This window comes from Staurois parvus, unplaced genomic scaffold, assembly GCF_062004578.1.
Source record: "Staurois parvus isolate SC_StPar_1 unplaced genomic scaffold, SC_StPar_1.0 ptg000232l, whole genome shotgun sequence".
Taxonomy (NCBI): domain Eukaryota; kingdom Metazoa; phylum Chordata; class Amphibia; order Anura; family Ranidae; genus Staurois; species Staurois parvus.
Genome location: NW_028318028.1, coordinates 3,894,311 through 4,016,206, shown reverse-complemented (window position 1 = coordinate 4,016,206; position 121,896 = coordinate 3,894,311). Strand labels below are relative to the sequence as shown.

Here is a 121,896-nt window from a genome sequence, read left to right as displayed (position 1 = left end):
GTGAGCATGGAACGTGTGTGATACTCCACCCGGAGGTTGACATCTGCAACCCACAGTGTTAAAGGATAAGTTCATCTTCAGAACATTACATGTTCCATTATTAATGTTCCAGTTCCTACAGCTCTCCTCCCCCTTACCCCTCCTCCTTATGACAGTGGGCAGGGGATGTCCTCCCTGCACCCACTGTCACAATTTGAAAATAACGTGGCCATGTGTGGCTCAGCCCACATGGTCTCATCATTCATTCAGAGTTCCCTGTGAATGAATGCCTACAAGTACCATCATCCGTTGTGGCTGACAGCTTGCAGTTCTCAATGAACTACGAGGCTGCTGGTGAACGCACTAGGTAGTTAATTGATTCTTCCTGGTCTCAGGTAACTGCCTGCCCATATGAGGTACGGGCAGACAGGTATCCTGAAAGTCTGAAGGAGCCTGAAATTGCACCCAATGCATAAATGTGCATTTATTATTATGATATATATATATATTTTTTTTTTAAGGTAAACATCCTTTAAACCTTTCCATGGAAATGCCAGCATGATTTTTTTTTTGGGTTGTCATGTCCAGTCCTCTTGTAGGGGTGGCATTATATCCTGAAGGTTACAAATGTCCAGTGTCCCTTTATGAACTTAGAAAAAAGGATTTTTCTGTCTAAAGGTGACAGTGCTGCTGCTCTATAGATACAGTACAGTAAGTGTGATCCTGGCATCATCATTAGGTTAAATTTAAGGAAAAAAGTGAAGAAAAAAAAAGAAGAAAGCTAATGCAGCTACAACCTTTTGGTCCTGTTTGAACTACTGTACGGAAGGGGGCTGTGTGATACGCGTTTTATTAAAAGTTTACAAAGTGGCACTTCATCCATGACACTGCACAGCAGTATGGTGACATGCAGGACCATACAAAGCGGTGTGATATTATGCAAACATAGTGCATAATATTATGTCTGTTCCTGTTGCGCTAATAAACCATGTGCTGACATCAAATAAAATAAACACCACTATATCACAAATAAATCACAGTGCACAATAAAGTCCACATATACAAAAGTCCAATATGACATCAACAGTGACTTCAGAAAAAAAGTTTGAAGATCTCTAAGAATGCAGGATCTAATCTTTAAAGTGAAGTTTAATGTCTTCCAAGTAAAACACCAAGGTGATCCCACCAACCAAAAACCGTAATGCACTTACCAGACCATTTTGACTCTCTGTCCAGAGAGATAAGAGTATCACAGACTCAGTTGGACTCCCATCAACTCCTCGTATGCAGACCATCCAGTAAGATAGAGGACCCAGCAATAAACTGCTTGTTGAGATATAGCTTTCCATAGGAGGTCAAAGAAAAGGGACTCCACATAGTGTATAGTGTTAATTCCATTAATAACAGGCTTCTTTAATAAACACTATTGCACTTACATGATAACAGAAACACATTGCATATAAAAGTCGCCAGCAGACATATACAATATGAAACTCCACTATTCCTGATGCACGATGACGTCAGCATGTAGCTCTTCCCTACGCATTTCATCACAGGTGACGTCTTCCAGGGCCCCGAAGTGTTATGATGAACCATCGCTAAAACACACAGTAACATGAAACCAAGCCTCATTGTAAAGAGATATAGTAAAACCAAGCCTCACCTTGGGAAAATAACAACCATGCCTCAATCTGAACTTCTCAAGGATTAAAACTCATAGGGACAAGCCACCTAAAATAAGGAAATATCCACTATTAGTACCCCCCCCCCATAGGGAAATATTAAAACTCCATCTTTATGGAAAGATAATTGTGGACTAAATAAATTAATTTAAAAATCACAAAATCCACCCTTCTCCCTTATAGGAGTTAGATCAGGGGTGTCAAACTCCATTTCATCGCGGACCGTATCAGCATTATGGTTGCCCTCAAAAGGCCGCTTGTATCTGTAAGACTAGATGTCCAAAGCACCCCCCCCCCTTACATCATATGTCAATAATCCCATGCCCTCCCTGACATCACTGTGCACCCCCTTTGGGGGCAGAGCTGGAAAGCAGAAAGTGCAGGGTCTGGAGGAGGACCAGAGGAGGAGTGGAGTCAGTTACCAGAGTCTGCTGAATGCCAAGACCAGGGGAGGTAGAGGTGAGGGGGTGCTGCAGCTGCACTGAGAGGTGCAGGATTTGGCAGTGGGGTTCTATTTTCCACTCTGCTGCCGACTGCTGAGACAAGGTTTGGGCGGAGACAAGGGGGGTACCTGCAGGAGAGGTGCAAGGGCCACATGAAATTGTCTGGAGGGCTGGATTCGGCCTGCAGGCCTTCTTTTTGACACCTGTGAGTTAGATGAAAGGACTCCCCCCAGAAGTTATCATAATCACTACATTTGAACCAGGAGCAGTTGATTCTAGGCAGTGAAAAAATGTACACGTTATACTCCTTATACAAGAATCAATTAAATAATTCCAAACATACACTGTACAAAAAATGTATTAAACAGATGTTACCCGAATAGGGGTGATTAAAATGTCCCACCATTTTTCCTAAAAGCACTTATAAAAAGCTAATAATATGAGATACTACTGAATGTGTTACTCATTATTAATAAACACGTTCAGTCTTTTTTTCACAATTTAATAGGTTTCCATCAATGTCAGAGGTGCTCTATTTGCACCCTTAATGGTTGTATGACTAGAAGGGTCAACTCATTTATATCTAAACCTAAATGTTTCCCTATTACATCTTTTATCTCCTGTGCTACTAAAGGGGCAGTATATATGTTGCCGTGTAAATGCTGTTTACAATAAATTGGCCATACTGCTAGATCTCTTAGTGTCCGTTTAGGAGAACATGTTGGGAACATTAAAAGGGGGAGAACATAAACATCTCTGGACACTATGCGGAGGTCCATAATAAGGACTCATCTGGTGCGATTTTCCTTGGTATAGATAAATATACTCCCCATTAGAGAGGGGAGGCCCTAACATGAGAAATTTCTAAATTGGAAACCAAATGGATATTTAGTGTTAAATCCTATTCTCCATATGGTTTGAACATTGATTGGGATGTGAACATGTTTATTAATAATGCGTAACACATTTGTTAGTATCCCATATTATTAGTTTTTTATACCTGATTTTAGAAAAAAATGGGGGTTTATTCACCCATATTCGGGTAACATCTTTTATATATATTATTTTTATATGTTTGGAATTTTTTTTATTAATTTTTGTATAAGGAGCATAATATGTATGTAGTTTTTCTCTGCCTAGAATTAATTGCTCCTGGTTCAAATGTAGTGATTATGATAACCTCTGGGGAAGTCCTTTCAGGGAAAAGGGTGGATTTTTTAGTTTTTTTTATTAATTTATTTAGTCCACAATATGTTATCTTTCCATCAAGATGTTATCATGTCAGTGCAATAGTTTTTATTAAAGAAGCCTGTTTTTAATGGATTGACACTATGCAGAGTCCCTTTTCTTTTCTTTGACTTCCCACGGAGAGATATACACTATATTGCCAAAAGTATTGGGACGCTGGCCTTTACACGCACATGAACTTTAATGGCATCCCAGTCCGTAGGGTTAAATATTGAGCTGGCCCACCGTTTGCAGCTATAACCGCTTCAACTCTTCTGGGAAGGCTGTCCGCAAAGTTTAGGAGTGTCTATGGGAACGTTTGACCATTCTTCCAGAAGCTTTTTTGTGAGGTCAGGCACTGATGTCAGACAAGATGGCCTGGCTCGCAGTCTGTGCTCTAATTCATCCCAAAGATATTCTATTGGGTTGAGGTCAGGACTCTGTTCAGACCAGCCAAGTTCCTCCACCCCAGACTCACTCATCCATGTCTTTATGGAACCTTGCTTTGTGCACTGGTGTGCAGTCAGGAAGGGGACATCCCTAACTGTTCCCACAAAGTTGGGAGCATGAAATTGTCCAAAATAACTTGGTATGCTGACGCCTTAAGAGTTCCTTTCACTGGAACTAAGGGAGCAAGCCCAGCCCTGAAAAACAACCCCACACCATAATCGCCCCTCCATCAAACTTTACACTTGGCACAATGCAGACAGGCAAGTACCATTCTTCTGGCAACCGCCAAACTCAGACACATCCCTCGAATTGCCAGACAGAGAAGCGTGATTCGTCACTCCAGAGAACACGTTTCCACTGCTCTAGAGTCCAGTGGCGGCGTGCTTTACTCCATTGCATCCGACACTTTGCATTGCACTTGGTGATGTAAGGCTTGGGTGCAGCTGCTCGGCCATGGAAACCCATTCCATGAAGCTCTCTACGCACTGTTGTTGTGCTAATCTGAAGGCTACACGAAGTTTGGAGGCCTTTAGCTATTGATTCTGCAGACAGTTGGACCGTATCAGCATTATGGTTGCCCTCAAAAGGCCGCTTGTATCTGTAAGACTAGATGTCCAAAGCACCCCCCCCCCTTACATCATATGTCAATAATCCCATGCCCTCCCTGACATCACTGTGCACCCCCTTTGGGGGCAGAGCTGGAAAGCAGAAAGTGCAGGGTCTGGAGGAGGACCAGAGGAGGAGTGGAGTCAGTTACCAGAGTCTGCTGAATGCCAAGACCAGGGGAGGTAGAGGTGAGGGGGTGCTGCAGCTGCACTGAGAGGTGCAGGATTTGGCAGTGGGGTTCTATTTTCCACTCTGCTGCCGACTGCTGAGACAAGGTTTGGGCGGAGACAAGGGGGGTACCTGCAGGAGAGGTGCAAGGGCCACATGAAATTGTCTGGAGGGCTGGATTCGGCCTGCAGGCCTTCTTTTTGACACCTGTGAGTTAGATGAAAGGACTCCCCCCAGAAGTTATCATAATCACTACATTTGAACCAGGAGCAGTTGATTCTAGGCAGTGAAAAAATGTACACGTTATACTCCTTATACAAGAATCAATTAAATAATTCCAAACATACACTGTACAAAAAATGTATTAAACAGATGTTACCCGAATAGGGGTGATTAAAATGTCCCACCATTTTTCCTAAAAGCACTTATAAAAAGCTAATAATATGAGATACTACTGAATGTGTTACTCATTATTAATAAACACGTTCAGTCTTTTTTTCACAATTTAATAGGTTTCCATCAATGTCAGAGGTGCTCTATTTGCACCCTTAATGGTTGTATGACTAGAAGGGTCAACTCATTTATATCTAAACCTAAATGTTTCCCTATTACATCTTTTATCACCTGTGCTACTAAAGGGGCAGTATATATGTTGCCGTGTAAATGCTGTTTACAATAAATTGGCCATACTGCTAGATCTCTTAGTGTCCGTTTAGGAGAACATGTTGGGAACATTAAAAGGGGGAGAACATAAACATCTCTGGACACTATGCGGAGGTCCATAATAAGGACTCATCTGGTGCGATTTTCCTTGGTATAGATAAATATACTCCCCATTAGAGAGGGGAGGCCCTAACATGAGAAATTTCTAAATTGGAAACCAAATGGATATTTAGTGTTAAATCCTATTCTCCATATGGTTTGAACATTGATTGGGATGTGAACATGTTTATTAATAATGCGTAACACATTTGTTAGTATCCCATATTATTAGTTTTTTATACCTGATTTTAGAAAAAAATGGGGGTTTATTCACCCATATTCGGGTAACATCTTTTATATATATTATTTTTATATGTTTGGAATTTTTTTTATTAATTTTTGTATAAGGAGCATAATATGTATGTAGTTTTTCTCTGCCTAGAATTAATTGCTCCTGGTTCAAATGTAGTGATTATGATAACCTCTGGGGAAGTCCTTTCAGGGAAAAGGGTGGATTTTTTAGTTTTTTTTATTAATTTATTTAGTCCACAATATGTTATCTTTCCATCAAGATGTTATCATGTCAGTGCAATAGTTTTTATTAAAGAAGCCTGTTTTTAATGGATTGACACTATGCAGAGTCCCTTTTCTTTTCTTTGACTTCCCACGGAGAGATATACACTATATTGCCAAAAGTATTGGGACGCTGGCCTTTACACGCACATGAACTTTAATGGCATCCCAGTCCGTAGGGTTAAATATTGAGCTGGCCCACCGTTTGCAGCTATAACCGCTTCAACTCTTCTGGGAAGGCTGTCCGCAAAGTTTAGGAGTGTCTATGGGAACGTTTGACCATTCTTCCAGAAGCTTTTTTGTGAGGTCAGGCACTGATGTCAGACAAGATGGCCTGGCTCGCAGTCTGTGCTCTAATTCATCCCAAAGATATTCTATTGGGTTGAGGTCAGGACTCTGTTCAGACCAGCCAAGTTCCTCCACCCCAGACTCACTCATCCATGTCTTTATGGAACCTTGCTTTGTGCACTGGTGTGCAGTCAGGAAGGGGACATCCCTAACTGTTCCCACAAAGTTGGGAGCATGAAATTGTCCAAAATAACTTGGTATGCTGACGCCTTAAGAGTTCCTTTCACTGGAACTAAGGGGGCAAGCCCAGCCCTGAAAAACAACCCCACACCATAATCGCCCCTCCATCAAACTTTACACTTGGCACAATGCAGACAGGCAAGTACCATTCTTCTGGCAACCGCCAAACTCAGACACATCCCTCAAATTGCCAGACAGAGAAGCGTGATTCGTCACTCCAGAGAACACGTTTCCACTGCTCTAGAGTCCAGTGGCGGCGTGCTTTACTCCATTGCATCCGACACTTTGCATTGCACTTGGTGATGTAAGGCTTGGGTGCAGCTGCTCGGCCATGGAAACCCATTCCATGAAGCTCTCTACGCACTGTTGTTGTGCTAATCTGAAGGCTACACGAAGTTTGGAGGCCTTTAGCTATTGATTCTGCAGACAGTTGGCAACCTCAGTGCACTGTGCGCTTCATTATGTGCTGACCCCGCTCTGGTATTTTACATGGCCTACTACTTAGTGGCTGAGTTGCTGTTGTTCCCAGTTGCTTCCACTTTGTTATAATACCACTAACAGTTGACTGTGGAATATTTAGTAGCAAGGAAATTTCACGGATGGACTTATTGCACAGGTGACAACCTATCACAGTACCACACTTGAATTCACTGAGCTCCTGAGAGTGATCTAATGTTTATAGAAGCAGTCTGCATGCCTAGGTGCTTGATTTTATACACCTGTGGCCATGGAGGTGATTGGAACACCTGAATCCAATGATATGGAGAGGTGTCCCAATATTTTTGGCAATATAGTGTGTGTGTGTGTGTGTGTGTAAATATATATATATATGTGTGTGTATAAAACAAGAGGTTTATTGGGCCGTTTATCTTACTGGATGGTCCGCTTATGAGGAGTTAATGGAAGTCCAGTTGAGTCTGTGGTACCTTCATGTGTGTTATGACTTCTCTGGTCAGAGAGTCAAGATGGTCTGGTAAGCACATTACAGTTTTTAGGTGGTGAGATCACCTTGGTGTTTTTCTAGGAAGACATTCAACTTCACTTTAACCACTTGGTAACCGTGCTATAGCCAAATGATGGCTACAGCACAGTTGTTCAGTTTTGGGCAGGAGTCATAAGATGTCCTCCGAGAACGTGCTCTCCCGCGCTCCTGGCGATCTCCATGATCACTGTGTCCTATGGACACAGTTTATTACGTGATGAGGTAAAAGGCCAATCGCTGCGGCCTTTTACCACGTGATCAGTTGTGTCTCCTAGATTGTAAGCTCCAAGGAGCAGGACCCTCAAACCCCTCGTGTATCCCATTGTATTGTTATTGTACTGTTGCATGTACTGTCTCCCATTGTAATGTACAGCGCTGAGCAAACTGTTGGTGCTTTATAAATACTGTATAATAATAAAAACAGAGCAGATCACGGAGTAAACAAAGTTGCTGGTTATTGGCAGCACTTTCTTCACGCTGTCACAGTGTGAGGAAAGTGCTGCCGATAACCAGCAGCTGTCACAGAGCAGATCGGCACTGATCATCAGGGCACTGATAATCAGTGCCCTGCAGTGCCTCCCAGCAGTGTCACCCACCAGTGCCCAGCACTGCCACCTATCAGTGCCCCACAGCGGTGCCACCCATCAGTGCTGCCCAGCAGTTGCACCTAGCAGTGCCGCCAGTCAGTGCCATTAATCAGTGCTGCTAGTCAGTGCAGTCAGTCAGTGTTCCCCATCAGTATCGCCCATCAATACCTATCAGTGCCCATCAGTACCACCTACCAATGACCATCATTGCTGCATATCAATGCAGCAGCATCAGTGCCTCCTCATCAATGCCCATCGGTGCAACCTATCAGTGCCCATCAGTGCTGCCTATCTGTGCCCATCAGTGCTGCCTATCCATGCCCATCAGTGCTGCCTATCAGTGCAGCCTCATCAACGCACATCAGTGAAGGAGAAAAATTACCTGTTTACAAAATTTTATAACAGAAACAAAGAAAACCTTTTTTTTTTCAAATTGTTTGCTCTTTTTTTGGTTATAGTGCAAAAAATAAAAACCCCAGTGGCGAGTAAATACCACCAAAAGAAAGCTACATTTGTGTGAAAAGAATTATAAAAATTTAATATGGGTACAATGTTGCATGACTGCGCAATTGTCATTCAAAGTGCAAAAGCGCTAAAAGCTGGAAATTAGCCTGAGCACGAAGAGGGTATCCTGCGTTCTGCGTTCTGGGGGATCTTCATTCAAATATTTTTCTGAAGTCACTGTTGATATCACATTGGACTTTATGTGTGGACTTTATATGTGGACTTTATTTGCGCTCTGTGATTTATTTGTGATATAGTGGTTTTTATTTTATGTGATGTCAGCACATGGTTTATTAGCACAACAGAAACAGATATAATGTTTAGAACTGTGCTGTATATCACATAGTACTGTTGCTGCTGTTTGTTACACTGTTTATTTTTGATGATTATTATTTTTCATATATGAACACAGTATTCACATTTTTATTTCTATGTTGTATAATATAGCACTGCTCTGAAACTGAGTGTAACACCGTGTTCTGGTCTGAACATGACACACTGATAACTATTGTTTTTCATTGCAGTTACCTGCATATTTACATGAGGAAAAAATGCAGTTAAATGCATGTAGCGCCATAAAAATTAAAGGTTCAGATTTTTTTTTTAATAACAAACATGGTATACTTACCTGTTCTGTGCAACGCACTGAGCAGCCCCAATCGTCCTCTTCTTGGGTCCCCTGCCAGCACTGCAGGCCCTTCCCCTCCTGCTGACTGCCCCCAGAGCAGTCAGCAGGGGAGTCTGTGCTCGCTCTCAAGTTGCCTCTGCATGTCTATGAGACACACAGAGCATAGCTGGGGCCAGCCCCCCACTGCTCACTGACTGATTGAGAGCAGCGGGAGCCAATGGCCTCTGCTGCTGTGTCTCAGCCAATGAGGAGGCAGAGGCACGGGCGAGCTTCTGCTCTCATACACATTACTGGATTGGGATCAGACTCAGGTGAGTATAAGGAGGGGCTGCACACTTAAGGATTTTTAGAACGTACGAAGGTAAAATAAACCTTCAGCCTTTAGGAACTGATAAGTTGCAGTATATTATATTTTTGCTCTTAAGATTGCTAAAGCACAGTGTATTGTGAACTGCCATAGTTTTTATTTAATAAAATATTATTACTACCATTACAGGTACTTATATAGCACAATCACTTTAGCACTGCACATATACAGGAGTACCTCGGTTTACGAACACCTCGGTTAACGTAATTTTTGGTTTACAAATGAAAATCCATTGAAAATAATGGCTCGATTTACAAATTTTTTTGCAATACAAACGGATTAATTGGTGCTAAATGCATTTACAAATTTTTTTTTAATCATGTCCCTGTACAGTACTATGCCTGTAGCCTCCCTATCGGTCTGATTATGTCCATATTTCTGTGCTCAAAGCGGTACATTTTTTTGCATGGAAATATCTCGTTTTTTATTGTAGGCCTGTCATTTTTAGGAATAACTCATTGAAATCTGTCCGAACAAGAGTCTAGTAAACATCCCGGATATAAAATTTGAAACACGAAATCATAAATTATAATTTAATAAATAATCATAGAAAATAATAATAAATTTAATTCAATAATATAATCAAACCAAAAACACTGAAATTTGAAATATAGCGCCAAGTTCGCACATCACTGAGCAAAGTCACAAAATCGTTTTCAGTGTCTGATGATGAATTTCCCCCATGAATCATTATCACTCAATTCTGCAAGTGGTTCTGATTTACTATCGCTGTTCTCTAGCTGGTCTAAAACCACTTTTGACCTAAAGGGACGCTTTTTGGATGCTATGGACTTTTCTCAGTTTTCAGGCAGAAAAAACAGTAAAAATGCAGGCAGGGCACAGGACAAAGCACTCGGGGCAAAATGTATGTGAAATGGTTTGATACAGTAATGTTTTACTATGTGATTTTAGTGAATTTAGTGAATGTCACTTTTAACATTTTCAAATTTCCCGCCAGTTCCGTCTCCCGTACGTCCTGACATCGCAGGGAACGGAACCCAGAAGAGAGATGCCAGCATCGGCCGGAGGACATTGCCAGGGACACTGCAGGGGGGACATCGCGGGACCACAGGACAAGGTAAGTGAAGAAGGGATCCCGGAGCAGAGCTGCAAGGTATTCCCGAGTGTAGATCGGGGTTACCGCTTGTGGTGCTGAAATTTACCCCGAGTTACACTCGGGAATACCGCCAGGGAGGTTAAAGTGCACTTTATAAAGAGTTTTGAACAGAAAATACTTTTTTTTACTTTTTTCTGACCTCTGGAACGGATTAATTGGTTTTCAATGTATTTACGAAATAATTTTTAATCATGTTCCTGTACAGTATTTATGCCTTTAAAGTGCACGTTATAAAGAGTTTTGAACAGATAAAAAGCTTTTTAAAAACTTTTTTCTGACCTCCGGAACAGATTATTTAGTTTTCAATGCATTCCTATTGGAAACCGAGTTTTGGTTTACAAATTTTTCGCAATACGAAAAGTCCTGCAGAACGAATTAAACCGAGGTACACCTGTAAATTGTACATTCACATCTGTCCCTAACCCTCAAGGGGTGTACAATCTAAGGTTCCTAATCTACATTTATGTACTAGGCTCATTTAGACAGGTGCCAATTAAGCTACCAGCATGTCTTTGGAGTGTGGGAGCAAACTGGAGTATCTGGAGAAAACCCACACAGGCACAGGGAGAACATGCAAACTCCAGGTGGGTGGTGTCGTGGTTGGGATTTGAACCGATGACCCTAGTACTGCCAGGGGGAAGTGATAACCATTTAGCCACTGTGCTGCCCCTAAACTATTGTTTACACCTTTTTCTATTCTGTCCCAGTGCTGCTGATCTCCTCTAGCTTCTTTCAGCTACTCCCTGTCTAAATGCACTGTTGTCAGTGTTGGGTGCATATCATTGCACTGGACCAGCTTCCTGATATTGCTTACACTGCTGGCTGTGCTTCATGCCAGCTGAAAATACCTCCAGTGTTGTATTTAAACATAGAAACAAATTGTCTCCAGCATCTGTCAGTGTATGTCCTAAACACAGGGCTTTTTTCAGCAGCAACGCGGGGGCCTCCAACACTGAATGTATTTAATGTCAAGGAGTGATGGGGTGTTCTGGAGGGTCTATTGTTGCTGGCTTCTGGGGAACCTATTGTAGCATGGATGTCTACTGTTGCTAGTGAGGGATCTATTGTTGCTGGGAGGGTCATTTGCTGCTGGTAGGTATCTATTGTTGAGGGAGAAGTCAACTGTTGCTGGCTGCTGAGAGATATATTGTTGCTGGGTTGGATCTATTGTTACTAGGAGAGGAATATTTTGTTGCTAGGGGGTCTACTGTTGCTGACTGCAGGGGATCTATTTTATTACTTTTCTCGTTGTCAACAACAAATTCCATACAAATGCACAGAATAATACTTGGGTATGTATTCTCTGAAAGGGCTGTACTGGGAGGTGGTGGAACTAAGGGGCGAGGTTGGTAGGGGCAGAAACAAGGGGTGACCTCACGACCAGGGGCGGACTGGCAACTCATGGGGCCCCCGGGCAATAGGAGATCATGGGACCCCTGTATCCTTGCCCAAACTCAAAAAAGCCTATGAAAAAGGTACCAGGGGCATCTCATGGGGCCCCCTATTGACCCCGGGCACTCGGGCAGTGCCCGAGTTTCCAAATGGCCAGTCCGCCCCTGCTCACGACTGACCAACAAGTCATGTTCTGTAGATACAGGTTAAAAGTAGAGGAAGATCAGGCACTCAGCAGTATAGATACTCCCAGGGGCGTACTGACAACTCATGGGGCCCCTGGGCAATAGGGGATCATGGGGCCACTGTGTCCTTGCCCAAACTCAAAAAAGCCTATGAAAAAGGTACCAGGGGCATCTCATGGGGCCCCCTACTAACCCAGGGCCCTCGGGCAGTGCCCGAGTTTCCAAATGGTCAGTCCGCCCCTGGATACCCCAGTAAAAAAGGGGAATTAGAAATATGTCATATAGGGTGAATGGTATGGTTCAGCATGACTCCGATTGCTTCTCAGGGGATCAGGAAGGAATTGTATTCCCAGCAGGAGCAAATTGGATCATGCTTTGCTGGGTTTTTTTGCCTTCCTCTGGATCAACTGTGGGTATAGGAATATGACTTTTTTTTTTTTAATGGTTGAACTGGATGGACTTTTGTCTTTTTTCAGCCATACTAACTATGTAATTTACAAATAACATGATAAAATCATATAAGCACACAAGTGGTAAATAAATAAATAAAGTCCATACAAAGTCTCTGAGTGCTGGCTAGACGTAAGCGTGATTAGTGGCAGCCATCCTATAGAACAAGGCCAGCTCTGTATGCAAAGATAAGGAAGAAGAGGAACAGGAGGCGCCATACTAAGTGCAGTATATTGATGTAACGTTTAATTGATAGGTATAAAAACACTCACAAGAACAAAGATAAAATAGAGCTCATCTGTTTAGAGCATAGGACCACTCTCCTCCGTCCTGTAAGGTACCGCCGGGCATGCCAGAGTGACAGCTGAAGCTGCGGGTGTAGTAGAGGGAAGCTCCCTGGGGTAAGTGGATGTACCGTTGATCGGCTCCAGTACATCCACACACCCCAGGGAGATTCCCTCTACTACACCCATGGCTTCAGCTGTCACTCTGGCATGCCCGGCGGTACCCTACAGGGCGGTGGTGAGTTTTCATACGCTCTAAACCATGGGTGTCAAACTGGTGGCCCTCCAATTGTTGCCAAACTACAAGCCCCATGAGGCATTGCAAGATTGACAGTTACAAGCATGACTCCCAAAGGAAGAGGCATGATGGGACTTGTAGTTTCGCAACATCTAGAGGGCCGCCAGTTTGACACCCCTGCTCAAAACAGATGAGCTCTATTTTATACCTATCAATTAAACATTACATCAATATACTGCACTTAGTCTGGTGCCTCCTGTTCCTCTTCTTTTGTAGATACAGATAGCTAGCCTGAATTGCTGAGTCACTAACTTAAACATGATGAACAGAGTATAAAAAGTGAGCGCTAATCAGTTCAGCGGCTGTACACTCAAGGCAACCAATAAAACCTCAATACAATATAACACAAAAACAGTGCAGCGCTCCGATCAATAGTCCCCAGTGGCTCCCGATCAGTGAATGTTCCTCAAATGAGAATAGAAGAAATGTCCACTCACCAGAACCACACTTGGTGTAGTGCAGTGAACAAAGATTAATCCCTGGTTCCACTGGAAATATGCGTCTGGATCTCTGGTTCCACTAGGAATGTATGTCCAGATCAGCACGTGGAAGAATAACACTCTCTGGGTCACACAGGTTCAGGATCATAGGAAATTAGGCTTCCCCTTAAGGGATATGTGGGTGTTGCTCTTACAGTGGTAGGAACCTCCCTCTCTGGTTAGACTCGGAGCTCCGAGTCTAACCAGAGAGGGAGGTTCCTACCACTGTAAGAGCAACACCCACATATCCCTTAAGGGGAACTCTGTGCCGGAGCCTAATTTCCTATGATCCTGAACCTGTGTGACCCAGAGAGTGTTATTCTTCCACGTGCTGATCTGGACATACATTCCTAGTGGAACCAGAGATCCAGACGCATATTTCCAGTGGAACCAGGGATTAATCTTTGTTCACTGCACTACACCAAGTGTGGTTCTGGTGAGTGGGCATTTCTTCTATTCTCATTTGAGGAACATTCACTGATCTGGAGCCACTGGGGACTATTGATCGGAGCGCTGCACTGTTTTTGTACTAACTTAAACATCATGGCATATGAGGTTGTCTGCAAAATGTGCTGTACAGTAGATGTCCATGTTCACTGCCCCTAATCTTCTGCTTAAATAGCAAACAGCAGGTTCACCAGAGGGATGCTGGGGATGGGTTTTTTTCACAAAACAAAACTTCAGCCAGCCCGCTTTTCATTCTTTTTAAAGAGTTCAGCTGCCATCCCCTGTACTTTCCACAAAAGGTTCAGAATGTACATATAATGAATAATTGACTGCAAGCTGCTGGACATGCATTAGGCAGATGTGGAGAACAATTTAGGTTATATTTTATTTTTATTGCTGCATCCTTGAAAGCTAAACTCCAGGGAATCAGCTGAACATACAGTTGAAATATATTCAGTATATACACTGTCTTTCATTCTAAAGAATTTGCAATTCTATTCATGCATTAATTTATTTGACACTTCTTTTCTTTGTCACTAGTTCTTTATTATTTCAGCTTTAAAGCCTTCCTATGTCAACGCTCTCCTTTCAAATAATTCAAATGGCATCAACTCTTTGCAGATTCAGTGTATATGGTGACCATACACACTTCGATAATAGATTCATTTCTTTTCTGATCGAGCTCTTCCAACTGGTAATCTGTTTATAAACGACAACTTATTCGACTAATATGCCACACCTAGGGAAACTGATTTTGATCAATAGGTAAGATACAGTCATATCTTTTGATCTTGACTGATCAATCACATAACTGTTCCCACTATGCTATCTTTTAAACTGATGAATCAAATTCTCAGTGCTGCTGATTAATGCAAAATGATCGATAATTTTCCACACTGGCTGATCACTTGAGTTTGATCGAATCCAATCTAAATTGATTGGAACGGAAGTTATGGGTTATGGCTATTCGATTGTTTGCAGATGCTATAGGCTATAAAGCTTAAAGTGACCTAGGGAAGAAGGAATATAAGCTTGCAGCTTTTGAAGATATCTTATTTATTTAATCAAAACCCCATGTAACTTTACAAACCTTACCCAACTTTATTAAAGATCTTAACCACTTCCTACATATTTTCAACTAAAAATGAACTATTTGAAATAATTTACTCATAATTTGTTGCTCTCTGATAGTGTAGTATAACAATGCCTAGCAAATTTCTCTTTCCAGTGGGCAGTAGGGGCACTCATATACTTGGGAATCCAGTTACTGTCCAATTTGATGGAATTATTTACACACAATTAACAACCCTTGATAAAGAAGGTCCAACAAGATCTCAAAAAATGGGACCAACCCCACTTTTCTTGGTCTGGTAGAGCAATTGACCTTGTTGATGGAGAGTGTGATGAGGCTGAAGCATTATGGGTGGAACTGCACATGGGGGTGCATACTACAAAGGTAATCATTAGAGTTTGCTTTAGGCCTCCCGGTGTTAATGAGGAGGTGGAGACTCAGCTCCTTGCACAGATCGAAAGGGCTGCAAGGGCTGGGATAGTGATAATAATGGGGCATTTTAACTACCCAGAAATTGACTGGAGTAATGGTACTACAGGAACAGTTAAAGGGCAAACATTTATAAACCTACTGCAGGGCAATTTTATGGTACAGTTCATAGAGGCCCCAACTAGGAATGATGCTCTGCTGGACCTGGTAATCTCAAACCATGCAGAGCTTATTATGAATGTCCATATAAAAGAACATCTGGGTAGCAGTGACCTGACCATAACATGATTTAATTTATTGTTAGCTGTAAACAACAAGCACATTCGGGAAAAATAAAAAAGCTCAATTTTAAGAGAGCTAATTTTCCAAGGCTGCGAGCTTCTCTCCAAGTCTTAGACTGGGAGGGAATATTGGCATTGATGAACACAACACAGAAATGGGAGTTCTTCAAAAAGACTGTATGGGAACACACTGCAAAATATATTCCCATGGGCAACAAGTTTACAAGGCTAAAAATCAAATTTATGTGGCTTACGGTCAAAGTTAAAAAAGCTATAAATAATAAAAAAATAGCTTTTATTAAATCTAAAAATGAAGGAACACTATCATTGTTTAAACATTACAAAGAATATAACAGAATATGCAAAAAGGAAATAAAGGCCGCAAAAAATGAAAACCAACTACAGATTGCAAAAGATAGAAGGACAAGCCCCAAAAAATTCTTCAAATATAGTAATAGTAAAAAAACCAGGTCCAAGCTTGTAGGCCCTTTACAAAATAATCTAGCGTGGGTGACTGGGGACAGAGAAGGCACATTTATTAAATACCTTCTTCAGCTCTGTGTATACAAAGGAGCATGGGGGAGCTCTTGTCCATAATGGGCATGGTATTGACACAGCTCCTGATGATCCACATTGGCTGACAATTGATATGATCCAGATTTAGACAGAATAAAAGTGAATAAAGCACCTGGACCGGATGGCATATACCCACGGGTCCTTAAAGAATTGAGCTTTGTCATTTCAAAGCAATTGTTTCTAATTTTTAGGGACTCTTTAATGGCTGACATAGTACCACTGGATTGGCGTAAGACCAATGAGGTGCCAATATTTAAAAAGGGGTAAAAATCTTTACCAAGTAATTATAGATCTATTTAGTTTAACTTGTATAGTTGGGAAGATACTGGAGAGTTAATAAAAGATCACATAGATGAGTTCTTGCTGGGAAAAAATATTTTAAGCAACAGACAGCATGGATTCAGGAAAGACAGAAGTTGTCAAACAAATCTGATTTCTTTTTATGAGGAGGTGAGCAAAACCTTAGACAGTCAATTACTCCAGGGGTGGCTGTGGTATACTTGGACAGACGGGTGGCAGTGGACGTGGTATACTTGGATTTTGCAAAAGCGTTTGATACAGTTCCCCACACATGACTAATATGTAAGGTAAAGTCTACAGTCTTGGAAAAATCTGTATGTAAATGGATAGAAAACTGGCTAAAAGATCGTATTCAGAGAGTAGTGATTAATGATTCATACTCTGAATGTCTAGGGTTGTTAGTAGTGTACCCCGAGGTTCAGTGTTGGGACCCTTACTTTTTAATATATTTACCATTTCAGTGATTGCAGATGACACCAAGCTGTGCAGTGGAATAACATCCTCACAGGATGTCTCCAACTTACAAGCCAACCTCAATGCACTGTTTAATTGGGCAACTATGTGGCATAGACTTCAGAGAGAGAGAGATATAATTTTACCCCTGTACAAATCATTAGTAAGACCTCATCTGAAATACGCAGTTCAATTTTGGGCACCTATTCACAGAAAAGAACATTGGGGAACTGGAGAAAGTACAGAGAAGGGCAACCAAACTGATAAGAGGCACGGAGGAGATCAGCTATGAGGAAAGATTAGAGGAATTTAATTTATTCTCTCTTGAGAAGAGGAGATTAAGGGGGGATATGATCAACATGTATAAATACATCAGTGGTTCATATAGTGAACTTGGTGTAGAGTTATTCACCCTGAGGTCATCACAGAGGACAAGAGGGCACTCTTTACTTCTGGAGGAAAAGAAATTTAATCTCCAAACACGGAAAGGCCAGCTCAGTGGATTGCTTTAAAAAAAAGGCCTGGATTATTTCTTGGATACACAGAATATAACTGGATACTAACATTTATAAGTAAGGTTGATCCAGGGAATATCTGATTGCCTCTCGGGGGATCAGGAAGAAATGTTTTACCCTGCAGGAGCAAATTTGATCGTGCTTTGCTGGGTTTTTTTCCCTTCCTCTGGATAACCTGTAGATATAGGATTATAACTTTTTTTTTAATGGCTGAACTGGATGGACTTTTGTCTTTTTTCAGCCAGACTAACTATGTAACTATGTATTAAAATGGGTTCTGCTTTTTTACACATTTGTTAATATTCTGCTAAACTGGCCAGGCAGCTGCTTGTTATTATACTTGGATTGGCCAAATCTTTAGGGAAGGCAAACCGGTTGCACGGGGTTAATTTATACCCCACTATAACTGGTTACTAACTTTTATAGGTAAAGTTGATCCAGGGAATATCCAATTGCCTCTTGGGGGATCAGGAAGGAATTTATTCCCCTGCAGGAGCACATTGGATCATGCTTTGCTGGGTTTTGTTGCCTTCCTCTGGATTAACTGTAGGTGTAGGATTATAACTGTTTTTTTTATGGTTGAACTGGATGGACGTTTGTCCTTTTTCAGCCAGACTAACTATGTAATTATAGTAAAAAGGAATATCTTTCCTAGATTGCTTTATGCCATGCAAATGATGATACCTCCAATCTTCCTATAATTTTTCAGGAAGCAATGCAACTCTTGTGTGGAAAGACCAGGCCTCAAGAATCAGGTTCACCTCTCTGTCACTGCCCAAACACAAATAGCTCCCTGATTTTCATAAATATTTTTGTGTTTGTCAGTTTATAAGGCTAATTGATCAGAACCTACGTGTCAGTTTCAAGGATTGGATTTCACTAAAAGAAGAGTACGTGCCATTTCTCATTTCTTCCACCAAAATCCAAACTTTCTTTCCGGCCTAGCTAGTAATTTTTTAGTGGATTGTTGGCCATATCCTGGGATGAGAATTCTTTGAGAATGGTATTTTTAGAAATTGTGACACTGACACCGCCACATAATATCATCATAATCAGGCATTATTTATACAGTGCACAGGACAACAATATTTTAGGGAATTTACCTCATTGTAGATCCTCTGCACCTTGGGTACCCCTCAAAGTCATGTCATTTTGTATCTTTAAAAAAGTATGTTTGTGTCCCATCAAGCTAATAATGGAGTGTCATGTACAGCTTGAGAAACAAAACTTGGACTCTCCATTTCGGAAGAAGACTGGGAGTTGATAAATGTGACAACTCAAATGCTCTCTGAACACCATTACTTAGGAGAATTGATATAAATTACAATGACACTGGTATAGGACACCCGCTTTTCTTCATAAAGTATTCCTGGCGGTCCCCAGTATTTGTTGGAGAGACTCACTTTTACACATTTGGTGGCAGTTCTCTGCCATACATTTCTGGAAAGAGGTCTATAACATTGTCTCAGAGGTATCTAGCTACAATCTTAGGTTCACACTAGCTCAGTATTTACCTCATCACACATCTATGCCCAACCAACTTTACTTCAAATCTCTGGCCATGCGTATAATCAATGCTAATAGAAAGTGTATACCTGTATATTGGAAATCCCAGTCTGCAAGAATTGTTTATCCAACTTAAAAGAGTGGCAACAATAATCCATATCTCACAAGACAGACCAACCAAACATACTACTTTTTGAGCATGTTGGCTGCACTTATTTTCAAATAAGGAATGACGGGTTATGAGGCCCTTTGCGGACAGCTACAGCTTGCTACCTCCCTCGTTCCTTTCTACTTCACTATTCCCTTCCCTTTTTTCTCCCATGTACCCCCCTTACTATGTGCGTTTATCCTGTAGCTCTGACCCTACTTCATTTGCCATCTGAGGGAGACATGGATACTACCATCTACTGTAAGTAGGCGAGTGACCTTTCTGCAGCCTGTTTGGGTCTCCTGAGGTAAGCATTATTCTTCTGCTTAGACCTTGTATTACCTGTATATTTAAACATCACAATGGTTATCTTCCTACCTACCAATGTATGTTTCTCTGTATTACCGAACTACTTGTTCATGTTCTACGTGTGCAATCTCATTTTTCCTCCTACCCCTGGACCTTCACTTTGTCGTTTTGCAAACCATTCATTCCCTTACCAATCCCCTCCCCTTTCACGTTTTTGTATTTTTTTGATAGGTTCATATGTCTTTTGCTGATTATAGTTTTATATTCGTAATTCAATTAAAGTTATTTGTGGGGAAAAAAATGTGAACAGTGCAAGTAGAATATTTGAACATTGCAAGCCTATTCTTAGTTGTCTTGTAGCCCTACAAGCACCATTACTATCCAACATTTCTGAGTGCATCAGACAGCGCGCCCTCCCAGCAACTGCAGTTGCTTCTGCCAACTGCTTTCTCTACAGGACACAATAATGAATGAACCACAGTGCGCAAGGAAAGTTTTGGAAAACAGAGTGTCTTCGTAGTTCCGAAAGAGTTGAATAGAATAGACTTGCCATCTCCCAGACAGGTAAGCCGACACCTTTTACAGACTGGCACTGTTTGGATTTTTTTCTTAACCTAGCCACAGCACCGCTGTAATTGCAAAATAGTGGTGTCACTCTCCTGCCTACACAGAGTTAAGTAAGGTGTCAAGTGTTTGGCGGCACAGTGGCTTAGTGGTTAGCATGTCTGCCTTGCAGTAAATGGGTCATGGGTTTGATTCCCAACCATGGCACCTCCTGCATGGAGTTTGCATGTTCTTCCTGTGCTTGCATGGGTTTCCTCCCACACTCCAAAGACATGCTGGTAGGTTAGTTGAATCCTGTCTAAATTGGCCCTAATATATGAATGTAAGTTAGGAACCTTAGATTGTATACTCCTTGAGGGTTAGGGACTGATGTAAATGTTCAATATATATGTGTAAAGTGTGTGTAAAATTGACAGTGCTATATAAGTACCTGAAATAAATAAAAAAAAGTGTTTCAATACTCTGTAAGGCTGATTGGCTCCCTATCTCCTGACAGTAATACATACCCACTATAACATGTGCTTGCATGTATTAAAATAAAATTGCAGCATCAGGTTAATGAACAATAAAAGAAACAAACACACATTACAATATACCTTTAATAAATAAACACACTTTAGTGAACAATTGGAATTAAATAAATAAAACGAGGTATGTGGAAAACAGATACTGTCATAGAATGGTGATATATATAACAGGTCGGGTATTTCTGAGTTAGGTTTGTTTCTTGTATGGGCAGGGCAGAAAACTAAAGTTTACCAGTGACAGGTTCTCTTTAAATCATATGTAAATACTTGACAAACAAGGATCCAGAGTAAAAGCAAGCAATAAAAAAAGATAATTCTGTTATTAAAAGTGTCAAATTAGCATCTCAATTTTTAGCAATTTTTAACAGTCGTTTCCTGATGAATACTATGCTTTTTCTAGTTACCTGGGCAAGTACTGTGGGAGGAGATGACAACAACCACTTAGGACCCCAAATCCCAGCAGCCCTTGCATCCCTCCCACTGCTATAGACGAGGTACTGTCTGATACTGTCATTCACCAGGGTGGAGAGGTGTGACCTGGTAGGAGGAACCAGCTTCTTTTTTGACAAAGCTGGGGGTAGAGCCTGCTTTATTACAATGCAGGCTTGTAATCCTGTGGTGGCAGCACTCAGCAAAAGGTGACACTGCTGTTTAAAATTTAAATTAATTTATACAGTGTTGTCATCCTGAAGCAAGAAGTGATCTCCACACGGTGAACCTGGCAGGATCAACAGCCATGTTTGCCATTTTAACTAGGGAGACAACCGAATGCACTTTAGTCAATAAATCCTAAGTGATTTGTACTTTAGTGGTAGTTTGTCATACATACCTAGACATATACTGTACTTTAAAGGACAGCACAAGTCAAAAAGCTAAATAAACAGCTAAAACACATGAATAAGAACCTGTTTTTAAAGTAATGTAGATAGTTTTGTGATTCCCCCACCCATACAGTGCTATATGGCAGCCTAGGATAAGGAGGGTTTACAGTTGTCTGCAACTCCACTAACTCCGTGGCACCAATCTTGCTTACTCTTTGGATTACTGATGAAGTATCTCCTCCTTTTTCCCATTGGATTATATACAGGCAAGGCAAACTAATATAAAGGGAATTTCAGGTAATTATATTGTCTAGATCAGCCTTGCATAACATTTTACCCCAAAAGAACCGTTGAAATAATTGTCAGGTCTCAGAAAACCCTTGCTAAAACAAATTTATTGGTGGTCAGTGGGAAGAATGTCTTACATTGGTGGTCAGTGGGAAGAATGCCCTCTACAGTGATGTTCATGAAACCTCCCCTACACACATCCCCTACATTGGTATGATGCTGCCAAGTAGCGTTGGACCTGGTCAATCAGCTTAAAGTAACCCTTAGCAACCTCTGGAGGAACTCCAGGGTTCCATGGTTGACAATGGCTGGTCTAGACTGACTAATTATTTCACAACTTTTAAAGAAATACTTAAGGAAATAAAAAGTATTTATATATTTGATTGGAGTACTTCAGTCTTAAGTTGTAATAAGAACATGTTTTTTTTTTCTACACTAACCTACAGCAAATCAAACTTCCTAAACACACGATTACATGACAAAAATAGCATTTTAAGGGTAGCATAAATATACATTTAATAGGTCAGTACTTTAATTTTTTTTTTTTTTTACAAAGGTAAGAAAGCTATAAACATATATACAGTCTATAAATTAAAACACTTTGGATCAAAACCAGCACTCTTGACGTGCTCGACGCTTCCTGAATAAATAAAGCAAAGGTCCATCAGTCCTATTTTGATGCCAAATGCCAAAGCTGGAGACGATGAGTTGTTCATCTCTTAAACCATTTGAGGTTTTGGTCTCTTTTACAGTCTTGTTAAACAGAACAAAAAGTCTTTTATTCTTCCAGTCCAGCAGATGGAGACTGTAACTAAAGGTCTTGTCTTTGGGGTATCTTGAAATTAGCTTTTTTTTTTTTTATTTATTTAATTTTTTTTTACTGCAGTTCTTTTTTTAGCAGCAGAGCAGATAATAAATATAAAAATATATATACATCTATTTATGTACATGTCCAAATATTTCAATAAATAAACATTTGTTGAAAGTGAAGAAGGGATAGGTAGTATTTCCTTGAGCTGTACAGACGGAGGTTGGGTTCTTGTGTTAATGGAGGGGGTTAGACCTGAGAAAGGAGATAACAGGAACTAATGTTAAGTGGAAGACGTTGTTTAGTTTATATTGTAATGTGCAGTTCTAGGCAGGCTTATATACAAAATATAGTTCCCCTGTTATATATCTAATCAAAGTTTGCAAAAACCAAAAACAGTTTTAAAGGCTAATTCCACCTTTAAACTGGAACTAAATCCACTAATTTCCCAATTTCCCAAAATAGTTACATTAAAGACATTCTGTTAATGATAACTATCATATTTGCTTGTGTTCCCATCCAAACTATCAAGCCATCAAATGGTTGATGTCATAACTGACTCCAAGTGAAGCAACATGGCAACTAAGGATCAAACAGAGGCTAAACTGGCAACTTTCTTGGCTATAAAGGATAGGAGGGTTTAATTCTGCTGTAAGACCATGTTACATGACATACCTATATTTAGGATGTAACGTATATCATGGTGCCACGCAGACTCCCCCACACCCACCCCCAAAACACCCCTCCTCCAGATAGTGCAGGAGCTGTTAAATTTGAAATCTGTGCAGGGTTCTGTGAATGAATGAACTACAAGTCCTCTTAGCCACTGGGTCAGAAGGACTTGTAGTTCGTAATGGAATACAAGTGCAGTGATTACTGCACTGGTAGTCCATTAACACTTCCTCTAGCTCTCTGACTGAAAGCCTGTAACTTGGTAAGGAGAGGTTGCTGGAGTCTGCAAGAGCTTGGCATTACTTTGATCCATGAACCAAACGATGCCTTAGTTTTGCAAGACTCTATAGTCTGTTGGGCTGGGGAAGAGTCCTGGGCAGCTTGCGATGTAGGGGACTTGGTTGTTGGCAGAGTCTTGTCTCCCGGTCAACATTCTGGAGCTTCGAGCAATTTGCCTGTCTTTGCAGTGTTGGAATATCCTGCTGGAGGGTCATGCAATCTATAATCAGTCAGGCAATGGCATGGCAGTGGTGTACATCAACCATCAGGGAACAACCAGAAGTCTCACCGTGACAAGAAAAGTAGATCACATCCTGTCCTGCGCCAACCTTCACATTCCAGTCTTGTCCACTGTGGGAATCCTAGGCATGGACAACTGGCAGGCAGATTTCCTCAGCAGATAACATCTGTACATGGAGAAGGGGTCCTTTCACCCAGAGTTGTTCCATAACCTGTTTCACAAGTGGCAACAGGTTTATCTCCAGATACAGGGATCCTCTAGCCAAAGCAGTGGATTCTCTGATAACTCCTTTCCTCTGCTGATACTTCTACCTAGTCTGTTTCATAGGATTGAGATGGAAGGCATTCCTGTGACCCTTATTGCTCCATATTTACCATGGTAAATGCGGTACACAGACTCCCAGTTTCTTGCAGAAGGTCTATGGACTTCTTGCTCTAGATTGGCCAGGGGGATGTGGTACACTGACCTGTTAAGACTCCCAGCAGATGCTCTGTTCACCAAATCATCTGAACCCTCTGTCTCATGGATCAGTCGCTAGCTTTAACAGCATGGCAGTTGAAGCCCAGGTTCTGAGATACAAGGGCATCAATAAATTGGTGATTCCTGTTATGTAAGAAGCTGGAAGGTCTACTATCTACAAGGTCTTTTATTAGACATGGAAAGCAACCTATCCTTCCTATAACTGGGTCTGGATCAGCATTTGGCTCTTGGTACTATTAAATGTCAGTTTCTGCCATTTCAGTCTTGTTTCAGGGACAGTTGGTCTCTCACGCCTTGATTAAGAGCTTTGTAAAGGGAGTCTCCCATGTAGCTCCCCATGTGAATTCATAGGATCTGAATCTGATCCTCTCTGCACTTCAGAAACCACCATTTGACATTCCTCTTTCTAACCTCACTCATATGGAGGTATTCCTTGTAGCCGTCACCTCTGCGAGACAAGTGTCTGAACTGGTGGCCTAATCCTGGAAGGAACCATTTGTGGTCTTTCATAGGGATAAGGTTGTGTTGACATATAGGACATCCTTCCTGGCTAAAGTAGACTGGTTATCTTTATGTCATACTGCATGGTCTCCATAAAGGTGCTCCAGCTTCTAGTTATACTGTTGGTAGGTGGCTCAGGCAGACCTTAATCCAATATGAATAGTCCCAAGGATCAGGCTCCACCCTTTCCTGTCAATGTGCAATCTACTAGATCTGTTAGTTTTTCTTGGGATTTTTGGCATCAAGCAACTGTTTCCTAGATTTGCAAGGCTGCCACCTGGCCTTCTGTTCACACATTCCCTAAGTTATTCTAGGTGGGGTTTATGGTCTTATCTGATGCTTAAGGTGGCTCTTTGCGCATCAGGCAGTCCCCAGTTTTCTGTTGTTTTCTTGGGACTGCTTTTTTTGCTATGTTGCCCACCCCTCAGTTGGATGGCTTTTGGACATCCTAGAGTTGAAAGGCTTCCTCTATCCCTCAATGGAAGAAAAAGAAAATAGGACTTTTGTACTCACCGTATTCCTTTTCTTGGAGTCCATTGAGGGACACAGGTCCCACCAGTTTGCCTTTTTTTTCAATCATGCTTTCACTATGACTTTGCTACAAAACGGAGGTATTCCAATAGTAGGAGAGTCTTTTCTGGGCTGGCCTACAGTATTTTTATTTGCCAGTATCTAATTTTACTTTAGGTGGTAGTATAACACGCAGATAAAAGGCTTCCTGTGTCACTCAATGCACCCCACAAAAGGATTTTACAGTGACTACAAAACCTATTATTTTGTATGATCTGCTGCCCCAGTTTTGCTGTAAATTTCAACAATCTGTCTCATGTGTATAATCAGGTGGCACATAACAATTGACTATAATAATGCTTAGGAAGATTGGATTTTTACCTCTGTTGCAAAGACACATTGTTCGGAGGATCCAGGGAGCAGATATATAGAATGACAGAGAGCATCTTGGTTCTTCCCCAAGGCATTGCAGTTTCTAGAATCTGTCTTTGTTCTAAGAGAGAAATCAACTTGGCTTTTATACAGGTAAATTAAGTAAGATAACAGACTAAAATGCATGGTATCTCTATTTACCAATCCTTTTATCATGTTCTATGTTTACGGTTTTAAAAAAGAACTAATATTAAGAATGTAACTGAAGTCAATAGTACATATTCTGTATGGTTATTAATGTACGTCTGATTAAAATTCAACATTTACCTGTTAAGTGGTAAAGTGATTGTAAAGGCTCTTTTTTTTATTAAAATAACAAACATATTACACTTACCTGCTCTGTGCAAGAGTGACCCGACTTGCTTTTTTTTTTTAGTTTCCCCATCGGCTATCTTGGCTGCCGCTTGCTATTGGGGCCCAAGTAGGGGCTCAATCCTGAGCCAGCCTGTGTGCGTACATATAACCACTTTCAGTTTCACCACCTTTTATGACTCCAGCTCCAAAAGCTTCACAATTACATTGGTTTTGTCTGAAATATGGATGTGAAGGGTTGAGCCCAGTAAAACTAGTGGTGTGATTACTCAAAACACTGTAAGGAGCAAAGTGCAAAACCAACCAGAGTTGAATTCACTGGCAAAGAAGAGTTTTGATTGACTGTAATAGGTTCCTGTCTAACAGTAACAAATAACACCCAAATCTAATGTGCATGTTTCTTGGAACTCTTTTTGAGCTCCCAGACCAGACTGGTTGATTCATAAATTTAAGATTCTTTTGTCCACCAAGGACAATTTAATCCAGCTAAGGCCTTTTTTTGCTTTTCCACCTATTCTGAACTGTAAATCTTTACACATCCCCTGGGCGTTTTAACAATAACAACATGGACTTTGGAAGCTTCTATTTAAAAAGGAATTACCTGGTGCATATAGCCTAGTATTACATATGTGTATTGGTGTTTTTTCTCCTGACTAGGTAGGGTTCTCCTTTAAGAAGAGTTATCACTCACCGTCGCCCATCTCTCTCCTCTTCCATATCGGATGTTGGCAGGAGTTTCTGCTTGCTCCGGGATTTCTCCCTCAGACAGTCCTGATTGGGCATCTTGAAATGGGGCGGTGAGATGAGGAAAGGCTCCTTTTCTTTTAAATTGTTCTTGTGCTCCAGGTCATTGGTCACTATCCCCTTCTGATCTTTAAGGCCTTTTTTGATGCTTCTGATTAGCAGCACCAACCCACAGGCTAGCAGACAAAAGGTGATCACACCCAAGCAAACAGCCAGAGCTACGTTGGAAGGAGGATCGGCATAGTAGGAAGCGGAGGTTGGCTCCTGCACTCGGAACTCACATCTGGAGCCCATAAATCCCATAGGACATTGGCAGACGTGGCCACTAAAGTGAGTGTAACAGGTAGCTCCGTTAAGGCAGGGCCTAGAGCTGCAGGCATCAACTCGCTGAGTGCAGTCTTTACCTCCATAGCCAAGAGTGCAAGAGCAAGTGTAAGTGTTGATACTGTCCACGCAGGTTCCACCATTGGCGCATGGATTGCTGGAACAATCATCAATATTTATCTCACACCGGGCTCCAGTAAAGCCCTGCCGACACTTGCATATTGCATTACGTCCAACATCCAGGCAGTAACCTCCTAAATTAAGCCAAAACAATGGTATCAGTATAACATTTAGCAACATTCAATTTAGTGTGTTAACTTGAGTAGGGCAGAGTTATCAAATATTCTGGATTATAACACTGCTATAGAAAAGATTGCAAGGGCAGGAAAACCAGATGTAACTTTTATGCTCACTTAAAAAATACCTGTACTTTTATTGTCTGTACTATTTGTACTATTGATTAATCCTGAGTTATGGCTTTACTACGACAGCTCCATTCCCACTACCCAGACTACTTGTGTGCGGCACAGTGTTTACTTGCAGGGGTGTCCACTGGTAGACCATAGAGGTAGAGCCTAAAGCAGACTGGCTATTATTCTCTATGAGCCATTTTGCTACAGGTCTTGCCTCCATTATCTTTAGCTCAGCTCCCTACAGCCACCCTGTATATCTGTATATATATATGCGTTCCATAATAAGTAAACACTAAACCTGCAAAGGCTGCCAATGCCATTACTGAAATAAAATGAGGCTAGTATATTTTTTAAATAAAAATGTCAAATCTGTCAAGAACTACTAGAATTCTTCTGTTGAGTGGCTGATCCAAGATTGACCTACTGTAATTACCATAGATGGAGTCAGATGGAGGCATTTTTGCAAATACATTGGTGACTGCTTTAACCAAGTTTTGTTTGTATTCACAAGAGCAACAATAAGAATCTTAAGGAAAAAGTAGGGCCAAAGCCATTCGTTCTGCACGCCTGTGACCCTTTTTCAGAAGGCAGCACGCTAAATCCCGCTGTTGGCTGACATCACTCAGCCGATCCAGGCATCTGGATCCACCCAGATGCTTGGGCCGGAAGCTGGCTCAGTCTCTCAGCGAGTCCTTGGGAGACTGAGTCAGCTGCTCCTGCCCCCTCTATAGCCTTGGTCTCCAGTGAGCGCTAGAGGGGCAGAGCAGAGAGCCTGTGGATGACAGTCACTAGCTCTCTGCTCACTGAAGACTAAGTACCAAGTGATTGGTGGTCTTTGATCACTCAGTTCTCAGTCTTACAAGCAGCAGGGGACAGAAGCAGCATCCAACTAATGCTGGATCCACCTAGGTGAGTATAATATTTTTTTTTTTTAAGGAAACCTGTTACTTCTCTTTTAACTTGATGGTCTATATTGGCCATATTACATCACTGTAAACTTCTATTTAGTGACAGTGACTGGATAGCTTTTATAGCTGTTTGCGATGGCAAAGACTACTTTGGCGAACTAAAAATTAAAATGGATGATGAACATAGACTATTTAGGCTTCCTAGAATTTCCTTCCTGTTCAGTATCACCCTCTACCACTATTTGCGTTCACCATTTTTACATTTACTAGCAACTGCGTTGTTTTTCCCAGTGTGACACAAGCCATTTGATAATATGGAAATAAGGACTATTTTTATAGAGTAACAGATTGTTAGTTCCCTTAATTTCTTGTCTCAATGACATGCACTTAACTGAGACAGAAATTAAAGCGGTTAAAAATTTAATTTTTTTAATTGCAGTCCCTTACCTCCTGATCTGGAGTCCACCATTGGCACCTTCCACTTCTCCTCTTCTCTGTGTTCTCCCATAGCAAGCCATGTTACTGAGAGGGCACTCGTGCAGGTGTGCTCCTGAGCTGGGTTGTGTGTGTCCATAGACACACACACAACGCAGCTCAGCCACGCCCCTGCACGAGTGCCCTCACAGGATTTGACTGACAGCAGCAGGATCCAATGGCTTACGCTGCTCTCAGTGAGCAGGAGTAGGGGAGAGAAGAGCTGCAGCCAGGCACAACATTGGTTTCGATAGAGGACTCAGGTAAATGTTTAGGGAGGCGGGGAGAAGGAACAGCTATTGAAAGGTATTTTACCTTAATGCAAACAATGCATTAAGATAAAAAAAATACTTTTTGACTTTAGAGCCATATTAAGGGGGAAATTTAGTTTGGATAGTCAGGATAACAAACTACTCTGCAGGTAGATTCCAGTCTTACCATTCAGACAGGGATTGTTGGTGCAACGATCGATTTTCTTTTCACAGTTGGAGCCGTGGTAGTTCACAGGGCAGCGACAGACATAGCCTCCCACAATGGTCTTTTCTACGCACGTGCCCCCGTTAAAGCAAGGACCATCTGCACAGGTCATGGCACTAATATCGCAGTTCTTGCCATAGAAACCCCGAGGACATACACACTTGTAGTCATTTTCCAGGTCCTAAGGAGGTTGGGGGGTCAATGGATTGGAAGGGATAATGATGGGAGGGTAGGAAGACAATCATAAAAGAAAAAGGCAAGTTGGGTTTGTATAGAGCGGAAAAATGGCAGAATCAAGACAGAGAATGATATGTATTGTCCAAACATAATTGGTTGGATAGGAGATGAGAGACATGATTGATGGTTCAGAAGGAGTAAAGGAAGAGAAGGGAAGAAAATGAAATAGAGAATAAAAATGTAATTAGGAATATACATTCACTTACATTTCTAAACAGATATGAATAAAGTTAGTTAAATTACAATTAATGTCGCTGGGCCAGGTTTATCAAAGTATCTCAATGCAAATTTTTCTGTGTTGTCCTTAGCAAACCATCCAGTTTCTTCCTTGTCATTAAAAACTGCAGGTTAGAAAGTAACAGGAAAAGTCTCCAGGGCAACAGAAACACTTTCATTTTGATAAATGAGGCCCATTGTGAGTAAATGTGTATATATGACAGACAAGTGATTCCTAGTTATTTGACTGTATAGATTCATGCAAGGTGTATGTAGGTGGTATCTATACAGACCATGAAATGTATGCATTGGATTCAGTGTGCGTCTATGGGGTTAGTATTTCACTATTTGTCCTACATCTAGAAATGGGAGATGAGATGAAATGCCATATATCTCTGTATAGAGTACATACGTACCTGTGAAAGATGTATGTATTATGGCAATGGGTGTTGTGTGTAATTCTGCATAGTGCCAGATCCAGACAAATTGGTAGGTAGATTTGCATGCATTTTTCATGTTATAAAATATACAGTATATGAATCCTGCACAATAGGCCTCATTTAAATTGGTTTCAATAGAAATTCCCATTCTCTGACTCTCGTACATGAATTGCCTTTTTCTGAAGAGACTCCAGATTTACCCAGCGGCAGTGCCTACTGCTGGTAATATCTGGTACTGTATCAGTCCTGTCAACTGTAATGTTTTGTAGGCAGGACTGCCAAACAATGGAGCAAATGTGGGATTCATTGCAAAATTTTGAATGCTATTTAGACCGAAATATAGGCTCAATTTACTAATCTGTAATGATCATTATTATAACTATCCTGATTTTCAATAATAAAAATAATATAACATAAAAAGTAGTGATCATTATGGCAAATAACACATGCCCTGTAGCTTACTGAATTGATTCTTAGGACCTGAGCCTTCATAACTTTCTGAGGAGCCTCTGAACGCAGCAAGCATGCACTCCATACTTGAGGTATTTTTGACATTGGAGTTTACCACCCCGGAAGGGGAGGTGCAACTGTACAATAAGTCGGAGAGGTTTGGAGCCTTCCCCAGATAGGTATCAAACCCAAGGATGGACTCACTTTAAGGTTCTACTACACCACCTATCTGCCACTGCCTATATATGGGGACCAGAACTGTGACTGTTCCATAGCAATGCGATCCAGGCCTGCAGCTGGGTACATGAGCCATGGATACATGGCAGAAATATCACACCTGCTTAGAAAAAAAACAAAATGAATGGTGGAAACATGAACAAGATGGAATTTTTCACTGATTTCACAAAGATGTGACTTTCGTTGCATGCAGCTGGCTTCCTGTCCAATGATTGCATTGAGCTGTCCAGACTGATTTTTCTAAAATGGCTGGTAAATAATGTTTTAAAGTACAGCTAAAGGCAAACCCTTTTATTTTTTTTAGTCTTGGATGGAGTGGAGATGTGTGAGGTTTTATTGCTGTCTGTGTCCCTATTAGGGAGATTCACCCTATTTGCCCTGTTTATTGTTATCACCAAAAATGAAAGTGAAGAAAATCCCTAATTTTTAGTTGTCGCCAGAACAGGAATAGAAAGGAAATCTTCCAATGGGGTAACTAGTTCTGGAGACTGTGGTGACAACTGGGGATTATCTTACTTTGTATAGATTTGCTCTCACTTTTTGTTTTGACCAATGGGACAGCAGGTGATGAAAAATCTCCCTAAGATTGGGACACAGATGGCAAAAACAAAACTGACAATGGTTATAACCTTCCCTAACTCAGAAATGTAGAAAATTGCCTTTAGTTCTACTTTAAGTCAAATATCCTAGAAATGTTTAAAGATCATTCGATGTCAGATTTCTGGGATGTACAGGAGTCAAATAAATGATCAAGAATGACTTTTGTAGGGGAAGGAACCTCTTTTTTTAAGTTTAGTAGCTGTTTGATGTAGGAGGTTTCTGAAATACTACAAGTCAAAGTATTTTTAGATTTAAATAAAATACAACTAAAAGCTCCTGTATGACAGTCTAAAAATACCAAATTCAGTTATGATATGATGCACAAAAAGCAAATAAAAACTTGCTTTACCTCCCCTGACTGAGCCAAAGCCTTCTTCATTTGTATCTCATGCACTCCCCCTCCCAGACACTGCAGCTCACAGTGAGAGGTTTGCAGAAAAAGAGGTTGTGTTGTCCATTCAGACAGCAGTGGGCAGGACTAGGTGTGGACATGTGTTAATTGATGAGCAGGCTTGTGAATCATCAGTGGCACTGCTGATCCTCTGTAACATTTTACATCCCAGTGTAGCAAGAGGAGACACAGCCTGCTTGAGAGGGGAAACTCTGCTCTGAATTCTGTACAGCATCATTGCCACCTCATCACAGGAAGTTGTAGTAGGTGGACTTCACTTGCATTTGTGGGACTTTGTGAGGAAGGGGGTAGGTGAGAAAACAATACGTACAGAAGCACTTATCAATAAATGCTGCAGCACTTTTATTTTATAGTTCTACTTTAAATCTTATATAGAGTGCCTTGCAAAAGTATTCATACCCCTTGAAATGTTCCACATTTTGTTATGTTACAACCAAAACGTATATATGTATTTTATTGAGATTTTATGTGATAGGCCCACACACGGCTAATGTGTAAGGTAAAGTCTATGGGCTTGGAAAAATCTGTATGTAAATGGATAGAAAACTGGCTAAAAGATCGTATTCAGAGAGTAGTGGTTAATGATTCATACTCTGAATGGTCTAGGGGTGTCAGTGATGTACCCCAAGGTTCGGTGTTGGGTCCCTTACTTTTTAATATATTTATAAACGATATAGGGTCTGGGATTAAAAATCCCTTTTCAGTCTTTGCAGATGACACCAAGCTGTGCAGTGGAATAACATCCTTACAGGATGTCTTCAATTTACAAGCCGACCTCAATGCACTGTTTAATTGGGCAACTATGTGGCAAATGAGGTTTAATGTTAATACATGTAAGTTTCTGCACTTGGGGGCTAAGAATATGCATGCATCATACATACTAGGGGGGGGGGGGTACAACTGGGGGAATCAATGGTGGAGAAGGATCTGAGAGTTCTGGTAGATCACAAGCTTAATAATGGCATGCAATGCCAAGCTGCGGTTTCTAAAGCGAGCAAAATCCTCTCTTGTATTAAAAGAGGTATAGACTCCAGAGAGAGAAATATCATATTACCCCGGTACAAATCATTAGTAAGACCTCATCTGGAATATGCAGTTCAGTTTTGGGCACCAATTCAGAACATTGGGGAACTGGAGAAAGTACAGAGAAGGGCAACCAAACTGATAAGAGGCATGGAGGAGCTCAGCTATGAGGAAAGATTAGAGGAACTGAATTTATTCTCTCTTGAGAAGAGGAGATTAAGGGGGATATGATCTCCATGTATAAATACATCAGTGGTTCATATAGTGAACTCGGTGTAGAGCTATTCACCCTGAGGTCATCACAGGACAAGGGGGCACTCTTTACATCTGGAGGAATTGAAATTTAATCTCCAAACACGGAAAGGTTTCTTCACAGTGAGAGCTGTGAAAATGTGGAATAGACTCCCTCAAGAGTTGGTTCTGGCCAGCTCAGTGGATTGTTTTAAAAAAGGCCTGGATTCTTTCCTTGATACACAGAATATAACTGGATACTAACATTTATAGGTAAAGTTTATCCAGGGAATATCCGATTGCCTCTCGAGGGATCAAGAAGGATTTTATTTCCCTGCAGGAGCAAATTGGCCCATGCTTTGCTGGGTTTTATTGCCTTCCTCTGGATCAACTGTGGGTATAGGATTATAACTTTTTTTTTTTTTAATGGTTGAACTGGATGGACTTTTGTCTTTTTTCAGCCAGACTAACTATGTATAACTATGTATGTATAAAGTGGCACATATTTGTGAAGTGGAAGGAAAATAATAAATGGTTTAAAAAAATTTTTTTTACAAATAAATATTTGAAAAGTGTGACATGCATTTGTATTCAGCCCCCTTTACTCTCATACTCCTAACTAAAATCTAGTGCAACCAATTGCCTTCAAAAGTCACCTAATTAGTAAATAGAGTCCACCTGTGTGTAATGTAATCTTAGTATAAATACAGCTCTTCTGTGAAGCCTTCAGAGGTTTGTTAGAGAACATTAGTGAACAAACAGCATTGTGAAGACCAAGGAACACACCAGACAGGTCAGGGATAAAGTTGTAGAGAAGTTTAAAGCAGGGTTAGGTTATAAAAAAAATTCAAAGCTTTGAATATCTCACAGTGCACTGTTCAATCCATCATCCGAAAATGGAAAGAGTATGGCACAACTGCAAACCTACCAAGACATGGCCGTCCACCTAAACTGACAGGCTGGGCAAGGAGAGCATTAATCAGAGAAGCAGCCACGAGGCCCATGGTAACTCTGGAGGAGCTGAAGATATCCACAACTCAGGTGGGAGAATCTGTCCACAGGACAACTATTAGTCGTGCACTCCACAAATCTGGCCTTAATGGAAGAGTGGCAAGAAGAAAGTCATTGTTCAAAGAAAGTCATAAGAAGTCCCGTTTTCAGTTTGCAAGAAGCCATGTGGGGGACACAGCAAACATGTGGAAGAAGGTGCTCTGGTCAGATGAGACCAAAATTTAACTTTTTGGCCTAAAAGCAAAACACTATGTGTGGCAAAAAACTAACACTGCACATCACCCTGAACACAACATGCCCACCGTGAAACATGGTGGTGGCAGCATCTTTTTGTGGGGATGCTTTTCTTCAGCAGGGACAGGGAAGCTGGTCAGAGTTGATGAGAAGATGGATGGAGCCAAATACAGGGCAATCTTAGAAGAAAACCTGTTAGAGTCTGCAAAAGACTTGAGACTGGGGTGGAGGTTCACCGTCAAGCAGCACAACGACCCGAAACATACAGCCAGAGCTACAATGGAATGATTTAGATCAAAGCATATTCATTTGTTAGAATGGCCCAATCAAAGTCCAGATCTAAATCCAATTGAGAATCTGTGGCAAGACTTGCAAATTGTTGTTCACAGACGCTCTCCATCCAATCTGACAGAGCTTGAGCTATTTTGCAAAGAATGAGCAAAAATGTCACTCTCTAGATGTGCAAAGCTGGTAGAGACATCCCCAAAAAGACTTGCAGCTGTAATTTCAGCGAAAGGTGGATCTACAAAGTATTCACTCAGGGGGCTGAATACAAATGCACACCACACTTTTCAGATATTTATTTCTAAAAAATGTTGAAAACCATTTATCATTTTCCTTCCACTTCACAATTATGTGCCACTTTGTGTTGATCTTTCACATAAAATCCCAATGAAATACCTTTTATGTTTTGGTTGTAACATGACAAAATGTGGAAATTTCAGTGGGTATGAATACTTTTCCAAGGCACTGTAAGTACTCTAGTCATAAAAAATAAATAAATAAAAGTCAGTAACTACAAATCGCTATTATCTTTTAAGAAACAGACACTCACCAGCCCAGGAGTCCAGTGCTGGCTTTACAGGGGCTGGTTGTTTACAAGTTTTCTGATCCCTGGTGCCATCATCTTGGCTTTGGGGGACATTTGTGACTTTCTGCTGTTTTACAGCTGGTGTCAGGACCTTCATCACCTGCTGGTGTCACTGTGGTTCCCTGGGTAGAGGGTTGTAATACCAGTATCCACCAGCTGGTGTCTCCCAGCAGCCCCCAGTAATCAGTTTCAACCTTGTGCTGGCTACTGGGAGGGTAATTAGGTCCTACCCTATTAATCCCCCTCACTCCAATGTTTTGCTGCTGCCAGATTCTGTTGCCATTTATCTTGGTCTTGCTCTTGCCCTGTACCCTGTATCCTGCTGCCTTGTACCTGATCTCTTGATCCCAGTTTTGGTTCCCCCTTCTCATCTGCTCCCTGCACCTGCAGTTTAGTAATATGTTAATTGAACTTCAGGCAGATGTAAAAGGCACAGATTAATACAGCTCTGTAATCATTATTACATCATTCAATATACTTCTTAAATTCGTCACTGTAAGTATCTCGATTTGATTTGCTATAGGGCCTCTTTTAGTCCCTGTACAGTAGGGCTAGGTTTTTAGAAGCAGCGGCACAAAGTCAACAAATTCATATGCTGATAGACGGAGAAGGCAGAGTGAAAGAGAGACGAGCTAATCGCTGTAATGCTTCTCCTTTTACTGTCCAGTCACAAGCTGGGGGTGGGTTCAAGATAAACTGGGCTCAGAGTAAGTAAGTTAAATTATGTCTATCATCAGAGTGAGGACTTCTAGTTGTATAAAAAGGTACTATGAGAGAAATTCTGAATTGAAGGTGAATTTTGCAGCAAAAGCTGATTTTGTTATTTTATCTTTTAATGGGTGATTCATTTTTATCCTGTTATTGTTGAATGTTTGCCATAAAGGTGTGTTTGTAGACCAAGTAATTATAAACATTTTAGTGTAACTTCTATAGTTGGGAAGATACTGGAGAGTTTAATAAAAGATCACATCAATGAGTTCTTGCTGGAAAAAAATATTTTAAGAAACAGACAACATGGATTCATGAAAGACAGAAGTTGTCAAACAAATCTGATTTCTTGTTATGAGGAGGTGAGCAAAACCTTGGACAGAGGGGTGGCGGTGGACGTGGTATACTTGGACAGAGGAGTGGTGGTGGACGTGGTATACTTGGACAGAGGGGTGGCGGTGGACGTAGTATACTTGGACAGAGGGGTGGCGGTGGATGTGGTATACTTGGACAGAGGAGTGTTGGTGGACGTGGTATACTTGGACAGAGGAGTGGTGGTGGACGTGGTATACTTGGACAGAGGGGTGGCGGTGGACATGGTATACTTGGATTTTGCAAAAGCGTTTGACACAGTTCCCCACACATGGCTAATGTGTAAGGTAAAGTCTATGGGCTTGGAAAAATCTGTATGTAAATGGATAGAAAACTGGCTAAAAGATCGTATTCAGAGAGTAGTGGTTAATGATTCATACTCTGAATGGTCTAGGGGTGTCAGTGGTGTATACTAAGATAGTTATTTAAGAGGTTATTGGATAAATTAGTGTGTCACCCAATGTATGGTCTCCATTCAGTAGCCAAAAGAGGCATACAAAAAAAGAAGGTTGTGAAAAGAGATTCACAGAAAAGCGGCTACATAATGAACAGAACGTGACACTCAGGAAATAATTTCCAAAAATTATGCTTTATTACACATATATAGATATGACATATGGGCATTCGCCCTGGTTTACCATCACCTCAGTATGAGACAATACACACAGACCTAAAACCATTTAAAATGACACCAGAACCGGTCTAAATGTGTGTGCACAGCAGGGAAAATGGCTACATGAGTCTAGTGTCCCTGTAGCACAAACACATAGGTGAACACTTCCCTAGGGAGGTGTATCCAAAAATTATGCCATGGGCATACCAAAATAGAGGATATAAGGGATTAAGCAGTAACCATTATGGCAAATCCCTATCAAGGAATCCAAAAATTATACTATAATGTGTATATCACATGTATGCAATGGAGCAAGCACAATATGCGTCAAAAAGGAGAGTAGCAGGCCTCAGACATGTATGAAGGAAGACATAAATGTCAAATATAATGTACAATACATTTCTGTGCCGGCACAAGTGGTTGGGGCCCATTCATCTGTAATATAGATAGCTGTTTCCTAAAGCTCTTAGATGGGAATATGCCCCATTTATTTCCAGGATGGAGGAAAAGATGCATACAGCAGTACTCTGCTTGAAATGGTTTCTTCACCACTGCATGTGGACTATACACCACTTTTTGTAGGAAAAGACAAGACACATCCCAAAGACTCTACTGCCTGTTGAGATATATATGATGGTATATCTTGTTTCCTATACATAGCACCATGATGTCCCCATCCTGTAGTGAAACAAACAATATGTGGGAAGTCACTGACAGAGCTAACACTCTATGGAAGATATATAGGTCATATAGATCACAGAGGACCATATATCTAATGTCCTGTAACGATCCACTCACCACCTGTGCTATGGATAACAGGAATGAAAGAGAAGTCCTTCATAGGTACTGCCATACAGGGCCAAGGCGGCCAAGGAACCACCGCTGACATCCGCCGATATACCGCGGGTTCCAGCCCCTTCTCGGCGCTTGTGCTGCTTAAGCTTGCCTCATGGCTTGTGAAGATGGCTTCACCATTGGTTCTGACGAAGCTGAGTGAGATACGCCCATCGGCGAAACGCGTTGACGTCATACGTCAGATACGTCACTTCCGGTCATGCGCACTAGGTGGAACGCACGCTGACCCATAAGGAGGAAGCCATCTTCACAAGCCATGAGGCAAGCTTAAGCAGCACAAGCGCCGAGAAGGGGCTGGAACCCGCGGTATATCGGCGGATGTCAGCGGTGGTTCCTTGGCCGCCTTGGCCCTGTATGGCAGTACCTATGAAGGACTTCTCTTTCATTCCTGTTATCCATAGCACAGGTGGTGAGTGGATCGTTACAGGACATTAGATATATGGTCCTCTGTGATCTATATGACCTATATATCTTCCATAGAGTGTTAGCTCTGTCAGTGACTTCCCACATATTGTTTGTTTCACTACAGGATGGGGACATCATGGTGCTATGTATAGGAAACAAGATATACCATCATATATATCTCAACAGGCAGTAGAGTCTTTGGGATGTGTCTTGTCTTTTCCTACAAAAAGTGGTGTATAGTCCACATGCAGTGGTGAAGAAACCATTTCAAGCAGAGTGCTGCTGTATGCATCTTTTCCTCCATCCTGGAAATAAATGGGGCATATTCCCATCTAAGAGCTTTAGGAAACAGCTATCTATATTACAGATGAATGGGCCCCAACCACTTGTGCCGGCACAGAAATGTATTGTACATTATATTTGACATTTATGTCTTCCTTCATACAGGCCTGAGGCCTGCTACTCTCCTTTTTGACGCATATTGTGCTTGCTCCATTGCATACATGTGATATACACATTATAGTATAATTTTTGGATTCCTTGATAGGGATTTGCCATAATGGTTACTGCTTAATCCCTTATATCCTCTATTTTGGTATGCCCATGGCATAATTTTTGGATACACCTCCCTAGGGAAGTGTTCACCTATGTGTTTGTGCTACAGGGACACTAGACTCATGTAGCCATTTTCCCTGCTGTGCACACACATTTAGACCGGTTCTGGTGTCATTTTAAATGGTTTTAGGTCTGTGTGTATTGTCTCATACTGAGGTGATGGTAAACCAGGGCGAATGCCCATATGTCATATCTATATATGTGTAATAAAGCATAATTTTTGGAAATTATTTCCTGAGTGTCACGTTCTGTTCATTATGTAGCCGCTTTTCTGTGAATCTCTTTTCACAACCTTCTTTTTTTGTGTGTCAGTGGTGTACCCCAAGGTTCAGTGTTGGGACCCTTACTTTTTAATATATTTATAAACAATATAGGGTCTGAGATTAAAAATCCCATTTCAGTCTTTGCAGATGACACCAAGCTGTGAAGTGGAATAACGTCCTTACAGGATGTCTCCAATTTACAAGCCGACCTCAATGCACTGTTTAATTGGCCAACTATGTGGCAAATGAGGTTTAATGTTGATAAATGTAAGGTTCTGCACTTGGGGGCTAAGAATATGCATGCATCATACATACTAGGGGGGGTACAATTGGGGGAATCAATGGTGGAGAAGGATCTGGGGGTTCTGGTAGATCAAAACCTTAATAATGGCATGCAATGCCAAGCTGCGGGTTCCAAAGCGAGCAAAATCCTCTCTTGTATTAAAAGAGGTATAGACTCCAGAGAGAGAGAGATATCATATCACCCCGGTACAAATCATTAGTAAGACCTCATCTGGAATATGCAGTTCAGTTTTGGGCACCAATTCACAAAAAGAACATTGGGGAACTGGAGAAAGTACAGAGAAGGGCAAGCAAACTGATAAGAGGCATGGAGGAGATCAGCTATGAGGAAAGATTAGAGGAACTGAATTTATTCTCGCTTGAGAAGAGGAGATTAAGGGGGGATATGATCAACATGTATAAATACATCAGTGGTTTATATAGTGAACTCGGTGTAGAGCAGGGCGGACTGACAACTCATGGGGCCCCCGGGCAATAGGGGATCATGGGGCCCCTGTGTCCTTGCCCAAACTCAAAAAAGCCTATGAAAAAGGTACCAGGGGCATCTCATGGGGCCCCCTACTAACCCCTGGCCCTCGGGCAGTGCCTGAGTTTCCAAATGGTCAATCCATCCCTGGTGTAGAGTTATTCACCCTGAGGTCATCGCAGAGGTCAAGGGGCACACTTTACATCTGGAGGAATTTAAATTTAATCTCCAAACACGGAAAGGTTTCTTCACAGTGAGAGCTGTGAAAATATGGAATAGACTCCCTCAAACGTTGGATCTGGCCAGTTCAGTGGATTGTTTTAAAAAAGGCCTGGATTCTTTCTTAGTTACACAGAAAATAACTGGAAACTAACATTTATAGGTAAAGTTTATCCAGGGAATATCTGATTGCCTCTCGGGGGTATCAGGAAGGATTTTTTTCCCTGCAGGGGCAAATTGGATCGTGCTTTGCTAGGTTTTTTGCCTTCCTCTGGATCAACTGTGGGTATAGGATTATAACTTTTTTTTTTTCAATGGTTGAACTGAATGGACTTTTGTCTTTTTTTCAGTCAGACTAACTATGTAACTATGTATTAAACTTGTACTGCTTTTTTACATATTTGTTAATATTCTGCTAAACTGGCCAGACAGCTGCTCATTATTATATTTGGATTGGCCAAATCTTTAGGGAAGGCAAACCAGTTGCACAAGGTTAATTTATACCCCACCTCAGGACTCCAGCGTGTTCACTTACATTACAGCTGCCTCCATTCCTGCAGGGGTTGCTGGCACACTCATTACTCTCAATCTCACAGTTGGTCCCGGTGAATCCTGGCCGACAGTTGCATGAATAGCTCCCTTGCCCAGTGTTGGTGCAGCTGGCGCCGTTTCGGCATGGCTTATGGTTGGTGCAGTAGTTCAGGTCCTGATTGCAGAAGAGGCCTCCCCAGCCTTCTTGACAGGTGCACTCGAAAGGCTGAGAGCACGATCCATGCAGACAGCCTGGATATCGCACACACTCATCGCAAAGGCGACCTTGCCATCCCATGCGGCACTTGCATTCCCCGGGCACTTCGCAGAAACCATGAGACTCACTGCAGCCAGGAAGACAGATTGCTGCAAAAAAACTTGCAATGAATCATGTGAGGTTGAACAGCTAAGCAAGACATAACACATAATTAAGCTGTTTTACGCCTGAAACCCACCACAGTCTATGAGCAGTGCCTCCATCCTGCCTGTGACTAATGTGATGCCAGAGAACCCAAGCATAAATAAGTAAACCTCATCCTAACTCATGTTGTCTCTCAGCTCCTGGGTGTGCATAACAATATCAAAGAACTGATGGCGTTCATTAGAGCAGGGGTCTCCAAACTTTCCAAACAAAGGGACAGGTTACTGTCCTTCAGACTTTAGGGGGGCCGAACTGTGGTCATTGGGAGTAGAAAACGTCCCAACATCAGTGAGAATAGACAATGGCCCATCTTTAGTGTCAGTGGGAGGGATAGTGCCCCAAGGGCCAGATAAAAGCAAGCAAAAGGGCAACATCTGGCCCTTGGGCCGCAGTTTGGAGAGCACTGCATTAGAGGATTGTGAACAGTTATAGATCTGTTATATGACACTGTTAAGTCCCTTTCAGATGGTACAGACTTCCAATCAGCAGAGGATCCACTCACAGATCTCCTGCTGATCAGAGTGGGCAGATGGCACATCTGTGCCTGCTCAGTTTTGCAGAGCGAATAATGGACACAACCCGCTCTGCTTTATGGGTGGCCAGGTGTAAATGAACTCCGCTGTCTGTTTACACCCAACTACTCTCTGATCTGATCTGCCTAAATGGAGGAGGACAGGTCCCCTTCTGTTTTTTTTTTTTTTAGTGAACCAGATAGGACCCAGAGGTAGGCATGTGTAAACAGACAAGTACATTTACACCCGCCAGTCCATAGGGGTGATTGGACCTTCTGATCAGGTCTACCTGAAAAATTGACTTGCGGACCTCAAAGGACCTGTCATGTTAAAGGGGCCTTAGACTCAATCCTGCGTTGGAGTCATACTGATAAGGTTTGCTGTCTCTTAAACTTCTAAATGACCATGACAATATAATCTCCAATAGTTGTTTAAATTCCTTTTATGTACAGGTCATTGCTAATTAATTCTGTTATTTATACTCCAGAGCTTGTGGGCAACTTTCTTTGAATAATATGAGTTCTGCAGACCTCAGGAGACATCTCTGCTCTGACAGCTCCGAAAATCATCCTCATTGAATTGTGAATATAAATCTTTAATGAATAGGTACACCTATAATCATTGCAGGATATAGATTAAAATCCTTGTATTATTCTAATTCATACTGTTTCTCTATACAATTCATAGCAGCCTACTAAGGATAGTCTAAACTATAGATTTCCGTGTTGCCCCTGGACAGGCAGGCATGGGTGAATGGGAATTATTCTGTTGGAATTTGATTGCTTCCAGTCTGCTGTGCTTACCCTACTGAGTGCATTCAATGTGGACTAGTACTGAGAATAACAATGGTAACTGAGTGGTAACTGCAGTGGAATTATGGAAACCTTTAAGGAATAAGTTCACCTTTTGAACATGTTACATGCTCCACCCATTTTTAGTGTGGAACATGTAACATGTTCCCATAGCCGCAGCCGCCGCCTGCCTCTGACAGATAGTACGGGGAGAAGTCTCCCTGTACCATCTGTCAAATTTGAAAACAGTGCAGCCATGCGGGGCTCCGCCCACACTGCCGCATCGCTCACTCATGGACTTCCGTAAATGAATGAACTGCAAGTCCTGACAGCCTTAGCGGCTGTGGGCTTATAGTTTTCAATTAATTACCAAGGCACTGTGGAGCGCCGTGGCAGTTCGTTGAAGCTTCCTGTCAGAATACAATTAGGTTCATATATATTTGGACACAGGGGCACAATTTTAGTTTTTTTTCAGGTATTTACCAAAACATATTCAAGCTATAGTTATATAATGGATATGGGCTGAAAGTGCACACTCTCAGGTTTAATTTGAGGGTATGTACATCCAAATTGGAGGAAGGGTTTAGGAATTACATCTCTTAAGATTAGCCATCCCCCTTTTTCAAGGAACCAAAAGTAATTGGACAATTGAATATAATCATAAATAAAATGTTAATTTGTAATATTTTGTTGAGAATCCTTTACTGGCAATGACTGCCTGAAGTCTGGAACCCATGGACATTACCAAAGACTGGGTTTCCTCCTTTCTGATACTTTGTCAGGCTCTAACTGCAGCTATCTTCAGTTGTTCTTTGTTTGTGGGTCTTTCTGCCTTTAGTTTTGCCTTCAGCAAGTAAAATGCATGCTCAATGGGGTCAAGATCAGGTGATTGACTCGGCCATTGCAGAATATTCCACTTATTTTCCTTCAAAAACTCCTGGGTTGCTTTTGCAATGTGTTTTGGATCATTGTGCATCTGTACTGTGAAGCGCTGTCCAATCAATTTTGCTGCACTAGGTTGAATCTGGGCTGACAGTATATCTCTAAACACTGCAGAATTCATCCATCTGCTTCTATCTTCTGTAACATCATCAATAAACACCAATGACCCAGTATATCATATATTAGTGCCCAGCTGATTTTTAATGTTTGCCCACTCACAAAGAAATGCTCAGTCTAAAAATCGAATGGTAGGTGTATTGTAACACTGAGAGACAGAATAGCAACAAAAAATTCAAAAGAAATGCATGTCTAACAAATTATGCACTGATTTGCATGTTCATGAGGGAAGTAAGTATTTGATCCCCTATCATTCAGCAGGATTTCTGGCTACCAGGTGTCTTTCATACAGGTAAAAAGGCTGAGATTAGAGGCACTCTCTTAAAGGGAGTGCTGCTAATCTAATTTTGTTACCTGTATAAAAGACACCTGTCCACCGGAGCAATCAAACAATCAGATTCCAAACTCTCCACCATGTCAAAGACCAAAGAGCTGTCCAAGGATGTCAGGGACAAGATTGTAGACCTACACAAGGCTGGACTGGGCTACAAAACTATCGCCAAGCAGCTTGGTGACAACAGTTGGTGCAATAATTCGCAAATGGAAGAAACACAAAACAACTGTCAATCTCCCTAGGTCTGGTGCATTATGCAAGATCTCACCTCGTGGAGTGTTAATGATCATGACTACAGTGAGAAATCATCTCAGAACTACACATAAGGATCTTGTCATGGCTCCCCAGGCAGCTGGGACCACAGTCACCAAGAAGACAATTGGTAACACACTACGCCGACAAGGATTGAAATCCTTCAGTGCCTACAAGGTCCCTTTACTCAAGAAACCACATGTCCAGGCTCATCTGAAATTTGCCACTAAACATCTGAATAATGCAGAGAAGGACTGGTTGAAAGTGTTGTGGTAAGATGAAACCAAGGGGACAGGACAACTGCACCGCATCAAAGGGACGATGGACGGGGCAATGTACCATCAAATCTTGGGTGAGAACCTTCTTCCTTCAGCCAGGACATTGAAAATGGGTCGTGGATGGGTGTTCCAGCATGGCAATGACCCAAAACACACGGCCAAGGCAACAAAGGAGTGGCTCAAGAAGAAGCACATTAAGGTCCTGGAGTGTCCTAGCCAGTCTCCAAACCTTAATCCGATTGAAAATCTGTGGAGGGAGCTGAAAGTTCGAGTTGCCAAACATCAGCCACCAAACCTTAATGACTTGGAGAGGATCTACCAAGAGGAGTGGGTCAAAATCCCTCCTGAGATGTGTGCAAACCTAGTGGCCAACTACAGGAAATGTCTGACCCCTGTGATTGCCAACAAGGGATTTGCCACCAAGTACTAAGTCATGTTTTGTGATGGGGATCAAATACTTATTTCCCTCATGAACATGCAAATTAGTGCATCATTTGTTAGACATGCATTTCTTTTGAGTTTTTTGTTGCTATTCGGTCTCTCGCTGTTACAATACACCTACCATTCGATTTTTAGACCGATCATTTCTTTGCGAGTGGGCAAACATTCAAAATTGGCAGGAGATCAAATACTTATTTCCTTCACTGTATCCCTATATCCTTGCATACATAAAAACACCTCCAAAACATGTGATAATTTGTGAATACAATGATTATAACTTAAAAAGTCCTTCATATGTGATTTATATCCATGCCCCTATGATTTATTCCCAAACAGGTACTCTTTATTCCTTATATCCACATGTATTCTTTAAGCTGTCATTGGCCCACATCAAGCCGCTAAACTAGAAGTTTACGAGCCGCCATCTTTGAAATTCCTGAACCCATTGTAATTGCATTGAAACAAGGTTTTTTACTGTGGTGACCCAGCAGGACACTTTTAAACGTAAGTGCACTTTTGTTTTTTTAATAAATTACACTATATTTAGTGTACACAATAGGAAGCGTTTGTGTTTACATATGCGGAGGATATGTGGGATAAAGAGGAGAGGAGACCGTTTGCAGCAGAGCCATTTATACAGTATACCTACTCGGGTTAAAAGGGAAGGGCGGTATATGACCTATGCAATTTGGGTCATATAAAAAGGTGAGAGTATATATATATGTCTCTGGTAGAGGAGCACCTTTAAGAATACATGTGGATATAAGGAATAAAGAGCACCTGTTTTGGAATAAATCATAGAGACACAGATATAAATCACATATGAAGGACTTTTTAAATACACACCAATGACCCAGTGCCACTGGAAGCCATGCATGCCCATGCCATCACACTGCCTCCACCATGTTTTACAGATGACGTTGTGTGCTTTGGATTATGAGCTGTTCCAAGCCTTCTCCACACTTTTTTCTTCCCGTCATTTTGGTACAGATGTATCTTTGTTTCATTTGTCCAAAGAATGCTTTTCCAGAACTGGTCTGGCTTTTTTAGATGTTTTTTTGCCAAAGTCTAGTCTGGCTTTTCTATTTTTCAGGCTTATAAATGGTTTGCACCTGGTGGTGAACCCTCTGTATTTGCTCTCGTGAAGTCTTCTCTTGATTATAGACTTTGACAATGATACAACCACCTCCTGGAGTGTGTCCTTCACTTGTCTGGATGTTGTGAATGGGTTTTCTTTACCCCGAACCCTGGTCCTCCACTACTTCGCCCACACACAAGACATCCTCTTTCTTCCGGGATTTATCGCAATCCCCTCAATCTAATATCTGTCCCCTTGCTCCCCAAAACCACCGTCCAATTTTCATGTGCACTCTGGAACGCTTGCTCGGTCTGCAATAAGCTCACCTCTTTGTCTACTGCTCCCTTAACCTTCTAGCACTCACGGAAACCTGGCTCCAAGCAGCAAATTCTGTCTCCCCCACAGCACTTTCCTATGGAGGCCTCATCTTGACCCACTCACCCAGACCCAGTGGACAGAAAGGAGGTGGGGTTGCTTTACTTTTGTCACCACTGAGCACCTTTCAAGTCCTCCCTAACCCTCCCTCTCTATCCTTCTCTTCTTTCGAGACCCACTGCATCCGGCTGTTCTCTCTGAGGATTGCAGTGATCTATCGGCCTCCTGGACCTGTGTCCCGCTTTCTCGATGACTTCGCCGCCTGGCTACCCTACTTTCTTTCCTCTGAGCTACCCACTATCATCCTCGGTGACTTCAACATCCTTATTAACGTCGATAACCCGGCTACATCCCAACTCTTCCACATAACCTCTTCTTTTGAACTAGCACAGTGTATACAGTCCTCCACTCACTCCGACGGGAATACCTTAGACCTTGTCTTCTCTCACCATTGTATGCCCTATAACCTCACAAACATCCCCTTTCCCCTCTCTGATCACAATCTCATCACCTTCACAGTCTTCTTGTCCTCTAACACCTATCCTACCAAACAGCAAACAATTACCAGCAGAAATCTCTGAAACCTGAACCTGGCTCCCTTCCACTCTGCAAATGACCAACTCTGACAGCATCAATCCCATGTCCTGCCCTGACCTGGCCACTGCTGTCTACAACAACTCGCTTTCATCCGCTCTAGACTCGCTTGCTCCCCTAACAACACAAAGCATCAGACCCCGACCTTTACAACCTTGGCAGACTGACCACACCCGAAATCTCAAATGACACAGTCACGCGCTGGAGCTATTATGGCGTAAAACCAAATCACACCAAGCATTGACACGTTATAAATCTGCCTTCCTAACATACACTTCCTCCCTTCACGCTGCTAAACAAGAATACTTTGTCACTCTCATTAATACCTTCTCTTCCAGTCCTCATAGGCGCTTCTCTACTTTTAACTCTCTACTTTCTCCGCCTCCACCGCCACCTAGCACCTCACTCACTGCCCACGAGATTGCAAACCATTTCAAAAAGAAGATTGACACAATTCGTAGGGACATTGCCACTACACAGACACCCACCCCACTTAGCATTCCTCATACCAAACCTCCCTCAACACTTTCCTCACTTGACCTCGCTACCACTGAAGAGGTCACTAAGGTCTTCTCAGAAGCCCGCCTCACCACCTGCCCCCTGAACCCTGTCCCCTCACAACTCCTCTGGTCACCCTCCTCTTCCATCCTATGCTCCCTCGCTCACATCCTCAATCTTTTCCTCTCTACAGGTGCCTTCCCCTCCCCTCTAAGGCACGTGCACATCACTCCCATACTTAAAAAACCCTCCCTGGACCCCACCAACATGAACAACCTAAGACCCATCTCCCTGCTGCCATTTACCTCTAAACTCCTAGAACGCTTAGTCTACAATCGTCTGAGCTCCCACCTCACTGACAACAACCTTCTCGACCCTTTACAGTCTGGCTTTCGCCCTCTACACTCCACTGAAATTGCCTTACTAAAACTCTCTAATGATCTACTAACTGCTAAAACCAGCGGCCACTATTCAATACTCCTACTACTTGACCTCTCCGCGGCTTTTGATGCAGTTGACCATCCCCTCCTCCTCAAAAAACTACACTCTCTTGGCTTCAGAGTCTCTGCTCTCTCCTGGTTCTCCTCCTATCTATTGCAGCTCTCCTTCAGTGTTACCTATGACGCTGCCACCTCCTCTTCACTCCCTCTCTCTGTAGGGGTCCCTCAAGGTTCTGTCCTTGGACCCCTTCTCTTCTCCATCTACACCTCCTCTCTCGGTCACTTGATAAACTCCCACGGCTTCAATTACCATCTCTATGCTGATGACACGCAAATCTATTCGTCTACCCCTCACCTCACCCCTTCAGTCTCCACTCGCATCGCTAGCCTACTAAGTGACATATCGGCTTGGATGTAACTCCACTTCCTCAAACTCAACCTTTCCAAAACTGAGCTCTTAGTATTCCCCCTGCCCGTACTACCTCCACTGACTTCACCATAAATATCGATAACACAATCATCAGTCCATCCCCTCATGCCAGGGTACGAGGTGTAATCCTAGACTCCCATCTATCCTTCCAGCCCCAGATCCAATCACTGACAAAATCATGTAGACTTTACCTCCGCAACATCTCCAAGATACGCCCGCTCCTAACCTCAGAAACCACTAAGCAACTTATTCACTCCCTTGTCATATCATGCCTCGACTATTGTAACTCCCTCCTCACTGGCCTACCTCATCGCAGGCTATCCCCACTCCAGTCTATCATGAACGCTGCTGCCAGACTCATCCACCTTACTAACCATTCTGTATCTGCCACCCCTCTCTGCCAATCCCTCCACTGGCTCCCAGTTGCCCAATGGATAAAATTCAAAACACTAACAATGACATATAAAGCCGTCCACAACACTGCCCCAATTTACATAACCGATCTTGTCTCTAAATATCACCCAAACTGTACTCTCCGCTCCTTGCAAGACCTCCTACTCTCTAGCTCCCTTATCCCCTCCTCCCATGCTCGTCTCCAAGACTTCTCCAGGGCGTCACCCATCCTCTGGAACTCCCTACCCCAATCTATCAGACTATCGCCTACTCTACTTACTTTTAGGTGATCACTGAAAACCTATCTCTTCAGGGAAGCCTATCCCACCCTGTGCTAATACTGGAATCCTCTACTCTTCCAACCGCTCCATCCCCCACAGTTATTACCTATTGTACCATTCACCCCTCCCTCCTAGATTGTAAGCTCCAAGGAGTAGGGCCCTCAAATCCCTCTTCTATTGAACTGTATTGTTACTGTATTGTCTCCCACTATAATGTAAAGTGCTGAGCAAACCGTTGGCGCTATATAAATCCTGTATAATAATAATATAATAATACCATAGAGAGGATCCTGCGATCATCCACCACTGTTGTCTTCTGTGAACATCCATGCCTTTTTATGTTGCTGAGCTCACCAGCGCATTCTTCTTTGCTCAGAATGTACCAAACTGTTGATTTGGCCACTCCTAATGTTGCTGCTATCTCTCTGATGGATCTTTTTAATTTTTGAAGCCTTACAATGGCCTGTTTCACTTGCATGGACAGCTCCTTTGAACGCATGGTGTAGGTTCACCGCAATAGATTCCAAATGTAAATACCACACTTAGAATCAACTCCTGACCTTTTACCTGCTTAACCTCCCTAGCGGTATTCCCGAGTGTAGCTCGGGGTAAAATGTCTGTACCAAAAGCGGTAACCCCGAGCTACACTTGGGCTTACCATGCGGCGCTGCATAGGGAGTCCCTGCAGAGCTTACCTTGTCCTTCGCTCCCGCGATGTGTCCCCTGCAGCGTCCCCGGCCATCTCCTTCGGCTGATGCCGGCATCTAGCTCCTGTGTTCCGGTCCCTGTGACATCGGGACGTACGGGCGCCGCCAGCAGCGGGAAATTTGAAAATTTAAAAAAAAATTCATTTTTTTCAAAACGATTTTACATAGCAAAACATTACTGTTTCAACCCATTTCACATACATTTTGTCCCTAGTGCTCTGTCCTGTCCCCTGTCTGCATTTTTACTGTTCTTTCTGCCTGGAAACTTAGAAAAGTCCATGGCGTCCAAAAAGTGTCCCTTTAGGTCAAAAGCGGGTTTAGATCAGCTAGAGAACAGCGATAGTAAATCAGAACCACTTGCAGAATTGAGTGATAATGATTCATGGAGAAATTCGTCATCAGACACTGAAAACGATTTTGCGACTTTGCTCAGCGATGTGCGAACTTGGCGCTATATTTCAAATTTCAGTGTTTTTGGTTTGATTATATTATTGAATTAAATGTATTATTATTATATTATTATTTTTTATGATTATTTATTAAATTATAATTTATGATTTTGTGTTTCAAATTTTATCCTACTTGGGATGTTTAATAGACTCTTGTTCGGACAGATTTCAGTGAGTTATTCCTAAATATTACAGCCTACAATAAAAAAACTACATATTTCCATGCAAAATAATGGTACCGCTTTCAGCACCAAAAATCTGAAATAATCAGACCGCTAGGGAGGTTAAATGATTTAGAAATAAAGAAGGAGTAGCCCACGCCTGGCCATGAAAGAGCTTTTGATTCAGTTGTCCAATTACTTTTGGTTCCTTGAAAAAGGGGGGGTGGCTGCTCTTAAGAGCTGTAATTCCTAAACCCTTTCTCCAGTTTGGATGTACATACCCTCAAATTAAACCTGATAGAGTGCACTTTCAGTCCATATCCATTATATAACTATAGCTTGAATATGTTTTAGTCAATACCTGAAAAAACTAAAATTGTGCCTGTGTCCAAATATATATGGACCTAACTGTATCTGCTTGCTCATACATCCCATACAGCAAGCAGATATTCTGACAGGTCAGCAGGAGACCTGCATGGCATCATTGATCTACTGATTGCTGCAATGCTTTCCAGGCTTCTGTAGACAAAAATAATAAATACACATTTTTTTACCTGCAGAAAAATGTGCATTTATTATTTTTGTCTAAAAAGTGAACTTATTCTTTAAGGCAAAATAATCCTGCCTCCAAATGAAGAAGCCTTGTCCCTGTTTGCTGCTATTACCATAGCATTATACTTTATCACCACTAGATGGTGCCCTATGATACCTTGCTTTAACACCCTTCCAAAACAGATCACTGATGAAGGTCCCCATCTGTACTCTCACTCTAATTTAGGGTAAAATTAGGGTTCAGTAATGATATTGAAGTTAAGAGTTCTTTTTAAGTATATGAAGAGGGTTGTAGTTGGGGCAGTGGGGTTAGGTGTTATAATAAGGATAAGTATGAGGCTGTAGATATACAATCTCATAGCAGCAATAGGTACAGTAGTGTATAAAATGTTACCTGCTGCGGCTATATAGTACTGATAACACATCACATTTTACATGGTGTACAGACAGAAATGTAATATAAATAGAGGCTTAATATAAAAATATGAATATGTAAAAATATATATATGTATAATAATTATTATATTTAATTACAATATAATATAATAGTTTCATAATGTAATATAAAAATATAAAAACAAGTCCTAATATAAAAATATTAATCTATAAAAATATATATAAGTATAACTTTTCTGCTACTGAAATCTAAGCACTGAAAGTGTGAACTCTAGTTGTGGTAAGATAGCTTTAACCTTTAACCTACAGTCTCAGTAGCTTGGCAGACAGTGACTCAATCCAAATGACATCTCACAGATCATAGAAAGCTATAGGGCCAGTTCACACTACATGCGTTTCAGTTGCTTTTTTTCTGCATCCAAACCGCACAGTAAGTAGGTTATACGTTTGTCAATGTCATAGTGCACATCATTGCTTGCAGTTCCAGTGCGTTCCAGTTTCAGAAAAAAAGTAGAACAGGCTGCATTTTTTCAGCACAGGACTGTACTGGAGCATGGTAAAACGCATCAAAAACACACCAGAACGTACCAAAAACACATGTCCCTATTTACATTGAAGAAAAAGAGGGGAAACAATGAATTGGATTGCATAAAAAAATGCATCCGGAATGCGTAAAAAACGCATTGGAACGCACCAAAAACGTGCATGCAAAAACACATCTGGAACGCATCTGGACTGTTTTTCAATAGTGTGAACCGGCCCTTAGGCTAGGTTCACACCTATGCAGGTTGCGTTTGAGTCGTCTCTGCATTGTGTTTTGTGTTTTTGATGAGTTTCTGATGCATTTTACGTTATTTTTTTCTTTTTTAAAAATCTTTCTTGTTGCTAGGCAGAATCAAAAAATGCATCAAAAACAATGCAAAAACGCAGCAAAAACACATTACATGCTTTTCCTTAGCCTTTCCATTGAAGTCTATAGAATCAAAAATGCAACTTTTTGCATAAAAAAAAAGTCCCTGACACTTTCCCAAAAACGCACCAGGTGAAAACACACAGATGTGAGCATGTCCCATAGGAAATCATATTAAATGGACTGTACTGCGTTTCTGCAAAATACTGCAGAAAACGCTTAGGTGTGAACCTGGGGTTAGCAAGCTTCATGCTCCTTTTTCAAAGACATTGAAGCACCCCCAGCTGTAATTTGGAGATGCTAAAACAGGCAGCTAACAGGCCTTCAACAACCTTCACTAGTAACTGGAGATTTTTGAAAGCCTTCTGAAGCCAGCTGCCAGCTTACCAGCATAAATAAATAAATAATAAAAAAAAAAAAATATATATATATATATATATATATATATATAAAATCCTTAAACTAGAGTTTATGGTGTTTTCTAGGCTTCAAGAAAGTAGCAGATGCTTTGTAAAAGTTTTCTGTACACACGTGCTCCTATGTGAGTTAAGTTTGTATGTATATGGCCAAGCATTAATGGCAAGGGACATGCGTCCAAAGCTCCCTTGCCTCTGAAGCCTGATCTGCTTCTTGATTGCGCTTCAGAGGCTAATGATTGGTGGTAAGGAAGCGATGCGATGCCTCCTCACTACCTGTTTTCACCTCATTTTTGCCAATAATCGCATCATAACTGCATGCATTTCACGTGGTTGTGGAGCATTTGTAGCACTTCCCAATTGAGTTGCATGTGTAGGATCCAGCAGGCTTGCTATCTGCCGATTGCTACATGTCAGGTCAACTAAGACACAGTCGTAAAGCATCACGACCACGGCCAGGGGCGGACTGACAACTCATGGGGCCCCCGGGCAATAGGGGATCATGGGGCCCGTGTCCTTGCCCACACTCAAAAAGCCTATAAAAAAGGTAACGGGCATTTCATGGGGCCCCCTACTGACCCCAGGCCCTCGGGCAGTACCCAAGTGCTCGAATGGTCAGTCCACCCCTGACCACGGCATGTAAACAGCTCCCTCCCCTTCCTATTGCAGCTTAATGCGCCGGGTGGAAAAAACTCAGATCAACTCTGCATTTTTACCACCTGCATCCACAAGTCCAAATGACGTCTTAGAGGCATATTTAAAAAAAAAAAATGAATGCTGCACAGATGTCAGAAACATTGGTGCAAGCTGAATGAAATGTCACTGTATGTTTTCTAATTGATTCATTCCTGTATTATCTGTTCCATCTAGAGGCCAATATGTAGTATTGTCTTCTGAAATAATTCAATGAGAAAACTTACCACATTTTGTCCACTAGATGGAGATGTTGATACAGGAATTATTCTGTTAGAAAACAAACTGTGAAATTGTGTTCAGCTTTCATGAATGTTTCTGATATTCGTGCAATAAATGATTTAGTCCTCATGCACACTGGATGTTTTTACAGCTGCAATTTTTGGCTTTTGGCGTTTTTTTCTACAGCCAGTAAACTCCCCAGCATGTTATCCTATGTGTCCATGCACACATAGGCTGTAATCAGCGTTTTTTGGCTGGAAAAAAAGCCAGGACTAGTGGTTTTCTAGAGGAGTGTTTTAGCTGTAAAACTGCTCTAATGCAGACAAATGCAGTAAAACACAGCAAACCAGAGTTTTTGGACTTTTTTGAGCAAGAAAAATGTTTTTTTATTTTTAAAAATGCTAAAAAATTGCAAACACGGGAAAATATGGAAAACAAGACTAAATGCTAATGAAAAAATGCTAAAAACCACTGAAAAACTTGTGTTTTTAACATGAGTTTACACAGCTAACGTTACCAGCGTTATTAAAATGCCCCGTGTGCATGGAGCCTTACAAATAAACCCCGAAAGCAGGCCATAGACGAGTCGAGAACCAATTGAAAATTCTTGGTCATTTGTTTTTTGTATCATTAGTGTGCCAGCTGCGACACAAGATTTTCGTGTCGCATTTGAAAGTCCCTAAACCAACATGCTGGATTTTGTTTTGAAAAGTGATGGCACAATCGCATGCGCCAGTTTCATTTTTTCATCAGGTTATTTTCCCACTCGTCTATGGCCTACCTTGGTGTTAGTTTGAGGGTGAAGGTTAGAGACGATAGGATTAAGTCATCGGTCACACCATTGCGATTTACATGTAATTTCAGCACGATTTAGGTGCGGTTTCTGAAGACTTTATTGCGACTTGTGAAGATTTTCAATGATTTCTTGCAATTTGCAGTGAGATTTCCATTATATTCTATGTATGTGAAATCGCAACAAAACTGCAGAAAAAGTAATGCAAGAACTATTTTAGAAGTCGTGCTGTCGCAAATCGCATATGGTAGCCTGCCTAGCGGTCTGATTATGTCCATATTTCTGTGCTCAAAGCGATACAATTTTTTGCATGGAAATATGTAGTTTTCTTATTGAAGGCCTGTAATTCTTAGGAATAACACTGAAATCTGTCCGAACAAGAGTCTAGTAAACATCCCGGGTATGTTAAAATTTGAAACACAAAATCATAAATTATAATTTAATAAATAATCATAAAAAAAAATATAATAAGAAATTTAATTCAATAATATAATCAAACCAAAAACACTGAAATTTGAAATTTAGCACCAAGTTCGCACAGCACTGAGCAAAGTCGCAAAATCGTTTTCAGTGTCTGATGACGAATTTCCCCACGAATCATTATCACTCAATTCTGCAAGTGGTTCTGATTTACTATCGCTGTTCTCTAGCTGATCTAAAACCGCTTTTGACCTAAAGGGACACTTTCTGGACGCCACGGACGTTTCTCAGTTTCCAGGCAGAAAGAACAGTAAAAATGCAGGCAGGGCACAGGACAAAGCGCTAGGGACAAAATGTAAGTGAAATGGTTTGATACAGGAATGTTTTACTATGTGATTTTAGTGAATGTCACTTTTAAAATTTACAAATTTCCCGCCGTTCCGTCCCCCGTACGTCCCGACATCGCAGGGAATGGAACCCGGAAGACAGATGCCGGCATTGGCCGGAGGACATTGCCGGGGACACTGCAGGAGGGACATTGTGGGAGCGAAGGACAAGGTAAGTGATGAAGAGATCCTGGAGCAGCGCTGCAAGGTATTCCCGAGTGTAGTTCGGGGTTACCCCTTCTGGTGCTGAAACTTTACCCCGAGCTACACTCGGGAATACCGCCAGGGAGGTTAAGACACTGATATTCACATTCATTAGATATGCTATCAGGTATGATTTCAATTTGCAAATCGCACCTGAAATCACACAGGTGTGACCAGACACTAATGCCCCGTACACACGATAAGCAAATTGTTCTAAATATTTTGCTGAACCACTGATCAAACGATTTTCTCTTCGTTGATGAGCTGGAATGTTTTAGTGATATTGCAAATAAAAAAATCCGGTTGAACAATGTTGTCGTTTTGCATACAAATGACTGATTTTCTATGCGTTGGTATGACAGTCGTACGAAAAAATATATCAAGCGCTATCACGCATGAGTGTAAACAGAAGATGACTCGGATGTTTATGTCCAAGGAATCTTCGTAAACACGGACGAAAAATCCAAATGGTAAAAGTAGATTGTCCTAATGAGATAATGAATCCAGAATTCTGCAGATTATGTTTTATGTATCTCTATTTATGTATATAGGTCATGTAATAAACGATATTATACTCCTTGCTGGTAATTGTTGTGTATATCGCTCATTCTGGCCTGAGGCTACAAGGTCACATGCACACTGCATCACTTCCACTTGTACGGAAGACGTCAACACTACATATTGCCCAACAAACGTTTTTTTTTAGATTGGTTAATGTGGGCCACGATTTCCACCAACGAATAAACGGCTCTCAGTCGTCGGATGACCGATCGGTCGATTTTCTAATCGTGTATTCCCACTTTAAGTGTATAGGGTTGCTTAAAAGTCTTTTTTGCATTCCCTCTTTCGATCTGCCTTAGTATATTTCTCTTTCTGTCTTGGACACTGGCCAGAATCTCAGCTCTGTCTATGAAAAGCAAAACACCTAAGTAGACTCCGTCTCAGATATCGTGGCACTAATGAGTGATTGTCCTTTTCTCTGTTAATTGACTCACCGTATTCCATTCTATGAGCCAGGTGGCATGATAAATTCATGTGCTAAAACACTTACAAGCGTTGCAAGAGACCAAACTGATTTCTCCCCTTTGATGATGACATGTCTGCCACCATACACTCAACACTATAGGCTGAATTCACAAGGCTTTCACACAAGGATAAGTGTCTAAGAGGAAGCCCGTCCAATCATATTCTTCCTTTGATTTATCATTCTGCACAGGAAAAGCTGTGATCTAAGGCTGGCCAAACATTCCGTTTTTTGATCAGCCAGCTAGCTGATCAAAAATAAAAAAAACAACCAGTTTCTCCCATCCATGTGCTATTGTATTCTGATAATGGGACTCCACCACTGCCAGAGTACATGGATCAGCGCTGCAGCCTATTGGCTCTATGCGCTGATAGAATACAAATTTTCCAACATTCCTGTACGAGAGGACTTGATCACTAGGGTGACTCTTCTTGAGCAGGAACAGTCATAGATGGCTGTAGCAGCTGAATTTTGATCCATCTATGGCTAGCTTAAAGTGTTACTAAACCAAGGACCCCGCATTCACTGTATCTGGTCTCCCAGGACCCTGCATTCACTGTATCTGGTCTCCCACACTACACACAACATGGAAAGGCAATACTTTTAGTAATTTTAGTAAATATAAACTGCTAAATACCTTTTCTCAGTTAGAGCAGTCTTGTGGCTTATATCAGTGTCCAGCAGAGCACATGTTAAAGCTTCTAGGATTTTCATTCTCCCCAATTGTCCTATGAGGCTGCATGACCCCTGACCCTCTGTCTTGACAGTGCTGATTGACCCTGTGCTGATCACATGCACTCTCCCAAGAAAAAAAACCTCTAGCAATCAACACCAAACTGAGCATGTGCAGCTTGCTCCCAAAGCTCTGTACTATCAGGAGATGGATTGGGGACAGTAGAAGAAGGGGAGGATCAGAGACGACAGGATCAAACAGCCTTTTTACCCAATGCAGAGGATTAACCTCTTAGGTTCCACAGTGAGTATAACAAGCGTGCTTTACTGCATATACAGACTGATTTTACTGCTGTGGGTTTAATAACACTTTAAGTGGCTGTCAGGAAGTTGCCATTCATGGGGTAATTTTTAGGGCCCATTCACACTAGAACACAATGTGGGAGACCCGCTTTCTATGCTGGTTTCCCACAACACATTCCAATCGCACTGCCTTTGTGATCTGCAGCAGGTGTCAGTGCAAATATATGCAGGTCACAAACGCAGCACATTTGCTTGCACCGGATTGCATGGTACAAAAGGACCACATGATCCTGTTGCAATGCATGCACTACTTTTGGTGTGGTGAGATTTTAGCCCATTCAAAATGAATGGGCTGAAATCGCACAGCACAGAATTGCATGTTCTCTGTGCGGTTCCTGTGCGATTCACATGCAGTTCCTAGTGTGAGCGGGCCCTTAGCCAAACGCAGTTATGAACTGAAACTCATTTACAATATGGTTATTTATTGTTCGCAGAGAAAATGTGTAGCATTGATGGAAAATCTTCAAGCACACTGAGAAACATCTCATGTTTAGTGATATCAATGAAAAACATGAAAGTGTTACTAAACCCACAACAGTAAAATCAGTCTGTAGATGCAGTAAACCGTGCTTGTTATACTCACTGTGGAACCTAAGGGGTTAATCCTCTGCATTGTGTAAAAAGGCTGTTTGATCGTATCTTCTCTGATCCTTCCCTTCTCCTAGTATCCCCCTCTTATCTTCTGATATGAAATAGTGTGGAATCACTCTGCACATGCTCAGTTTGGTGTGTACTGCAAGAGAGGTTTTTTTTTCTTGGGAGAGTGCATGTGATCAGCACATGGCCAATCAGCGGTCAGAGGTTCTGCATCCTCCTAGAGCAGAATGAAAACTCCTCCTACAAGCTTCAACCAGTGCTTGGCTGGACACTAATAGAAGTCACAAGACTGCTCTAACTGTTGATGAGAAAAGTTTATATTTACTACAAAAATTGCCTTTCCATGTTCTGTGTACTATGGGAGACCTGATATAGTGAATGCAGGGTCCTGGGTTTCGTAACACTTTAATCACTTCCAGTCCGGACACTTTCACCCCCTTCCTGTCCAGGCCAGTTTTCAGCTTTCAGCGCTATCACACTTTGAATGACAATTGTGCGGTCATGCAACACTGTACCCATATGAATTTTTTAGCATTTTTTTTTAGACAGGTAACACTTTTTTTGGTGGTATTTATTCACCACTGGGATTTTAATTTTTTTTCTATATAAATGAAAAAGTCCAAACATTTTGAAAAAAAAGTGTTTTTCTTATAAAATTGTGCAAATAAATAATCTTTATTCATAAATCTTGGCCTAAATGTATTCAGCTATCTTTTTAGTAAAAAAAAATAACCCAAATTAGTTTGTAACCAAAAATTATAATTTTTCTGAATTTTGTTTTACATTTTTATTTTTTTTTTATATTATTATTTATGTTTTGTTTTTTGTTTTTTTTTACATACTGTCACCCTAGCAGTACAGTGTTACCATAGTGTACTACTTGTGGGGGGGTGATGAAGATTTGTTTTTCTTTTTTTACGCTGATTGCTTTTATACCCATAAAGGCTGTAAAAGCAATCATTTCTCCTTCTCTCTGGCTGCATTCTTGGCAACCATTGAGAAATACTGTGAGAGCTGTGATTGGTCACAGCTTGTCACATGGTACAAGGCTGTTAAGGCCTTGTACCATGTGACCTCTGTGATCATTCACAGATTTCACAAGTAGTAAGCAATGATGTCAGAAGTGACATCTTGCTTACTACTGTTCATATCATCACTGATTGGCCAATCAGGGATCACATGAATCTGGACCTCACAGAGAGGCCCTGTACAGAGACCGGTGTTCCGCGGCACTGGATCGTGGTGCCGCGCGCTCCCAGGGAGCACTGAATGTGGGGGCCGTTTATAAATGGCCACCCGCTTCGGCAGTGCTCCCGTCCGGCTGTTTATGTACATGGGCTGGGCGGGAAGTGGTTAAGTTTGAAATCAGGAATATACTGTGGGGGTTATTTACTAAAACTGGAGAGTGAAAAATCTGGTGCAGCTCTGCATAGAAACCAATCAGCTTCCAGGATTCATTGCCAAACCCTAACTGAACAAGTTGAAGTTAGAAGCTGATTGGCTGCCACGCACAGCTGCACCAGATTCTGAGTTTTAGCACTAGTTTTAGTAAATCTCCCCTGACTGCGATTGTCATGGTATACCATCTACATGGTAAAGGAAAGGGCTTCCGTGTGGAAGCTGGCAGGTCCAGCTGATACTTGTAGTCCTTTCACATCAGGATGGCTCACACAGCCTGCTACAAATACTCCTTCTATCACCATCTTTCTATGTGGAACTATCGCTTGGCAAACAGACAGAATGACTTTTCACCATGGATGAGGCGAATCCAACCATATGCTGTTGATGATTGCAGAGTATAGAAGCCAACAAACGTGTGATAAGTGATTAGCTGCTGCAACAGCTGCTGGCGAGGGTTGCAGAGATCTTGGAAATCTCCGCATCAGAAGGCAATTATTTTGAAGGAACAGGCAGTCGGTTATTATGGAAAAAGCAGCCTGATATGGCTTTTGTCGAATGAGAAGACAGATCTGAAAATGTATGAGTAGCCTACATGTGAAATCAGAGGACAGACAAGGAGGTAATCTTCAACCAGGGGCGGACTGACCATTCGAGCACTCGGGTACTGCCTGGGGGCCCAGGGTCAGTAGGGGGCTCCATGAAATGCCCCTGGTACCTTTTTCATAGGCTTTTTTGAGTGCGGGCAAGGACACAGGGGCCCCATGATCCCCTATTGCCCGGGGGTCCCATGAGTTGTCAGTCCGCCCCTGTCTTCAACTATTGGCAAATATCTTTTGGAACAGTTTGGGGAATAAATATGCATCTTTGGGTCATCCAAATTTGTATATTTATGAAACAAATGCTTTTCATCTATGTAGATAATATGCATACCACCAATATAAGTTCCAGGGTGTGTTTTCCTGTAATTAATCCCCCCATTAATTACAAGAAAACACACCCTGGAACTTATGTTGGGGGCAGGGGCGGACTGACCATTTGGAAACTCGGGCACTGCCTGAGGGCCCGGGGTCAGTAGGGGGCCCCATGACATGCCCCTGGTACCTTTTTCATAGGCTTTTTTGAGTTTGGGCAAGGACACAGGGGCCCCATGATCCCCTATTGCCTGGGGGCCCCATGAGTTGTCAGTCCGCCCCTGATTAGGGGTATGCATATTATCTACATAGATGAAAAACATTAATCAAAGGGTAATGTATAGTGGCATTGTTGTCAGGATTATTAAATAAAAAAATCTTTGTTTTTTAGTGAAAAAAGAAATGTTGCATATTACCCACTTGCCTAAGGGGCACTTATACCCCCTTCCTGCCCAGGCCAGTTTTCAACTTTCAGCACTGTTGCATGACCATGCAATTAGCATTCAAAGTACAACACTGTACCGATATGAAATTGTTATCATTTGTTTTTACACAAATAGAGCTTTCTTTTGGTGGCATTTAATCTCCACTGGGTGTTTTATTTATTGCACTATAAACAAAAAAAGAGCAAAAATTTTGAAAAAAAAAAGGTTTTTTTGTATCTATTATAAAATGTAGCAAACAGGTAATTTTTCTCTTTCACTGATGTGCATTGATGAGGCTGCACTGATAGGCAGCACTGATAGGCAGCACTGAAAAATCTGTATGTAAATGGATAGAAATCTGGCTAAAAGATCGTATTCAGAGAGTAGTGGTTAATGATTCATACTCTGAATGGTCTAGGGGTGTCAATGGTGTACCCCAAGGTTCAGTGTTGGGACTCTTACTTTTTAATATATTTATAAACGATATAGGGTCTGAGATTAAAAATCCCATTTCAGTCTTTGCAGATGACACCAAGCTGTGCAGTGGAATAACGTCCTTATAGGATGTCTCCAATTTATAAGCCGACCTCAATGCACTGTTTAATTGGCCAACTATGTGGCAAATGAGGTTTAATGTTGATAAATGTACAGTGGCTAAGTGGTTAGCACTTCCGCCTGGCAGTACTAGGGTCGCCGGTTCAAATCCCAACCATGGCACTACCTGCCTGGAGTTTGTTGTTCTCCCTGTGCTTGCGTGGGTTTCCTCCGGGTACTCCGGTTTCCTCCCACACTCCAAAGACATGCTGGTAAGTTAATTGGCTCCTGTCTAAATTGGCCCTAGTATGTGTATGCATGAATGTGTGTTAGGGACCTTAGATTGTACACCCCTTGAGGGTTAGGGACTGATGTGAATGTACAATATATATATATAAAGTGCTGCATAAATTGACAGCGCTATATAAGTACCTGAAATAATTAAATAAATGTAAAGTTCTGCACTTGGGGGCTAAGAATATGCATGCATCATACATACTAGGGGGGTACAACTGGGGGAATCAATGGTGGAGAAGGATCTGGGAGTTCTGGTAGATCACAAGCTTAACTGCCTCCCACCCACCATATAGTACAATGACGGGTGCAAGGTGGTTCTCTCGTTCTGGGAGGACGTCATATAGTGAACTCGGTGTAGAGCTATTCACCCTGAGGTCATCACAGAGGACAAGGGGGCACTCTTTACGTCTGGAGGAAAAGAGATTTATTCTCCAAACACGGAAAGGTTTCTTCACAATGAGAGCTGTGAAAATGTGGAATAGACTCCCTCAAGAGTTGGTTCTGGTCAGCTCAGTGGATTGCTTCAAAAAAGGCCTGGATTATTTCCTAGATACACAGAATATAACTGGATACTAACATTTCCAGGTAAAGTTGATCCAGGGAATATCTGATTGCCTCTCAGGGGATCAGGAAGGATTTTTTTTCCCCAGCAGAAGCAAATTGGATTGTGCTTTGATGGGTTTTTTTTTTGCCTTCCTCTGGATCGACTGCGGGTATAGGATTATAACTTTCTTTTCTATGGTTGAACTGGATGGACTTTTGTCTATTTTCAGCCAGACTATGTAACTATGTAACTGATGGGCACTGATGAGGTGGCACAGATAGGCAGTACTGATGGGCACTGATAGATGGCACTGATGAGCTGGCACTGATGATGCTGCACTGATAGGCGGCACTGATGGGCAGCACTGATGGGCACTGATAGGCAGCACTGATGGGCACTGATGAGGTGGCAAGGATAGGCAGCACTGATAGGAGGCACTGATAGGTGGCACTGATGAGCTGGTACTGATGATGCTGCATTGATAGGTGGCACTGATGGGCAGCACTAATAGGTGGCACTGCTGGGCACAGGTGGGTGGCACTGTTAAGTGGCACAGGTGGGTGGCACCTGCCCTGATGATCAGTGCCGATCCCTTTGCTGACAATTGCCAGTTCTCTGCAGTACTTTCCTCACGCTGTGACAGCGTGAGGTAAAAGGCCGCTGTGACTGGCCGATTATTGTACCCCGTGATCAGCTGTGTCCATAGGACATCATCCCAGGATTACACAACCGCACTGTAGACGTCCTTCGGCTATAGCGTGGTTGGGAACCGGTTAAAGTGTTACTAAACCCAGGACCCTGCATTCACTATTTCTGGTCTCCCACAGTACACAGAACATGGAAGTGCAATTATTTTAGTAAATATAAACTGCTAAATACCTTTTCTCATCAGCAATTAGAGCAGTCTTGTGACTTCTATCAGTGTTCAACAGAGCACTGGTTAAAGCTTGTAGTAGTTTTCATTCTGCTCTAGGAGGATGCAGAACCCCTGACCTCTGTATGGACAGCGTTGATTGGCCCTGTGCTGATCACATGCAATCTCCCAAGAAAAAAAAAAAACACCTCTCTTGCAGTACACACCAAACTGAGCATGTGCAGAGTGATTCCATACTATTTCTTATCAGGAGATAAGAGGGGGATACTAGGAAAAGGGAAGGATCAGAGAAGAGTTTTCCTTCTGCTCTAGGAGGATGCAAAGCCCCTGACCTCTATCTGGACAGCACTAATTGGGTTCCACAAAGAGTATAACAAGCGTGCTTTACTGCATATACAGACTGATTTTACCGTTGTGGGCTTAGTAACACTTTAATATCAAATGTATTCCTTTTTTTAACCAGTAGGTGGAGCTCTATGCTCCTTTTTGCATGCTTTAAAGTGGAATTACGGTCTAACTGTACTTAAAAATGTCCCATCCCTCCTGCTGCTACCTATGCTGCCAAACCTGTGTAAAAAAGATGTGTATACTTCCCTATTTTTAGTCTGTTTCGGTATGGCCATGTGATCCCCTGTGTCAGTGAGCAGTGATGGCTGCGGGGGAGAAGAGGGAGTATGCAACAATGGCTGGGAAATCAGAGCGGTGATGTCATTAATAAGCTCCTCTGGTCCAGTTGTTTGCGCTCCTTCCTCTCCCCTGCAACAGTCGCTCACTGACATGGGAAGATGAAGCTGCAGATCACAAAACCAAGCCAGAGTTCACTATAAATAGGGAAGTATGCAGATCATTTATACACAGAGAACATTTGTAAGCAAAGTTAGTGTTAGGTCAGAATTCCACGTACTGCGCTATAGCTGAATGACGACTACAGCGCGGCTGTCCAGTTCTGAGAGGGCATCATATGACGTCCTCCCAGAACGCGTGCTCCTACGCACCCCCAGCAGCGCACACCCCTCAATCTCTGTGATTGCTGTGTTCTATGGACACAACTGATCACATGATGAGGTAAAAGGCCAATCACAGCGGCCTTTTACCACGTGATCAGCTGTCTCCAATGACACAGCAGATCACCGAGTACATACAGTTGCCAGTTATCGGCAGCACTTTCTTCACGCTGTCACAGTGTGAGGAAAGTACTGCCGATAACTGACAGCTGTCACAGAGCAGATCGGCACTGATCATCAGGGCATTGATGATCAGTGCCATGCAGTGCCACCCAGCAGTGCAACCCAACAGTGCCCAGCAGTGCCACCCATCAGTGCCCAGCAGTGCCACCCATCAGAACTGCCCAGCAGTTGTGCCCATCAGTACCCAGCAGTGCCGACCATCAGTGCTCATCAGAGCCGCCAGTCAGTCAGTGCTGTCAGTCACTGCTGCCAGTCAGTGTCTCCCATCAGTGCTGCCTATCAGTGCCCATCATTGCTGCGTATCAGTGCAGCATCATCAGTGCCTCATCATCAATGCCCACGAGTGCTGTCTCATTAGTGCCACCTCATCAGTGCCCATCAGTGCTGCCTATCCGTGCCCATCAGTGCTGCCTATCAGTGCAACCTCATCAACGCACATCAGTGAAGGAGAGAAATGACCTATTTGCAAAATTTTATAATAGAAACAAAGAAAAACTTTTTATTAAAATTGTTTTGCTCTTTTTTGTTTATAGTGCAAAAAATAAAACACCTAGTAGCGATTAAATAGCACCAAAAGAAAGCTCTATGTGTGTAAAAAAATGATAAAAATTTCATATGGGTACAGTGTTGCATGACCGCCCAATTGTCATTCAAAATGCAACAGCGCTGAAAGCTGAAAAATAGCCTGGGCAAGAAGGGGGTAAAAGTGCCCAGTATTGAAGGGGGTAAAAGTGCCCGGTATTGAAGTGGTTAAAGGTGTTAAAACCGCTTTGTTGGAATTGCCCACCCTTCTGTTGGAAAAAAAAAAACTTGTTTACAGATCAGCAACTTGTTGTCAGATCAGCAAGTTGTCCTGTATCAGATGCAAAGCAGTATTAAACTCAAACCAAAAATGTAATCTATTGCAGCTAACCAATCATTAGATGTTGTGGCTGCATCAGTTTTCTTTTTTTCTAGACTTTTTCATCTGGAGATCTGGCAGCAACACATCTCCGGTATTAGTGAGACACAACTCTAGAGGAATGAGTACAGGGGGCAGATTTGAACAGTAGCACCGGCAGTCTGGGGGTAGGGGCATGTTAGATGTACTAGCAGATTTGGACACACTAACAAATTGAAGCCAAGCTTCAGTTAACCTCCCTAGCGGTCTGATTATGTCCATATTTCTGTGTTCAAAGAAGTAAATTTTTTTGCATGGAAATATGTATTTTTTTTATTGTAGGCCTGTAATTCTTAGGAATAACTCACTGAAATCTGTCTGAACAAGAGTCTAGTAAACATCCCGGGTATGAAAAAACTTGAAACATGAAATCATAAATTATACTTTAATAAATAATCATAAAAAATAATAATATAATAATAAATTTAATTCAATAATATAATCAAACCAAAAACACTGAAATTTGAAATATAGCGCCAAGTTCGCACATCGCTGAGCAAAGTCGCAAAAATCGTTTTCAGTGTCTGATGATGAATTTCCCCACAAATCATTATCACCCAATTCTGCAAGTGGGTCTAATTTACTATCGCTGTTCTCTAGCTGGTTTAAAACTGCTTTTGACCTAAAGAGATGCTTTGTGGACGCCATGGACATTTCTCAGTTTCCAGGCAGAATGAACACTAAAAATGCAGGCAGGGCAAAGGACAAAGCACTCGGGACAAAATGTATGTGAAATGGTTTGATACAGTAATGTTTTACTATGTGATTTTAGTGAATGTCACTTTTTGTCATTTTCAAATTTCCGCCATTCCGTCCCCCGTACGTCCCAACACTCGCAGGGGACGGAACCCAGATGACATTATATATATATTATTATTTTTTTTTTTTTTTTTTTGCTCATGTTTTATTTTTCTTTGGATATGTATTTTTGGGGCTGCTTGTTTTAGTTGGCCCTGTTGTGAGCTAGTTTGAATGTATTGTAATTATAAAATTTAAATGAGGTTTATGGCTGCACATCAAATGCGGGTGAATTTATCATGTATGCAAAACTTATCTCATGTGCAAATAGGTCAGCAGCTATAGCCACTAGCAATAATCATTGTGTTCTCCTGGCAAGGATATCTCCCTGTCCCCCTGTCAGGAGAGCAAGATAGCTCTGTGGGTGGGATTTCCCCATCAATACTGACTGTGTTGATGGGAGAATTGAGCGATTTTCTGTCCTGCAACTTATGGTTACAAAAAAGACAATCGCATCATCTATGGCCTGTCTTCAGTGAATTAAACTGTTTGAATCAAACCATGTATGGGGAGGCTGAATGTACCCAAGTTGATTGATCAATCACCTTGGGCAGCATTAATCACTGTGTTCTTCCGGCAGTAATGTGGGGGGGGGGGGGAGCACAATAGCTCTGCAGAAGGGATTCCCACATCAACACTAACTGTGCTTTATAAAAAAAAATCACATAATTTTTGGCCTGTCTTAGTTATAGACTCCAGATTTTTAATATTAGAGATGTACCGAAATTTCGGTGGCCGAAATGTTTCAGCTGAAAACACCCTTTTCGGCTGTCGGCCGATATGAAAAAAAAAGCACTGATACAGGTGCCGAAAAAACAACACCCCTCGCCGCCGCCCACCGCCGTTGCCACTCGCCTGCCGCTGCTGCCACCGGCCACCGCTCGGTAGTTCTCAGCCTTACCTGAGAAACCATCGAATGATCCCGGTACCGGGCATAGAGATTAGTAAAGGAAAGATGGCCTTCACTCATCTCTATGCCCTTGGAGGACTGAAGCAATGTCACTTCCGGTTCCGGTCAATTGTTTTGTAATTTTTTTATTTTTCTAAAGCACTAGATCAATGCTTTTTTTGTTCTAATGCTTTACATTGCAGAGGAGAGATGTGGGGTCTTGTTGACTCCACATCTCTCCATAAAGAGGACCTGTCACTAATTATTTCTATCACAAGGGATGCATGTATTCCTTGCGATAAGAATAAAAGTGATTAAAAATGTTTTTAAAGGGACAGTGCAAAAAAATTTAAATAAAATAATTTAAAAAAAGTTTAAAGTGCCCCTATCCCCCTGTGCTCACACATAGTGGTAAACACATACATAGACCATGCCCACATATGTAAACGGTATTCAAACCCCACATGTGAGGTATCGCCATGAACGTCAGAGCAAGAGCAATAATTCTCACACTAGACCTCCTCTGTAACGTTACACTGCTAACCTGTAGACATTTTTAAATCATCACCCATGGAGATTTTTAAGTACCGCAGTTTTAAAGCATGACCTGTTCGGTATTTATTTATTCGCCGTAACAACCTCTTTCATATTTTACAAAAAAATTGGGGTATATATTGTGAGGTTTTTTTTTCTAATCAAAGTGTATTTTTTTCCTAAAAATATATATTCATTTTTAAAAAGTACACATTTTGGTTTCGATTTTCAGCCAAGTGCATTTTGAATTTTCGCTTTCGGTTTCGGCACCAGAATTTTCATTTCAGTGCACTATTATTTATTATCTAGTTGTTTACAGCCATATCAAGAAATAATCACATCCAATCACATACATCTCAAGTGTGCATGGTAAAACCATGATTGGTTAGAAAACAGTAGGAGTTAGGCAGCCTATAGATAAGTCAGTTTTGAGCTGAAGTTAAAAACAGACTTCATTCCCCCATCAACACACTTACTATGGATGGGGGAATCCTCCCCGCTGAGCTTTTCTATTCTGAATAATATTCTGAATACATTGATCAGTGTTGCAGGCTATAGCCTGCAGCACTGAGCGAGCAGGAAAAATCCAACAGGGCAGTTGTACAGAAGTCTATTGGTAGATTGACTTCTGTACCACCACAGTGCCCATACATCAAAATTCAGGCATTCCCTGCTGAACCAGCCAAATTTTGATCCATGTATGGCTGGCTTTATATGGCAGTCAGCTCTCCAATGGTACCTCTAGCCTTAGCAAATACACAAACAAACTCTCTATGGGCCGTTTTATCCATTGGAAATATGTACTTTATGTGTTCTAACAAACCTTCCTTGGGCTTATTGTGTCCCCCAGGCCCTCTTTAGCCCTTCTCTTATCAGACTTTTCCTGCACAGCCACCGAGTGTCAAGCAGATGACATGCTGAAACTGCAGCTATCAGGCTGATCCACACACAGCACCTGCCAGAGAGGGGGAGGGGGTGCTTAATGCTGGCCGCCTGTCTCTATTGTGCCCAGAACAATTGGGGAGCGGGGAAGTGCCAGGAGGGGGGTTATTAATCTGTCTTCACTGCTCACAATGAATTCTGGTTAAAACCACATGTCCCCCCACCCCCTGCACACTCCTATTTACCTTGAAGAGCGTCTGGTGGGGCGCAGCCACTGCACACGTCCCATAACCAGTCACCATATGCTGCTTTGGGGCCTTTGTGTGCAGCCCCGACTCTGCTGCTCTCCTCCGCCCCGCCTAATGTGTTTAGTGGAGTAACTAAATACACATTGTTACAGGATATGTTACATACAAAGCACCAACAATGCACTGGATTCTGTAGTTCTTTGCCCTAATCTTGTACCTGGGGAGCCCCAGTTCAGCTACAGCAAAGCCAAAAAAGTTTTAGCGTGCCCTAAAGTAAATGGGATGAAATGCATTTGTTTTATTTCTTTCTGGAGAAAAGTAAGACAACATGCATCTTAAGGTTTTATGTGCACTTATTATGTGGCATTGACCATGCTGTGACCACAGCTGCCTGCATTGTGAACCAGGTCCTTTTACTTTCATTGGTGACCTGTTATGTGCAAACATTTATATGGTCCTCGTCAACAGACACATTGACATTGCCAACATTTAAAAAAATTGTTACCGAGTCAGTTTATCGCAGCTCAATTACAGGCTCCCCAATTCCTTTATATAAGACCTTCTGAAACAGTTTAATTTAAAAAAAAAAACCTTTTGCATTGACAATGTTAACTTTAAAGACCTAAAGGGTAAATGGAGACAAAAAAGTGGACTAAATGGAATGCATATATGGCATGGGGCTATTGTTTATCAAAGTTCAAGGTTTCCGGTAGCAGAGCTCTAAACTTGGGGATTGTTTCACAAAAATAAAAGCAAATTAGGATGAGATTGCTTTGAAAGATAAGTATACACATTGTGAGGTCGTCACAATGTACGGGATGTGAATGGCCATATAGCCAGTTGAATCACGTCAAATTTCACAAAAAAACAATGTAATATAATGTGGTCAATACACAAATCATAGTAATACAGAGATGTTTGTCCTCACCAATAAATTATGAATGAATCACCAAAAAGTGTGAAAATGATTGTAATAAGCTCCTTCTAAAAAAGAGTGAAAACCTCTCGTAATAGCTACACTAGGTTGGTAGTTCCAGGAACTCAACGCAGATATCCCTAGCAGATTCTTTGAAGGACCACCTGCTTACTTCCAGAGACAAGCAAACTCTGTTGTCCAAAAATAATCCTGTAGAGCTAAATGCTATTCAGATAAATGCTATCCCAAATATATTGTAAACATTGTAAAGTAAAGTCTTGGGTAACAAACAATTCTCCTTAGAGGCAAAGTCCTTGTTCGGTTCATCCAGTTCAGGGACTGGAGAGTAAAAAAGTATCCTCTTTGGTGTCATCCAGACACCATGTCCTCTTAGATCTGTGCTCGTTGACCAGGATTTTGCTCATTGGCTAATAACACCAAAGGAAGAGACATCTTTACTCTCCAATCACTGGAATGGATTATGCCAACAAGACCTTTTTTTGCACTTTGAGTTCCCAGGAAGAAAGAAGTATCCTCCTTTGGTGTCATCCAGACACCATGTCCTCTTAGACCTGTGCTCGTTGGCCAGGATTTTGCTCATAACAACAAAGGAAGAGACATCTTTACTCTCCAATCACTGGACTGGATTACGCCAAGACCTTTTTTTGCACTTTGAATCCCCAGGAAGAAAAGTGCCATAGAAATATTATTCATGTATTATTAATATTACTACATTATTGTTATTATTACACCACATTTATAAACCAGTTCTTTAACTCACTAGCAAGTGTTTAACAGTTTGAATGATGTTTGCTTTTCATGGATAAAACCTTTAGATCTTCTAGAAACAGTATCAAGTGTGGACAATAGAATTTGTTTGCCTCTAGGGCAAGCAGGTGGCTGTTTAAAGAAGCTGCTATTGATTTTGTTACATTGTAGTATGACTGGTCATTCAAATCACTGTGGTGGATTTACTAAAGGCAGATGGACTATGTACTTTGCAAGTGCAGTTGCACTAATTTTCCCCACAGCTTAGTAAACATAGTAAAGCTCTGCTGATTTCCATCATCCTATCAGGTGCAAGCAAAGATGCTTTTTTTTTTCATTTTTCCTTGCACCTGATTGGGTATTCTTTACAAAGTGAAGCTTTACCACATTTACATTTACTAAGGAAAATGAGTGCAACTATACTTGCAAAGTATACCATCTATTTATTTTTTTAGTAAATCAACCTCATTATTGTACTGTTTGGTGATTAATTCACAGTTCATAGGTGAGCGCAAATCTCTCTCTATTACTGCTATTTTATGGTTATTTTAGGATTATTACTATTATTATTATTATCCTTTTTGAGAACATTGAAGCTGTCTATTTAGTTATATTTTAACACCTTGAAGCCTGCTGTTGGCTGACCTCACTCAGCCGGTCCAGGCTGGGGAAAGATCCCGACTTTAAAGTCAGGATCCACCCCAGAGTCTGGAGTGTCACCTGGCTCAGCCTCTTATGAGCTGCTGAGAGCCTGAGCCAGCTGCTCCCTCCCCCTCCAGTGACCTTAAGGGGTTGTGGGAGGGCAAATCAGAGAGCGGTGACTCTTAGTCGCTGCTCTCTGCTTACAGCTGCTGTAAGATCTCAGCAGCCATGTGATCACTGAGTTCTTACACTCAGAGCCGGCAAGTTACTGTATGTCTTTATCCTCTCAAGGAAATATATAAAGTGCTTATAGATGTTAATGATCTGGATTAAATATAAATTGCTATGTAATAACCAAAATAAATAAAGTATAGTGGTGGGTCATCAAGACAATAAATAAATAAATAATTATAAACGTACAAGTGAATCAAATATAAAAGTTCCAATAAGTATCAATGGTTTGAATAATGGTGACTCTTGTAATCCCAGTAGTGTACAATCAAGTATTCCAGTGACGTGCGGGGTATAAATAAAATGCACACTCACCAGATGCGCATTTTAAAAGCGCAGTATGTAAATAATTGGACGTTTATAATTATTTATTTATTTATTGTCTTGATGACCCACCACTATACTTTATTTATTTTGGTTATTACGTAGCAATTTATATTTGATCCAGATCATTAACATCTATAAGCACTTTATATATTTCCTTGAGAGGATATAGTCATTAGCACTGCACACTTTATATTTATTTGTTGTTTAGAAGGTATATGGTTCCTTTTTAGTGCAATAGCCGCTCTTTTATTAAGCGCTCGCTGAGTCCCTATTTTACTACTGTATGTCTTTGGTGACCTAAAAGAGAGCTCTCCCTATTATAATTCCCACCTTTTTCCCTTTCTGGGATCCACCCCAGAGTCTGAAACGTCACCTGGTTCAGCATCTTATGGAAATGACCTTAAGGTCGTACCAAAAAGGCAGCTGCACAAGACCCAAGAGGGTTTACGACCTATCGCCACCATTGGGAACATTCCTACCAAAAGGAATCCTTTCGATCCACCGAGGACCAACAACAGATTTAGTCAGACCAGCGCGTTCTCCAACACATACAAGAAACTTATTTCCCTGTTCTCCTGAGAGTTCTTTGGTGTTCCTGCCTTTTTGTTATAAAATAGAATAAAAAATTTAAGGAAGAGTGAGATACCCTCATAGTGGCTACACCAGGTGGGCAGACCCAGGAACTCAAACATAGATATTCCACCAATTGAGTTCCAAGACAGATATTTTTTGGCAGCATCTATCAAAAAAAAAATGGCCATGGGCAGACTAAATATGGGGTTTGATTTACTAAAACTGGAGAGCACAAAACCTGGTGCAGCTCTGTATAGAAATCGATCAGCTTCCAGGTTTTCTTTGACAAAGCTTAATTGAACAAGACAGAAGCTGATTGGCTACCATGCACAGCTGCACCAGATTTTGCACTCTCCAGTTTTAGTAAATTGACCCCATAATGTTTCCAAGTAACAGTATCAGCCACAATATTCATCTGCAATACTGAGAAATTGATGTTTTGAAAAAAAAAATGACATTGGTTGCCGATTCTTTCTCGCTTAATAAAAAAGGCAGGAGCTATGGATAGGTATGAGCAGATTTCATCAAATATTCACCACTTTTGAGCTGCTTAAACGAAGTTTGCTTTTTTGTTCTTTATTTAGAGGGGGGGGGTTTCGGGAGGGGGGGGGGGGGTGTACTTAATATTTGTGTTTTTTCCTTTTTTGTGTATATGACAATTACTTCTATATTGATGCTTTAAATTTTCTTTTTTTTGTCTGTTTTTTTTGCCTGTGAAAAAATAAACAGATGTAAGAGCCTGTTAGGCACAAGAATGGGTCCAGGAGAGTTAGAAGAACCCTCAGGAGCCCTTTAAAGTCCATTACATCCATAAAAAAACCACCAAAAACCCTATTACATTTTAAATCCCTGTGCCTGCGTGGATTTCCCTCGGGTACTCCGATTTCCTCCCATACTCCAAAGACATGCTGGTAGGTGAATTGGCTCCTGTCAAAATTGGCCCTAGTATGTGTATGTATGAATGTTAGATTTTACACCCCTTGAGGGTTAGGGACTGATGTGAATGTACAATATATATATATAATTCTTATTATTATTTCAGGTACTTATATAGCGCCATCAATTTATGCAGCGCTTTACATATATATATTACATTCACATCAGTCCCTAACCCTCAAGGGGCGTACAACCTAAGGTCCTTAACTTACATTCATTCATACATACACATACTAGGGCCAATTTAGACAGGATCCAATTCACCTACCAGCATGTCTTTTGGAGTGTGGGAGGAAACCAGAGTACCTGGAGGAAACGCACGCAGGCACAGGGAGAACATGCAAACTCCAGGCAGGTGGTGCCATGGCTGGGATTCGAACCAGCGACACGAGTACTGCCAGGTGGACGTGTGTAAGTTGATGGCGCTATATAAGTACCTGTAATAATGATAATAATAATAATAAATCTCCTGGTTTTCTCTAAAATTTTAGAAAATGAAGGCTAACAGTTTTTCTCATCCCTAATGTTAAAACACCTTCCTTTGTGTGGCCATCATCTAAGAGTCCAAGTATCTCCGTTGTATAGGAAGATTAAATGGGACCGAAATACTAATAGTTTGAGATTGCTCTATTTCAAATTATTTTAATTAAACATCACTTGTAAGGTTTGAACCTGTAACTTGTGAGCCTAAACTCATCTTATTCCAATGCTTGTTGGATGGTGCCCCAGGACTGTTTGCTCCCTGCTTGCTTATTCATCCTGATAATGAGCTCAGCGGATAATTAGGATCTGTACCGTGGAGAAGAGTCAGTGTGAAAGGACTAGGCAAGGCTCTAATCTGGGGCAATTATCTGAATTCATGCTTTACATTCATAACAGCCCCTCACAATTTTGGGTAAAAGGCTGGCCACATGTAGCAGGCTGGTGCCTGTACATAACAATTGTTACGGGTCATATTGTCAAAAACCTGGCGCAATTTAAGGCCTCATGCACACGGGTGTCTAAAAAGCCCTTCTGAACACCAGAACTGCTGGCAGGAAAACGTGGCATAAAAAACGTGCTAAAAGCCCCATATTGCACATGTGTTTATGTGCAAATAGTGTTTGAGCAGAAATACAATCTACTGGCCAAAACATTATTTTTTTCTGGCCATTGGAATGTATTGACGCACATACCTACACATTTTTGCTCATTTAGACACGTATGCACATTTTTTCTGCACCTGAACTCCTTTTAGAATGCAGCTTTGGTGTTTTTTTCTGCCTGTAAATGTTCTTCTTTAACCACTTGCCCTACCGAGGATTTACCCCCCTTCCTGACCAGGCCATTTTTTGCGATATGGCGCTGCGTTACTTTAGCCGACAATTGCGCGGTCATGCAACTCTGCTCCCAAATGAAATTTACGTCCTTTTTTCCCACAAATAGAGCTTTCTTTCAGCGGTATTTGATTGCCTCTGTGGTTTATACTCTATTTTTTGTGCTATAAACAAAAAAAGACTGACAATTTTGAAAAAAACACTATATTTCAAAATTTTTGCTATAAAACATATCCAGTAAGAAAAAATAAAAAAAATCTAATTTCAGCATAAATTTAGGGCAAAATGTATTCTGCTACATGTCTTTGCTAAAATAAATCCCAATACGTGTAAATTAATTGGTTTACATGAAAGTAGTTACTTTTTTTTTATTTTATTTTTTTTACTAGTAATGGCAGTGATCAGCAACTTATAGCAGGACTGCGGCGGGCATTCTGACACTGGGTGAACTGACTTGGTGTCACTGACATCCCCAGTGACACCAATATAGTGACCAGTGCTAATAAAAAGCACTGACACTGTACTAATGACATTGGGCAGGAAGAGGTTAACATCTGGGGCGATCAAAGGGTTAACTGTGTGCTGTTTTACTGTGTGCTGTGTATGTGCTTTACACTGTAAGCACACTGCTTTGTATGGCTCTGCTATGCAGAGCCATACAAAGCAGTGTGCAGGAGCTGACAGGGGAGAGATCTATGTTGTTTATACACAGGTCTCTCCCATGTCGGTAATACTTGGCAATCGCCGGGTGCCAGCGGGGAATCACCAGCCGGGACCCGGTGGTTGACAGCTGAGGCTGCATGTGCCCCCTCCTGGAACGTTATTGTGCCGCCCTGTAGCAGTATTTCTGCTATAGGGCGGCACGGAAGTGGTTAAATACTCCTGTAAATGCCTATGTGTGGATGGCCATACCACAAATGAATATCCCGTACAGAGTGACCAGCTGTAGGGGCATATATAGGCTCCTATGTGCCACGTCCCATAACATTAAATAGAATAATTCTATACTATGTGATATTATGTTATACTTATATTTAATTCTTTTCCATATGTAGTAACTCCTGAAGAAGTGTTAATGACGCAAAACATGTCGAGTAACTATAGAGTAACTACTATGTGATTACCCATATCGACATTCGATTTATGTCTTTTGATATCTTTACCAGGATACGGTACATTTGTGTCAGTTTTAATAAGAAATATATTTGAAGAGTTTTGTAACCAGCATAGAATACTCTACCCCCCTCATAGGAGTCTTGTATTCTTAGCAGAGTAACATATATGTAACTGATGTGTACAGGGGCATACTGACAACTCATGGGGCATCCCCCCGGGCAATAGGGGATCATGGGGCCCCTGTGTCCTTGCCCAAACTCAAAAAAGCCAATGAGAAAGGTACCAGGGGCATCTCATGGGGCCCCCTACTGACCTTGGGCCCTCGGGCAGTGCCCGAGTTTCCAAATGGTCAGTCCGCCCCTGGATGTGTATGGTGTACATTCCTATAATTAAGTGATTTTAAAAAATATTTTTGTCACAGTGCCTCTAAAGTCCGCAATTCGCCTTTGCTTTATGTGTTCAGATTATTCTATTTGATGGCCACATAGGCTAAAATAAATGTGATTTTACAGGCACAAAAAATAAAAGCTGAGCACCTCTATAAGCTGTGTTTCATGTGCATGAGGCCTAATGCAGGCCATAGACGGGTCGAAAATTGGCCGATTTTTCGTCGGAATAAAAAACGGCCGATTTTTGCACCGTTAGTGGGTTAATTGGTCGGACGTTTTTCAGGGTTTTGGCTCATTTTTTTTATCGGTAAAGTTGGAAAAAATCGGCCGATTTTGCTGATTGGCTGATTTTCCCGGCAATGATGGGAAAAACGGCCTATTGTTTTACCTATAAAAAAATCTGCGCATGAGCAGTGACCTGCAAGAAGAAGAAAAAGAAGAAGCAGAAGAAAAGAAGAAGAAAAAGAAGAAGAATTCCAGTCCGCTATTATATTTGACATGAAAAAGTATTGCGGTTGCAACATTGTATCTATTTGTATCCGAATAAAAACATCTGTATCCGAAATGGATACAAATGGATACATTGTTGCAACCACAATACTTTTTCATGTCAAATATAATAGCCGAGCTCTCTGCAAGGGACAGAAGTAATTAAATGCCGGACGTAGACGTGACGAAAATTGCCTGATTTTTTTTACCGTTGGTGGTAACGTCGACCGATTTTTCGTTTTTTTTTTTTTTTTTTTTTACGGCCAGTTTTTGACCCATCTATGGCCTCCATTAGGGCCAGTTCACACCATAAAACAGGTAACCTGGGTTCTGTGCACATTTTCCACACCGCATTCAAAACACACTGCACTTGTAATCCGCAGTGGGTGTAACAACACCTGAAATGCAGTGTGTTTGCCTGCATCAGATCGCATAGTAAGGTTGCTGTGCCTTTCGTAAAGTAGTGCATGCTCTACATTTACTGCAAACAAAACAAAAGGGATGCCAAAATCTAGCGAACGGTCATCAGACGCATTTCGGGGGATTCATCCTAAACGTGTCAACGATGTAGGACATCCAGACAAACCAGAGGAGTTCCATTACAGAGCCTACCTTTGGGTGTCTGGACTATGTACAATGCTGTAATTCATATTTGCTTTTTGAGTATATAACCCTAACATCTTTTAATAAAGTGCTGTGGATAATGCACTAGGCATTTGCGCTCCTTTTGTTTTGTTTTGCTTATGTGGTTTAGAGATTCCCCAGTCTTAAAAGGGCAGCAATGTATAAACTATCCAGTCTAGATTGCCCAGGGGCTAGTTTGATTTGAAGAAATTGGCTCAGCTTTTCTGGGAGGTCTTAGCTCTACAGTTCTCTACTTTTGGTGCGGTCTGGCGTGATTTCAGCCCATTCAAACAAATGAGCTAAAATCATACTGGACCTGGATTGCATGTGAATCACACAAGAACGCACAGCACATTCCTTTGCAATTCATGATGTAACCCAGCCCTGAAAGAAGATTTATACCATGGAATGCTGAGCATTGACAGGATTTGATTTACTAAAACTGGAGAGTGCAAAATCTGGTGCAGCTGTGCATGGTAGCCAGTCAGCTACTACCTTCAGCTTGTTCAATTAAGCTTTAACAAAAAAAAAACCTGGAAACTGATTGCTTTCTATGCAGAGCTGCACCAGATTTTGCACTCTCCAGTATTAGGTGTCCTTTTATCATGCAGCGGTAAATGACGGCTGATAATTTCTCCGGCATTCTCAGAGGAGAGAGTTCTCCTCTGAATGCCTTTTTATGAAGCGTTGTAGATCAGTTCTCCAAATGAAGGGAGAAGCGATCTACAAACGCTCTGAATGCTGGAAAACGGCTGCTGTTACTATAATCTCGTGAGACTACAGTAAGAGATCAGTCAAACACCGTTTACTAAGCAGCGGTAAATTACCTCTGCTTCATTTTCAGTTCCTCCGATTCTCCGGCTCTGGGCTGGAGAATCTGGAGGGAGAACACAGATCGGCAGTGAAGGGCTGACATCACTCCTTCATATACTGGCCATCTGTGTGCTGAGATGATCAGCGGAGAACATGTTCTCCACTGATCATCTCTTTTTCGTAAACCACTAATGATCTGAGATCAGTAACGATCCTCAGGATTGCCGCTGATCTCTGTTTCATGAAAGGACACCTTAGTGAATCAACCCCATAGTGTTGTTGCAAAAATGATTGCATAGTAAATATATTTGGCCCTTAAAATGGTAAAATCAGCTGTGCTGATCAAAACATAAAATACTTCCAGCTTTATCTGAAATAATATATAGCTAACCAATATATGAAATTGTCAAAAGCAGGCTTTAAAAAAAAATTCCAGGATAATGATAGGAACCTGGTGGAAACATCAGTCTATCCAATCAGCTGCAGCGTAATGAATGCTTAGTTCTGATTGGTTGCTATTGCTCTTCACACCATGTCTGGAAATGAAGACATGTAGGAAATCAATCATTAGTATTCAAGTTGTACATAGTACCTATGAATTGGCAAATCTCTTGTATGTATTGTTGGCTAAATGTATCTACAATACATTTTGCCATGTGGATATATAAAGGATGTCACTATCTTGTTTAGAATTTCTTTGATCTATTTTCTCGACTACCACTTTCTTTCTTTGTACAGTATCTCCCAGAAGTGAGTACACCCCTCACATTTTTGTAAATATTTTTTACAAAAACCCTATTGAGCATCTGTGGGGCATCCTCAAACAGAAGGTGGAGGAGTGCAAGGTCTCTAACATCCACCAGCTCCATGATGTTGTCATAGAGGAGTGGAAGAGGACTCCAGTGGCAACCTGTGAAGCTCTGGTGAACTCCATGCCCAAGAGAGTTAAGGCAGTGCTGGAAAATAATGGTGGCCACACAAAATATTGACACTTTGGGCCCAATTTGGACATTTTCACTTAGGGGTGTACTCACTTTTGTTGCCAGCGGTTTAGAGATTAATGGCTGTGTTTTGAGTTATTTTGACGGGACAGCAAATTTACACTGTTATACAAGCTGTACACTCACTACTTTACATTGTAGAAAAGTGTCATTTCTTCAGTGTTGTCACATGAAAAGATAGAATAAAATATTTACAAAAATGTGAGGGGTGTACTCACTTATGTGAGATACTGTACATTCATAGTCTAGTTCAGTGGCATCCAAAATGCAGCATGTCGGCTGGAAGTGGCCCTTCGCTTGCCTGTATCCTGCCCTTTGGGCACTATTCCTCCAACTGACACCAATGATAGGGCACCATTCCTCTCACTGACACTATCGATGAGGCACTATTACTCCCACTGATACCAACAATGGGGTACTATTCCTCCAACTGACACCAATGATGGGGCACCATTCCTCTCGCTGACAATATTGATGAGGCACTATTACTCCCACTGATACCAACAATGGGGTACTATTCCTCCAACTAACACCAATGATGGGGTACAATTACTCCAACTGAAACCAATGATGGTGCACCATTCCTCCCACTGACACCATCGATGGGGCACTATTCTTCCTACTGATACCAGCATGGGGTACTACTCCTTCAATTGATACCAACAATGGGGTACTATTCCTTTAACTGATACCAATTATGGGGCACTATTCTTTCCATTGATACCAACAATGGGGCATTATTCTTCTCATTAAAACCAAGGATGGGGCATTGTTTACTCCCACTGATGCTGGTGTATTTTCTACTCCCACTGGCCACAGTCTGACCACCCTAAACTGAAGAACAGCAAACTGGCCCTTTGCTTAGAAAGTTTGAAGATTCCTGATCTAGTTAGTAGGATGGACACTGAGAAAGCAATGATCTTTTTGGCTGTGTAGTGTGGCCGGGATCTATAAATTACAAGATTGGCTTATTTCAACAATCTGAATGCAGTAAAGGGAAATATGATTACTTGCTATAGCCTAAACATTCTGGAAGTTGTATTTGCACTTCCTTAAGATGGCCATAGATGGTTTGACTCTCAGCTGGTTCATTGAGCACTGGCCAAGGTTCAGTATGTATATGGCCAGGCTGACTGTACTCAAGTCAACTCATTGATTGACTTGGGTGCAACCAACATGTCAGATTTTTAGCATGTGATTATTGCCAGTGGTTATTATAGGCACTAGCAATAATAATTGTGTTCTCCTGCATCCTCTCCCCCGCTGCAAGAACACATGGGAGGAATTCCCCCATCAACACTGATTGTGTTGATGTGGGAATCGCATCATCTATGGCCTAAAATTGTAAATTCCTATAATTAAATGTTTGAAAAAATATGGCAAGTTTATTGTTTACATTTGAAATCAATAGAATCCAACCTAACCTTTCAAGCATGCACATATCTCTGATAAACACACATGGCATTGTTCTTGTCCCTGCACTGATGTTATAAGGAACAATTGGCCATGTGCCCAAAATTTCTCAACTGATCAGATAAATTCTTCCAGTGACAGAGATAGCTGTCCTTGGTCTTCTGTGGCCCATAGTTATTCAAACTTTCATTTATTCTAGATATCATCTAGCATCTTTCAGCTAACCAAACATATAAAGGACTGAGTTTCCGAAACTTTACCCAGTTCAGTCTTGGGTAGATTCATTTTTTATTTTGCTATAAATGTATATGAAGATGTTTAGCACTCCTGCCAAAATTCCTAATCATAAGGCACGGGTCATGTGATGGATGGCCCTATATACATGCAGTATTGTCATTCTACCTTTAGTTTTCTCATCTCACTGGAACAATGTCTTAGAAACTAAAGACTGGTCATGGTTGGAGAGCATTTCTGAAGTATGGCATTATACAGGGAAAAATTAGGTCTGAAACACATTAACATTGCTTTTAATTGGCCTATGCATGTATTTAAAGGACACAAGGGCTAAGGCAATATGAAAAAAACATAGACAATAGGATGATGATCTGTACCAGCAGAGAACTGCATACTCACGTTCAGCGCAATACTCGCCCTTCCAGCCAGCTAGGCAGAGGCGCCGTCCTTCGTTGTCACAGACGTAATGGCCAAAGGTGTCATCTCGTGGACGGCAGTAGTCAGAACAACTGTCGCCATAATAATGCTCATCACAGGACACATGATAGGAGTAGCGTAGTTCACTCTGCTGGCCCAGGTGAATGTCCTGAGACCAGTCCTCCCCAACAGACAGGCGCCGGCGAATGGCTAAACGACTGATAAGATTGTCAGGATTTTCTGCGGAAAAAGAAGAGTAGGGTAAGGGATTAGCAGATTGCTGCAACAACATGTTACTCTGCTATGTACCTAAGAGCCACTCATGAGATCACTGCTATCTTCTGGGTTCCTGGTGGTTTATGGTAAAGCAAGGATCAACCCAGTTTAAGGCATACAATGATATAAATCCCATCACATTACAGAACTAAAAACCATCTGTAAGTGTTCACAGCTAGTTACAGACATTAGACAGCACCAGGGGTGGACTGACAACTCATGGGGCCCCCAGGCAATAGGGGATCATGGGGCCCCTGTGTCCTTGCCCAAACTCAAAAAAGCCTATGAAAAAAGTACCAGGGGCATCTCATGGGGCCCCCTACTGACCCCGGGCCCTCGGCCAGTGCCCGAGTTTCCAAATGGTCAGTCCGCCCTGGACAGCACCCATCAATAGTTCTGATCCATGACAAGTATTTCTTGACTCTGATATACACATTGATGTGAACTTCAATATTCTACAAGTAAGCCATTTCAGGAGAACTCCAACACTACTATGTCTATTAGTCATAAAATGTCAATCCAATAAATTGTCAAGCTAAAGTATCCACAGAAAGTAACTTCCACCGTCTTGTGTTTTTGGGCATATTCTGGTGAGGTTGGGTCTTTCTGGGAAAACATTTTGAGTTGACATAACTCCTATGCCAGGGAGGAGAATTAGTTTCCAAATGGTCAGTCTGCCCCTGGTTTGAGTACTATTTAAACATGCATATCACCTATTTTCCAGAAACAAAATGATATTGTGTAGGTGGAAAACTGTTCATATATTATGCATATAATGTTTTTTTGGAATCTGTCACATGTGAAGCAAGATCACAGAAGTTCAGAGCAGATTGAAAGCAATTAAAGCGGAGCTCCACCCAAAAGGGGAAGTTCCGCTTTAAGGACTGCTCCCCATTAAGGATTGGCACCTTTGGGGGGCGGAGCGGGTACCCGAATTTGACAGGTACCTGCTCCCACTTCTGGTCCGATCGCCTAGGCGATCGGAAACGGAAGGTGTCCTCCCTCCCTCCCTGTAGTCTTTTGGGACACGTGACAGGTCCCAGAAGACTACAGGACTATTCATAAGGTGCAGCGCTTCTCGTGCATGCACAGTGGGTACCCGGCTGTGAAGCCGCAAGCTGTCACAGCCGGGTGCCCACACTAAAGATGCCAGCCTCCTGGAATACAGGATGGCCAGTGAAACGGACTGTGGAGGACACACCATGGGACCGAGGGACAGGTAAGTGGTTGTTTTTTAAAAGTCAGCAGCTACAGTTTTTGTAGCTGCTGATTTTTATTTTTTGACAGGGCGAGTGGAACTCCACTTTAAGAACTATTTTTACTTTTTTAATTTAGACTACAGTAATCAGAGGTGGAAAGTCAACATCCTTGTTACTAGAGATAATTATTCAAACTATCCAAACTGACCACAATAAATTTAGTACCACTAAACCATTATTATACACCAATCAGACATAACCTTATGACCACTGGTAGATAACATGAATAGCATTGATTATCTCATTACAATGACATCTGAATGTGGTTGATATATATTAGGCAGCAAATGAACATGTTATCCCTGAAGTTGATGTGTTGAAAGCATGAAAAATGGGCAAGCATAAGGATTTGAGTGACTTTGACAAGAGCCACATTTTAATAGCTGAGTAAAAGCAACTCCAAAACTACAATTCTTGTGGGCTGTTCCTGGTCTGCAGTGGTCCAAGGAAGAAAAACAGCAACAGAGTCATGGGTGGCCAAGGCTCACTGAGGTGTTGACTTGGCCTTCAAATTCTCCAGATCTCAATCCAATCGAGCATCTGTGGGATGTGCTGGAAAAACAATTCTATCCATGGAGGTCCTACCTTGCAACTTGCAGGACTTAAAGAATCTGCTAATTACGGCTAGGTGCTAGATACCACGGCATACCTTTAGAGGTCTAGTGGAGTTCATGCCTTAATGAGTTATGGTGGGTGGTCATGATCAGTGTAAATGTTGCATCTTGAAGCCTTGTTTTGCATACCAGAATGCAGCACCATCCTGCATCCTCTCCTATATATTTCCCCTATACATTTTATAATGAAATGAATGAAACAACAGATATATCACTATCATATGCAGATGTGTCATCAAATGTTTTTAGTAGATTTTCTTTTATGCTCAATCAGTGTTGTTCCACAGCCACCAATATCATTCAAACCTGCTCTAGAAGGAGACAGCAGGGGGATGAAAGTTTAAATATACTTAAGTGAGTTAACGGTGGCTTAGAGTTCAGAGCTTGGCTTACATATGAGGGTTAGAAAGATGAATTTGCATGATTAACCCCAGATATTGCTGTCATTACTCACCCCATATGTTCCCCCCACCCCCACACTATTATTTTTTTTTTTCTTTTCTTTCCACCCCCCTCTCTGCTTCTATCTTTTTTTCTTTCTACCTCCTTTTCTCTCTTTTCTCCTTTCTCTTTTCTTCTCGCCTCTCGCTTTGATATGCTACCTGGAACACTAGACATGCCATTCTTTCACTCTCCCCACTTCCATTAACGGCTCCTACCACAATGTATGCCGGTTTTGTAATTCTCCCCATTGCAATAAGCTTTTGACCGAATCCTACGTTCAGGTGACATGACCATTCTTCCTATCGCTACAGCCCTGCATGGCGAAGCACGAGCGCAGGAGATATGATGCAATTACACCCCATACTATACTATATTGGCTCCGGTTTGTTGCAAGCATAACCTTATTGTAGTCGGGTTTTGTGTCATTGCATTGTCTGTGTTTTCTTGTTTGTGTTATTGCTGTGTCGCTGTAGGTTGTGCCTGCTGTTTCGCTTAGGCATCCCGTACATGTCTTTTGTACCATTATGTTCTTTATTAATAAAGGCTTTCTTTTTGGAAAAAAAAAAAAAAAAAGAAAGATGAATTTGAGGGGCTAAAGTTAGAGGGAAGGATTGGGTTTAGGGATAACTGTACTGTTTTAGTACATCTGTCTCTCCTTCTCTTTAGATTGTAAGCTCCATGAGCAGGGCCCTCCTATTCCTTCTGTATAAAACTGTTTTGTAATTGTACTGCCCCCCTTGCTGCATAGACTGTTGACGCTATATAAATCTTGTATAATAATAATAATAATAATCTGTATTTTAAATGTCCCTCCCCTCTCTAGAAACCACCTCTCATACTGTTTTAGGTTAAAGTGTATGTCCATTTTGCAGCTAAATTTGGATAAGGCTTTTTTTATATTTGTTAGATGTTCCTGTTCACATATCATAAATTAAAAAACTATATACATTTGCTTCTTACCTTTTTAGATGCTTAAAAATCATACCTAGCTTACAACTTTCTTTGTAATGTTCAGAAAATGGGCTGTGGAAGTTGATTACCATACTTAACCCTGTCTGTACTATGCTGTCAGATCTCATTATCTGTTGTAAGCTAGATGTGCACACTGCTGGTCCTAACAAAGGGTTGAACACCTCAAGCCTTGAGTGGTACACTGTATAGTAATGCCGTTCCTCAGTGTGTCCTCTGATTGAACATTACAAGCTATTGTGAATAATTTCAAGTTGCCTATAGAGTCCTATGTATGCAACTGCTCCAAAGAAGGGGCATGTCATCTGTGATTAACTAACACAGCAAAGAATTTAAGATTAATACCAGAACTACCTTTTTGTTAATTCCTGATCATGTGACCACTTTTTTCTCCTTGCACTACATGTCCTGGTGGGTGGAGCTAAGCTGCAGTGACATCAAAAAGAAAAGTTCCAGCTACTCCTCAATGCACTGTTTAATTGGGCAACTATGTGGCAAATGAGGTTTAGTGTTGATACATGTAAGTTTCTGCACTTGGGGGCTAAGAATATGCATGCATCATACATACTAGGGGGGTACAACTGGGGGAACCAATGGTGGAGAAGGATCTAGGAGTTCTGGTAGATCACAAGCTTAATAATGACATGCAATGCCAAGCTGCGGTTTCTAAAGTGAGCAAAATCCTCTCTTGTATTAAAAGAGGTATAGACTCCAGAGAGAGAGATATCATATTACCCCGGTACAAATCATTAGTAAGACCTCATCTGGAATATGCAGTTCAGTTTTGGGCACCAATTCACAAAAAGAACATTGGGGACTGGATAAAGTACAGAGAAGGGCAACCAAACTGATAAGAGGCATGGAGGAGCTCAGCTATGATTAAAGATTAGAGGAACTGAATTTATTCTTTCTTGAGAAGAGGAGATTAAGGGGGGATATGATCAACATGTATAAATACATCAGTGGTTCATATAGTGAACTCGGTGTAGAGCTATTCACCCTGAGGTCATCACAGAGACAAGGGGGCATTCTCTACATCTGGAGGAAAAGAAATGTAATCTCCAAACATGGAAAGGTTTCTTCACAGTAAGAGCTGTGAAAATGTGGAATAGACTCCCTCAAGAGTTGGTTCTGGCCAGCTTAGTGGATTGCTTTAAAAAGTCCTGGATTCTTTCTTAGATACACAGAATATAACGGGATGCTAACATTTATAGGTAAAGTTGATTCAGGGAATATTCGATTGCCTCTCGGGGGATCAGGAAGGAATTTTTTTCCCTTCAGGAGCAAATTGGATCATGCTTTGCTGGGTTTTTTGCCTTCTTCTGGATCTACTGTGGGTATAGTATTATAACTTTTTTTTTTTTATGGTTGAACTGGATGGACTTTTGTCTTTTTTCAACCAGACTAACTATGTAACTACTCAGGCAGAGCAGACTGGAGTGGAACTGTCGGCCAAGACATCAGACCCATCTGCCCCCCAGGCATTGCTCTCTTTGACCCAGGCAGTTGGGAGCAGGGGCGGACTGACAACTCATGGGGACCCCCGGGCAATAGGGGATCATGGGGCCCCTGTGTCCACGCCCACACTCAAACCACATCAGCCTATGAAAGGTACCAGGGACATCTCATGGGGCCCTCAACTGACCCTGGGCCCCCGGGCAGTGCCCAAATACCCGAATGGTCAGTCCGCCCCTGGTTGGGAGGATCAAGCCCCAAAGTAAACCTTGAACAGAAGTGACAGGCGTGTTAGGGGACTGAGAGTTTGCATACAGCGGTGGCAACACTGCAGAGACTGAATGAGCATGCAGATTGTTGCCACAGAGAACAAGGAAGTCAAAATGTCTGGCAGGATCAACAAATCTTAAATGACATTTTTTCCTGTAAATTAAAGTCATAGATAGATTATTACCATTTTTAAGGAGGTTTAACTATTTGTATGGGGGGGGGGGGGTTTACAACCACCTAAGTACAAGTACCAGTGTGTAAAATGTATTCTTCCCATGCTACTTCTATGCATTTGATATTCTATACTTACAACTAATTTGCTCAGAGGCAGCAAACTGCACCAGTATTGAGAATAAACTTCCACTGATAACAATAATTTCATCCAGTGAGCATTTGTTTCTGTAGAACGGGGAAGGATCCTTTAAGTGCATTTGCATGGACCTTAAATATATGGCCAGTCAGGGAGGAATGATAGCAGTCCATGGTATTGCAACTACAATGAGAGTTTGTTAATTTGACAGAGCTGTCTATGAATCACAACACTAAGCAATAAAGTGCCCATGGATCATCTGACCATCATATGATTTTTTTTTTACACTTGTAGAATAAAATAGATTAGAGAAACTGAATTTATTCTCTCTTGAGAAGAGGAGACTAAGGGGGGATATGATCAACATGTATAAATACATCAGTGGTTCATATAGTGGCATTTTTTACATCTGGAGGAAAATAAATTTATTCTCCAAACATGGAAAGGTTTCTTCACAGTAAGAGCTGTGAAAATGTGGAAGAGACTCCCTCAAGAGTTGGTTCTGGCCAGCTCAGTGGATTTCTTCAAAAAAGGCCTGGATTGTTTCTTGGATGCACAGAATATAACTGGATACTAATATTTATAGGTAAAGTTGATCCAGGGAATATCCAATTGCATCTTGGGGGATCAGGAAGGAACTTTCTTCTCAGCAGGAGCAAATTGGATCATGCTTTGCTGGTTTTTTTTGTCTTCCTCTGGATCAACTGTGGGTATAGAATTGTAACTTTTTTTTTTTTAATAGTTGAACTGGATGGACTTTTGTCTTTTTTTCAGCCAGACTAACTATGTAACTATGTAAACATGCATGCTAGTACTGTCTGATAAGTCATATTTATGCTCTAATAAGACACCCCTGGTTCCAGACTGGCAGTAGAACTACTGTCATCTGCTAGTAAGATATACCATGTCTTGGTTATTTCCCTAAAACCAGTTGGCCAGCAGGTTTCCATGATTATATTATCTCCTGACCATAAGCACCAGTTTTGAACCTCAGTAATTACCAACAGTAAATCTAAAATTCCTGCCGAATCTTCCAGCCTGCATAGAATTTTGTGAACTATGCATATACTGGTTTTAGAAAAATGTTATAACAAGGGGACTAATATGTAATGTACAGCAAACGAAATGCCATAGATCATTGGAGTCCAATATGACTATTGCCCCTAGAGCTGAAGTTATTTCACATTACATTAATATCTTCGGTGTAAATGTGTTTAAATGTCTACACCAGAAATTCCTTAGTTGGAAGAACTGCCTGCAAGGAGATTTCTGAGCAGGAAGTCAGCTGTGCATAGCAAATAACTCTATCACAAGCCAGTTGTATCTCAAATATCCTGAGTTTGGGAAACGTTCATAAATATCTATTTAACTGCAGTATATATACCAAGATTATATTTCTGAGCTTGATTCTACAGTAAATACTGATAACAAGAAGAGATGAGTAAATATTAAACTAGCTATCGCTTTCTGGGCTCTGAACGCGAGATGAAAGCAGTTCTAGCTGATTTTAGAGTTACTTGATCTGACTTGCTCTTTTCAAGCCATAAAAAATTACAGAGAATACAAATTTTCAAACAGACTAGGCTGATTTAGTCAGATATGGTATCTTAATCGGTATCTTATTTCCATTAGTTTCTGTAATTCATTGCAGCCAGAATCAAGAGGGCACCTTACAGGGTCATTGGGAGCGTACTTCCTGAAACCTCAGCTGTGTAACTACTTCTATCTTTCTGCCTCCAGTATCACCAATTACAATCAAACCTCCAAGGCAGCTGTACAGCTAACTGGTGGCTTTGAGAATGTCAGGGAGCTTGCAGTGGGTGTATTTGGGAATACCTCTTCTGCACATAAACAGGGGTTCCCACATCACCAGATGAGTGATGATTACAGCAATGAATGAGTTTAATCTGAAGTACAGACCAGATAGACTGTGCTCACTGTAGAACCATCAAATTTAAATTTTTGATTCTTGTGTGTGTGCCTCTAAATTAACTGTGGCAAAAAAGCTGATCTCTCTCTAACAAGGCTGGATTTCAATAGCTGGAACCTGTAGTCACACTGCTTACTTTTTTCTAATATCTAATGTTATCTAAATTGAAAGTTCTGTCACATACCAAAGTATGAAACTACCTTCCAGATAAATCCAGGAGGGAATCAAATTATAATCCATGAATGGGAAAAGGTACCCCCTGGCAAAAAGCATCCACAGTCCAGGGACTAACTCCTGTTTTCTGGACTAGAGTAGTCACTTAGCCACTGCTCAGTTCCTTTCTAGTATTCCAGCCTACGGGTCACAGAAGATGCCCCTGGTCAATTGCATTTGGCTCTTGAGAAAAAGCTGGTGCCATGAAATGACTGGACATCCTCTGTGGAATTATGTATATCTGTGCAGAAAAAATAAAAATAAATAAAAAAAAATATATATATACTGTATATATATATATATATATATATATATATATATGAACACTTTTTAATCAGAATATAGCATCAAGTCAATTAAACTTCTGGGATACTGATCAGGTCAGTTAAGTAGCAGAGGGGGTTGTTAATCAGTTTCAGCTGCTTTGGTGTTAATGAAATTAACAACAGGTGCACTGGATGGGCAACAGTGAGACGATCCCCAAAACTACTCATCTTTTCTGACTGTTTTTCACTAGTTTTGCATTTGGCTAGGGCCAGTGTTACTACTGGTAGCATGAGGCGATACCTGGACCCCACAGAGGTTGCACAGGCAGTCCATCTCTTCCAGGATGGCACATCCATACATGCCATTACCAGAAGGTTTGCTGTGTCTCCCAGCACAGTCTCAAGAGCATGGAGGAGATTCCAGGAGACAGGCAGTTACTCTAGGAGAGCAAGACAGGGTCATAGAAGGTTCTTAACTCATCAGCAGGACCGGTATCTGCTCCTTTGTGCAAGGAGGAAAAGGATGAGCACTGCCAGGGCCCTACAAAATGACCTCCAGCAAGCACTGGTGTGCATGTCTCTGATCAAACAATCAGAAACACACTTTATGAGGGTGGCCTGAGGGCCCAAAATCCTCTAGTGGGCCCTGTGCTCGCTGCCCAGCACCATAGAGCTCGATTGGCATTTGCCATTGAACACCAGAATTGGTAGGTCCGCCACTGGTGCCCTGTGCTTTTCACAGATGAGAGCAGGTTCACCCTGAGCACATGTGACAGACATGAAAGGGTCTGGAGAAGCCATGGAGAGCGTTATGCTGCCTGTAACATCGCTCAGCATGACCGTTTTTGTGGTGGGTCAGTGATGGTCTGGGGAGACATATCCATGGAGGGACACATAGACCTCTACAGGCTAGACAATGGCACCCTGACTACCATTACGCATAGGGATGAAATCCTTGGACCCATTATCAGACCCTACACTGGTGCAGTGGGTCCCGGGTTCCTCCTGGTGCACGACAATGCCCGGCCTCATGTGGCAAGAGTATGCAGGCAGTTCCTGGAGGATGACGGAATTGATACCATTGAATGGCCCCCACGCTCACCTGACCTAAATCCAATAGAACACCTTTGGGATATCATGTTTTGGTCCATCCGACTCCACCTGGTTGCACCTCAGACTGTCCAGGAGCTCAGTGATTTCCTGATCCAAATCTGGGAGGAAATACCCCAGGACACCATCCGTCATCTCATTAGGAGCAAGCCTCGACGTTGTTAGGCATGCATACAAGCACGTGAGAGCCATACAAACTACTGAGTACCATTCTGAGTTGCTGCAATGAAACTTTGATTTTCAGGGTGTCTTTGAATTCAGTCCTCTGTAGGTTGATAATTTTCATTTCCATCAAACGATGGGGCATCCTTACATTCCTAACACATTACCCAGTCCATATCAGTATAGATATCCAGCAGGAGATTTTTCCCCATCTGATGTGTTTTCAATGTGTTCCTTTAATCTTTTTGAGCAGTGTATATATATAGATATATATATATCTATATATATATACTGTCATCTGTGCATTTGGCATGGCAGATATTGATGTAGAACAGAAAGCTTTTGGCATCAATCCGTAGATAGGGCATCACATTGACTTTTGACACCCATTAAAGCACAACTCTTCAGGGACTGTTAGTGTTAGGAGTTAGATTAAGGTTACAGCTAGTATCAGAAGATGACGTTAAGGTTAGAATTTTTGGGCTCATTATTCGGTTGTAGAGTTTGGGTGGTAAGTGTTCAAGAGTTACAATACTGTTAGGGTGATGATTAAGTGTCAGGTTAAGTGTGTCATTTCAGGGTTTGTGTAAAGGATAACTGTTCTTTTAGTAAAGGATTATTTAAAGAGTCAGGATAAGTTTTTCCCTTCCAAATCCTGCTTCCTTGTTCTCAAAAGCTGGAGCTACCTAAAGAACCTGACTCACAAGATTTCCTTGATTTCCGAGTTAAGATCTTCATTAAGGACCCTCTTGTTGGACTTTTGGACAAGGTGTAGGCTGATTGTTGGGGCTTAGGCTGTCCATACATGGATCAGTTTTTTCAATCAGCCAGTGGACAGATCAAAAAAAAAAATCAATGGATTTCCCCATCCACACAAGGAATCCTCCCCACTGTTATTGTATTCTGATTGGGGATTCCTCAGCTGTGTAGGAGACTGGCTGCAGCACTGATCGAAGGAACATTTTCCAACAAGCCAGTGTGAGAGACGACAATCATTAGTTTGAATTATCTGGAACGGGAACGGTCATAGATGGGTCAAACTTCGTCCGGTGCCTGCTGAACCCACTGAACTGCAATTCAACTATGGGCAGTTTTAAGCCAGCCATAGACGGTTCAAATCCTGGCTGGTCCCTGTTGAGATTCAAACCATATATAGGCAGTCCTTGTTGGACTTTTGGACAAGGTGTAGGCTGATTGTTGGGGCTTAGGCTGTCCATACATGGATCAGTTTTTTCAATCAGCCAGTGGACAGATCAAAAAAAAAAATCAATGGATTTCCCCATCCACACAAGGAATCCTTCCCACTGTTATTGTATTCTGATTGGGGATTCCTCAGCTGTGTAGGAGACTGGCTGCAGCACTGATCGAAGGAACATTTTCCAACAAGCCAGTGTGAGAGACGTCAATCATTAGTTTGAATTATCTGGAACGGGAACGGTCATAGATGGGTCAAACTTCGTCCGGGGCCTGCTGAACCCGCTGAACCCGCTGAACTGCAATTCAACTATGGGCAGTTTTAAGCCAGCCATAGATGGTTCAAATCCTGGCTGGTCCCTGTTGAGATTCAAACCATATATAGGCAGGTTGAATGCACCCAAGTTGATCAATCGATCAACTTGGGTAAAACCAGCCTGTCAGATTTTACATGTGATTGCCAATGGCTAATATAGCCACTAGCAGTCATCACTGTGTTCTCCTGACAGGGATGACTCCCCTCCCTTCCCCCCCTGTGAGGGATCCCCCTGTGGTTGAAGGAAAGAAAATTGCTCTGTCTATGGCCAGCTTAAGCCTAGAATTCAGAAAAATAAGTCTTCTATTAACAGAGAAAAAAGGAATTAGGGAAACACACACAGGAGGTTTCTTGCACTTCGCTGTCCTGACAGCTAAATCCTTTTATTTGTAACTGCCTTCATCTCCTGAACCAATCTGCCATACCCTTATATCATATGCAACTCTCAGCCTGCTACTTTCTTTTCTTTTCTGTATTAAGCAGTTGAGTTTATAATTCTTAATAAACGTTTTAGTAGTTAGTAGCCAATTCAAAGCTTTGGCTATATAATCAGAAAAAAAGATTAAACATATACTGATTTATCAGTAGTTGAGAGTATCCAGCTCTTCTTCTTGTGCTTCAGAAATAAAAGAACTCAACAGATTTAAACCGAATTCCCTTCAATTTTTTTTGTTTGTTTTGGATAGAAGGTGTTCGGGCTACAAACTTGGGTTTTGACTACTTTATGTGTCTTTATTCATTTTTGCTTCCTGTTTAATTGATCTTATGTTCGGAGACCAGAAAACACTACTGACTCAGGGTTGTCAGAGGGAGAAACAGTTGGACATATTTTCCAAATCCCTATGTTTTTCCCTAATAAGCTGGCATTAAAGGTGTCTACAGCATGCCTCCCGTACCCCTCGCAGTTGGATTGTGCCTGCATGTCCAGCTGCCCTCTAATGGCGGCTCCTAAGCTGGCCATAGATGGTTTGAAATTTAGCCAGTTCAGCACGAACCAGACAAGTTTCGATCCATCTATGGGCAGGCTGGTTGTACTAAAGTCGATCATTTGATCAACTTCAGTAAAACCAGCCTTTTGGGTTTTATTTGTTCACTCACTTCTGGCAGGTATAGCTGCCAGCAGTGATTATTGTATTCTGATGGCGGGGAAACCTCCCGTTGTCAGAATACAAAAGCTACATAGGAGGGGTTCACCCATCAACGCTGACTGACTTGATGGGGGAAATGAGCAATGTTCTTTCCTGCAACCGAATAAAATCAGTTAATAAAATGGCTTAATATATGGCCGTCTTTTAAAGAATAAGGAAGAAGAGCACAGAACTGGAGGCTAAAGTTGGCACTGTAGACATACAGAAGGTATACATTTTTCACTATAGAAGGCAGTATTCTAGAATGTATTGGTTTGGGAAAGGAAACATCAATTACAGATTATACAGATGGTGCTCTTTAAAATTTTTAAAACTGGAAAAAAATATTTAGATGGAGGGCAAGTTACTTAGCAATGAACCAAAGAAGGAAAATCTGAAGGAACTATGGCAGAGATACAGTATGTAGATAGAGGAAAGATGAAGCAATGTGTATTTAATAAATATTATTAAGGTAGACAATAATATTAAATTAGGTATTTTGCTAAAACTATTTCTCCTCATCTTGCTAATCTCTCCAGTTTTCCAGATGCTAGAGACATGAACCTTTTATTGAATAATGAGCATGTTAAACAGCATTTTGAGTAAAGAATAACAGCAGTAATGGGTAAAACAGCTTCTTATTGATTTTTCAGCAATCCTATCTGTAAAGGGATGTAGTAAAAATGATATAGATAGAGGGCAAGTTACTAAGCAATGAATCAAAGAAGGAAATTCTCAAGGAACAATAGCAGAGATGCAGTATATAGATGCTGGAAAAAGATGAAGACTAAGAAATGTGTATTTAATATACATTATTAATGTAGATAATAATCTTAAATTAGATACTATTGTGCTAAAACTATTTCCTTTAGTCTTGCTAATCTCTCAGGTTTTCCCAGATGCTAGAGACATGCCGGTTTTATTGAACCATGAACATATTAAACAGCGGTTTGAGTAAAAAGGCTTCCTATTGATTTTCCAGCAATGCTATCTGTAATCCAGTCATTTGCCACTTTTCAAGGCCAAATGGTCACAGATCTGATCATTTCATCCCATTATGACCTCAGCATTTGGAACTGACCTATTAACTTAGAAGATGACACCAGGAATGGGGCCAAACACGAGGACATATCTCCTGGAAATAGAGTTCATCTTTTTCTGACCCCAATCCTACCAGGTTTTGCTTTAGTTATTGCAGATCCTATTTCTCATCTATCCCCAGGAGATTATCAATTCAATTTTATAAAAGTATGATTGTATTAGAATTGGAGTGGATAACGTGCTAATTCCCCATGGGGGATAAGGGGTTTCCTGTGCATTTATGTAGCACCAACATATTAGCATGTTATGGAGTACACAAAACCATTTCCATCAGTCACTGCCTCTGAAGTAGCCTATAATCTACTGTCATGACTAATACACAATAACGAGTTGGTCAGAAGTCAATTAACCTACTGGTATATTTCTGGCAGGGAACCCAAGGAAGCACAAGGGAACACACAAATGATCTTAGTTTCCCAAATGGGATTTGACCTCAAAGCAGCAAGTCAAATGTGCTAACCACTTTGCCATGCTGCTGTGTTTAGGGTTAAGTGAAAAAATGGAGAGAGGCACTTACAACCCCAGAGAGCATGCTCACAGTTAAAGCCCAATTCTAGCTCTTCTTATGGGCAGTACAGTGGCTAAGTGGTTAGTACTTCCACCTGAAAGCAACAGGGTTGTTCGAATTCCAACCATGGCACTACCTGTCTGGAGTTTGCATGTTTTCATGTGCCTATGTAGGTTTCTTCTGGGTACTCCAGTTTCCTCCCACATTACAAAGACATGCTGGAAGGTTAATTGGCTCCTGTCTAAATTGGACCTAGTATGTGTATGTATGAATGTGAGTTAGGGACCTTAAATTGTCCACTCTTTGAGGGTTAGGGACTGATATGAATTTACGACTATATGTAAAGTGCTGCATAAATTGATGGCGCTGTATAAATAAGTAAATAATCTGAACCCCCTGTGTTGCAGTCCCAATGTTATAACCTTCCCTGGTGATTACAGAAATACGCTGGGAAGTAAATGACTTAAGGCTTCATTGAAGTTACTTGCCTTTTTATTCATTTTTGTTCTGCTCTGCCATATGGTAAAATTCACCTTTTGTTCTCAGTGAAAGTTTTCCTGCCTTGCCATTGCAGGGGTCTGCACTGATTGAGCTGAGTAATAGCCATACCCCCAGTATAAGCTTCCTCACACTGAGTTGTATTGCAGAGAAGGGCGTATCTGGCCAGGTCTGTTACATTAGTGAAAGCAGTGGGTCTAACTCTGGAGCCAATTGAACTACACTGTCATATTTCAACACCCTGCACAGCTGCAGCAAAAGGAAAGTGGAGGTAAGATTATAAAAATACTGGTTGTTAGTACTATGTCTGTCTAACTCCATATCTATTTCTGCAACTGTAGTTGGGCTTTAAAGGTAAATTAGAAAAAGCTGATATTTTAGTACATTAAAGAAGGCTAAAGCTGTCCACAGATGAATAGTTTATTTTTCGTTCAGCCAGTATGGTGAACAGAAAAAAAACCCCTATGGGTTCCTCCATCCATAGAAATGAGGTGAATGAAAGAATCGCCACCACCCAACCACCTACCCCCATCTGGCACACTGTATTCTGGTAGTGGAGCTCTCCATTGTCAGAATACACTGATCAGCAGATGCAACCATTTGCCAGTTTTACAACATTCCTGTTTGACAGAAGGCGATCTAATGATTGTCTTCTGATGAACATGGACAACCACACATAGGTCTAAATTCAGCCTGTCCATAGGTCTAAATTCAGCCTGTCTCTGCTGAACTGGCTGACATTCAATCAATATATGTCCAGCTTAAAGTAGAAGTCCAGTCAATTCTAGTAGCGTCCGGCTTCAGTGAAGAGGAGAGGTCGCTGGCAATGGCTGCAATGCCTATACGGTGATTTAACCATAGGCTTACTATGGGGAATTCGTTGTCGGCTGTCCCCCTTCTACACTGAAGCCGGCGCTGGGAGCCTCTCATGTGACTGGACGAGAGCGCTCCCAGAATAGGTAAGTATGGACATCCTTCCTTTACAGAGTAGTTAGGATACGGCTTAGAATAGGTTTGGGAGCAGGTTTAGGTTCAGATAGTATTTGACTGGACTTATACTTTAAGTCAACCACCAGTGCTCCACCTGCACGAGTCACTATTACTATTAGAGTAGCTTGTTCTTGGTTTTTAGAATCCTAAATGTGATCAAACAGAAAAGAGGTCCAGAAGGACATTTTTTTTTTTTACAACAAACAAATATATAGGTCTGTAATATTATCTTACATAGCGGAATCCCTAGTAATACTATTGTAGTCTATCTGCTAAGAAAATGTTCAATGGTAGGTACCCCAGACTTCTGGACAGCACCTGAATCTGCCAGAAAGATCAAATGATGATCATATGATGTCTAGGGGTTCCTAAAGTATACATTTCAATCTCTAAAATCTCTAAAATGACTGTGTTTATAATTGACTACCTATCAGTGAACGATTATAATGAAACTTACCAGTGGACTTCTCTGCTGTGTATGTGCTCCAGGACTCAATAATGAGAGAGAAAATTCCCTGTAATAAAATAAGAAGTTTAGTGTCAATGATATGTACATACTTTTGGTAGGACAGATAAAGAAAATTTGGAATGGGTCACTGAATAGACAGCAGTTGGATATGTGTGGCATGACTTAAAAACATTGGTTGGAGTGAAGAGGGACAAAAGAAACCAAATGGTGGAACATAACAGAGGGTCCTGTTGGAAAGTTTACACATAGCCGCCCTCTGCCACAGTCCTACAATCATATATTCTGGTACCCACTACATCTCAGTGTACATTCAACACCACCAACAATTATGCTCTTATAACGTCCCTGTCATCTTATGTTTTTTTATTCACCCAAGCTGACTATATTCACCAAAACTTTACATTTTCCAGTTCAAAAGATTATACCCCAAATGTCATACTATATAAAAAATTTTGGAACAACTGAGCAATAACTTACCCATGCATGGAGCACAACTGGAAAACAATTGTGATAAGTCTTCTTTTTCTCTACTCTGTTATACTATATGCTGTACATCTTTGATCTTTGCATTAGATGGTGGTCTCCAAACTGTGGCCCAAGGGCCTTTAAATGGCCCTTGAGGCACTATTCCTTCCTGCACAATTTCTATTCCTCCTACTGACACCAAGGATGAAGCACCATTCCTTTCATTGACATCAATGATGGGGCTTATTCGTCCCATTGACACCATCAATGAGGCACTTTTCCTCCCCACTGACACCAACAATGGGATAAAACTCCTCCCACTGACACCAATGATGGGGCACTATTCCTCCCCACTAATACAAAAAATAGGGCACTATTCCTCCCACTAATACTGGACTTATACTTTAAGTCAACCACCAGTGCTCCACCTGCAGGAGTCACTATTACTATTAGAGTAGCTTGTTCTAGGTTTTTAGAATCCTAAATGTGATCAAACAGAAAAGAGGCACTATTCCTCCCACTGACACCAAGGGTGGAGCACTATTATTCCTGCTACTGACCACAGGCAGTACATATTTTTTTTCACTCCCAAGCCTGAGGCATTGTTTACTCTCACTGATGCTGGAGAACCTTCTACTTCTATTGGCCTCAGTCCAGCCTCCATAAAGTCTGAAAGACAGTAAACTGGCCATTTGTTTAGAAAGTTTGGAGAACCCTGCACTAGATTAATTAAAGCCAAAACAAACTTGTTTTAATACAAAGACAAAGAATTATCTAAATTGAGGAAGAGAAAAGTGACACATATACAACATACCTCTACTACTATTAATTATCACATTGTTTCTATTCATTTTACCTTCTGAAAAGTTACTTTTATATTTGCCAAATGTTTGACTGATACTAGAACTCTGATGTTCTGCTAATTTCAAAAAGTTAAAATGATCTTCAATAAAAAGCAATTTCAGGCAAAAAGTAAAATAGATGTGTAGTGCTGGACAGCAAACACTACCCAATACCCCCCCCCCCAAAAAAAAATAGATAGCATTCCAGGGAAACAGGTCATTTTTAGAAGAACAGTCATTTATCTAAGATAGATTGCAGAAAGATTGATCATATTATTAAAAATCCCATTTCAGTCTTTGCAGATGACACCAAGCTGTGCAGTGGAATAACGTCCTTACAGGATGTCTCCAATTTACAAGCCGACCTCAATGCACTGTTTAATTGGGCAACTATGTGGCAAATGAGGTTTAATGTTGATAAATGTAAGGTTCTGCACTTGGGGGCTAAGAATATGCATGCATCATACATACTAGGGGGAGTACAACTGGGGGAATCAATGGTGGAGAAGGATCTGGGAGTCCTGGTAGATCACAAGTTTAATAATGGCATGCAATGCCAAGCTGCGGTTTCTAAAGCGAGCAAAATCCTCTCTTGTATTAAAAGAGGTATAGACTCCAGAGAGAGAGATATCATATTATCCCTGTACAAATCATTAGTAAGACCTCATCTGGAATATGCAGTTCAGTTTTGGGCACCAATTCACAAAAAGAACATTGGGGAACTGGAGAAAGTACAGAAAAGGGCAACCAAACTGATAAGAGGCATGGAGGAGCTCAGCTATGAGGAAAGATTAGAGGAACTGAATTTATTCTCTCTTGAGAAGAGGAGATTAAGGGGGGATATGATCAACATGTATAATACATAAGGGGGGATATGATCTCCATGTATAATACATAAGGGGGGATATGATCTCCATGTATAATACATAAGGGGGATATGATCTCCATGTATAATACATTAGGGGGGATATGATCTCCATGTATAAATACATCAGTGGTTCATATAGTGAACTCAATGTGGAGTTATTCACCATGAGGTCACCACAGAGGACAACGGGGCACTCTTTTCGTCTGGAGGAAAAGAAATTTAATCTCCAAACACAGAAAGGTTTCTTCACAGTGAGAGCTGTGAAAACGTGGAATAGACTCCCTCAAGAGTTGGTTCTGGCCAGCTCAGTGGATTGCTTCAAAAAGGCCTGGATTGTTTCCTAAATACACAGAATATAACTGGATACTAACATTTATAGGTAAAGTTGATCCAGGGAATATCCAATTGCCTTTCGGGGGATCAGGAAGGAATTTTTTTTCCCAGCAGGTGCAAATTGGATCATGCTTTGCTGTTTTTTTTTGCCTTCCTCTGCATCAACTGTGGATATAGGATTATAACTTCTTTTTTTTTCCTATGGTTGAACTGGATGGACTTTTGTCTTTTTTCAGCCAGACTAACTATGTAACTATATGACAGTTGAATCTGAAAGAAAAATTAAATTTTACAGCTGTAGTTTTTAAGTTTGTATTTTTGAATCTTAAAATAATCTAACTATTCTAATCAATACATATTAGAATTTCCTGTAGCTGTAAGCATCATTATAACAACATTTGATGCCATTGTATGTGTAGTTTATGGGTGAGCAACCATTTTGACCAGTAAGATTGTTAATGTTATAGCTGAAATTTAATCTGCTTAGAATTTGCCTTCCCTGATTCCTACTTTGCCCCTTCATCAATATGCTAAATACAATTTAGTCAAAGTCAGTTTTATTTAAATGCTTTCATTTTACAGTGATATCGTCCCTGGGTCTCTGTCCTTCGCTATGCAATGGAGGCAGGTTACGGCTGGTGGGAGGAGCCAGCAGGGTGCTTCCTGAAAATATCGCAGGACCCTACCTCAAAACTACTCTCAAAGTTCCTCAGCCCTGATGCAAGCAGTAGATTAGTTCTTGGGAGGAGTTATGCAAATATCAAAATGCCTTGATAGGTGAGTGTCAGTTTGGCAGAGTGGGCATTCCTAGGCAGACCGCATTTGCATGAAGACTAGCCTAGGTAACACCCACATGTGATTCTGAGCCTTCAGAAACTGAAATTTAAATTAATGGATCAAATGGATGGAAATGAAGGAGGCCAGGAACAGTTAGACAGGGGAAGAAAGAGCTAGATGATGCTGGACATTCTCCAGCCAGGAAAAGAGGTGGGCTCTATCTGACTTGCTGCAGCTTCCAAGTGTAGCAGTGTAGCTTTGGTGCTGGCTGCACACATTGGGCAATTTTGTGGAATTGTTGGAAGTATCCCATCAGTTTTCAACCATAGCAGATTCTCCCTTTCTTTTTGCTTCCCACTTTCAGACATTTAAGCAAATAAAATTGTGGCTAACTGTAATTACAACCACCATGTGGCTTGTCTTAACGTCTTTCCACTCCAGCTGTAATAATTTAGTCTAAAACTGAGGAACTGAATGCTGTGTGCCATTAAATTCTCTGCAAGTTCATTTTCAATTGAAAGCTAATGGAAAGGCTGACTGTTTGGTGATCTAATAGATAACAACTGGATCATGGAAATGGATCCAGTACATAACAGTTGGATCTGGAAATTTCTGAGAGCCTTTGGAGCAGATACTCTATAGTTAACCAATCTTGGGAGGAATGGGAAAGGTGGTGGTGGTGGTGAAGGCTGGCTGGACACAAGGAATGGGTGGAACTTTTTTCTTAGTTTTGGATAGAGCTGTGCAGTGTGGGACCCCCAATAAAGTTTTTATTGCTGCTTCTGTTCCCACTGGGGAGGCTTACTCTTCATTGTGTCCTAGTGACCATTGTTACTGAGACAGAAAGTAAGTGGAAATCCTCAATTTTGAAGTTGTCATGGAAAAAAAATGATGAGAGGGAGCTCTTCAAATGGGGACACGTTCTGGTGGCAACTGTCTAAGGCACAATTTCTCAACCAGGGTTCCATGGAACCCTAAGGTTCCTCCAGAGGTTGCTAGGGGTACCTTGAGCAATGACCAATTTCTGCCTTTCAAATACCGGTAAGTTCCCACTGGCACCATTGATCTTTTTTTAGCTATCTGTAAAGGGCTAATTCTACCTAATGGACACAGGTGTAAGGAGCATTCTTCCCACTGACCATCACACTAATATACAATGAGTTGTAGACATAATGATTTTTAGCAGGGGTTCCCTGAGAATGGAAAGTTATTTCAAGGGTTCCTCTGTGTTGAAAAAGTTGAGAAAAGCTGGTCTAAGGCATAGAATCCACTCTTTTTGAGGAGATTTTGATGACCCTTTCCTTCTCTATCCAAATCTAAAAAAAAAAAATTGGCTATACATACAGATTTTTTAACAAAAAAGTTTTTTTTAGCTTTGGGTAGTTTTTTGTTGTTTGTTCCCCTGCAGGGGGGATTTACTTTGCAGTTGTCCTGGTGACCACTGTAACAAGAACAAAAGTAGATGGGAATTCTAAAATTTTACTGTTGTCATGGTTTACAGTAGGTAAGGGGACATCCCCAAATAGAGACAACTGTTCCGGTGACAATTGTCCAAGTATCTGGTTGGTGTATGTCCTGTAGACTCCACCTGTTGCTGTAATGTCACTTTGAGGAGGGCTGGCCCCATAAGAAATAAGTAAAGAAGCAGTAAATGTAGAGTAAGGCTTGTGAGAAACATCTAGGAGTAGTTGTCAGTGCATGAGAAGAAATGTATGCCCTCTGCACAAATGAATTTGAGTCAACAGTCTTGTGATCTCCAAGGTTAATGTAATGGGTAAACTACAAGCTAGTATAAGCTACTCTCCAGATGATAAGTCCTAGCACTTGGGTCGTTGGTTCGAAATCCAACCACGGCACTACCTGCATGGAGTTTGCATGTTCTCTCTGTGTCTGTGTGGGTTTCCTCCGGGTACTCCAGTTTCCTCAAAGACACGCTGGTAGGTTAATTGGCTCCAGTCTAAATTGGTCCTGGCATGTGGATGTATGAATTTGAGTGAGGAGCTTTAGATTGTGAGCTCTTTGGGGGCAGGGATTTATATGAATGTACAATACACTCACTGGCCACTTTATTAGGTACACCTGCTTGGTAACACAAATTGCTAATCAGCCAATAACATGGCAGCAACTCAATGCATTTAGGCATCTTGACGTAGTGAAGAAGACTTTCTGAAGTTCAAACTGAGCATCAGAATGGGGAAGAAGGGGGATTTAAGTAACTTTGAACATGGCATGGTTGTTGGTGCCAGACAGGCTGGTCTGAGTATTTAAAAAACTGCTGATCTTATGGGAACTCTAGGGTTTACAGAGAATGGTCCCAAAAAGAGAAAATATCCAGTGAGTGGCAGTTGTGTGGACGAAAATGTCTTGTTGATGTCAGAGGTCAGAGGAGAATGGGCAGACTGGTTTGAGACAACAGAAAGGCAATATGGACCAAAATCTCTGAGGAATGTTTCCAACACCTTGTTGAATCTATGCCAGAAAGAATTAAGGCAGTTCTGAAGGCAAAAGGGGGTCTAATCTGGTACTAGCAAGGTGTACCTAATAAAGTGGCTGGTGAGTGTATATATGTAAATTGCTGCATAAATAGACAGTGCTATATACTGTAACTACCTGTAATAAATAAATGTACAAGAATACTAACTAGATAAATATTACTTTGGTAAGGCTGATATTCTGCTATCAGTACAACACATTCTTTACCTCTGCTACGGTGTAACACATACTATGCGTGTTATGTGTGGTGTATGGTAATCACATTCAACAAGATTCTATAATTAAATCTAAAAACTTATAAGAAAACAGGTACTGGGATGGAGTAAAACCTTGAACCCCGTTTCTGCCACCACATGCTTTGGTTCCTTCCTTCTACATCAGTGGTTCTCAACCTGTGGGTCGCGACCCCTTTGGGGGTCGAACAACCCTTTCACAGGGGTCGCCTAAGACCATCGGAAAACACATGTTTCCGATGTGTAAAGAGCAGCTACTGTGTAGAAAGCAGCTGCTGTGTTGAAAGCAGCTACTGTGTTGAAAGCAGCTACTGTGTTGAAAGCAGCAGTATTGGAGGTAAAACGACACTTCATGAATTATAATTACTGGGTAAATAATTTTATGGTTGGGGGTCACCACAACATGAGGAACTGTATTAAAGGGTCACGGCATTAGGAAGGTTGAGTACCACTGTTCTACATCAATGTTGTGATGTAGGTGTAAAGGGTTAGAAGATGGAACCATGGTACGCGCTGGGGAATACACAAATACAAAAGAAAGGTTAAAGTGACACTAAACTCAGGTTTAAAAAATGTATTCAAATATGTATTCTTAACTTAGAAAAGTCCCTTCTATTTCTCTCAGCCTGACTTCTCATTAGAGGGTGGCTACACTTATTCTCCATGGTCCCTGTATGTATGTATTTATTTAAGGTACTTATATAGCTCTGTCAATTTACACACATATTATACATTCACATCAGTCCTTAATCCTCAAGGGGTGTACAATCTAAGGTCCCTAGCTTACATTCATACATACACAAGCCAATTTAGACAGGATCCAATTCACCTACCAGCATGTCTTTGGAGTGTGGGAGGAAACTGGAGTACCCACAGAAAACCCATGCAGGCACAGGGAGAACATGCAAACTCCAGGCAGGAGGTGCCATGGCTGGGATTCGAACCAATGACCCTAGTACTGCCAGGCACTGTGCTGCCCACAGATGGACTATGGACTATGTAGTGTGCATAGAGTAGTGCTCATAAACTCAACTAACATCCACTGCTCATTCCAAACAAATGAAAATGGGGGGAAATGTAAAGGTTCAGGACCTCATGGAGAAAATTACAATGAGGTGGAAAAACACAGTTAGAAACAATTTAAGAAAAATAAATGACAGGCCCACTGAGGATGGATGTGTGTGGATTATATTTGAAGTATAAGGATATTGTTTTGCGTCACTTTAAACACTGAAGAGACTGAAAGAGGCTGCAGCCCTAAGTCTAGGTTCACCCCTAAGCGTTTTCCATGTGTTTTGCAAAAACGCACAGCAGTCCATTTAACATGATTTCCTATGAGACAGGTTCACATCTCTGCGTTTTCACCCTGTGCTTTTTTGGAAAGGGTCAGGGACTTTTTTAAATGCAAAAGGTTGCATTTTCGGTTCTATAGACTTCAATGGAGATGCTGCAGAAAAGCATGTAGTGCGTTTTTGATGCATTTTTTACACGTTTTTGATGCGTTTTGCGTTTTAATCTGCTAGGTAACAAGTAAAAAAAACACGCAAAATACATAACAAATGCTGCAAAAACGGATCAAGCACACCACATAGGTGTGAACCTAGCCTAAATCAGAGTGAAGGTAGAAGGCACAGGTCTACACTACCTCTTCTACTTCAGGACACTTATATCTGTTTTTTTTGTGTAACTTAGTAGGTGTTGCTTAAATCCAAACTGTCCTCATAAATTGATGACTAACAAGGTACAAGACTTATTTATTTATGTCAGGTACTTATATAGTGCTGTCAATTTACGCAGTGCTTTACATATATATTGTACATTCACATCGGTCCCTAACCCTCAAGGGGTGTACAATCTAAGGTCCCTAACTCACATTCATACATACACATACTAGGGCAATTTAGACAGGAGCCAATTCACCTACCAGCATGTCTTTGGAGTGTGGGAGGAAACTGGAGTACCTGGAGGAAACCCACACAGGCACAGGGAGAACAGGCAAACTCCAGGCAGGAGGTGCTGTGGCTGGGATTCAAATCAACAACCCTAGTACTGTCAGGCGGAAGTGCTAACCATTTAGCCACTGTGCTGACTTTACTGCTGCTATTAATATGGTTCAAAAACCACTGATGTGATTCTAGCCATAACAGACAATTAGCACTTCCAAACAGTAAAGGACAGCGTACGTGTAATGGTATGGTTACTGTGAGTCACTTCCCCTTAGTACATTGCTCACGACCTTATTCAGTAGCAGCCTTTAGACTTATTCACACATAAGGTTGGGGAGCTGTAAAATCTCATTTGAGCTGTGCTTTTACTGCCCCCCAACTGCAACCCTTTTAGCTGCAGAGGTAGTGGGTGCAGGTGTACACAGGCCGTGGCCACGATGCCTTGCTTCATGGCAGCAGCAGCAGTTATACTCCCTGTTGCTTTAGGCGGGCATAGCACCCACAAACCGCTTCCCACTCAAGTGAATGGAGCCGCTATGTAAGTGCCCTGCAACTGCATGCAATGCAAGTGGTTTTGGTGTGCTATTACGGCAATCAAGGTGTTATAGCAGGTGGTGAGGAGGTGATACAATACCTTCTCGCCTCCTGTCAAATGGTCTCTGAAGAGCAAACCAAATGCAGGTCGCTTTTCAGGGAGCACAGCTAGTGTCAATATTTGGTGTTTGGCATAAGCAGTGAGCACCAAGTGAAAGCGTGTGAACATTATGATTGTATAGCCCATAACATAATTACTTTACAGAAATCGTTCTAAACCGGGACCCCTAAGGAACTCTTGAAATAATTTTCAGGTCTTGGGGAAGCCCTGATAACAATTACTATATCTGCAGATTACATAACAAAGGGTGCTCAATAAGTTGATGAAAGTTGAAAATAAGGAATGAGGTGCCCTAAGAGTATTTGTCACCTGGACAGATGATTTTTAACACCCAACTGCTCTAAACGATAAAACTATTTTTAGTCTTCAAATTGAATGAATAATATTAATACCAGAAAAGGAAGCAGACAGTGAAAGTTGTAGTGTCTGCTAACATCATTGGTAAGTGTTGAAGTGACCCCTTACTTTGTTGGCCAATAGAAAACTGCCCCTTGCATTGGTGGTCAGTAGGAAATTTCCCTTTTGTATTGGTGTTCAGTAGAAAATTTCTCCCTTCTACTGATGGGCAGTAGAAAATGCCCCCTTGTATTGATGGGCAGTAGAAAATTGCTCCCTTGCATTGGTGGTCAGTAGGAAATTGCCCTTTTGTATTGGTATTCAGTAGAAAACTGCCCCCTTGTATTGATGGGAAGTATACATTTGCCCCTTTGTACTGATGGGCAGTAGAAAATGGCCCCTGTGCATTGGTGTTCAGTAGAAAACTGCCCCCCTTGCATTGATGGGCAGTAGAAAATTGCCCCTTTGTACTGATGGGCAGTAGAAAATTGCCCCTTTGTACTGATGGGCAGTAGAAAATGCCTCCCTTGTATTGATGGGCAGTAGAAAATGGCCCCTTGCATTGGTGTTCAGTAGAAAACTGCCCCCCTTGCATTGATGGGCAGTAGAAAATTGCCCCTTTGTACTGATGGGCAGTAGAAAATTGCCCCTTTGTACTGATGAGCAGTAGAAAATGCCCCCCTTGTATTGATGGGCAGTAGAAAATTGCCCCCTTGCATTGGTGGTCAGTAAGAAATTGCCCTTTTGTATTGGTGTTTAGTAGAAAACTGCCCCCTTGTATTGATGGGAAGTATAAAATTGCCCCTTTGTACTGATGGGCAGTAGAAAATGCCCCCCTTGTATTAATGGGCAATAAAAAATGCCCCCCTTGTATTAATGGGCAATAGAAAATGCCCCCCTTGTATTAATGGGCAATAGAAAATGGCCCCCTTGTATTAATGGGCAATAGAAAATGCCCCCCTTGTATTAATGGGCAATAGAAAATGCCCCCCTTGTATTAATGGGCAATAGAAAATGGCCCCCTTGTATTAATGGGCAATAGAAAATGCCCCCCTTGTATTAATGGGCAATAGAAAATGCCCCCCTTGTATTAATGGGCAATAGAAAATGCCCCCCTTGTATTAATGGGCAATAGAAAATGGCCCCCTTGTATTAATGGGCAATAGAAAATGCCCCCCTTGTATTAATGGGCAATAGAAAATGGCCCCCTTGCATTGGTGTTCAGTAGAAAACTGCCCCGCTCGTATCGATGGGCAGTAGAAAATTGCCTTTTTGTACTGATGGGCAGTAGAAAACTGCCCCCCTTGTATTGATGGCCAGTAGAAAATGCCCCCCTTGTATTGATGGCCAGTAGAAAATGGTCCCCTTGCATTGGTGTTCAGTAGAAAACTGCCCACCTTGTACTGATGGGCAGTAGAAAATGCCCCCCTTGTATTGATGGGCAGTAGAAAACGGCCCCTTGCATTGGTGGTCAGTAGAAAATTGCCCTTTTGTTTTGCTGGTCAGTGGAAAATAATCCCTTGTATTGATGGTAAGTGTAGGCAGAAGAGCCGCTACTCAAGGTCCCCCAGCATGTCCAGGAGGAGCCCTAGGGTTGGGAAAGGCTGCTTTAGAATGATGCAGTGTAGATAGGATGGGCAGTAAAGAGTGATTATTGTATAAAATATGTATAGAATGAAGTGTATGTGTATTATGTCTAACATGGAAATAAATAATGCACTAATAGGTAACAAGGTAGACTTAGTACTTGTTATGGTTATGTACAAGAAGACAAATAGCTTTAGCCCCCGGTCACTCCGGTGTGACTTCTCATGCAAATTGATCATTTCACATTGCACGACAAGTCGCACCCTATTGTCCACAATGGAAGCGGCAGTCATATCTGTAGGATTCCAACTCCGCCGGAGTCGAGACGATTTTGAAACTATTTCATGCACTACTTTTTGCAAGGTCAGGTGCGACTTGCATAGACATCAGTGCATGAAGTCACGTAGGTGTCTTCCAAGTCGCACCTGAAATCGGACAGACCTACGAATTTGAAATTGTGCTAATTCAAGTGAATTTGCATGATTTCAAAGTTGGATTCGGTGTGACCGAAGACTTAGACATATGGGGTAGCTCAAGAGTAAGCATCTTACAATTCTCGAGTGAGTAACAAGAAGTTCCAATCCTCTTCACAACTTTTAACACTTCGTCCACCATGGCATATCTTCTATGAAAAGTGATGTAGAGCAACTTTATTAATATTGATAGTCATTATGTCTCCTTAGCGGAATCTTTATTTTCTGACCAGTGGGATGTGGGTGCAAGTTATGACCTTCAGCTGGGACCCAAAGTCTAACTTCTACACCACCTCCAATTCATTAGTGTCTTCATCATTAGTAAAAGCATGTAAGGCAGTGCAAGGAACAATGAAATGGTGTAAGATGGACCTTCCTATGTATGTATAGGTAATGCATTCATTGAGGATATATGCAACCTGAAATGTGGGTGTAGAGGAGTAATGGGATCCTGGGCTCTACACAAAGCTGACTTTGACAATTCGGAGAAATTGTTAAGCACAGGTATCCACTTATCTTCTCTAGTTATCCATGATGCCCAACATCATTTCTGCAATATCCATCTTTCATTAGTTAGAACAATTGAAACTTAGTACTGTTTAGCCCTGGGTTACTGACTTTTTCATACTGCCTGATCCAGGGCCGTGGATAAGGGGGTACCACCAGTTCCCCTGGATGGGGACCAGGCCAGCAGGGGGGCCCAGGCAGCTAAGTGAATCAGATGTGGGCAGGGAGGGTGATCGGCACAGCAGGGGTGCAATTACAGGAACCAATCCCCTGTATGGCTCTCTCTGTGCAGCAACTGAAAGCTGGCTTCTTCTCCTCTTCTTCCCGCTTTCAGCTGCTGCAGAGAGAGCCATACAGGGGACTGGTTCTAGTAATTGCACCCTCCATCCCCGCCACATCCATCACCCTCCCTGTGCATGATGCATTTCCCTCTTCTGTCCAGGCCCCCCTGTGTGCTCCCACCCCGCAGTGCTGCAGGGTTCCCTCTTCTTCTCCCCATCGGCAGCTTCAAGCATAATGGGATCCTTCAGGATGGAGAGTGGTGGAAGAGTCCAGTCCAGTAAATATGTCACATTTACCAGCCCCTTCCTTTCCTGAATGAACACAATGAGTGATCGGTAATGATCACTCGCAGTGTTCATGCAAAACTGAAAAATAGTAAACTGTGTTTTTTTGCGAGGAGGGGCCCTGTAAGATTGGCCATATGGGGCCCAGTGGTTTCTAACCGCAGCCCTGCCCTTCATAGTAGTTTGTATTACTTAGGATCTTACTTTGCGGGGTGTACATTAAATAGTTATTTGTGTTTATTTTGTTAAATTTAGGTATAACAAATGGATATTTTTAGTTGCAGGGGAATCTATTTTAATGAAAGAGTGCTTAGACATAGAGCAATTTACTTGTTAGATAAACTTGCTTCCAAGAAACGTACCAGTATCTGGATTGCAAGGTAATGAATTTTTGACTCGGGTTCTATTTTAATTATAGAAAATAATCAAAAACTAAAAATTCTAAAGAGAACATAACACAATTATAAAAAGAGAATACACAAACCCCTTCGACTTAGACCATGCTAATTTAGGCTGCCACCTAGATGGCAGGGAAATATATTAGTCATTAAAAACTAATTTCTGATTGGCATATGATTCATAAATACAGTCTGGTATCCCAAGGAAAATGCCCACAATAACTTGAAAAAACACAACTATATAATTAAAGGTTGTTACCTAGATAAAATGCTTATGAAATGAGAAAAAGGTTAAACTAAAAAACACTGGAAGGCTGTTGATAGTTTCAAGCCATATAACATGCGTTACAGAGTAAACATATTGGGGTTGATTTACTAAAACCGGAGAGTGCAAAATCTGGTGCAGCTGTGCATGGTAGCCAATCAGCTTTTAACCTCCGCTTGTTCAATTAAGCTTTGACAAAAAAATGGAAGCTGATTGGTTTCTACGCAGAGCTGCACTGATTTTTGCCCATTCCAGTTTTAGTAATTCAACCCAAATGTTTATAACAAAAAGAAAAGGTTCCTGATTACAGGAGGGTTTATTCCTCTTGACAAAGTCATCGTGGAGGCACCAAAAAAGCGTGCTAGTAGATTTCATGACATAAGCCTAGATCATGAAGATTAGAGGATTCCTGTAAAGAGTCTGTAAAATAATGAGCTACCACCAGAGGGTGCTGGTAGACAAAGGCACAATGACATTGAGATCCCATCCATAGGGTTCCTGGTAGACAGATGTTTGTGACCAGAGATGGGGCAACTGAAAGACAAAGGTTCTATGACCAGAGAAGCCATAATTAGAAGGATGCTAGCAGACAAAGAACATGTGCACCACTAGAGGCTATTGCCTTGACAAGAACAACCAAAACTATGGTGATCTATGGCACCTTTAGAAGGTACTGATAAAGGGTTTAGGACAATAGAAAATTCATAACTGGGGTTTCATTACAGAGAAAGGTCCTGTGACTTGAGACACAACTGAAGGGTGCTGAACAATGATTTATTAGCCACACCACTGGATGGTGCTCTAAAGAATATGTGTATTTTACCTTAGTTCTAGGTAGACAAAGGCTGTGGGGAGCCTAGTACTAGGTAGACAAAGGCTGTGGGGAGCCTAGTACTAGGCACACAAAGGCTTTGGGGAGCCTAGTACTAGGTAGACAAAGGTTGTGGGGAGCCTGGAACTAGGTAGACAAAGGCTGTGGGGAACCTAGTTCTAGGTAGACAAAGGTTGTGAGGAGCCTAGTACTAGGTAGCCTAGCTCTAGGTAGAGGAAGGCTGTGGGGAGCCTAGTTCTAGGTAGACAAAGGCTGTGAAACATAGTTCTAGGTAGACAAAGGTTGTGGAGAGCCTAGTACTAGGTAGCCTAGCTCTAGATAGAGGAAGGCTGTGGGGAGCCTAGTTCTAGGTAGACAAAGGCTATGGGGAGCCTAGTTCTAGGCAGACAAAGGTTGTGGGGAGTCTAGTACTAGGTAGACTAAAAATAACTATAAGGTGCCAGGATTAAAATTTTTAGTATTGAGGTCATATAGCTATTCCCATGAGACCAGTCAGGAACAACTACATTTGAACTTCAGGCCCCTCACCTAGTAGGGCATTAACTATGCTTTTATGTTAGTTTACCATTCCTAATAGGAGCAAATATTCTACCGTAACTTTTCGGTACCTTTGTGCCCCATCGAAACATTACTGATTAGCTCTGTATCATGAATTTCAAAATCAAAGCAGCTTGAGCCATTCTTAGACATCAAATGATTATCCAGCATCAAATATGACCATTGAACAATCTCTTGGGAAATAAAGATTATGGAAGGCAAGACCATGTACACATCTCTGGGGTCACATTAAACCAGCCAGTAGAATTTCCTGATGAGATTTATTGGCAATGGGTGTCTGCTTCGATCTAAAGGTGACGATAGACAGTTAGGTCATGATTTGGTCCTCACAAAATCTATGTCCTGCTATCTGTGGGTTTTTATTTCAACCACAAATAAGGAAACATGCTCTACCCAGGTGCTATCAGGCTGGTTCTAGCTTTTAAGCTCTACCTTACTCTTGAACCTGGGAATTGTTATCTTTATCAATGAAATAAACAAGATTCTGACTTACCGGCCATTTGAAGTGAAATGGGACTCGTATGGGTGTGCTCGAAGATATGGCCTCTGGATCCATGGCCATAAGGTCACTTAGAGCAGTCCCAAATGTGCAGGGCGGATCTGGGGACACCACCGGCTGAGCATGCTTCAAACACACCCTGAAGAATATGCGGCAGGAGCGACCAGCTACACATACCCCACGGGGACTACTGAATGAGTGGACCTTCAGCTCAAATACACCAGCTGGGTAGACCTGGGGAGACAATAACTGAACTCATTATAGATATAACATACAGTGAAAAGCCATAAAGGTTATCTTGAAACTCACATGGGCTTATGTAATAGGACAGTGCACAGAACAATAGTAATGTCCACAGTAACCCAAACCAACCAGTAAGATTTTATTGGCTAAAAGTAGCCGGCACAGTGGAAAATGACTGGTTGCTCTGGGTTATCATTACGGTTAACATATTGTTTACCCTGTAATATATAAAGTTCAATAAAACTGTGTATTTATGTTCAAAGACAACTTGCGCAGAACAGAACATACCCCCCAGGGCAGAGAACCTCATGAAATAATGCAGCACAATGAGTGTAATATAATAGATAATTTTATCTGCATATACTCAAGATCTGATACTAACAGTAGACTAAGTAAGAAATGATAAAAATATACCCCACCGCAGGGTTTAAATTATTATTTAGTGAAGTATAACAATCTTTTGGTGGGGGAGTGGAGCAGTAAAATGCATACAGTAACTCATAGTAACTAGAGTTTATCTCCTCATTTTGGAGCCAAGAGGACAATGGTAGATGATCTCTAATTGCTAGGGGTTCAGCTTTTGCTGTATGCCTGTCCTATTCCATAAGGGCAATAACATTTCAAGCAAAATAATTAATTCATGAAAATTATTATTTAGTTTGCATTACCACATGTATACTATACCCTCTAGTCCTTTATACAGGGTAGTACCCCTACCTTGTATAAAGGACCCTTACTCAATTTTATACAAAGGAAAATCTGTAGAAGTCATCAGGTTGCTTCACATAACTACTCACCTCTGGCACACAGAGCATTCCCATCAGGACCAAAACTAGAAGCATCCTTGCTGTCGTCTTATACCCTAGTAACTAAATCCTGGATGAGTCCAGCAATGAAAGAAAAGTCACACTTGTGTTCCTGCCTTCCAGAAAAATGGAGCTAAATGAAGCCCACGGGGGTATTTACCCACCAGGACCAGGCAGGATGAGGTAGAAGAAGATGGAACTGGTACAAGCAGCACCAGGCAGGGCAAATGTCCAGCCAAGGGGAGGGCACACCGGTTGATGTTGCTGGGTATCAGATCTGGTGATTGAGGATAGTTTTTGGTTTCCTTGAGTTATAGAAAAGTTCTGTCCAGGAGAGTCGACTTGTAAAGCTCAGTAAATATCCCTTCAGCCAGGCAGAAGACTATTTGACATCGGAAGGGCTTGGATGCTTTGTAAAGCTCAATCCTGTGTGGTCTTTTGTCTGTAGATGTAGCCTGCCTGCACTGTGACTAAAGTTCTGCTAAGTCAATGCTAGGCTTTTATACTGAGCCAGACCCTCCTGGTGTCAGATGGCCCCCACCCCTCCCCTGACTCCCTCTCTGTGCTCACCCCCCCTCCACCTTGTCCATCCCTTCCTCCTCAAGTCACACTTTCTTTGATGAGCTACCCTAAACCTTGAACAACAGGAATTAAAGCCTTTGCCCCAAAATGGGATGACAATAGCTTTACCCATACAATTACCATCATAGTAATAATAATAACTAGCCTTATACATTGGATGACAGTCTGCCAGTCACACAATATAATGCCCTCGAACCCCTTGTGTATTGTACTGTTACTGTATTGTCTCATGTACTGTCCCCCACTATAATGTACAGCGCTGAGCAAACCTTTTGGTGCTATATAAACACTGTATAATAATAATAATAATAATGTCTATGAGGCTAGAGCTATAGGGACAACCACTACGCCATTCAAAATAAATTGTGCGGTTGGTCTGTTATTTACACCACGTGGCGATCACGTATGATATTCTTTTCCACAATTTTGGTTTGGGGTTGGGGGGGGGGGGGGGGGGTAGCAGATCATTTTCTGTATTCCAAGTCACTCAATGGTAAAAACTGCCGTATACATTGGATGACAGTCTGCCAGCCGCACAATCGAATGCCTATGAGGCTAGAACTATAGGGACAACCACTACGCCATTCAAAATAAATTGTGCAGTTATTTACACCACGTGGCAATCATGTGATATATTTGTCCACAATTTTGGTTTGGGGGTAGAAGATTTATTTATTTCAGGTACTTATATAGCGCTGTCAATTTGTGCAGTGCTTTACATATATATTGTACATTCACATAAGTCCCTAACCCTCAAGGGGTGTACAATCTAAGGTCCCTAACTCACATTCATACATACACATACTAGGGCCAATTTAGACAGGAGCCAATTCACCTACCAGCATGTCTTTGGTGTGTGGAAGGAAACCGGAGTACCCGGAGGAAACCCACACAGGCACAGGGAGAACATGCCAACACCAGGCAGGTGGTGCCATGGCTGGGATTTGAACCAACGACCCTAGTACTGCCAGTCGGAAGCGCTAACCATTTAGCCACTGCACTGCCTGTGTTATACTTTCCTACTGTGTGCAGTAGTTTTGCACAGAGTAGCCTGGATTCTCCTCTTCTTGGGTCCCCCGCAGGCTCACCTGGCCCCTCTCTCCTGTCCAATTAACCTACCAGCATGTTTTTGGAGTGTGGGAGGAAACCGGAGTACCCGGAGGAAACCCACACAGGCACATTTTCTGTATTCGAAGTCACTCAATTGTAGATGGGTAATCTCAGTGCCCAATTTTATTATTATTATTATACAGGATTTCTATGGCGCCAACAGTTTACACAGCACTTTACAACAATATGAAGGATATGAAAAAAAAGTAATTTGGGGTTTAATTGGGGCATTGAGCTCCTGGCTACGACCGCTCGTGTAATCACAGCTAAGAATTGCCCAACACAACAAGTATTGAATTCCAAATCAGACAATCAATAGCAGGCAGTTTTAATCTGGCTACGCGCATTACAATCTGATTGTACAATCATCTACCACCAACTATGCAGCAGAAGAATCAGACTGATTGTATTGAAAATGGATGCCTCATATTACAAAGATGTGATCAACCTGAAGGGGATTGTACAGAGAGTGCACGATCAATTTGTTGCGTTATACATAGTCCGAATTCCGAACAATTTTTTTGTCCGAAAATCGGTATTCCGAAGGTGCCATCAATGATTTCGAAAATCGGCTGACCAAGTCATAAAGTTCACCCCATATAACAGGCAAAACGTCTGTTCCTTCCAGGTCACAGCTCATGCGCATATGCTTTTTCGGAAAAACGATTGTATGATTTGACCAGAATTGAGTCGGAAATTGGTAGTTTTTCATGAATTTTCCAACATGCCTGACCACCGAAAAGGGGAGGAACCACGAAAATCATCCGGTGTCATTGACCCACTAACAGAGTGAAAATCGGCCAATTATTCTTAGGTCCAATTTTGGGATGAAAAATTGGTCGAATTTCGACCCATGTATGGCCAGCCTAAATGTGTGCATTGGTGCAACACATGGCAATGCACATGTCGGTGCTTTACAGTGTCAGCACCCCAGAGCACAAAGGCAATGCACTGCAGTGTCTGGCATGGAGTCGCAGGAACATTTTGTAACATGCCTGATTTCAGGGAAGTTTCCTTGCATCAGAAGCCTATTCATTTTAATGGACTACTTTACTGCGATGCACATTAAACATATGAAAACTATTTTGCGATTGGATATTAAACAACAATTTTTTTTTTTTGGGTAGCTGGCCACACAAGTTACAAGCCAATTGTACAATCACCTTTAAGCTCACCATACACGTTACAATCTGACCATACAATTCTTGTAAAATCAGTTTTGGATTTACTAAAACTTTGTAATTTGAGGTCCATCTTAAACTGTCCAATCAATCTGTATCCAGTCAGACAGACTCTTGCATTACATGGTTGTTGGTAGATCTAATTGTGGACATACATGGTGCTATAAAACTGACCAATTGTTATCTGATTCAAATCGGCCAGCGAGCGAGATGAAAAGGGCATGATCGAGCAATGGATGACAGATCGTGATGGTTTCGATCAACCCAAGTCATTGGTTGTGGAGGAAAAAAATGATCATACAGGGTCAATTGATGTGCTTTTGTGCCCTTGTGAATCACTTTTTATCGATCTACATGTAAGGATGTGAAAATTGCCATCAATTTACTCTGCACAATCATTTGTTTGCACTACAACTGAACGAGTTGGGATGATTGAAATTGTCACTATCTGTCACTGAACGCCCATATTTGCCTCACTCGCTGATTTGATTGTTTGTCGAATCAGACATCGATTATTCAGTTTGATTGCATTGTGTATGGCCACCACAAAGCAAGATTGTAACATGTATGGCGAGCTGCCAAAAACTATGTAGCTGCCAATATGTAACACAAGGGTTTGTCTGACTCAGTACTAGTGAATTGTATAAGTAAGCTCTCTCATTATGTAGTTTTGGTAGATATAAAGGAGATTATGCAACGATTGTACAATTAGATTGTAACATATATAGCTAAATTAACATTACCAGAAGAATTTCTGGTAATGGGGTGTAATAATGTAATTAGTCTTTTTAGATCTAGCTCTATTGATATATCGCTAGATCGACTGACTGACCGACCTATCTATCTATCTATCTATCTATCTATCTATCTATCTATCATCTATGTATCTATCTATCTATCCATCTATTACGTATCTATCTATCTATCTATCTATCTATCTATCTATCTATCTATCTATCCATCCATCCATCCATCCATCTATCTATCTATCTATCTATCTATCTATCTATCTATCTATCTATCATCTATGTATCTATCTATCTATCTATCCATCTATTACGTATCTATCTATCTATCTATCTATCTATCTATCTATCTATCTATCTATCCATCCATCCATCTATCTATCTATCTATCTATCTATCTATCTATCTATCTATCTATCTATCTATTATCTATCTATCTATCTATCTATTATCTATCTTTCTATCTATCTATCTATCCATCTATTACGTATCTATCTATCTATCTATCTATCTATCTATCTATCTATCTATCTATCTATCTATCCATCCATCCATCCATCCATCCATCCATCCATCTATCTATCTATCTATCTATCTATCTATCTATCTATCCATCCATCCATCTATCTATCTATCTATGTATTTTTTAATTTTCTAAAAAAAAATGCATGTGTTTTAATATATATATATATATATATAAAGTGTCTGTCTATCTATCTATCTATCTATCTATCTATCTATCTATCTATCTATCCATCTATTACGTATCTATCTATCTATCTATCTATCTATCTATCTATCTATCCATCTATTACGTATCTATCTATCTATCTATCTATCTATCTATCTATCTATCCATCTATTACGTATCTATCTATCTATCTATCTATCTATCTATCTATCTATCTATCTATCTATCCATCCATCCATCCATCTATTACGTATCTATCTATCTATCTATCTATCTATCTATCTATCTATGTATCTATCTATCTATCCATCTATCTATCTACAGTATCTATAATTTTTTTTTAATTTTCTAAAAAAAAATTCATGTGTTTTAATATATATATATATATATATATATATATATACAGTTGTGGCCAAAATTATTCAACCCCCACTGAAATTGAGTGTTTTGGCCAGTTTGACATTGCTTTTGATCATTCAGTCATCTTGCTTACATTTACATTAAAGAGGCACTTGTAGGTCAGACAAATATAACATAACAGTTATAATGAAATAACCACAAATGTCTTTTCTGTGCTCACAGCATTATCAGTTTTATTCAACCCCCAAGTGACATTCAATCTTAGTACTTAGTACAGCATCCTTTTACAGTTATAACAGCTTTTAAACGTGAAGCATAGCTTGACACAAGTGTCTTGCAGCGATCTACGGGTATCTTCGCCCATTCTTCATGGGCAAAGGCCTCCAGTTCAGTCACATTCTTAGGCTTGCGCACTGCAACTGCTTTCTTTAAGTCCCACCAGAGGTTCTCAATCGGATTTAAGTCTGGTGACTGCGATGGCCACTCCAAAATGTTCCAGCCTTTCCTCTGCAACCATGCTCTAGTGGACTTGGAGGTATGCTTGGGATCATTGTCCTGTTGAAAGGTCCAACGTCTCCCAAGCCTCAGGTGTGTGACGGACTGCATCACGTTTCCATCCAATATCTCCTGGTACTGAAGAGAATTCATGGTACCTTGCACACGCTGAAGCTTCCCTGTACCTGCAGAAGCAAAACAGCCCCAAAGCATGATTGACCCTCCACCATGCTTCACAGTAGGCAAGGTGTTCTTTTCATCATAGGCCTTGTTCTTCCTCCTCCAAACATAGCGTTGATCCATGGGCCCAAACAGTTCTAATTTTGTTTCATCAGTCCACAGAACACTATCCCACAACTTTTGTGGTTTGTCCACATGGCTTTTGGCATACTGCAGTCGACTCTTCTTATTCTTTGGAGACAGCAAGGGGGTACGCCTGGGAGTTCTGGCACGGAGGCCTTCATTACGCAGTGTGCGTCTTATTGTCTGGGCTGAAACTTCTGTACCCACATCTGACAAATCTTTTCTCAGTTCCTCAGCAGTCACACGGGGACTTCTCTCCACTCTACGCTTCAGGTAGCGCACAGCAGTCGAAGTCAGCATCTTCTTTCTGCCACGACCAGGTAGCGTTTCAACAGTGCCCTTTGCCTTGAATTTGCGAATGATGCTTCCTAAGGTGTCTCTTGGTATGTTTAACATCTTTGCAATCTTCTTATAGCCATTGCCCTTCCTGTGAAGAGAAATCACCTCTTCTCTTGTCTTCCTGGACCATTCTCTTGCCTTCACCATGTTTGTAACCACACCAGTAAATGTCTAGAAGGAGCTGAGTATCACAGTCATTTTAAAGCTGCCTAATTGGTGCTTATTATGCTTGATTGCTGCTCGGTGACATCCACAGGTGTTTTCAATACCTGATGGAAAGCACCTGTATGAACCTCTGTTCTTCAGAGTGGTAGTCTTTAAGGGGTTGAATAATTGTGGCAATGAAGAAACCACATAAGAACCATTTACTACTGTATTACATAAACAATTGATGTCATTTTAGTTGCATTTGGGTAGTTACAACGTCCTTGTAGGATTTGATTCTGAATACAATTCCAAATGTACACTATAGTCCCTAAACCCCTTTACAGCATTGGGGGTTGAATAATTTTGGCCACAACTGTATATATATATATATAAAGTGTATATATGTGTGAATATATATATATATATGTGAATATATATATATATATTATATATATATATATATATATACTCACACATATATACTCAAACACATTAAAAACATTTAATTAAATTATAAAATATATATATATATATATATATATATATATAAATGTATATGTGTGTGAGTATATATATATACACTTTTTGATTTATTTATTAATTATTATTTAAATTAATTTACTTTTTATGTGTTTCAGTATATATTTTTTTTTCTTTGATAGACTGCTTGCAGACATACAAAGTTTTTATATATAGAAAGCTGAGGGAATGTCATGTCACTTATGGAGCTTTCTTGCATTGTGAATAAGTAAAGGATATCATTGACTTTGTAGCTTACTATTGGCGCCCTGTCATTTCATTGTTTGAATTATTTACTGTTGGCGACTTTTTGCTGTATTGTAGAAGCTGTGAGATGAATTCCCCTCTCACCCATGTTTATTTAGGATGGTGGAGACAATAGAGCGGCATTTGTTACCAGCAGATGTGTTTATTGTGTCCAGGTTGGATTCTATACTTGATCTACCCATTACCTGTATACCTTGTTACACCTACAGAGCCCCCCCCCCTCCTCTGCTGACATGTGTCCTGCTCACCTCCCCATTATGAAGGTGCATGTGTCTGCTAATGAAGTGTGCGGAGAGGGGGTGGGGGTTTTGTAATGGAGAGAACTTGTTATGGCTGGCTGGGGGTCTTTTGTGTCCCAATGAATAGGAGAGGGGGTGTCAGCTGTATGCTAATAGGCGGCACCTGTCTATCTGACCCCAGCACACTTCAGCCTCACCTCACTTTCTCCACATCCTGTCTCCTCATATCCAGGGGTGGAAATGTATATAGATCTATATGATCAGGGTTTATCCATCAATGTAAATTTATATAGACCTATATGACTGAGGATTATCCATGAGAGTGAAAATATATAGAGCTGTATGATCAGGGTTTATCCATGGGAGGAAATGGCTATAGAGCTATGTGATCAGGGTTTAGCCATCTGTATACATTTTTATAGACCTATAAAATTGGGGTTTATCTATGGGTGGAAATGTACATCAATCTATATGACCGAGGTTTATCCATCGATGGAAATGTATATAGATCTGTATGACCAGGGTTTATCCATCGATGGAAATGTACATAGATGTATATGACCAGGGTTTATCCATCGATGAAAATGTATATAGATGTATATGACCAGGATTTATCCATCGATGGAAATGTACATAGATCTATATGACCAGGGTTTATCCATCGATGAAAATGTATATAGATCTATATGACCAGGATTTATCCATCGATGGAAATGTACATAGATCTATATGACCAGGGTTTATCCATTGATGGAAATGTACATAGATCTATATGACCAGGGTTTATCCATCGATGGAAATGTATATAGATCTATATGACCAGGATTGATCCATCGATGGAAATGTATATAGATCTATATGACCAGGGTTTATCCATCGATGGAACTGTATATAGATCTATATGACCAGGATTGATCCATCAATGGAAATGTATATAGATCTATATGACCAGGATTGATCCATTGATGGAAATGTATATAGATCTATATGACCAGGATTGATCCATCAATGGAAATGTATATAGATCTATATGACCGGGGTTTATCCATCGATGGAACTGTATATAGATATATATGACCAGGATTGATCCATCGATTGAAATGTATATAGATCTATATGACCAGGATTGATCCATCAATGGAAATGTATATAGATCTATATGACCAGGATTGATCCATCGATGGAAATGTATATAGATCTATATGACCAGGATTGATCCATCGATGGAAATGTACATAGATCTATATGACCAGGATTTATCCATCGATGGAAATGTACATAGATCTATATGACCAGGGTTTATCCATCGATGGAAATGTACATAGATCTATATGACCAGGGTTTATCCATCGATGGAAATGTATATAGATCTATATGACCAGGATTGATCCATCGATGGAAATGTATATAGATCTATATGACCAGGATTGATCCATCGATTGAAATGTATATAGATCTATATGACCAGGATTGATCCATCAATGGAAATGTATATAGATCTATATGACCAGGATTGATCCATTGATGGAAATGTATATAGATCTATATGACCAGGATTGATCCATCGATGGAAATGTACATAGATCTATATGACCAGGGTTTATCCATCGATGGAACTGTATATCGATCTATATGACCAGGATTGATCCATCAATGGAAATGTATATAGATATATATGACCAGGATTGATCCATCGATGGAAATGTATATAGATCTATATGACCAGGGTTTATCCATCGATTGAAATGTACACAGATCTATATGACCAGGATTTATCCATCAATGGAACTGTATATAGATCTATATGACCAGGGTTTATCCATCGTTGGTAATGTATATAGATCTATATGACCAGGATTTATCCATCGATGGAAATGTATATAGATCTATATGACCAGAGTTTATCCATGGGTGTTAATGTATATATCTCTATATGACCTGGATTTATCCATGGGAAGAAATTTCTATATAGTAGATATATAATACCGGGGTTCATTCTTGGGTGAAAATATATAAAGATATACTGTATGCAACCAGGGTTTTTCCATAGATGGAAATGTATTTAGATCTATATGACCGGGGTTTATCTGTGGGTATAAATGTATATAGATCTGTACAGCCAGGGTTAGTCCATGGATGGAAATGTAGATAGATCTGTATGACTGGGGTTAATCCATGAGTGTAAATATAAATATATATCTACATGACTGGGATTTATCTATAGGTATGATTGTATATAGATCCATATGGTTAAGGTTAATCAATGGGTGGAAATATATATATATAACTCCTGGGAGAGGTTAGATCATTTTGGACATACATAGATTTAGTAGCAGAGCAACAATGTGTCCCTAGAAGTTATAGTAAAATGTTTGAAAATATCTTCCTGTGTATGTTCAAGCACAGGGAGAACATGCCAGTCACTCACGTTTAGATCACAGAGAAGCCAAACCTTTGGAATTGGGGTAAAAATCTCATAAAAGGGCCTTTCGGCTGCCTTGCCTGAATTTTCTTTTGGTTAGTTTACTTCAGTATGGGAAAGAATTATAACAGCAGCCAGCAGAATGCTGCAATTTTTTAAAAATCTGGCCACGCAGTGATCAAATTTCTGCCAATTTTTGGTAAACCAGTCAACAGTCCCTGTTGGCATCCTACCATAGAAACATCCTTCAATCTGAAAATCAAAGAAGCCGGGTGGATAATTCTTGGCCAAACAGTGACTGAGCCTGGGTTCACATATGTGCGGTGCAGTATATCGCATGTGATTTGCACAGGAACCGCACCGCATTCCTATGCAAATCACATGCGATTTGTGAGTGGTGCAATTAGAGCCACCAAAAATATGCAGGACCCTTTTTTGGGTCTGCACTAGAATCGGATCAGGTGGGTATTCACACCTATGCAATCTGATTCTGCACATCACACCGCGTTTTGCGGACTGCTTTCTGGGTGTTGTTAACTTAACATACACACTCTCAGAGGTTCGCATGAACAGGGTGTGATTCTGATGCGGTACGGATTTCGCACTGAAAATGCTGCGAATTCCGCACCGCATCAGTGTGAACCAGGGCTGAGCCATTGAGGTGCAGTCACTAGGCATTCTGACAGCTGCTGGCACTGGCTGTCTGCATACAATACCCTCTGCAGGAGATTCATCCATCTCCACCGTTTAGCAAGATGGAGGAATCT

The 121,896-nt window shown here is 41.3% G+C and overlaps 1 protein-coding gene across 1 annotated transcript; it reads right to left on the bottom strand.

Annotated features, from left to right (window-relative positions):
• Positions 1–20,812: 20,812 nt before the first annotated feature.
• Positions 20,813–112,181, bottom strand: LOC149460242 (delta-like protein A). Its single transcript, XM_089679810.1, has 9 exons — positions 111,720–112,181; positions 110,674–110,913; positions 96,035–96,092; positions 80,548–80,805; positions 40,759–41,120; positions 29,404–29,623; positions 26,794–27,424; positions 25,740–25,851; positions 20,813–22,930 (listed from the first exon to the last, which is right to left on the bottom strand). Exons 1-9 carry the CDS (start codon positions 111,762–111,764, stop codon positions 22,925–22,927), a joined length of 1,932 nt encoding a protein of 643 aa, XP_089535936.1. The 5' UTR covers positions 111,765–112,181; the 3' UTR covers positions 20,813–22,924.
• Between the last annotated feature and the right edge of the window lie 9,715 nt (positions 112,182–121,896).

Bases quoted from the DNA above. Each gene is read 5' to 3' on its own strand.
- LOC149460242 (XM_089679810.1), bottom strand. From the start codon at position 111,764: ATGCTTCTAGTTTTGGTCCTGATGGGAATGCTCTGTGTGCCAGAG. The intron at 29,624-40,758 runs GTAAGTGAACAC...CAACCTCCTTAG, and splicing joins GGAATGGAGGCAGCTGTAAT to GACCTGGAAAATGACTACAA. The intron at 27,425-29,403 runs GTAAGACTGGAA...GGCTTAATTTAG, and splicing joins CAACAATCCCTGTCTGAATG to GAGGTTACTGCCTGGATGTT.